Below are 109,943 nucleotides of genomic sequence, written 5' to 3' on the forward strand. Positions count from 1 at the left end.
CTATGACTAGGAAGAACAAAGTCCTTAAAAACAGCCTGGAAGAGGTAACATTTTAATTTACAACATGTGCCTATAAACCTAATGACCCTCCTGCAGGTACTCTGTGTTTTAGCCTGTTTGTTTTATAAGCGCTAGGAACATATTTCTTTAGCTCTGGAAGGGGTACATTGGCCTCTCATCACCTCATGTGTCAGGTACAAAACATTTACGCTCAGAAAAGTGCTCTTATCTAGAACTGTTTCTCCACCGTGGTTAGCATTGTACACCACTTCACTATTTATTCTAGCAACTTGCGTGGGAGCCTAACACTGAAGTTACCCCCAGGAGAGAGATCTGAGCAAAAGGTTGCAGAGCTGCTATGGGCCTCTTAGCACTGGGTGATAATTAAGACACCACACGAGTAGAATCAAAAGGAAACCCTGGGCCTACAGAGAGAGGAAGATTAAGAAGAGAGAAGATTGATGAGGATTTTCAGGGTCAAGTATTCTCTAAAGTGGCTAGAGCAATGAACTGAGAGCTAAAGCGCCTGACTTCTATTCCTGGCTCTGCGTTTGAGTGGCTACGAAGCCTTGGCGAAGTCCCTTAATATTTCTGTGCTTCAATTTAACCCATTTCTAAAAGCGAGACGATAATCTTCCTCTAACTCACAGGATATTGTGAGTTTTACTTAATGTTTGTAGAACGCTTTGAGATCCTTAGAGGGAAAGGGCTATATAAGGGCAAAGTATTTGTGTGAAAGGATGACACAATAAATAGAGAATTTGAGAAAATTAAGTCAGAGATTGGTTGTATGTGGCCAATCTTAACTGGAACATACTGTATAAATACCTGTCAGCTCACAGCAATACACACTTCATCACAGCAAAGTCTTAACTGTTCAACAGTCACATCTGTGAAAATAAAAAGTAGTTATCACCTTGGCTTTGTGAAAAGACAGTTGCAACTTCAGTTGAGCCTTGAAGCTGATTATGACCAACAAAGCCTCCTTCAGGAAGTGAAGAATGAGCCATTTCTCCCCACTGATCAGAAAAAAATGTCTCAGAGATCAAAGGCCAGAGCTTGCTAGGAGTTCTGTGAGCAGAACTCCTTTTGAAGTCAAGGGGAGTTCTGAACATGGAGAGTTTGCAGGATCAAGACCCAAATTAACCAACCTGAGCGAATCGTTGTAGGTGATGATATAGACAGGATTTTCAGAGGTGCTGAGCATCCACAGCTCCTACTGACCTCAACTCAGCTCCAGTGAAAATCAGGCCATGAGAGTGAGACCTGGTGGTGGCCCCATGCAGAACAGGGTATTATTCATCCCCTATACCATTTTTCCTTGAAACTCTGAGGAGAATAAATGTGGCTATTTGTTTCTCATAGGCCCTCTGCTGATTTTCCCCCCATTAATTTATAAACAGTCTTAACTCCACTGCCCTCTCCCTTATGAATCTAGCCATCCTGTTGGGGTTTCTAAATTTGTCAACAATCCAATAGAGGCAGCAACCTCTGTTGTGAGCCAGCACAAGAAAATATCGGCAGTGTAAGAATCACAACTCTAAAGATGGTATGGTGGATGAGCTCTTCAAGACAGGGTCTATGGGCAGCTGACCTAGCAAGTTGCTTGTGTCACTGGAAGTTAGGGGGACCCATTTTCATGAGAATTAAGTTGATAGGTTTAGGGTTCAAGTAGCAGAGAGGTGCTGTAGGGTGGGATAAAGACATGTAGGCAGAGCTGTGTGGGGAAGCTTGCACAACAGCTGCTCATGTTATGTCCCATTCAAGCCAAAGCTATTAGTCACTACTTTCATGGATACTTGATTTTTATTTGTTAGTTCTGTAGCACTATATGGTAAGAGGAAATGCCAGTTTACAGTAATTGAACTGTGATAAAGAAATAATAATATTCCTTGAGGACTGTCACCTTACAATTGTTAAACCTTGTTCCCACTAGACGCTTTACCCTACACTGTGGAAGTTAATGGGAGTTTTCCCATTCACTTTAGTGAGAGCAAGATAAGCACTAAGAACCAGATTTTTTAAAGACATTTTGGTATTGAGATGCTCAGCATTGCAACTATTTAGAAGTCCCAATCTCATTTTCAAAAGGGAGTTAGGCACTGACTTTCTGTGGGCTTTTGGTTCCTAACTGCCTAATTCCCTTTTGAAAATTTGATGTAGGTTCCTAAATCAGTTACGTGCTGCAATGTCGAGTGCCGCAACAGCTAAATACCTCTAGCAATCTGGGCCTGTCATCAGATATTTCTTGTGAATCCGGAGGTGCATAGCCCTGCCTACAATAGCCCAGGTCAGAGAGGACCTTTTAGTCCATGCCCTTTTTTTAACCCAAGAATCCTCAGTGGGCCAGCTCTAGACTTTTCTTTCCCTATCTCTTCTTCTGCATCAAAGGTTTCTTTCACTTCACCAGGATGGTTTGGTGAAATTGCCAAACTTCAGTCTAAACCCACAGAGTCCAATAAAACAAGACTGATTAACAATAAATAGCAAAAAAAAACCCAAAAAAGAACAGATATGGGAAACGGAATGTATATAGACGGATCAGGGTAAGATGACACAGAAATAAAAATGCCTGAATCTTGCTGACAGGACAGCTGCCACCATGAAGAATTGCAGCTCTGGAGACTGCTAATGTAGGCATGGTCTAGGTGTATGAGACAGGCTGAAATACCACAAGAATTATGCAGTGGGAAAAGGAGTGATCAGAAGAAGAGACTGGGTGAGCAGTAGGAGATACATTTGTTTTTTTAAAAAGTGATTCCTCTAAGATTTTCAGGTTAATTGCATTCAACATTTTAATTTTAAGAAAGAATTGCAACCTTGAGCGATATTTTCCGCAGCTTGAGTTATAAAACCCTGACTACAAGGCTTTTTACAATGGAAAGGCTGACTGACCTGACAGCACAAATTAGCATGATCCAAACACTGCCACTATATTGTATTTTCAGCATGCTGATCCAAAAAGCAGATTGAACTCTTTCTATAGCCAGCTGGAAATTTTTTAAAAACAAAACCGCCCCTAAAAACACAACAAAAAATTGGAATGAGCAAAACAAGTTTCAGAACCAAGAAGGGAAAGGGAAAAATGTTAATGGCTTTCTTGCTGCATTGACTTGGCAATATACTTGCATGTGCTTAAAACCCATCATACTGACTGCTATTCAGCGTAGTGATACCTGCTGAGCACTCTAGCCAGCGTGAACTGAACTTAGTCCATCAGGCACTTATTATGAATCGCCATGGCATATTTCATCATGTGGGACTTTTTAATTGTTCTCTAACAGAGCAAATGTTAGCTAAGTCCAAACAGGAAATGTCAGACAAGCCAACAGCAGATGAACAGTTGACCAGTGTCCCATGAATGATAGCCCAAAAACTGAGGTTTGCAATGGGTCAGCCTTTCAGTGGGAGGATGTGTGTCTAACAGAGCTCCTTAGCTCACCTAATCTCAGCATTAGTTAAAGGCATTTTGGAAAGTACTCCTTAACCCTTCACTGTGGCTGGCAGGCTTTGCAGATCTCCATTGGAATATGCATTATGGTGTGGAGTGCATGTGGCTGGAGCAGCTGGCCCCCATATGGACTTGTTGACTGGGGAAGTTATTTTGTTGTTAGCAGCTGTGATCTGAGCACATAGACTAGGCTACATATATTTTCCTTTGATTTTCTTTTTGCATTTTTCTGACTGCGGAAATGCCCCAGCTATCTTAATAGCAGAATCACCTCTGGTGGTCTGAGTGCAAATTGATTTACTTCAGAAAAAACTGTATCTATTCCAAATTCCTCCCCTTCAGGGAAGATCTGCAGTCTCTAGCAGCCAGGGCAGGGAGCATGGATCAACACAATTTGGAAGAAGACGTTTCCTCAAAAGAAGAATTATAGAGAGTTTTGGCTGAGACAGACCCAGTTCATATTTGCCAAACCTTTCCAATTCTAAGTTTCCCTTGTAACAGAGCCAAGTCCAGCATTATAAAAATGACCTACAGATAGCAGCTGTGTGTGTGTGATGCATGCACACATGCCAATACAGTCGGACAAGGACAGGACTCTGTTTTTGGACTGGTGAGATAGCAAAGTGTGACATAAAAGCAAAGACCCAGATCTACCACGACTGACTGAAAACGTGTTTAGCTGTTTGGTACTAGGCTGCTATTAGTTCTGGGTTTCTGAGAACATCCATTTATCCTCTGGCTACGAGGGTGTAGAAAAGCAAAATTTTCTGAAACTAATAATTCTTTCCACTTGCACTACAGAGCACTCTTCATCCAAGGATCCCAGTGTGTTTTGCAAGGATGGGCAGCTCCATTTTACAGATGGCACAGCAATTTGCTCGAGGCCATCCTGCAAATCAATGGCCCAGCTGGGAAAATGTCCTAGGGGCCCTGGGCCAGCCTCTGTGTAGAACCACAAGCCTCCCACTTAGGGATTAGGCCTCTTCACTCAAACTTTACATATTTTTTTCAGATGTGTAATAGGATTATTAGGCTTCTCTTAATTATACATAGTATGTATGATATATACGTTACTATTACTGTGTGTGTATATAATTAGAAAGAATACAAATAAAACGAGACATGACAGGTTCTACAAACTCACACTGGGTACAAAGACGGTAAATTGCTCTTTACCCTCTCTCATGCTACAAGAATGAGGAGCCAATCAAAGAAACTGAACGGCAGCAAAGCTGATAAAAGGTAATCTTTTTTCCACATATAAATCACCCGTGGTACTTAATGGCAAAAGTAGTTAGGGAAGTGCAGAGGCTGACTCTGGGGAAGTGGGGAGGGGGTCACAAGACAGCCCAGGAATGCCAGGGAAGAGATGGGAGCATAGTCTCCCTCCCCTCCCTCCCAGCAGTACTGGCTTGCTGAGATGACTGGCCAAGGTGAAGTGAGCATGCTGAAGGAATGGTGCATCACCTATACTGCCCTGTGTGTGGCTGGTCCCTCCCTCCCACAGCACCTCTGGGGCAGGGGATTGGGACTTTGACTTAAGAGCACAACTGAGCCCTGATCAGCTGACACTTATTGGACACTGGCTTTTTGGATGGGGAGCATTTCACTCCCATGCCACCTCATGCAACCAAGGCCCCTGGGAAAGGCAGTGAGGCAGTGACACTTTTAAAGCTCTTATTTTGGAGATTGGCCAGGTTTTTATTTTTGTTAAATGCAGGGTGCAGAGGGATGTTATAAATCGAACTGTATTTCAAGGAAGAGGAGGGCACATTTTGGGCCCGTCGTGTTTATGGCTGCTGGACTTTCTCCTGACATAGGTGCTGTTATTGCCAGCTTTCTAGCTCAGTTCTTCAGAGCCCAGTCAGTTTTACTGGGAGCTTTCTTAGGGGACTGAGAATAACAGACCTTCCAACCCACTTCTTTGTTGCCTGTGAAAACCTTAATGATGTTTTAAACACAGCAGGCCTTGATTCGCCAGTATGTGCAGAAGACTTCACATCACTTTGCCAGCAAAAAAAGAACAGTCCTACCTACCAGATCTAGGCACCGGAGTATTCTCCATGTACAGGGGAATCTTTAAGTGATATGGAGCCTTGTATGCCACCCCGTCTGGACATGGCCAGAGAATGGGGGGGGAAGGGGTAGGAGGGAGCAATGACCAAGGTTACCTTATTCCAGTCTGATTCCCAGCTGCTAGAACAACCAATGTTTATGTAACCCTTCTGCCAGACAGAGTCGGCAGCAGCAAAGGGCCGGGTTCTATATCTAGGGGTCCCTGTCAATGATACCACACCAAACTGACTCGAGCCCCCACCCAGTCACCTGGGAAATCACACACTATCCCTTGGGCGCCCCAAAGGCAATACTTCCCCTCTCGCAAGCACAGAGTCTGAGTGTAGAAATAAACCTTTTAATAACAGGAGGGAAGTAACACAGCACTGGTCTGGGAACCAGTGCAAACAGAATTCATGAACCCAAATCCATCCCCGAGTACTGGGGCGCTTCCTTCGCCTCTCCCTTCTTGGTTTCTCCTGTACTGACTGTTGTAGTTGCAATGTCCACCTCTCAGTTGGGGCTCAGCCTGTCTCCCTCTGCAAGCTCCTGCCGGACGCAGACTTGACCAGGCCTCCTCTGCTGCTGCCATCTGCCACCTCCGGGCCTCACTGAGTCCCCACTGTTGGCTCCTGCCGTGTGCTGGCGCCACAACCGCTGCTGGCCCCCCTCTGTCTACGGATGCTACCCAATCCTGGAATCTGCAGGCACTGACCGCTCCTGGCTCCCGCTGTTTGCTAGCACCAGCCGATCCCAGCACCTGTTGGCATTGACCGCTGTTGCTCCTGCCATCTACGCTGCCCACTGCTGGCACCTCTCTGCTGGCTGTCAGTCAAGGTTTCCCAGTTTCTCTAGTGATTCAGCTCTTAGTGAATTTCAGCTCATGAGAAAACCTTCTGCTGACACAGAAGCAATGTCCCTGCTTTTGACAAACAAAAGACTCAGAGGAATCATTAATTCTACCATTTAACAGTGGGAGGAGATAATCAATCCATGCCTGAGGGTAACCCTTTCCCAGGGATAGTGCAATCTCAACAGAACACTTCTCACCCCTCCTCCCCCCTTGCAATGCTGAAACATTCATCCATCACCCTTTTTGGGCTCTGTTTGGCTGAGAGTGAATTTTTTATCAGAACAGGCTAAACACAGATCTGATGCCATTTGTTCATACAATCGAAGGACAACATTTCATTACCCCTGCAGTTAACACAAAAGTGACTTGTAACACAATACCAGACACATTGACCATTTCTCATCATGCTCAACTCCTAGTGTGCTTATGCAATATGCTGAGTACTTAACTGTACTCATGCAAATACAAAGCCCATGCAAATAACGTGCTCCCCTTTCAGCTGCTGAGCAGGGAGAGTGCCACTCAGACTCTCAGACCTTGCTTACATCTATTTTGAGAACCAGACCACACACACAGCCCCAAGATCAGGAGTCCGATTCTTGCACATCCTCTCCAGATTTGCATGAAGTGCCTCTAATGTTGCACCAGGGAATCAGTGCCAGCTAGCTTAATTCTGACCCATCTTATACCCCATCCAACCACAATGAAGTCAATGAGATGACTCTGGGTATAAGCAAGCTAAGGAAGATTTTGCCCAACAGTGTGGAAAATTTCTTCCAGAATTAGTATATTTATCCTGAAATCTTTTATTATTTTTATTATTAAATATTATTATTATAAGAAAACAATGAGATTAGGAGAGTAATACAAGGTGTATGAATTTTTAATATTACAACTGAGGCACAAAGGTAAGACTTTCTATAGTTTCAAATGTTCCTGGAGCAGAGAGGCAGGTTGGAACAATCGGCCATGATTTAAATGGGAAAATTAAATACCATTTGACATTTCTTTTCACGATGGGTTCATCCTCAGTACCAGTAGTGTGCTTCACTGCCATAGGGAACACATGCTATTATTATTATTATACCACAGAGGCAGCTCTGAGATTAACAATTTCCATGTACAGAGATTTATTTGGCATTATATAGTCCATGTATTTAATATGCACTAAATTTTCCTTTAAAATTGGCTGCTATGGAGTATTCAAGTTTTTAAAGCTGTCTCTTTCCCAGCTATGTAGTAATAATATGTGACCTTACTTTGATCTGATTAGAAATGCTCTGCTTGAGAGTGAAGTGTGTACAAGACTTGAGGGAACTCTCTTGATTAAAAAAAAACAAAACAAAAAAACCCCAGAGCCCAAGCTTGGCTTCCCAAGCCAAAAATATGGAATAGATATAAACTCTTTTGTATTTGTCTCTGATTCTAAGGATAATGGTAAAAAATACCGAGTTGGAATGCATTCAGGAGAATAATAATGCTCAAAGGATATGAGCAGCAGAAAGTGTAACATTTTGTAAGGCACATACTATGGGGTCAAAATAATATTACAATATAGCATTCATAGTTATATATTTGACTGGGTTAGGAAAAAATGATTAAATCACATTTCAAATGTCTGTCTGGATGTCTCAGAAAGCTTCATTTTTATGCTAAGTATAGCTTTAAAATGTCAGACTGAAAATGCATGACAATTTAAAGGGCTGATTGCCAGGATTTATCAAATCTATTCATTTGCATATGAATCACAATATCAATATTATGGAAAGACAGGTGAAAACTAGAATTAGGATGATTTACAATACCCATGCTTAAACATAAATTGGATAGGGCACTGCTTGGAAAACACTACAAATACAGAGGGGGCAAAATAAGTGATGGGGCATTCCAGTTTATATCAGCAGCTATTTATTAAAACAAGTGGTCTTGTTTTCATCTCATTCAAACAGTTGCCTGCACTTTGCATGTTCCTTTAGTAAACTGCAGTATACCTTACAAGAGCTTGACAGGTATTAGCATATGCCGGAGTAAAGTAAGAGACAAATTCTCCTCTCAGAAATACTGATGCACCTTCATTAAAGCCAGAAGGGTTGCACTAATGTCCTTCATAGTGATCTCCCTTCATAAGTAAATCAGAGATTTCAGGCTACCCTTGAACATGATGGGGAATAGCTTGTTTCCACTGAAGTCAATTACAAAACTCCCATTGATTTCAATCGGAAAATGCTCAATCTCATGATGAGCCCTGATCCTGCAAACGTTTATGCACATGTTTAACTTTATGCATGTGCGTAGCGCCACTAACTTCAATGAAACTATCATGTGTGTAAAGTTAAGCAAATGCTTGGAGAATCAGTGCTTTGGTTTGCTGAAGAGCTTTTCAGTTGAAATGAAACCTCCTAGGTAACATAGAAAACACTTAAAAATCTTTCTTATGAGTGGGGTGAAGTGGTCTTCTTAAAGGAGATTTTCTCATTTAAGGTTCTGGCTGAATGCAGGACTTGGTGTATCCTAAAGCAAATGTTTGTAATTACTACACAGCACATCTGCTTTGGGGGCTGATTTGTGGATGAAATCCACTTAACTGGGGATGGTAAATTTGATTCCCTTGTGAAAAAGAAACCAGGAACTGCACAGCAAAATGAATCTGGTTCATCATGTGCTCTGGAGTAGAATACTTACTAGATACAGGGACAAGCTGTAAATTTCAGATTCAGTTCTCAAACATCACACAGTTGAGAGATATTTGGATCATTGTATTATGAAGATAATTTACATTTGAATCTCGGATTAGAACCTTTCCCCATCACTCTGGGGTGTTCAAATCCAGGTTTTGGTTCTGACCCACAATCCATTTACAAAAGAAAGAGTTAAAACAAAGTTGTATAAGGGAGAGAAGGGCTCTGAAGAATACCAGTGTTTAGAAAGTGGTCAACAGCACCCACCCAGGGTGGTTCTGCCATTGAGGGCAGCCTAGCAGGAAGAGGGCAAAGAGCTGGAGATTTCACAGAGGTGTCCAGATTGTGGAGGGTTAAAGAGAAGCTCACAGTACTGGAATAGCCACCGAGGGAGAAACAATGTTAAGCTGAGAATTAACAAACACAAACTAGAGGAGAATAAAGGCTTTGAAATGCCAGAGGACTGTACAAAAAGGATGTCAGGATTATTATTCGGTGCTGAAAAGAGCGAGTGTTAGTCACTTGGTACTCCTAGAAAGAAAAGCCTGAGATTCCCAAAGTGATGCCTGTGTCATGAGGAAGAAGGACTAGTCGCCCACCTACTTGTTTCTTTTTGAAATGAGCTAAGACTTCACATACAGTTTTGGAGCTTGCAGACATATGGCTTCAGTGCGTGTGCCCTTCAAACAGAAACACGAGCGTTCTTGGGCACGGTGCCTTCCTTATGTGCTACTCTGCATATTTATAGCACAACCACAGAATCATCTAGGAGACAAAGCACAGAAATGGCAGCCTGTTTTCTTCCACCAAGAGAGTCTGATTAAAAACATACCTATGTGAGAGCTACAGAGCAATACTTCTTACACTTCTGTCAGATGAAGATGTAAAAACATAGGGCCAAATTCTGCCCTCGGTGATACCTATGGAATCCCATTCCAGGCTCCGTTGTGACTTCTAGCCACCACCCTTCATTGGGGCAGAATGGAGGAGCATCTCTCCAGCAGTGGCACTCTTGTGCATGCTGTGTGGAATTCCCTTGTGTGCAGATATAACCCTGGGTGAACAGGTGTTATCCGTGCCCCTCGGTGTCCAGACACAGAGGATAGGAGGTGTTGCAGCCCCTAGCTACGGAGCCTTGATTATTTAGCTCAGGCTGTAGCAGCTCATGTTTTTAGCTTTGGACATCTCCCATTCAGTTCCCTCTGTGTCAGTCAAGAGAGCAGCTGTCACACAGACACAGCTCATCCACGGATACAGCCCATCATGGGGACTGCGCTGGGCAGCTCTGGCAGCGAGTGTCCCAGCAGGTGCTAGCAGTGAGCAGTTCCTGCACTCAGGATTGCTCCAGGACTATGATTGTGGCTAACCCCTGCAGAGGGGGCACAAGAAACAGAGATTCCTTACACCTCATCCTCCCTTGCACAGGGGTCAGTCACTATCTGGCCCTCTGTAGGCTTGCAGGAGGTCTTCACCAGGGCAGGATTTGGCTCCTAATATTTACATAACCACACATGAATAATAAAGCACTTTTATGACATACACTATACCACACCAAAATATGTTTCTAAAATGGCTCCTCTTCAAAAATCCAAAACCCAACCCCTTCCCCCCACATTCATATCATGAAAACATTTCTCTTTGGGAACAGGAGCAGTTCTTTATATACACATCTACAAAAGGAAATAATTACAGCACCCAGTTTTGTATAAGAATATATTATTTAGAAGACCAGTTGAAAAATAAAAATTCTGTACATCAAAGTTTCCTTTTTTGCGTCCGTGAGGATAACAACGGTTCTTAGAAAATATGCTCTTGTCGTGGTCTCAGCTGCTTTCTATCATCCTTTCTCTGGGCTGAAGGAACCCATGACACTTAGCTGCACCAGTCCGTGGTTGTTAAAACTACATCTTGTGTCTGTCCAGCCAAATTCTCTATGGGCACAAGAAGGGACAAGTCCACTGAAGACAATGGAGCTGCACGTGTCTACTTTTAAAGCACTTTTTAAAAAACAAACTCACCTTGTGACTTGTTTCGCTCAGTGTTTCTCTTTTCACTTCTCTGTGCTTTCAGTTGTCAAACTTTCACTTTTCTTCTTCTGCAACTAGAATAAAGAGCCAAGCAGAACAAGTATCACCCCTGGCACATGACAGACAGACTGCCACAGCTAGCAGATCCACTAATCCTCAACAAGGTATCAGCTGAATCTCTAATGCAATAGTATACACCACTTTGGTGCATCACAGGCCTCATTTCATCCCAAATAAGCTATGGTACGTGTCTGTTGAGTTAATTTCTGAGATCATTAGCTACCTGCAATTGTTTGATGCCATTTCTGTGTTCACACAGTTCTCATGATAACCAGCACTCCTTGTGCCAAGATACGTAATTAAGGCTCTATTAGTTTCCATATAAACTCTGTTTTTGACGGCTTTACATTTCCATTGTAAAAATTCATTTCAGCTTGAAACTTCTCAAAGTGTCAACAAGCCCTCACTATCATCTTGAATTTATTTTTGTTTCCTTTAAGGTATGTTTCATGTTTCTGTCGTAGACTTGAGAATTTCCACAAGATTTTCTTTGCCCTTATGTAATTTCCCCCTCAAGGCCTGTTCTCTCTTCCTGTCCACTCTCACTCAGAATTAGAGCTCCTTGAAGAAGGAACTATCCTTCCTAAGTGTTGGGAAAGTGCCTAGCACATAGTGGTGGTATCACAAATTATAACCACCACCATCACCCTAGGAGTGAGGGACTAGGCCTGGTAAATAAATCTGCATCTCCCACAAGTAAGTGCATATCAACACTGCTAGACCACCAGAGGCAACCTTTTTCTCACTTTCCTTTAGTAACCATGTGAGGGTTAGTGTCCTGTCTGCGTGATATAAACTGTATGTGCTATATAAACTCTGGTGAGTGGAATACTGTGCTCTGGTATGTTTTGCTATATAGCAATTAGCCTGCTTGGAAACTAACTTTCATTTGCATGGCAATGAAACATTCTCTCAAGAAGGTGTTAAAGGGAATCAATGAGGTAACAAGATGTTATGGGAACGGCCTGGTGGTTACATTTCCTTATAATGCTTGTCTGAACTGGGCTATTTTGTACCAATGAAACTACAAAGAGGTAGCTGCCCCTGCTGCAGATACGCTGCACTGGGATAAACAAGTGACATGCAATAGTGCAGTTTACCTTGTTGTCAAAGCCAGGAGAGCTATACTGATGCAATCCTCTTTCTACCCCAGTGCAGGGTGTGTTTAGAACAGGTTTTCACCAGTGCAAAACTAGTGCAAATTATGTCAGTGTAAAACTCCCCAGTGTAGACAAGCCCTTAGATCCAATGTCTTTGGAGGAAATGAGATTTTTTTTGTATTAAATACACATCAGTTTTCTTGTAAACATTGAAACAGGAAAAAAATCAAACCAAACAGAAAAAGCTAGCATATAAACAATACAGGGGGGAACCATTGGTGTTCTATGAAAAGTTAACTTGGGTTGTGCAACAGGAAGAATTAAACTGTATTACTAGATACTGACTCAGATAATGGTGTCTAGAGTTGGATACTCTCCACCATCATACCAAAAGGAAAATGTCTCAGTCAACAGAAAGATCACTTAAATTAGGGAGCGTGGAAGAGGAAAAAGGATTTGAGATACACACACAGACTTCCAATGACAAGATGACATTAATCTAACACATTGGGAGAAGAGCCTGAAGGCAGACAGAAAAAAAGTTTTTCTAACTATACTTAAGTACAATTTCTATATTTTGTAATACCAGCTTTGTGCCTCTCTATCAGTGCTTTTGTCATAGAATCCACCTAGCTGAGTTTATTCACAATCCTAATTTATTTTCTGATGGGCTTCATGATGATAAGAAAAGAAACCTAAACTCTGACCTCAGGAGTAGAGGTCACAGACTGAGCGCTAAGGGCGTCATTCTGGATCACTGAAGTCAATGGGAACTATGTCATTGACTTCCAAGGGAGCAGGACCAAGCACTACAACACTGTGATTCTCCTGCTCACACAGTGCTGAAAAGGATTTGGCACAGGTCAAAGAGAGCAGAAAAACCTGAGGCCTGATTACAGATGTCATCAAAGCTCTCACAGGTCTTACATACCAAAGAGACAGACATCTTTGTACATACCATCATAGAGACATATACCTGTTTAACCTGGGCCATAAAATGAATGAATCCGGTTGTCTGTTTAATTGTACTGTATGGTGTGTGTGTATGTGTGTGCATGTATGCGGTATAAGAGGGAGAAAGAGCAATTCCTAGTGTAATGCCACTGACATCTGATATCTCTGCAGGCTCTTTCAAATTCTGTGCACCCAGAATTTGTTTTGCCATTTTCTTTTCTATGATTAGGTCTCATGACTGCTTCTCTTTTTCATTATTATTATTTATACAATGCCATAGGAATTCCCAGTGCTTTACAAATATATAGAAAGAAAAGGTGACCATAGATATCATCAAAGGCCATAAATATAATCAAACTGAAGAACTTGAATTGTCTGTTTCACTTTTTAATACCACCCAGAGGGTACATACAGAGCTGAGAGAATAATTGATTTTTCAGTTCAAATCCACAAAATCAGTTTGTTTTGAACTGAAACTAATTTATTTTTGTTTTTTCTTGATGAAACAAAAACATTGAAAAAAATCATTTTGGGTTGAACAAAATGTTTAATTTGATCCAAAACAATTTTTGTTTCCATTTTGTTATGTTTTCAGGTGCTTTTACCTTTTTAAATAAAAATTTAAACAAATGGTGCTAGATTTCAAAATGAAATTTTGTTTTGACATGAAAAGTCAAAACATTTTGCTTTTAAAAAGTCAAAATAAACCATTTTGACTTTTCCAATTTTTAAAAAAAATTTTATTCAGCCAAAACTATTCGCTGAATTCAACCCAAATGAGTTTTGGTCACTCCTAACTCCAGAACTGCATTTTTTAGCATATTTAATATTTGACTGAAAAATGTCACCCAGTTCTATGTATGGATAGCTTACATCTTTCATAGACTCATCTAGTTGTTTTAACTCCTCGTAGCGGTCCCTGGATTCCCAAAGAGGTTGGAGCATCACTTCTTCAACTTCTGGAAAAAGCTAAACAAAAGTGAGAAAAGTCAAACTAACATTTAAAAAGTATTTATTTACCTGTAAATGATAGAAATGGAGTGAGAAGATGTGTGCAAACTGTACAGGCTTGTTTCACTGGCTGACTAAATGTTTATCAAAATCAAGATGAAATGTTCTCAGTTCCAGAAGGCACCTTAGAACTTAAATAACTTACCTTTGTTACAGTCTCAAACATTGGGATCAGAACAAACTTAAGGAACCCAATCTGCGCTGTTGGTTTGGTCACTTTATCTCGGTCCATGAAAGGTGCCACTGGAAGTCCTTCAGACTTTTCTCGATCACTCTGGGACACATTCAGACAAAGATTATTATCAACATGGAGACTGCTAGGGCAGGAAAAGTGTTTGCAGACCAAATAACTAGATCTCTAATATTCCGCACATATGCCTCAATGGTATATGTGACAATAGCAAATGAAAGGGAAACTGCATCATATTTTAGAAGCTGACTCCTCTTGTTTTAATAACCCTTTCATTAGTTCTCCCCCTCCCTGCAACCATTGCTGCATGCACAAAAAAGTATCCTATTGTAACAAGACCATCAGGGTATGTATGCAGTCAGGAGTGAACCTTGCAGCCCGTGTAGCCTGACTCACACTAGTGGGGCTTGGCCTAGCGTGCTAAAAATAGCTGTGTGGACATTTCAGCACTGGAGGAGGCTAGCCACCCCACCTCAAACCCAGGAGGTAGAGAGGGCTTGAGTTGGGTGGCTGGCTCGAGTGTTGGCTGGTGTCGCAATGTCCACACAGCTATTTTTAGTGCTCTAGTGCAAGCCCACTAACACACGTCTGTCTGCCTGGATTGAGAGGCTTGCTCCCAGCTGCAGTGAAGACATACCCTAAGAGAGAGAGTCTCAGAGGCATACAAGGCAGATAGGCTGGCACTCAACTCCCAATGCAAATCCATGGGACTTCTTGTGGAGTAAAGCACTGCTTAGTGTGAGACCAGGTGGCAGAATCTAGCCCTTAGCCATTGTACGTAGGATGAAAAGGGTCCTTGACTTCCTTCTCCTCTGGTGAATTATTCTGTTGGGTAATAAGCTAGGACTAGCCAACCCTGATCAAAAATGATGTATTGTTTCTCGTCTATCAAGTGGCCCCTTGTACACACAGACTCAGGGAGAGATGTATCTCTGTGTTCAGATCTCTGGAAAGGTCTTTATGAATCAGGGCCAGATCCTTAGCTAGTACAAATCAAAATAGCTCCACTGACTTAAATGGGTCTACAGTGATTGGGACCAGCTGACAACCTGACCCATTATTCCTATAACTGCATAGTTAGTAAGAAGGATGCAATATATGCCAATAATTATCACCTCTTTGACTTCATTGCCAGCATTAACTCTCATCTGTCAGACCTGCTTTAATAATGTGTGTACAGTAGTACCTTGTGGCAGATATTAGGGTGAGGAACACAATAAAATGCATAGACGGATCATTTTATTTTGAATAAATATATTGCAGAGACAATGAGCTAAAGGCATCTCTAACATTTTGTCATAGAGATTTCCTGTTGTCAGGCCTTCTCCTTTGGATACATCTAATGTAATTTCTTTGTCAAATCGATTCCTTCAGCACAGGGAAAATGTTATTAAAAAAAAGGGGGGGGTGGGTTTGAGGAGAAGAAAAGTCTGGCGTCTTGTTCTTCCAATCATGATAAAGCCATGCTTTGCATGCTGCCAGCTCCTGCAGTGTGCACAGACAGCTTGGTTTGTGGGTAGGGGAGAGCAGAGGACTGCTGTTAGTTTTAATGTTGTTTTATGTCAGTGGTTTTCAATCTTTTTTCATTTGGGGACCCCTAAAAAATTCCAAATGGAGGGTGGTCCCCTTTGGAAATCTTAGACATAGTTTGCAGACTCCCAGGGGTCCACAGAACACAGGTTGAAAACCACTGTTTTATGCCACAAGAAACCACACCAGAGAGGGATGGGACTCCAGAAAGAAGCAACTGTTTTTGGAGCATAAGCTGACTTTTCAGGATTAATTAAGTTGACGGTGTCCTTTGGAAATAATCAGCATGTTTTCATTTGTAAAGAAAATGCCCATCCTATGCAGACTTGGTCATTTCAAATCATTACATATATAATTTAAACTTGGCCCATTTAATACTGCCCATTTAATTGAGTTTTTCAATATCCATGCTTCTTGCTCTTTTGGCTTGAAAAGAGTTTACATGCCAAATAAACTCACAAGGCAGCCCTATTAGTGAGAACAAGCTGCAATCAAATGACATTAGCATCTCTCCGTCTTTATTGTCATTTATCTTACAAATAGCAGCCAATTACAGACTCTTTTATTCTGAACATACTGTCTTATGCCATGCTTCTGTAACCTTATGCAAAAAAACCTCCTCATCCTTGTTGCACTGGAATGTCATACAATATTACCAGCTAGATGTCAGCTATAACTGACGTAGGAATTATTATTATTATTATTGTTGCGTATCTGTGTCTCTGTCTCTCATTCTTACCTGCATAAAATATTCCTCTAATAAGCAGTCTACCCATGGTTCTGCTACTTCCATCGGACGGACTTCATTCGAGATATCACAACATTTTATCAGTACCATCTTCAACTGAAGGAGGAAAAATACTTTTATGCTATGATAATATAGAAGCCTACTTCTTTGTCTATCCATAAGCCACGAGTCTTTCATTTTAGAGAGGCACAGGGGAATGATCTCAGAAATGAAGGATAGTCTTATGGGTAAGGCTCAAAACTGATCTGGCTTCTATTCCTCCTATCTAGAGATATTCTATTCCTGGTTCTGCCTGAAACAGACCCATATGACCTCTGGCAAGTCACTTAACCTCTATGTGCCTCAGTTTTCCTGCCTGTGAAAGGGAGATAATGCTTACATAACCCACGGTGGCTTGCGAGGTTTAATTAATGAATGATTGTAAAGTGCTTTGACATGCCTGGATGGAAAGCATTACAGGGGCCTGATCCACACTCATTAATGTCAATGGAAAGATTCCCATTGAGTTCAGTGGGGATTGGATTGGGTCTAGAAGAGCAAAGTGTTGTTATGATGAATGTAATGGAGACTAGAATGAAACTAAGAATTTATATCCTGGAAGATAAAGTAATTATTTCTTGCTCAGATGACTCTATGATAAATAAATAAATAAATAAAGAATCTAGACTTTCTTTATATCACGTGCTCCCAAATTTATAATTTTTTTGGGGGAGGGGGGACAGGTAGAAGGGGGAAAGCTTTTATAAAGACCTACTGAAATACTTCTACATTTTTGTTGACGTTACAGTACAAACCATTGTTTTAGACAAACATTTCCCTGCAGTATGTGATACCCACACACGGTGGCACCCTAAAAAGGGAAGAAGGATGATTCCATAGTTAGTGAGGTAGGCTGGGGCTAGGAAGAGCTAGTTTCAATACCCAGCCCACCAATGACTTCCTGTGAGATCTTAGGCAAGTCATTTAGTCTCTCTGGGTCTCGCTTCTCCATCTGTAAAAGAAGTACTTCTCTACCTCACAGAGGTCTTTATGAGGCACACATATACTACACTGAGGGGGGCTATCTAAAATAGACAGAATAATTCAGATGTGAAACTGACTTTAAAGAAAAATGAAACTGTTTTCAAATCATTCTGACCCATAACAAACTATTTTTGTTTTTAAGCAAAATCAAAATTTTCTACTGAATTCCCCACACTGAAAATTTCAAGCTTGCAGAAATTGCATTGTCTGTTGAAAACCATTTTGACAGAAAAATTCTGACCATTTCTGTTCAACATCTTGCATGATCAGGCCAAAACCACATTTAGAATGGAACTGCATCACTGCAAATCAGATAGGCATTGAAAACTGATAAACACACAGTCTCCTTACACAGGTCACATGGTCCTCATTTGAGTAATCAAAATTATCCATTTTCTCCTTGAAAGAGTCCAGTATTTCTGCATGTCTTGCCATGTCTGTTGCCAGGATTAATGTAATTATCCCCTATCAAAACAAACATAATACATTGATTTAGCATGTCTCATAAGGCATAGCTATTGCGGTGTAGCAAAATGTGCTTGAATTAAAACAAATTCCTTATGATATAACACAGACAAGAAAAACAGATGCATCACATCAGCACCAGTGAAAGAGGAACTTTCATACCTGAATCCACTTGACAGACTAGACCATTTATTTAAAGAATTCACAGTGACATAAGAGAATGAATAGATATGTAACTGGTTTCTGTATAATTATATGCTAGAGAAACTGCTGCTTCTTATTCTGAGTTTCATTTGACTTTTAATATGAATACAAGTTGCACAAAGAAAAAAACTAAAAGCTCAATTCTACATGCTGAGGCTCAATTCTGGCCCCACAGAAGTCAATGGAAATTTTGCATTACTGTGTTTTCATTTAACATGGGTGGGAGTTGCATCCATAAATCTGAGGGCGGAATTTGGCCCATAATGCTATGTGACTTACATCTTAGTTTGTTGCCATGTAAATTATTGTGATGTCACAGAGTTTATCATTATAACTTCATTGTCTCACACAACAGAAAAAAGAGATGAGCTGCACAGACTGAAGCAATTGGGTAAACACAAATATTTTTAACAATGATTAAAAATGGAAAAAAATCTATAATAAAATGTGTAGGAGGTGCATATTTGTTTAAGTATTTACAAATTTTCTCTGGTTTGAACTCCCCTTTTATGTTCAGCACAATGTTCTTCTAATGGTTAAGTTGTTACCATATGAGCAACTTGGCCTGGTTACAGTCACCCTAACTCCTTTCATAATGTAAGTTTCTACACAGAAAAGTTTAGACTTAATAGTCCAGCTTTGCTCACTGGTACCCAAGGAAGTTCAGATGAACAGTCCAACAAGAGTTGCTAGAGAATAGTCCAGGCATCTCTCTGTGTGACTTCAAATTTGAGATTATTCAGTTCTCACATCTTGATGGAATTACTCTGTTGGACTGTACAGAAGGTAGATCTGAGCGCACTGCATCTTCCAGAGCAGTTTGCATGTCATACACTTCTGGATCAATGTTCATACCTGTCTTATCCGTTTGAATTGTTCCGGGTTGACATTGGAAAAAATGTTGCATTCTGGCTGGGCAATGATCTGGAAAGCCACAGCACAGTGATGGTTCTCCAGTGGCGAGATATCATTGTAGCGCACTGCAAGCTCTGTTCGGGCATTAATCTGGTACCTGATGCGAAGGAAAAACAGCAAGGTCTTACATGTTACTTACACCCAATACTTTAAAACACGTTACACATTAGACATTGGATATTTTTATGTACATTGTTGTGAATACCTAATTAATTAATTAATAAAATTATTGCAACAATATTAAATCTGAATAGATTTTTGAAAAAATGATCATACTTCCATATAGTTTCAGAGACTCTCGTTATTTACTTTTTATTACTGAACTTCTATAACTTAAAAACATATGGGGGAAGGACAGAGGGGGACTGATTTTTTGGAGATAATAGGCTTAACTCCCACTAAGTGCCAGTAAAATCAGTGGAAAGATTCTCATTGATCTCAATGGAAATTGTAAGAGGCCCTTATTGAATAGCTGAATACAAGTAAATTAGAGTTTATATATAGTTCACACAAGTAATAATGTTTAGCACTTCTAGAGCACCTTCCATCTGAGGCTCTCACAGTGCTTCACAGACATTAATGAAGTAATCTTCAGAATACCCCTGCCGGCTAGCTGTTATTATGTCAGTTATATAGATGGGCAAATGGAGACAGAGAGCTGTTAAGTGCTTCGTTTAAGGTCAGGCAAGAAGTCTTTGGCAAAGCTGGGAAAAGAACCCAAATCTCTTCACATGTAGTTGAGCCTCAACCATAAGACCATTCCTCTGCTACACAGGATAATTCACAGAAGAATTTGACCTGAGCATGTTTTCTAGCTGTCAGCTTCCTTTAATGGAAAATACTTACATTTTGTGAGAAAATTGAAGGGGAAGCCATTTTCCTTTCAGAGTTTAGCAGTTAGCAGCCTCAGCTCAGGACTGAGTACACTAATGGCTAGCATATAGTCTAACCAGGTGGCGCTGTCCTTGTCAGTGTTAGACCATAACAGCAGAGCATTGTGGGTAGATTCATACTCAGCTGCCCCACTCTCTGCTCCGGACATGAGAAGAAAATGCTGATCTGCATTGTTTTCCTAATATATTTTAAAGGAACAAAACACGAAGGACACACATACGTGTTGTTGTATCCTGGATGATCCAAATCATGGCATACTGCAGCAGTCATTAGAATTAAGATATCAACTTGGGGAAATTTCTCCTGCAACAGAAAAAATAAGTAATGTAGTGGCTTACAATTTCTATACTCCCCCACCCCCAAAACACATTCAAATTTCAGAAAAAAACAATCTGAGTAAAATTAACCGTTATTCAATAATTAAACATACTGCAGATGAGAAAGAAGATTCTACCATTCACTGCAGTAACAAATGACTCAGATTTGGCTTTGATGCATTAAATAGAAGCAGTTTGGAGGAGGCAAGTGGAATTTTGTCTGAGATTTACTAATATTGCATGTTTTAAAGCACAGAGACGTTAATACTCAGGCCTATAGAAATCATTCCAGCGTCTACATTAGCTGAAGGAGAGTTGAAAGATAATTTACATGCCATTATCTTTCACACTAACTAGAGATGGGAAGAACGTGTGGAAAATTATTCATGAACATTTCAGCAACTTCTAAACAGGATGAACATTTATGGAAGCAAAGTTTTGCCCATATGAATATTCATAAGAACACAAATTCTTGCCAGTAGTTGAGATTCATTTAATTGTGGAACAAAATGTGGTTTGTGACAAAATTAAATTTGTTTTGTGTGGAAGAGAAAGCAGTTTAAAAACATTAGGTCATCCCATGAGGGAAAAAATACATCTGGCTTAGGTGACCATACAGATCAAATCTGAATCGTGAACATAGAATAGGCAAAGCAATGCTTTCAGTGAGCAGTTCATGAGCAACTCATATGTTTGTAGAAAACATTTGTTGAAACGTTTTATATAGTGAAGGAAGTCCCAATTCATAGACCATGAAAGTCAGATCAGGCCCCAAGTTCATAAAAATGTCACATTAGCTTTATCCAGGAAAAGAGTTAAATTAATACACTGTGAATGGTTCCTCCAGCTTTAATAAGCACTCTTTCTTTGAGCTGTAGTCTGATTTGGGGTCTTCTGGGAAAGTAATGACAAAGAAGAGACAACTTTAGCTTGAATGATGGATCTTTCTACTTTTTGGCCAGTTTAAACTTGGAGACCTACATTTAAGATTAAAATTGAAGAGGCCAGCCCTTGGGCTGTTGAAGGTCAAATATACTTGTCACAACTGCTGTCTGGAAATCTGGCATTTTATGACATCCCTTGATTACTGATATCTTTGATAGGAAGATCAGAGATGTTTTCTAGTGTTCTTTTTTGTAGGATTATATTATATTATAACTAAAGCTTAATTCATTCCATGGGGCATGCCAGCCAACCAGCAGTCTTGCAGATTTTCAGAAGTATCAAGTGCTCACAAATCCCAGTGAAGTGGGTGAGAATTGTAGGGGTACTGCACCTTGGACTATCCCTTGGCTCCATGGGATTCCTCAGTCACTTTCTTAATGTTAAGTATTTGCCGAAGTGCTTTGCTGATTCAGGCCTAGATGACTAAACGAAAGAGTCTCTGAAATGACTGAGCATTTTATTCAGTGATTTAAATAATGACTTTTCATATACTCCAGGGCTATAGGTTCTCATTATACTTAGACATAGATGAACCAATTGGGGTGAAAAAAGAACCCATTGGAAACTGTTTATTCCTGAACAAAACACAACCTCTTTTTCATAGCTGGATCTGTTCTATAAGTCTCTTCGTTGTATCCTGTGAACATCCACTTATCTATCCTCTTTTCAGAAAGTCTGAAAAACTCCTCCCTTCCTTGGGTGGCAGCAGCTAGGTGATAGGACTCAGTTAGCCTCTGTACTGGCCATTGCTACTGCAGCTCCTGTCAAGCTTCCAGAGAATCTAGAGTTTCCCTTGTGAATGCATCATGCCCTGCTGGAGCACAGGTGGGCACAAGGTTTAATTGGCTCGGGGATTCAGAAGGTGGTGATATAATCTGGGACACAAGCACTGGGGAAGAGCCAGAATGAGCAGAGTTTGAAGGAGCACTCAGCAGAGATGCTACTGGCTCCTGGCTTGAGAGAGAGGGCATGGCTTTCCACTGAAGAGAGTACGACACAGGAGGAGTGGAGAAGTCCTCTTCTCCTGTAAAGGAGCAAAGAGGAAGGAGCACTGATCAGCAAAGATAGAGGAACTGGGGCTTTCTGAGGTGCTTGTTTCATGGGGAGGGAGCCAGCAAGGGACTATCCAAGGCTGAGAGTTTCAGAGGTTTATATAATTTTTGGTAAAGCACTTGTGCTTATAGATACTGATCTAAACTTTTGAGACCCATCCTACCTATCTTAGGTACTTACATGGCCCCATTACTGTCATAGCTGAGTATCTCACAATCTTAATTTATCTTCACAACACCCCTGTCAAGTAGAGCAGTGATATTATCCCCATTTTACAGGGTGGAGAACTGAGGCACAGAGAGGGTAAGTGACTTGAAGTCTGTGGCCCAGAACAGGGACTTGAACTCAGATCTCTCAAGCCCGAGGCTAGTTCCTCAACCATTGACCATCCTTTCTTTCCACTATAACTAATTATAGCTCAGTTTCCTAATGCTTGCTTGCTTGCTTGCTTGCAATAAATTAATGAGTACAGATACAATAACAAGAGACAAGTGCAAACAAAACAAAGGTCCTTTTTGTAAGGAAAATGTCATGGGTTTTTATGATGCTTAGTGGATGAATATTTGTCTGGTAATAGAAGTAGAAATACAGATAGCTACGTGGACAAACTAGATACACACCTGGAGATTGCAGAGTGAGATCATACTGTACATCATTTGGGTCACACAGAAGCAGTGCCGGAAATTATGGAAGGGGTTGTTTCTGTAATTGTCATGAATACACAGCTACAAAAAGAGGGAGTAAAACAGTTAAAGGCTGCAGAGTTGTTTCTGAATGGAAAGATCTGAGTCCATGCACCTCCTGCTCTTCCTCGAGACACTCTACGTTGCCATGTAAGACATATGGAGCCCCATATTATTCTCCACTTTTGCCCCTTCACAACAAAAGGCCCAGTGACACCACACTCCTCCTTTTGGCTGCGGAGGACGAGATATTGCTCCCCCTGTAGGATTTAACCAACAACATTCCTGAACCAACTCATGGAGTCACTGAAAAGCACCATGAGGCATTCCTTCCTCAGCCACATGAGGGATAGCAATATGAGGCCAGAGATTGTCAGTGGTCTGTCTCTTTGTTACAAGCATTATCTGTCTCACCTTTCACCAGCACAAAATTCACTCAAGAAGTTTGAAACAATTTCATGGGCAGGCAATAGCGAGCTTCTCCAGTCCTGATGACACCACCTGCTCTGGGTTTTGTATCTTTCCTGAGCAGACACCCTGAAGTCTGCCAAACTGTGCTGGAGCAATGGCCCACTTAGGAATATGCAGAGGCCACAAAACACATTTCTGACATAATTTGAATTTCCACCTGGGGGTCTTCAAAGGCAAGAGTGTAATAGTTATCTCATTTACAGCTTTACACTGAGGACCTCTTCTTAGATAGCCAATCATCTCCGGCACTAATGAGCTCCACACGCTTAGGGCTTGATCTTGCACAGTGCTGAGCACTCTGGCCTCACCTAGCAAAACACTTAAGCACGTGCTTAACTTTAAGCATAGGACCAACCCCATCGTCACAAGTGTGATTACAGGCATTCTCAAAGTGAAATGGTGCCTAAGTGCTTTGCTGGATCAGGACTGGACCCTTCAGCACCCTGGGCATGGGCTTGATTTTCAGATCTTCTAACCCAGGGGTTCCCAACCTTTTTGGCTCGAGGGCCACATATATCATTTTTACAACCCTGAAGGGCCACCAGTCTATCAACTCATGAAACAAGTATTGACATATATGCCATTAAGGACTACAGATCACAACATAGTTACAGTAAACATTTTGATGCTACTGTGCTCATTTTTACATTCACTATTTTACACCTACAAATCACTCACAGTATGTCACACACTCACGCACAAAGCACTAGTGTAGATGAGTGTCTGTCACTACGCACTGAAGCACATGGCCTGGCAGCTAAGTCATGATGGGCAGCCTGCTAAGTGCAGGCCAAACTGGAAGGCACTGATTTTTAGAGTCCTGCCTCTCTCCTCAAGCATGGGAGGTCCTGGCTACTCCGCCGCCTCTTCCCCCTCACTGCAGCTTGATGGAAGGAGTTCAGCGAGGAGGCTGCCTCTTTGCTGATCTCCTGCCCCCTGGCTGCATCAGGGAAACTGCACACGTTCTGTAGCCCCGTGTGCTTCACCTGGGTACCTAGGCAGTGGCTCCCTTCTGCATCTGGGGAGATGGGGATCAGTGCTCCCCTCCCTCTGGCTCCAGCAGGGACCCAGGCGGTGCACTTTGCCGTGCTCCCTGCTGGAGCCAGGGGAGGGGAGCGCTGATTTCCCATCCCATTGGGTGCAGCAAGGAGCCTGCGCCCGTCTTGTAGCCCTGTGGCAACACGCTCCTCCTCGGTCCTTAGGCAGCAGCTACCTTCTACAGCCAGCGGGAGGGGAGCGGTGGGCCACTTTGAAAGACCCCACGGGCCACTTTTGACCCCCAGGCCATGGGTTGGGAACCACTGTTCTAAGTGACCAAACCTCCGGCTGGAGTCAATGGGAGTCGGGGGAGCTCAGCATGGAGGAAAAATCAAGCCTCTATTGTTTGGTTTCTTTTTCAGTAGAGAAGGATTTTTGAAAGTAACTAAAAATTATATGTTGATGATCTCCTCACATGTTCTAAACATCATCATCTCATACAACCTCTGCACTGCAATGTGGGTAAAACACATTCATTGTGCGTGATAACATGAATGCCATGCATGCACTGATCAGTGGAAGTCAGAACATTAAATGCGATCCCTGATTCAGAAGTAGTATCTGCCCTGTATCCCGAGCTATTAAACGTGTTTGGTTGCATTAGTCATCCTGTTACTCAGTTTCTCGGTGGTATTTTTATAGTAGGTGAATGTGGGACTGAGAAAGGAAACATTTGAGTAAAGTGAGGTAGCTCTTTCTTGTCCATCTGAATTCAACCCAAAGCACACTGTTTGCTTTGGGGAAATACCACCACTTGGAAATATCACCACCCAGGTCTCTTTTTATCATCCCTTTTTGTGAAGCCAATATTGGCAAAGCAATTTTTGTAACATTCAGACTTTTATAGAATAAATAAAGAACTGCACACATGGTACAGAATGAGATTGTATTAACTATTACTATTACTATTGAATTACTCCAGTAAATTTGAACTGATGTGACACTTCTGTACACATATTGTAGATGGCACACATTCATGGTTGTTAAGGTCAGAAAGAACCATTGTGATCACCAAGTCTGACCTCCTGCATAACAAAGGCCATAGAATGTCACCCAGTAACTCCTGAATTTTTCCAACAACTTGTGGTTGAACAAGAGTATATCTTTTAGAAAGACAGCCAATCCCGACTTCCAGATTTCAAGTGATGGAGAGTCCTCCACATTGCTACGTAAGTTGTTCCAATTGTTAAATACTTTCACTCTTAAAAACCTGCATCTTATTTCCAGTTTGAATTTGTCAGGCTTTAGCTTTCTGCCACTGCATCTTATTACCTTTTTCTCTGCTAGATTAAAAGACTCATCTACTATCAGAAATCCTCTCCCTGTTTATATTCTTATAGACCATGCTCAAGTTGCCTTTTGAGCTGTTTTTTTCAGTAAGATAAGTAAAGTATGATTTTCCAGTCCTTGGATCATTTTTGTAGCAGGAGCCATTTTATAGACATTTGCTACTTCTGTCCAGAAAAGCAATCAAATAGTTTTCATTGCATCCACTAGACAAAAAGTGATATAATCCTGCAGAGCAACATGATATATGACATACACTTAAAAGAAAGTACATTTTCTACTGCGCCTAGAAGTGCATGGGCATGTTGCGTTTTTGCAAAACAGTGTAATATCCTATATACTCAGGTATCTTGAGTCACAGCACTCCCAGTACTAGTGGTTCCAGGCTAAATCAATGTATGGTACAGGAACAAAGAAAATGCCATACTGAATCAAATGCCATGTCCATCTAGTCAAGTCTCCTGTCTTTGATATGGCCAGTACCAGATGCTTCGGAAGATGTAAGAACCCCACAAATAGGGAGACATGGGATAATCTTCCACTGCCACATTAGGTCTACCTAATAGTTAGAGATTGGCTTAAGACCTGAAACATGTGATTTAATATCTCTTCCAAAAATTTTATTAGCATTAATCATGATAACTCTGGGTATTCTTGATATCCATATAATTGTCTAATCTTTTTCTGAGTCTTGTTAAATTCTTTATCTCAACACTTTCCCATAGTAATGAGTTCCAGAGTCTAATTACGCATTGGATGAAAAAGTATTTCCTTTTTTTTCTATTTTGAATTTACCACCTTTCAATTTCATTGAATGTCTTTTTGTTCTTGTGTTTCAGGACAGGGAGAGCTGATGTTCCTGATCCACACTCTCTATGCTCTTCATTAATTTTATGTACTTTTATCAAAATCCCTCTTATTCATCTCGTTTCTAAGCTAAAAAAATCTCAATCTTTCTTTATGAGAATTTTTCCATGACTCTCTGGAGCCTCTCTAATTCTGCAACATCCTTTTTGGGATATGAAGACCAATACTACACAGTGTTCTAAATGAGGCCACACCATTGATTGATATAATGGCATTATAATATTTTCTGTTTTATTCTACATCCTAATCTTTATGAATTCTGATATCTTGTTAGCTTTTTTGACCAGAGCAGCACATTTTGCAGAGGTCTTCATTGAGCTGTTTGCAATAATGGCCAGGTCACTTTCCTAAGTTGAAACATTTAATGTAGAACCTTTTAAATCGTACAAGTAGCTTGATTTTTTCCTTCCTATGTGTATTACTTGAATGTATTGACACTGAATGTCATTTGGCATCATGTTGCCCATTCACCAAGCTTGTTTAGGTCTCTGATGTTCTTCAGTCTTTCCAGTCCTGATTAATCTGTATAACTTTCTGTCATCTGCAAATTTTGCCATCTCACTGCTCACTCCCCTTTTCAGATCATTAATATTAAACACTGTACATAGTATGGAATCTCGAAGCACCCTGTGTTAACCTTTTGCCTTGAAGTAAATTGACCATTTAAACCTACTCTTTGCTTTCTGACTCCTAGCCAGTCTTAGATTCATGATTACTTAGCTTCCTTAGACCCTGTCTACACTTACCTCCAAGATTCAGTGGCAGTCGACGGGAGTTACGCAAGCTACGCAAAAACTTGCATAACTCCCGTCAACATCTCTGCTCCTCTTCTGTGTGCCGTCTTCACTGCACTGCGCTGACGGGAACCGCGTCCCCGTCGACGCAGAGCTACGCCACTTGTGAAGGTGGTCTTAATACGTCAATTTCTGGATCGACTGAGTGGGTCTTCACTGACTGCTCAGACGATCCAGAGAAGTCAATCTGATGGCGGCGAATTTGCTGCTGTCAGTGTAGCCGTAGCCTCAGTTGCCTTATGTAGAACCTGGTCGAACACCTTTTGAAAGTCTAAATAAATTACTTCAACAACTGGTATTTTATCTACTATTTTATCAACACATGATTTTCCTTTGCAGAAACTGTGCTGGTTAAACCCACTTTTAAGTTTCCAGGTATTTTGATGTTCCACTTTTAATTATTGTTTCAACCAATTTGCCACGTGCAGATGTGAGGCTTACTGGTCTGTAATTTCCTAGATCATCCCTAGATCCTTTTGAACTATGGCTACAACATTTACAACCCTCCCATCCTCTGGAACAGTGGCTGTTTTTAATAAAAGTTTTGATATTTTTATTAGGAGCTCAGCAACTTCGTTCTTAGGATTCTTCAGAACCCTTGGATGTGTATGACCTGGGCCTATTGATTTACTGCTTTTTAAATTAACAGTGTATTCCAGCACCTCTTCTTCTGAGTCCTCAATTTCTGAGAGTACTTCATCTTTACCACCAGAAAGAAGTCTGGTGTAGGATTCTCCCCAGAATTCTCAGCTATGAAGACTGATGCAAAGAAAGCATTTAGCTTCTAAGCAATGCCCTTATATTCCTTAATTGCTTTCTCTATCCCAATGGTCCCCAAACTGTAGGGCACACCCCCCCTAGAGGGGGTGTGGAGGAACATTCGGGGAGGCCTGGACCCGCCCCAACGGGGGCGGGGAGGAACGCTACCCAGCCCTGCTCTGCCCCCAGCTCTGCTCCAGCCCATTCCCCTGGCCCTAGTCCCAGCTCCGGACGCAGCTTCAGCCTGCAGCTGTGGCTCCAGACCTGGCTGCGGCCCCAGCCACAGCTCTGGCCCTTGACCAGACCATGACACTGCCCCTCAGTCCCAGCAGTGGCTCTGTTCCTGACCATGGCCCCAGCTTCAGCCCCAGCCTCAACCACAGCCCCGCTCCCGGCCCTGCTGCAGCTCCACTCCTGGCTCCAGCCCCACTCCTGGCTGCAGCCCCACTACCAGCCCTGGCCCGAGCTGCACCTCCAACCTTGGCCTCAGCTCCCAGCTCATGGCCCTGACCGTGACCCCTCTCCTGGCTGTGGCTCCCAATCCCGGCTCCTGGGTGGGTGCGCACAGAGTCCATTATGGGGTAAGGCAGGGTGTGACATAAAAAGTTTGGGGACCACTACTCTGTTCCCTGGTGAGCCAGCAGATCCACTGATTATTTTGCAGTCTTCTTGCTTCTGATATAATTTAAAAAAACTGTTTTTTTTTTTTTTTGTTTTTTTTTTACATTTGGTAACAATAGAGTTACACCAGGAATAAATTTGGCCTCAGCGAGTCTACAGAAAGCTCAGATTCAGGAATTAAATAAACAAAAATACAAAGCTATTCTAAAACATGTAATCTGTGCCCCTGATCATGCAAACACTGGCACAAAGGCTTAACTTTAAATGTGTGAGCAATTCCGCTGCCTTCAGTGGGATTAATCGTGTGAATAAAGTTAAGGTCATGAGGAAGTGTTTGCAGGATTCAGAGCTATATTTTAAAGATAAAAAATACTGGGAATTAAAAAAATATACTTACCAACCACCTCTTCAGCGTAATGGGGTTGATATTAAAGTCTTTCACCAATCCAAGATCATGGTACATATGTTCCAAACAACTCAGCATCTTAAAAAATGAATAGAGAGGTTATTGTTTTAATCGCTGTCATTTATAAAGCTCAATGTACAGTGTCACGTAAATCTTCACATTACAAGCACTCCTGATGTCTAGAGGAGCCCTATTGTTAATCATGAAACAAAGCTGTTCAAAGATTGCAAGATCAAAACCAATTCATGAAGGACCTGATTCAAAGCTCATGGAAGACAAAATAACGACTTCTATTGACTTCAATGTGTTTTGGATTGGGCCCTAATTCATCCCAAAGCTCATTAGTGATCATGAAGATCAAAACTATACCATCTCATGAAGAAATAATATGATTTTGCTCATGGAACCGGTTTATGGGCCTGATCCAAAGCCCACTGAAGTCAATGGGCTTTATATTAGCATTCAAATGTATAGAATTATGACCATAGAAGACAAGAGTTGCTGGCAATAGAGTGCATTCCAGATAACTAGGCACATCTAATTCATGTGTGACCTCCTGTAATTTTAAAAAATATCCTCACTAGACTAAACAGATTAAAAAAACCACCACTCAGATTGTAAAATTACAAAATTAGAGCAGGATTGTGACTATTCCCTCCCATGACTGTGTATCTATGAATTCCAGCAACAAAAACACAAAGGCAAAACATTCTTGAAGACAATAGCAGTATGACATTTATTTCTTGTTTTCAGAACAGAACACAACTAGCTCAGCTATGCTATTCCAAGTCTAGCTTTTATTGTGTCTGTAAATATTATAGAAAAATTATTTGTGTTACTTAGGTCTTAGTTTAAGACTATCTGACCTAGTTGTTGCATCTTAGTGACAGTGAAATAATGTTATAAATATTTTCATTTTAAAGCCCTATTTTTCAGGTACTCATAGCTTCGCAGAAAAATTGCTTCCTTTGGTGAAATTACCTATGTTTGTCTGCCCATATTTAATTCAATAACATGTTTAGTAAAATTCCATTATGGCTGGTTTTGGGTCATTTAAGTGAATAAAAAAAGGCTTTCCCACAGAACTCCAGGAAAAATGTCAGAAAGACTGGTGTGTACTCAGATAACATTATCACACTTTTGCTATACAGCCTCATGCTTGGTCCCTGGTACCTAAAACAGAACATATTGTTTGATACCTTCGAACTAACAAACAAAACAAACAAAACCAACCAACAAAAGAACCATGGTTTTTTATTATCAAAATAGTTATACTGGTACAACTGCTAGCGTGGATACTGTTATACCGGTATAAAGTGCCTTTTACCCATATAGTTTATTTCCCTTCCCATACTGTATAGCTATACTAGTATAAATCACCTTCTAGCAACATAACTGCACCCATGCTAGGATTTTAGTTAACTTGGTAGAATATTTTATGCATAGACAAGCCTTTTACAAGAAAGTGAAAGCAGTGCATCATTATCAGTGGAATTGGAATCAGAGGACCATGCTCCCTGGAGGGACTGTTATAGAGGAGACACCAGTAAAACAGGTAATGCAGGGAGGTTGGCTGGAAGCTAATCAGCCACATGAACAGAGCATGGCATGGCATAAAGTTCCATTTATTCAACTTGACCTGCATTCTGCTTTACTCTTTGCCACTGAAACAAGCAGCATACTGCACATCTGCTGAGCTTCATTTTCCTTAACGATTTAACTGTGCATCTAGTGCAATTATCCAGCAGGTATATATTTGGATCTTGGCAAATTCAATCTTTTGGTGCAGTATAGGATCCCCCTCATTTTTTTTATATTTCCTTTTCTATTTTGTATGAATAATAATAATAAAAAAAGGCAAATCAAATGCAGAATGACAACCTTATGGTTGAAATTCTGCAGACACAAAATTCAGAAGATCTGGGCCCTGAATGATGACATTATGGAGATGCTGGACAATCTGTCCTCACCCTTGCCTAGCCAATTTGCCAATTTACAGGTTATTATAATTGGCCCAGATTTTCAAGTGCTCCGCTTCAGTTAAGGCACCTAAATGAAGTGGTCAGGTCTGCAAATGTTCATCCAGTAGCTCCCATTAACGTTAATGGCAAGCTCCCTTGAGAATAATGGGAGCTGCTGGATGCTGAGTGCTTTTGAAAAGCTGGCACATTATTTATGATCAATTACTCATGTTACGATAACACTCATAGGCCAAATATGGATCAGGGCTCCACTGTGCAAGGCACTATACAAACACAGATCTAGACACACCCCTCGCCCTGTGGAGTTCACAGTCTAAGGCTCTGATCCTGCTAGTTGGTAACCGGGGGGACCCTGATGCCAGCACAGAATCAGTGGGTACAGGGATTTTGCCAGCATGGAGTAGCTTGTAGGACTGGGATCTAAGACAACAAGTAACAAACAAAGGGTGGGGGAGAAGGAAACACTAAAATACAGTGTTGAGACACTTTGTGATTTTACTGTGAGACTCATAAAATTTGATGTTTTTCTTAAAGCCCCAGCTTCTGGAATTAAAGCCAGAAGGAAAATAAAAAGAACCCCACATTTATTAATTAAAAAATCTCGTGATTTGGGGGTCCTGGCTTATGATTTTTGAACATTTGGGGTTGGCAACACAGTTTGTCACATGTGATTTGTTAATGTACATGTATACAGTGGGCTGCTTCTTTCCTTCCTTTGCCCTCACGGCTGCATCACCTGTTGGCAGATATATTGTAGGTATTGTGAGGGAGGTGGCTCTTGAGGAGGGATGTGAAAAAGGTACTGACCTTTATGGATCGATTCCAGGACGTAAGGAGGGACATGGGCTTAAAAAATATTTTTGCAACATGGTGCCTGTTCCAAAGACAGGGGTGCCCATTAAGGGTTCAGAGTGAGGAGCCATTCTGGTTCTTCTCAATCCCCAGGGGGAAGCTCCTCGGGAGGTATCTGGAGCTCCAGGGTGGCAATAACCTGACAGTCTGCTGGCTCAGTCTGGGGAGATTTGGGACTACAGATTCACAGAGATTCTCAGTGGGAGGAGATGGTGGGGTAGAAAATCAATTTATGAGAACTCCCTATCTCTTGAACTCCTCCACCAATCCAAACAGAGAGGGGTCACCTTGTTTCTTTGCCCTCCTTCTAGACTGTCCTCAGGATAAATCAGGTAAGCTCGGTTAGAAGGAAACAAGGGACTAACACATCCGCATACTACTACATAAAAGAGTCAGGTTTTAACCTCATGGGCAAAATATGATTATATTGTCATGCATTCCCTGGGGAGCAAGAGATTCTCCAGGGGGGGTCGAAAATGTAATGCCGAGTTCTGAAATAACCTTGTTTATGAAATATTGCAGAGCAAACCATTACATTATTGCATTACACACTGGTTGCACTCTAGCATGGTGATTTATGACCCACTTGCTCAAAATCAACCACATAAACCACCACTCACTGTTAAGTAAGCGTGAACTTAATTCAAATGGTTCATGTAAACATGAAACAGAGTCAAAAGGGTGAAAATGTTAACAGACAAAACCATATAGTATTGTGCTCACCATGGTTTGTGTGATTGTTTCTGAGCATAAGTCCTACATATGGTATGTTCCTAATCTCCCATACCCTCATGTTATCAGTGTGCATGCAAAAATGTAATGGTTCCCATTACTATGAATGAGTTACTCAGTTTAAAAAATCCATGGATAATGCTTTTGCCCCCTATTCCTACTCTTTATTAATGGTCTGCTAAACAATCTGCCAACATTTTTATGGCCCATCTGGAAAACTGTAATTCTTAGGGCAGTAAAGACATCACAGGCTAGATATTCAAAAGATGGTGGGTAAGTCATTTTGCCTGACTAGTTTGTTGACACTTAACCACAAATGCCTGGAAAAAAAATAGCCATAAAGTATCTCCCTCAAGTTGGCAAGACGTGTGCGGTGAAAATTCTGTTACCTTCTACGTGAATGTGCATGCCCATATATACTAACAACCATGGGAGACTGAACTCTAAACTATGTACAGGTCTTCTTGGTACTTCTACCAACTGGAAGTATGTTAACAAATAAACTGAATGAAGTACATTATTCCTGTTAGGATTTTTTTAATCTTTGGAAATTTGCTTCATCATGTAATATGTTCATCTAGAGATTTCGAAGCAGAATGGCTCTTGCTTGTCTAACACTTTGAAGATTTAATTTGTGCTGCTAGTTCGCAACTCCTGTCTCTCTCTCTCTCTCAATCTCTCTCTCTCTCTCTTTCTCCTTCCCCCCTCCCCATTGTACTGATCTAGTTATGTCCTCCCTCTCACTTTCCCTACTATCATTTGTTACATTCATTTGTTGAATCTTGTTTCACATAATAACTCTCCATGACAGAGCCTCCTCCTCCTCTGTGTTTCTACAGCAGCTGGCACAGTGGGGCCTCTGAGAACTTCCATGACATAGATGACTAATAATTAATAAATAAAAAGAATAAGAAGAATATGCTATGCATTTAGATTTGCATCTCCTCTGAGTGTATTGCACACCGACATCCTTATACAGTAGCATACAAATCAATGTATGTACTCAGGCCATAATTCCACAAAGCACCTAAATACTTGCTTAACATTAAGCTGGTAAGTAGTCCCATTGATTTTGGTGGGATCGATCACTTACATAAAGTTAAGCAAGTGCTCCAGTGCTTTGCTGAATAGAGGTAGACACATGCATGCTAGATGGAATGAAAGAACCCAGGCTGGCATTAACTTTGTTGTACTTTTCCTTGAGGGACATTACCAATATTTGGACAATGAAGAAATAAACAAGGAGTTCTATAGTAAATACCATCTATTTGGCGCCCTTAGAGAACAAAAGTTATTGCACTCCAGGATGATTCACTCAGTAAAGAATTAGATTTCAGGCACATTACTTGGATCTACCAATTCCATATTTAAAACAGCAAATTTCAACTTAAAAGCTGAGGTGTCATGAAAATATATATTAGTTAAGGAGTCTGAAAAGGAAAAAACAAAACTCTTGCGAATGGATATTTTTGGCCTTGTCTGCTTTTGGGAAGAGCACTGATCCACCGATCGTTGCAGTCACCAAGGTGCTGGCCTCTAAAGGTATGTCTACACTGCAGTTAGATACCCAGTGCCCGTGCCAGCTGACTCAGGCTAAGTGGCTGTTTAATTGCAGTGTAGATGTTCAGGCTCAGACTGGAGCCTGAGCTCTGGCACGCTCCCAGCCATCTACACTGCAATTAAACGGGTCTTGAGCCCATGAGCCTAAATCAGCTGGCATGAGAGTCAACCGCAGAAGTCTAACTGCAGTGTAGACATAGCCTTTGGGTATGTCTTCACTGCAAAAAAAGGTGTGTTTATCCTGCTGTAAATTTTCTGAGTCAAGGCACAGGCTGTTTTTACCTCTGTGTAGCTAGATGAGGTCATCCCCATGCCCTCCACCTGGGATTTACCTTGACTAGATGCATCAAGGTAAAACCATAGTGCCTTGTATCCACTAGGGTAATAGCTAGCTCAAGTTAGCTATCTCCATGTAAAAACACTCCCTTTTGTGAAGTGATGGCATAGTCTCCGTGTAGAGAAGGGCATGCAGGGAGTTTGAACCAATTGAGCCAATGAGGTGCATCCCTACTTGTAAGTGGGCTAAAACCCAATAAGCTCAATCAATGCAATCCTCTGCATGTGTAGGCCAGGTCTTTCTTCAGCATTGCCTTCATTAGGTTTCCACTGTTAGATACTAAAGATGGCTTTCCTGACAGTATCAATGCTGACATGGGATAAGCTACAAGTATCAACAACTTGTTTACTCATTTCCTCGTTACCTCATTGGGCTCCCATAGCCAGACGTCAAATGTTGGTTTCCGAAGTGCTTCTATGGTCTCTTGAGACAGCATGTACTGTAGATAAAAAGACAGTCTCCATTATTAACTACTACTGAGCTCACCTCATGTCTTTGTGGGAGCTGCGTTCTGCCCTCATCAGAAGTTCTCCAGTGGGCCATTCATTTATTTTCCAAAATTTAGAGTCTCAGCCATGGCTGGATAAAATGCATTGTCTCTTGTTGGTTTTAATCTTAAATTCTTCATATTGTGGGGGATGAAATATTTAACTTTGGCTGAGTTATATTCTCATTTTGAACAGTTGTTTTTCTTAAGGGTCCCTACATTTCAATCAGGTGCCAGACTTAAACAACCGCAAAACTTATGCAGTTGTTTATGATGTGCTCAGAGCTCCAAAACAAAATCCAGTTCAACCTCCAGCAGGTCTTAAAGTGTGCTGGGCTGGAACAGGACACAGACTCAGGAAATAAAAGTTCTAAAAAGTGAGCCGGATTACTGAGGGCGCACATTTTTAGTACCCTCTAAGGAAACCTCCTCTGATTGCTTGCTTTCCCCACTTGCCTGCATCCTAGGGAAGAGCAGCCAATCAGAGCTGCTGCAGGAAACAGGCAAGGCTCTTTCCCTCTCCTCTCAGGAGCGGACACCATTCTCAGAGAAGGGAAGGAGGGAGTAGAAGAGACCAGCAGCTCAGGGATGCTCTGCTCCCTCTTCCCTCTGCCCCTCCTGAGAGCAATGGGACAGCTCCTCTTTCCTCCCCTACCTGCAACACCTGGCCTGGGAAGGGGGAGATGGGACCCCTCTGTGACCCTCCCAGGCTTGGGGGGGAGGAAGGTGAAGAGCCACCTGAAGAGCAGAGGTGATGCTGATGGGGCAGAAGAGATATGGGGACAGAACTGACGGGAGTAGGGTGAGAAGAACAGATGTGGAGGCAGAACTGATTGTGGGGCTAGGGAGACAGGATTGATTTGGAGTTTGCGGGGCAGTGGATGGGCAGATATGGGGATGATGACAAAATCCCCCCCACACTTTTTTCACAGCACTTTAAACATTGACCTCCAGTGTTCTGATTTGTTACTGGGTTGATAACAATGGCTGGCAATTTGTAAAAAATTCTAAAGGGTTACAAGATGTGTAAGGTATCTAACCACTATTAAACCATGTTTTTGAGACACTGTGATCAAAATATTCTTGGAACATGTAAACCTAGTAGGCTTAATTGGTCCACTTACCACAGTTGGCTGTAATGAGTTTTGGTATACTATACTGAGAATATGAATGAAATTATTTGAGCCACTGTAAGGTTACTTAATTTAAGGAAGAATTACATTTGAGGATTAATTCTTTATCTCCAGAAGGCAGAAATCCTATGTTTGCATAGATACTTTATTTTTAGTATAGAGTTTTGCTAGCAATGCTGATTGTTTAAGTAATAACAGTATTGTAATTAACAAATCTGTTTCAAGTGAACTGCCATCTCCTAACATACCTGAGATCTCACAAATCCAGCATTTAAAGCCATTACAAATGTGACACGGAGAAAAAAAACAATCACCCCTAAACTCCTCTTGAAATCAAGAAAACCCCTCCCATTGCTGTATTGAGTGTCTATACTGAAATGCCAAAGGAGTACAGCTGCAGAGGACCCCTTTAATGGATATTAATCAAGAGTTGCAATATTCACCGCATTGTAAAGATCCAGGGCCAAATTCTCAAAAGTTTCATGTACTTGTCATATGCACATCTGAGGTGTGTCCATGTGAACTTTATAACATGTGTGCCAATCCTGCTTTATGCATGCAAATACCTGTGTATACATAAAAACCACTAAACTAAGGTTTACACTGCATGCACAGTGGAATTTGTAAAGATGCACGTTGGACACTCAGAAAATTTAGTCCATGTACTTTTAAACGATTATTAGAGGGCATATGGGGGAAATAACCCCAAATATTGGTACTAAAATTTATATTGATGCTATTTTGAGTTTCATCCCCATTCATCATTGTGAAATGTGACTTTTGCATTCCTACTGGACCTTCTTATTCAAACATGGATGCAAAATATTTTTTGTGTTTACTAGAGAAAACATTAACTCATTTTCATAATGACAATGATCCTACAGAGAGTCACACTTAATAGTTTATCTGTGGGTTTTTTTAAAAAAACACATCCATAAATTACTTTAATTGAAAAATAATTAATTGGGAGGAAAAAAGTAGAGTCACCATTACAGAATAGAGAATAAAGTAATAGACTATGGCAATGGCTATACTGATGACGGCCAAGTCGCTGTCGTCAGATCGATTTCTCTGGATTGACTGAGGGGTCAGTCAATCCAGAAATCGATGTACTAAGACCACCTTCACAAATGGCGTAGTGCTGTATCAACAGGAATGCAGTTCCTGTCGGTGCAATGCAGTGAAGACGGCACACAGAAGAGGAGCAGAGAGGTCAATGGGAGTTACACAAGTTTTTTGCGTAGCTTGCGTAACTCCCGTCGACTGCTGCCGAATCTCGAAGGTAAGTGTAGACAGGGTCTATAATAAATTTTGCTGTGAGCCTGCAAACTAAGTAGCATTAGACAAAACAGAACACTTAGTGTTCAACAGATTTCAGGAATTCAGTAACATTTTCAGTATTAATGTGATTCTGAATATTAAAGGTTACTGAGGGTCGGATTTCAAACCCATTGAAATCAATGGGAGTCTTTCTATTGGCTTCCGGGATCTTTGGATTAAGCTGCTGAGCTACACCAGTGGTTCCCAAACTGTTCCCTGGACTCTTGGGGGTCCGCCTTGGGTTATGTGAGTATCCATCCCTTGAGCTAAGGCCAGAACATGCTGGAACAGCTTTCTGATATCTTTGCAGCATGGAGGAGGCCATTTTGCTTTCAAAATGGCCTCCTCCTTACAGTGTGACCTTTAGTGCACTGTGCGTGAGAGGTAACATGGGTGGGGGTGTTCCCACGCTGGTGGGGTTGTTCCCATAGGATAGGAAATGAAAGGGGTCCGGGACAGTTAGTTGCCAAAGGGGTCCTTGGTGGGAAAAAGTTTGGGAACCACTGATCTAAACAATTAAGCTATAGAGTGATGTGAAGTCATGCATTGTACTCCAGCTCCTCATGGGAAGGCATACTTTATACGTTAATATCTTGATAACAAAGCACATCTTATGGTACCTTTGGATAGGATGGTACGTCCCTTTGAGGTGTCAACTTCTTGTTTTCATCTAAGAAGCTGTACTTACAGGGACAGTTGGTCCTGCAAATGAAAAATTCAGTCCTCAACACTGGGACACATTCTCTTGAGTAGCACTGAATATATTCAAATCTCTTGATATGTGGTCACTTAGAGGGTATGTCTACACTGCATCCTAAACCCGGGCTCTGACTCAGGTTTGAGCCCAAGTCCCACTTCCATCACACACAGATCAGTCTAAATCAGGTCAGCAAACACTCAGGACCTGGGTCTTAGGACCTGCTAGTGGATGGCTCCGAGCCCAAATCCTGCTGTGATTGATGTCCAAGCGCTGTGATTTTGCAGAAGATCTGTGTGGTGCTGTTTGGATGCGGTAGCACAGCTGAGAGACCTGGTTCCTGCAATTGTAATCCCAGGTTTACAATGCAATGTGGAAGCTGAAGTGTGGACACCAAGTCCACAAGCCAAGATTCCACAGACCTGGGTTTACAATGCCGTATAGACATAGCCTTAAAGGGACACGGCTTCCCAATCTCTCCTAACCATCTCGTTTTCTCTGATCATAAGAAATAATCCAGGGCAAGTCATTCTTGCAGCTGGTTGAGGCAACACATAACTGAGGCCACCGTAATAACTAAGAAACTCTCCTAAAACAAATGTAGGGGTATCTGAAACTCATTCTTACTCTTTAATTCAATCATCTTTCCAGTCAGCTGATTCCGTATGTTTATTATATTTTGTGTAAAATAGTTCTGCTTCAGTTTAGCATTCATTCCTAGATTCCTGATGTTTAGATTATCCCCTTTCATTTTAAAAACACTCAATAGTACCCCACCCCACCCCCAAAAAAACACCCCAAACCCAAAGAAAATCGAAACAACCTATTGACTTTATTTCCTCCTTTCATAATTTTGGAAATTTCTATTATGTCACTTAACATCCCTTCTATTCCAGTGTGAACAGCCCAGCCCTCTAATTTTTTCCTTATACCTTTGATGTTTGCTATCATCTCTGTTGCTGTATTTTGTATCCTTTGCAAAGCAATTCCAGCTTTTGGTTGATGATGATCAGTACTGCACACCATCTAATAAGGACCTTATGCATTAGCAGTATCACTGATGAGGTTAGAAATTCTCCAAAACAGTCCTATGAAATAATCAGCTCATGAACAGTTATAGTATTACTCTTTGTATTACAGTAGCTCCTAGAGGACTCAGCTGAGATTGGGACTTTATGGTGATGGCACTGTACAAACATTGAATAAGACAGTCCTTGCTCCAAAGAGTTTACAATCTAAATACACAAGACAGACAAAAGATGGAAGAAAAGGAACTATGTTCCCAGTTTTACAGATGGGGTACTGAGGCTTAGAGAAACCAATGGCTAGACCCACAAAGGGGATTTAGGCTTAGCAGTGCACCACCTAACTTCATGTGCTCTGCCTCCTACTGGAACCCACAGCCCCGAATCAGGATCCCTATACAACGCATGAAGGGAGCTAGGTGTCCGAGAATGGGACCTACACAAGCCAGCACATTGACTAGTCAGCTGCCTAAGCTAGCCAATAGGAAATGCTAAGGAAGCAGTATGGTCTCAGACCCACTCCTCTCAGGGACGTAGATGCCTAACTCTGGCCTAGAGGTTGGTGCCTCTCTCCACTTGGAATTCACAGCTGTGATGCTGCTCCTGGAGTTAGATACCTAAGTCAGGTCAAGCCTTTCCTTGCAAAAAACTGAGGTGGAGGTTCTGCCAGCTCCCTGCTACACAACTGCCCAGTCATTAGCGCCATAGGCTGGTGGCCCTAGTCACCAGCTGGGGATAGACGGATAGCTACACCCAGGTTAGGGTTCTGTCCCTTTCTTCAAGACTCAGTTTATTTTCTTCCCAAGCAAAGCAAGAAAAGTATACAAAAAGCATCATCAATAACAGTCTGCTTAGGGGTTTGGCCCGGGGTCCCTTGGCCTCCAGTGGCTCCTGGGTAGTGCCCCTTCTGCCCCCAGCAGGGCTCCAAAGGGCCGGCCTGCTCTGTTTGCCAGAGAATATCTTTTCTGTCAGCTGACCCCATTTGTGGCTGAGCTCTCCTTTATATTCCAGCCGAGAGGATGGGTTGATCATAAGGTGCTGATCAGCTGTGTCAGCTGATCCCACCACCTGTCTGCTTGGCTTCTCTCTGGAGTAGGGATGGCTGGTTCCTCTCCCCCACACTACCTTGAGCTATTAAACAGGCAGATCACCCTGTTACATGTACACTCACCCTGGATGTGGGCCACCTGGGTTCAAATCCTCCATCTGCCCGAGAAGAGCAAGAACTTGAAACCCAGGCCCTCACTTCTCCTCGGTGAGTGCCTGAGCCACTGGGCGATGAGGTATTTCTGGAAGGGGGGTGAGTGGGTATGTGCGTCTATCAGTCTCTCCTTTTGAAGCGATTCCACGTTTCATAAAACAATTAAATATTCACTGGGCCAGAGAGAGCCCAGTGGTTAGAGCACTCAGCTGGGATGGGGGAGAGTCAGGTTCCAGTCCCGGCTCCAATGGACAGTCAATATTTTATACAAAGTGGAACAGCTTCCATTAGAGAGACTGAGAAAACCCCAGCCCAGAATACCCTGTAGCCCAGTGGTTAGGGCACTGTGGTGGGAGACCTGGGCTCAAGTCCCTGTTCTTCAGAGGTAGAATGGGGATTTAAACCAAAGTCTCCTACATCCCAGGAGCTATTGCCTATAAATTGTATTTTGTTCAGGGCCTGGTCTGGTCGGCCTGCTCCAAGCCAGCCTCTGAGCTCACGTACTGGGTTGGGCTCCGCAGGCAAGATAGGTGGGGAAACACCTGGTTTGAAGATCCCATCAGGGCTTAGGTGTGAGCGAGGCGGCAGGACTTCAACAGCTGGGCATATGCCTGCTGTCAGATTTTTAGGCACCTGGGAAATTTAGATACCTACACGGTTAGGTAGTAGCTGAGTGGGGGTTTTGCGGATTTAAGTTTTGGACTTAAGCACCTGAAGTGGCAGGTAGGTGCTGTGACGGGGCTAGCCCTGACGGCTACAGGAGGGTGCTGGAAGGCATAAATATCAGCCCCAGGCTTAGCAAATCCCTGTTCCCTGGGTAACACAGCCAGGGTTACTCCAGGTTAATTGGGGCACCTGAAGCCAATTAGGGAGCTGGCCACAGCAGGTAAAAGCCTGTTTCAGGCAGGCAGGGGCAGCTAAGAGGGAGTTGAGTGGAGGAGCGGAGTGGTGCGGCGCAGCGCGGCTACAAGGCGTGGAGGAGCGGTGCGGTGCGGTGCGGCTACAAGGCGTGGAGGAGCGGAGCGGAGCAGCTACAAGGCGTGGAGCCGGTGGAGGAGCGGAGCAGAGCAGAGCGGAGCTGCTACACGGCTTGGAGCTAGTGTGGGTGTTGCGAGAGCACCCAGCTACGGGAGTTAAGAAGGAGCCTGTCCAGGCAAGACCAGGGGACACCAGCCCCAAAGAGCCTGAAGGAGGACCACAAGCAGGGGGGGCTGCAGACAAGTGACCCAGGGAAGGTAGTAGCCCCTGGATTAAGCTGTTTGAGGCTACTCCTCGCAGGGTCCCTGGGTTGGGGCCCATGGTAGAGGGCGGGACCGGGCCCTCCCCCGCTCCCACCCAGCCACACCACCGGCATAGCCGAAGGGAGCGCAGACCCACAGGGCCAAACAGGCCCACCTCGCCACAGTGCCTAAATCCCTTTGTGGCACTAGCCTTCAGTGACTTGCTCAAGGTCACCAAGGAAGTCTGTGGCAGAACATGGAACTGACCCCACCTCTCTTGAGCTGCAGTCCCAATGCCTTAACCGCAAGAACAGCCTTCCTCATTATCAAAGCCTGCTCTTTTACGCTATAGAAAAGGGACTCTGGGCCAGATTCATCCCTATGCCACAGCTGATTTGTGCTGCTCGGGTGGTATGAAACTCTGGGAACGCAGCTTAACAAGTCACTTTCTCCTGTCTAGTGCAGGGGGAACCCCCAGGTGGAGAACAGGCACATTAACGGCTGCTAAGCCACACTCCTCCAAGTCCCACTACTAGGGGTATGATAGGAGAAAAGGTGGTGTGGCCAGGCCGTCTCTGCACCTAGTTGAAACTAGCTACTGGGACGGAGGGCAGACCAACATGGAGCAGCATTTATGTTGCTGTCACCTGCAGCAATGCCAGGATGTAATCAGGCGCTTACATGTATACGTTACCTAAACTGCACCCCCAGTACCCTCATATCATTAGCCTCTGCAAGCAGCAGGTGCAAACATAGAGGCCATCATTAACAATCTGGTCCTTAATGTGTGGGTGAGGGGATGGGAGCTTTGCTCCTCTTCTTTAAAGAAGCTGACGTGCTTCTAACTGCATGTGATGATACTCCAGGAGGGGCATTTTAAAAACTTGTATATTGAGCATTTCTATTCTATTCTATTGCATTAAAAATATTACAATGTGTCTATATATATTTGAATAAGCCGTGTAGTGAATGAAATACTGTGTTAAGAAAGGCTGGATGAAGTACAAAGGAAACCACTAAGTTGCTCATGGATGCTTTTTTCTTTTCTTTTTTTTTTTTAAAGACACCTCATGCAGTCGGGAGGGCTTGTTTGCTTAGGAACTCAAGGAAGAAGCTCCTCTTGCATTGAGCCAACACCCCTTCATGTCATTGCTCAAGCTGAACCACGGTTGCTAGGGGAACCGGTAGCTACTTGTAATTACCCAACCACTTCTGTGGGGGTCCTTCTTAAAGACAATGCCACACAAGAAGCAGTCTTTTCTTGCTTTAGAAAATAAAAGCAATTCACTGGGATCTTTGATTGTATTCTGTATGGCTAAGGTCCAGCTGCTGATGCAAGAGTCATCTGTTTAGGCTGACAACTACAGTGGGTGGCTTATGCAAGCTTTCAGGTCATTAGGTTAGGACCTCAGTCTTCACTTTATGGTTAAAAATAAGAATGAATAAGGAGATACTTTTCTTTTACCTTGGTGATGCGGGAGAAGGAGTGTGTGTGTCTGTGGGATTCCTGGCCACCGCCAGCAGTTCAGTAGAGGATCTGTGATGTAAGCTGCCTCAATTAAAGTAAAATAAATGAATTAAGAAAAAGAAGTAATTTTGCACTTTTACAGTGTTTTTCTTCTGCAGTTGGCAAAGTGGTCCACTCCACTAATTAAGTCTCATAATACACATGTAAATTAAATACGTATTATCCAATTTTACATGGTAGGATGATCTTGTGTTGAAAGTACAGAATGGAGAATCAGGAGACGGGGATTCTAATCCTGGCCCTGCCAATGGGGGTATGCACACACTACAAAGAAATACCTGTGGCTGGCCCATGCCAGCCAATTTGGGCTTACAGAGCTGGGGCTTACAGAGCTGGAGGAGGCCTCAGAGCTCAGGCTCCAGTCTGAGCCACAACGTCTACACCAGAACTGAAACAGCTCAAAAGTCTACACAGCAGTGATACAGACCGAGCCCCGACAGCCTGCATCGGCTGGTGTGGACCAGCCGCCATTTTTCTTTGCCGTGCAGACATGCTACGTGATCCTGGCAGATTGTCTCTGAATCTCATCTCCCTCATCTGTAAAATGGTGATGGTGCAGTGAATTCGGTAGGGGTCCATGCTTTCGAAGCAGAGGGCTTTGAGTTTAAATGTACCTGTAACTGGGATTTGACAGATAACTAGGTAATTAAAGGTGCTGCCTACACCTCCCTGGGAATAAAGATTCCCCTACTCATGTGGGAGAAAAAAACCCAACAGTGGTCAGCCCAAGGGCACCCAAGATCAGTCAAAAAGAAATCAAGAGAAGCAACAGTCACTGACTATAGTTACCACAGCCTCTGAACAGTGGCCCATGCTGGCACAGGTCTGACCTTAGGGGAAGTGTACCTTGACCAATCCCAATCAATCAGCGGTAAATGAAGGAATTTGATTTTAATTTTTTGTTTCCTTTCACACTCTTAACACATTGATTTCAATGGCATCACATCAACATAAAGCCGGAATTTTGCAGTGACATCAAGCTCCAAGTTTCTATCTTTTTCCACTGCAAAGATACAGCTATTACAGTGTAAGCAGATCTGCAGCCTTGTAGAAAACTATCAATCCAAACAGCAGCAGCAGAGATGAGAACTGGTTTTTCCAGTGCTCCACTGACCTTGAGGAGGTGTGAACTCCACATTCTAACGGGGTGTTTTTAAATGCTCACATTATTAAGCACAGGCTAGTTCATTCTTTCTTTTAAAACCTTGTTCATGAAATGCAAAAAGCCTGTGTTAAATCAACCTTATGACTACCCAGGTAAAACACCAAAAATCAGGACATACAACATTTTGGGTCCCACAGCAATGTTAACTTGGCTGATTTGAATATATGCAGTATTTTCTATTCCTGATTTTCTGGTTAAATAGATAGCTTACGATATTGCTGCTCACTTTACAAAATATAGACCATAAAACAACAGAATGTGCAGCATGAATGAGTCAAGATTAAGGCTGGAACAATACGTTTTGTATTTCCTAAATGCTAACTGTGCAACATTAAAGTAGCATTAACTTAATTTTTTGTTCTCTTTTGTGGATCTGTCTGTCTGTCTGTCTCTCTCTCTCTCTATATATATATGCATGCTCATGCATACACACACACACTCACTCTCTCTTCTGCAGAAAGAGTCAGGAATCAATCCATCCTCTTCCACCACACAGTAATGAAGCTAATGTATTAGAATACATATTTTTGATTTTGCTGCCAAATTCATTCCTAGTCATGCTACTGAAATTTCCTCAGATGCCTTAATAAGTGACTATGTAACCCTCAGGGCAAATTTGGGTCTGTCACACTAATGTAAATCTGGAGTAGTTCCATTGAGGTGAATGATTTACTCCAGATTTACACCAGTATGACAGGGCAGAATTTGGCCCTAAGACTTTACCTAATACAAATGTGTTTTTTGAATTATTGCATCACATTACATCTGGATAGTCCTAAAATTATAAAACCAAATTATTATATAGCCAGGTTCCATGGTGCTTTGAACAAATCTCCCATCTACTTCAGTGAAAGATTTGTCTGCTTAAGGACCAAAAAATTTGACCCTAAATAGAGAACAAAAGTGAAAGGCTTTCAAGACAGCACACACAGTTAATTTTGCTCAGGAGATACCCTTTTTAGCAAGAGTCTGAATTGCCTGGTGGATTTCTTTTTAATAACTCTACCAGCAGTGCTAATAATCTCTTAGTTGCTGATATGTTTATCCTAATTATGTATTTCGGAGACATAAAAGTCCAACACTCCAGGTGATGCAGTGTACTGCAACAAGATACAATTCCTTCTGCTGTTGTTTTAATTACAGCAAGTCTAAACTTGGTAATAGCTAATCAGTTAGTAGATTGACTTCTTGAATTAAGAAGGAAATCCCTCATTGCTAGTTGAAATTTGAAGTCAACATTCTAGAGCAGCGTGAGATCGTATTTGGAAAAGCTGCTATATATTTATTGTGATATTGTCCCAACTTACATTTTAAATCTTAGTGGAGCTAATTAGAACACTAGCCTCTTACAGAATAAATGTTTCCCTTGACAGAAGTTTCTCTCTGCATAAAACTTAGTGCAAAATTCTAAGACCGGATGGCTGAACACAGAATAAACAAGATGTTAATCTCTGTCTGCAAGAAGATTTTTCTTTCAGTCACTGGAACATGCTTTTTTAACTACTGAATTGCCATAAATCCTTAAATAAAACAAGTCTTTGCAAATGAAGCCAATGTCCTGTGCAGCACTGAGCTGCTTCTTTGCTTCTGTGTTTAAAAACCAGAATGTGACTACATTCAGTGGAATGACTTCATCAGAGCTTGAATGCAGAAATCCTACCGGATTCTTCTTTTCCCCAATGGTAACTGAAGCAGAACTTACCTGGTGCTTCGTGCTGCCATTTCCTCCCTCATCTTTTTAATGTCACTCTTGCATTTCTCGATCTCTACTACTTTCAGTCCTTCCACTGTCAACAAAGAAAAACAACAGGGGTGTTACCATGGCGAAACATGAAGGATCTTATTTAATTAATTGTGCAGAATTTCAAAAGGCTTGTAACAGTGGAGTTATCCACAGGTTCTTACATGCTGCCCCAGTTCCCAGGCGTGCAGGTGCTGCTGCTACCGTGTATCTTTAAAACCCATAGGAATTTTCTGTTGCCAATTTCTGAAAATAGCTCAAGTGTTTTAATTCAAGAAATGGCCATATCATCTAATGTTTTCAGAATAGTTAACAACAGTCTACTGCTCTCCTCTCCCTTAGAACACTAATCAAAGGAACTATTCGGCAAAGAAACGCTCCAGTGATGTGATAAGATTCCCAGACTGCACACTCACAAACTTGTCCTGCTAGGATTCAAATTCCCATTAAGATTAAAGGTTTAAATTTGAAAAGTTCCCCAAGGAGCAACAGGAGACTGAGAGAGGCATGCCTGGATACAGAGAAACCAAAAATAGACATATTTTTAAAATGTCCTGGCACTTAGAATTAATTTTATTTCAGTTAAGTACCTAAAATATATGTCATAATTCTTTGCAGATAAATTGTTGTGCAATCCAAGATTATAGTTGCATACAGCACAGGAAATATTATACTTTCATCTGTATGTATTATAAGTGCCACAAGGCAGAAAGTTTGTGTTTATGTTGCAGCTTGTTTCATTCTATGCAGCCTTGAGAGCTTACTGGAGTTCCAATGCATGGATCTTCCTCCCTTCTCACACACAGGCTATTAACACACTCAAGGACATAATACAGAACCATTTATTAAGTGCATATCATTCACAATGTGATCATGCCATAGCTCTTTTGTTTACTGTACTCACTGCTTACGTAGACAAGCTGATGTGCAGGAAACTTTTAACTGTAGGATCAGTATTCATTCACTCTCTTTTAAAATAGTCATCATCCTACGCACCCACAGCATAACATGCAAGTGATGAAAAATTGCTTGGGAGGAACATAACACTGTAGATCAGCAGAGAACTCATATTTCATTTAAATGCTAGTAACTACAATTATTGCTGTTGGGTGTGGGATGGGGAACGGGGAAAAACACAAGGGACACACATGCTCAGTCCAAGCTTTTGCATGTGAGAAGAGGAAAAGGAAAGGGTTCTGAAAATAATTTATGTTTGATGAAAGGGACTTGGAAATCACATTTCCATCTGAACATTTTGTACCTAATATTGTTAGGAGTAACCCTTAAGATGATTAGAGCTGAAAGGGATGAAAGAAAAAAGATGTATTTATTCAGTGTTTTTGTGTGTGCTTTTGATAGCCCTTGGCGTGTACTCAATTTCACTGCTTTGTTGGTAGGCAGTTGGCACTTCCCTGTCTCATAGACGGGTCTGATGACCTCATATTCCTGTGGGCTGCTCTGGGAGGAGCTGATCTGTGTGCTCTTTCCCAGCCTTTGGTGCTCATTAGTAAGCAGCAGTGACCAAGCAGAATCAAAAACTGGAGGCAGCAGGCCTCCATGTAGAGTGAGGAAGGGATGTGGAGGGTGGGGGCAGGCCTGAACATGTTTGGCAGTGTTGCTCTTCAGCTTTCTTCAAACCATCAACACGGGAGTGGAAAACTAATAACATTATTTTTTAAAAGGGCGTTTTTAAAACGTTTAAAATTTTAAGTGTTCTGCTTCCTTACAGATGTTTAGAAGGGTCTTTTGGACAGGCCAGAAACGGTCATGAAATTAATTTGTTGTCATTAAGTTAATGGTATTAACATTGTACAGTCACATGCAAAAACGGTTTAAGTTGCAATGGACAGCCGGATTCTGCCCTCACTTTACATTTGTGAAATACTTTGTGGTCCTTAAATGTAATGACATCTGATGTACAATGATGCCCCAATGAAAGATAAAGTGGTTTGAGCTCACTCATGGTAATAGCCTTAGATGTCCTTCCTTTCGATATCCTTTTCAGATAATGAATTTCAGCTATGATCACAGACCTGTCTAACAACTGCCGTGACGTGATATATCTTCGAGCAGGGGTGAGGGACATTGACAAAAGGGTCATTTTTCTTCCCCTGGCATGATGTGTCGGTGTATTTTGTTCAGGTGCACCCTTGGTTAGCCTATCATGCCCCTTTGGGATTCACAGTTGCTCCCTTGTTACACTCCTCATTTAACGCCATTTATTCTACTGAAGGCTGCCTTGCTATCTTAACTAAACCCTTATCTACATGGAGAAGTTGTACCGGTATAGTTATAGAGATGTTACTCCCCACAGGGAGACTTTGATTTCAGTAAAAAAGTGGCTTTTTCGGGGGTTTAGTGTCCCACTGGGGGTAACACCAGTCTAAATACATTGGATTATACTGTGTAGACAAGGCATTACACATTTCAGTCAGTTACACCCTGTAGGTGTCCACATGGCACCCACTTATATTCTTCAGATCCTTTGTATGCTAGCCCATGGTCTCCATTGCAGAAGTTAAGAGAAAAGGAAGCAGCTGAAAAAAGCACTTTTTTCTTCGCATATTACTTGTAAATGATAAATTGCCTTGTTTATGCACACAGATTAAGGGCCCTTACATTAATTTGCAGCAATAAATACATTTTTAAAAGACCCTGTAGTTTAAAAAAAGCATTGGGCCAAATCCTGAATTCTGCACTAAAGCATACCTCCTGCTGAACTCAGTGGGAATTTTGCCTAAGTAAGGAGTTCAGGATCCAGTTCATTGTACATATACATTTTAAACACAAAGACCTGGTATTATTTCAAAATGTTGCATACTTGGCACCGTTGTGAGATCCTGAGGTCAAATTCTGAGCAGATGTATGCACTTTTGGGCAAGAAAAAAGTAGCACTGCTACACAAACTTCAGCTGTTGGAGATGCGATCTTATCTATTCAGGCAGAAATAGCCCTGGATAGCCCATATCTGTTGTTATTTCTATCAGTAGGGAGACCCAGTTTAAGACAGAGCCTTGTTTGGGGAAAATTTGTCAGCTCTGTGAATGCTGGCCTTCCGAATGCAGCTACCAAGCCCCATGTACTGAAGATACATAACTTATTTCAGTATGTAGCTGAAATAAGACAGTTTGTATCTGTGACTCTAAAAGCATCCCAATGCCAGAGGCTCACTGGTATCAAATAATGTGTTTCAGCTGGCTTGACCACTTCAGTGTACCCCAATTTACTATGGTTATAATCTGTATCTAAAAGATGTCATTTAATGTCATTGGAAAACTAACCACTCACTGATCATTAATATTCATTCATGATGTATGCAAAGGGTAGGGACAAAAAGTTATGAATATGTGCTAGCATTGTATTCTTAAAATGTGTTTGATAAGCAGTGCACGAGCACAGTCTGCCTCAGACAAAGGAATGTGTATTTGATGCTCTGACCAACCCGATCTTCAGGCAAAGACAATGAAAGTCCATTTTTACATATTAGGTAAACAAGGCTATCGAGCCAAGAAGTGAGGAAATATGAATACTTAACAATATCATGCTTTAAAGTCTGTGGCCAAACAGGGAGAAACAGGTTCCCTCCCAGACAGGAGAGAAGGCAGCTATTTACCTATCTCCTATATAAATTAAGCATGGTGCAATCAAAACAACAGAAGCCCCATTTACATATAGGGGGATGGGAAGTCCACAGGAAGGAAATAGCAGCATAAAATCATCCTGCCTCTTGAAACAAATTCATTGCATTTTGGAAGACATAAGCAAAGACAGAAGTCATCTTTGGCATCTGTCACTAGACAGACAGAAGAGGCCAGAGCTCGTGCAAGCTGAGAAAGATGGGTCAGTCCACCAAGAGGGGAGGGATTTGAAGTCTCTGGAAACTGAACATAGGTGAGAAACCGGCTTAGGCAAAGATCTTTCACCTAGGAAGACAAGAGAAGCCAGCATCTTGTACTTCTATGGAAGATCCTGACTGAGGGAAAGTCAACCATGGCTGGGAAGAAGAATGACTGGTTGAAAGAAACCATCTTTTCTTGAACAAAGCCTGTGTGTTGCTAGATTAAAGTTTTAGACATTTAGATGCATGTTTTCACTTTTATTTGCTTGTCACCCTTTCTAACTTTATTCCTTTTACTTGGCATCACTTAGCCTATGTCCTATTGCTAATACATTTGATTTATTTTTAACTATAAACCAACTCAGAGCTGGGTTTAAATGGAAGAGTGCATTTACCTTAGTTAAGTTAATGAGCGGTGATGTGCTTTTGAGTCTTTAGAGGAACACAGAAAGCTTATCATTTCTCTGAACTGTCCAGAAGAGGGAGGATGTTGCAGAGCACACTGTTCTGTGGAAATTCGGGTCTGAGCGTGTTTTGGGGTCACCTTGCTGGCTGTAACAAGGCTGGGAAAGCTGGAGTGGGGCAGTAGACAGGCTGCTGGGCTTAGAGCTGCTGAATCAGAGCTGTCTAGCAAACAAACACTTCAGGGTGTAACCTACATGCTTGCAGGATGATTGTGAGCATCCCAGGCTGGGAGCTAAAGCAGCAAAGCACTGTAAGGCACCCAGTGTTGCAGGGCAAGTGGTGACAACACTTCATTGGTCTGGACTGCACCCCGAACCATGTGACAGAAACCTTTTGTTCTCTCTTCCCCTTCCAGCCGGCCTGCCAGTGCTGAAAGGCCATGTGTGCAGAGTGCATCTCTAACCGCCAGCAGGGGATTAGAAAGCCAGCAGGGAGAGAGCTAGTGGTAAAAGGAAGCTTTCTGCTGCCTGCCATCTACACCAGTTTGGTGGGGAGACTCACAGAAGAGCTGGCCTCCCCTGCTCCGGTCCACAGTTTCTGGCTGGTACTAGTTAGCCTAGAATGAAGAGGCATTGCTGCAGCTGTGATGTTGCAGAAGGTTCTGTCAATTTCTGTTTTAAATGTGCCTATGCCTGTGGTAAATATAAACGAGAACTTGACCCTGTCAAAACTGTGCTGTGTGATAGTGCTTTATTCGTCCTATTGCCCTCTCTTCCGAAAGTCTATTTTATACACTACACAGGGTGAAAAAATAAAAATCACATTTTATACAGAAAAATGCTGCTCTGACCTGATGAACTTTACTTTCTTGCTGCAGCATAACTAAAAACAATAATTTTACTGTTAAAACATTAAACAAATAAGGAAGAATAGAAACAATAATATATCCCTGCAGCTTTTTAATCTGCAATCAGGAAATAGGGGATGAAAGATGTGGGGCCTGGTCTACACTTACGGTGAAATTTGGCGGCAATCGACGGGAGATACTTTACGTAGCTTGCGTATCTCCTGTCAACTTCCTAAATTCTAAATAGCATGGCGTCCCCAATATGCTGCGACAACAGGGAATTCCTTCCCATTGACGCAGCATTACTCTTTTTTTGAGAGTGGATTTATTCGGCCAACTTCTGGATCGATTGAGTGGATCTCCACTTCTGCTCAAGCAATCCTGGAGAATCGATCTGGTGGTGCTGAATTTGCTACCGTCAGTATAGACATAGCCTGAGTCTTCTGTGTTTACAATTCCAGTTTTAGCTAAGAAAATGTAGAGCCTCTGCCTCTTTATTAAAGAGCACAGGTAGCCTTTATTGTTTAAACTATGTGAAGTCACATAAAATATATGTATATATAAAAATATATGCAGTCTATTTTATATACTATATATTATATGCAATATATTTATTGGTATGAATAATATAGTATTTTACTTATATTACATATTCAGTATCAGTATGTATGTTTCTAGGGTATGAAACACAGCGGGTAAAAACCTGGTCCTACAGATGTTAATGGGACTTTTTTTCTTTGACTTCAGTGGGACCTGGATTTCACCCTGTGTGAGAGAACAGACAGGGAGAAAGTGTGACACTTTCATATACTGGAAATATATTAAAAACCTAATGTTAATAATGTGGACTTTAGTGTATTCAGTGAGAAGAATGCATTCAGTGGTACTCTCTTTAATATATGATAAATGTATTTATGAAAGAGGCTGAATATAAGGGCAGGGAGTGTAAATGCATAACAAGGGTTCTGATCTGTGCAGATATCCACCATAGCCACATAAGATGGAAGAAGTTAGCTACATTATCCTCATTTAATTGTTTTTTAAAAAACAGTAAATTTCAAGGAGTTAGGTTATATTTTACAGGAACATCGTCTCTTTATTGAGTGTAGGCACTTATCCTTTGGATAAAAGGTGAAACCACCACTGTAAATGATATATACATACACACCCAAAGTATGTTAAAAGTACTGTATTAAGATTGAAAAGTCAAGCACTTGAAAGTTAGGAAGTTCCAGAATTAGTCCCACCCTCTTGTGTGTATACTTTATGATACAGTCTGTAATTACACAATCACATACTATTTTTTCCATAGGCCCTCTTTCTGATTTAGTACACAGGATAGGTAGTGCTCACTTAATGAACAGCTATTCAATATTTTGTTTTTTGCTTATTGTTCGATGTGTGGCCTCAGGCCTTATTTACTGCACACTAATCAAACTTGCTCTGAATATACAATCATTAATTTCCTCATTGGTTTTCACACTCATCACTAGGTTATCTGAGTGCTTCACAATTATTAATTAATTTATCTTCCCAATACACCTGTGAGGTGAAAGAGTGGTATATTATTATCTCCATTTTACAGATGGGGAATGAAAGCACAGCAAGATTAAAGTCAAAAGTTTCATTAAGGTCCACTAAGTTCCAGTGCCCAATTTGAGATGCCTAGACCTCATTTTTCAGAGTGCTTAGCATTCTATACCACTTTATGTGTTCACCTTATAGCTCCCATTGACTGCACTTGCAGCTTTGAATGCTCAGCACGTCGGTAAATCAGATCCCAGGGTCTCAAGTCAGGAATCCAGAAAAGGAGGGACATGCTATTGGTGACCATCTATGAAAAGTGTGGTTTAAGTGATTTGCTTGGCATCTCATAGGAGCTCTGTGGCAGAGGCAGGGACAGAATCCAGTTTTCCAAGGCAGCAGTCAACTACTGTAACCATGAAACCATCCTTCCTCTCCCTGCATTCCCCTGCCTCATTCACCACACACCTTCCAACTTCTATAACAAATAAAGCAGAACTCCAACAGACACCAGTTTCTTTTACTGCACAGCCCTGGTTCCTCTCCAGAGCAGGTTAACCCTGAGTGCTAGATGAGGCAGGGGTCCTGCAGAAAAAATAATGTGTGATCATGTATCATAATGCATACATCACAAGGGGGCTGAATTAAGGTGGCAAAGGCCACCTTAATTCTGGCATTTCCTAACTTTTGAGTGCTTGACTTTGCAACCTTGTTCTGTTCTGTTCTGTTCTCTTAACATAGTATTTGTGTGTAATTTCCTAGTTTTTTTTAAAAAGCCAGCTGAAAATTCCCCTCCTCCCCATCATGTGGCATCATATTGACACTAACATGAGTCATTAGCAGGGTTGGAACCTTTAGATCCATCACACAGAATGCTGCCACTTGAGTTGATAGAGTGACCAATAGTACTAGGTTGTCATCTTCCTTGTGGACCAGCACTAAAGGAAGATGGAACACCTCGCCAGTGGGTTTCACAGATATTTGCTGACAGCCGAGGAATGGTGAGACTCAATAATCTTTGGTTTCATTCCAGGCTCTGGAGGGGAGTGTGCTGTAGTGGCCACAGACTTATGTCCGTTGCCTGCAAATATGACCCCTTCTGCCCCATCCCCTCCAAGTCCTCTCTTCCCCATCCCTTGCTCTTCATCCCCATCCCAGCCTCCACTCCTCAGGCTTCTCATCCAAGACCCAGTCTCCTTGCTCAGCAACTCCTAGTCTTAACCCTTTGGACACCATATACCAGTCAGTCCTCCACTTTTAGTGCCACTCTCCTTGCCCAGCCAGTCCCAGTTTTCTTTCATACCCCAGCTCTTCACCAGATCTGTCTCCACTCCTCCAAACACTTCCTTACCCTGGCTCCACTGATTCTTGGTCCCAGTCTCCTTGTTGATCCAGTCCCAATCTCCCCAATTTGTCTTTCAATCTCAGTATCCACTACATCTACTGGCTCCCAGTCCCCTTGGTGCCCTCCTTAGCCCCCTTGCAACTTTCAGTCCCAATTTCCTTCATCCCCCTGCCAGTCTCCAGTCCCAGTCTCCTCCACGGGCTCCTTGTCACAATCTGTTCCCTCTGCCTCTCCTGCAGGTGAGGTTTTTGTCCCCTCTGCATTCAAATTAGGCAGTTTCCTTCTACACGCTACCTTGTCATCAGCAGCAAAAGGGCAGAGAGAGAGGGGCTGTCTGCCCTCAATTTCGGTGTCTGGTCCATGGCAGCTCAAAACTACAATTGCACAGAAAATCCAGCTAATCTCAGGTCTGGAGCATGCTCAATGAAGACAGAATCTTTGGGGGCAAGTTAGCAGCTAAAACCAATACAGTACTGTACTGGTTCTGTACTGAGCATGTGCAAACTGTGGTTTTTCAAAGGCTTATAACTTGTCCAAATTTGGACACGTTTTCATAGGGACAGAAAAAGGCACATCCTGACAAAGACCATGTCCCTTGCCAACTTTCAAGTCCCTTCTGCAAAGCATGAGGGCGCTAGAGCTTTTTAAACAGAAGATCACTAGAATTTTTTTAACATGGACAAAAGGCTGAACTTTTTTGGTTGAATTTTTCCAAAACAATTCAGCCTCAGGCAGACATCCAACATGGAAAATTTCAGCCCAAATTGTTAAAGTCTGGTAAAGTTATAAGTAACTGAAAATAGGGTGATATAATGAGAAGTGTCAGGAAACTTTAATAATAGGCAATGTTACCAATCCCTTGTATTATAATCAAACAGATGTCAATTTTTTAATATAGTAATTCCTAATTTTGTTAAAAAATAAAGGGCACTCACATTCAACTTTTTTCTCCAGCATTGCCAAGTGATTTGCTACTTCCGTTTTCAGTTCATTGATTTTAAACAGCCTGGAGAAAAAATTTCAGATATTAAATATACATTTATATCTATATGTATACAATAAAGAAAAGATTTTGTACTAGAAACCACATACCAGTTCAAAGGGTGGATTAAGGAATAACATTTAATATAAAGTAAAGAACAGCAAAATCTGTACTGAATGTACAACCTTGAAGAAAGATACGTGCACATTCAAAGGCTATGGATATTCCATGAAAATTAAAAGAGAATGCTCTAGTTAGGGCTCTGAGAAAATGAAGTCCTCACCCCATCTTCCAGCAGATACGTGTTATCATGTTCCTTAGGGAAGCAAAACTAACTTGCTAGTGCTTCATTTAAGACCAGCATTCAGGTATTTGTACACCTCTGAAGCTCTTTTTCCTTTCAATCATATTGGTGGCTTGCAGAGATGCAGCAGAATTGATCCCTCTTATTGAAGCCAGTGAGGATAAAACAAGGATCCATAAAAACATTCAGAATTATTATGTGAGGGGGGGAAAAATGTGCACGTTAAATTGATAAACAAATTTTTAGCCCTCTTTGAAAATCTCAGCCTATGTCAAATAAAAGCAACAGAACTTTGAATTAATAACAATTATGTAAAGGTTTTACCTTGAGAATTGTTCAGCAACCTGTGTCAATACACTCTGGAACAATTCCTCTTTCTCTAAAAAATAAAATAAGGGGAAAGCAAATAAAATGTCACAGACGGAGAAAGCAGTGAAGTCTGACACTGTACACACTACTTCAACTTTAGGACCTGGCAAATGTTACCCACCTGCTGCAACAGGTGAGGGAACTTGATGGAGCCACTAGTGAAGGGGGCCCGTCCCAGCAGTGAGGGAAGGAGATACTCACTGAGGGACACCCTCTCTGGGAGTCTCTGGCACCCAGGGGAAAAAGGTGCTGATTGGCTAACATTCTCTAGCTCCCAGGATTTAACCTGGAATGAGGAAGGGGGCAGGTGGAGCCTCTTTGGACTTCATTCCAGCAGCCACACCCTCGCCACTCTGAACTAGGAACGGGAATCTGACCTGACAGATGCTGTGGGTCTAGCTGATCGCCTGTTTGTGGGTCAGGAAAGAATTTTTTCCCCCATGGGCCAACTACCAGAGGACCAGAGAGTTTTTCTCCTCTTTGCAGCACCTTCAAGCCACAGTAGGAACCCACTTGGTACCTAACTGAAGTATTTGATCGAGTTGTTAATATGTCACAATTTGCAGCTAGCTTCTAGTGCGGTTAAAAGGATAAAATGAACAATTCCCAGAGGGAAGAGACCTAGGATTTTAGTGGTGGGCCTTGGGCTCATGGGATAGAATGAGACCTTATTGCCCTTAGGGGCTGAGGCTCCCACTATCTTCTGCACCCCTTGTGCTTGGATTCAGGATGAGCTGAGTCTTGGGGGGTAGGCTGAGGAGAGCCTACCCCCAGTTATGGGTTATGCAGTAGGAGCCCTGCAAGTTTCACACTGGAAGCAACGAAATGCCTGGGGTAGGAGAGTATCAGTGAGACTGGGGAGTCTCCCTCCCCAGTGTTAAAGTTTAACACAATGTGTGGCCCCTGGCTTAAAATCTAGCCACGTGTCTGTACTGTTTTCACTGCAGTGTTTGCATCAAAGAAACATATATAGCAAAGCAGTTACTCTGGTGCCTGGAATGTAGATAGGCTAGTACTTTTCCCCTTCTACTGTATTTGATAGTTCCTTGATTCTACCGCAGTCTCATGTCCCCTGGCTACAGATTACAGCCAACGTTTTCAAAAGAGGCTGGTAATTTTGGACACCCAACTTGAGATATCTGAAAAATACCTGCTTTTCAGAAAGAATTCTGCACCCATCCTCTGACAATCAGCCCCCTTTCAGGTGTTCCAGGGTGGATACCCAAAAATGGAGGCACCCAAAATCACTAGTCACTTTAGAAAATCTTGGCCCATTTCCATCTTTCTGGCTCACAAAGGTTCCATTTACACTATAAGAACACTGCAGAACTCAGTAGCACCATGCTATCGCCTCAATGTGGCGAAAACACAGCTTGGAATCATGCTGTCATCCTATCTTTGGCACCAGCTGTAAAAAGCAGAAAAATTCAGCACCTTCTTAAATCTAGGAAGTTTCATTCCATGACCATGTTGTGTTCTAAGGTAGGTAATAATATCAGAAGCATTTGCATTCTAAGGGTGCTAAATAAGGTGACTTTGCAAATAAGAGCTGGCTGGCTGACTGTGGTGTCTGTAGTGCCTTTCATCCATTGTTTGCAAAAACACTCCCCAGATACTGGCCTATTCCCCATTCTCCATTGTGTTTAACTACAATGTGAAAATAAATTGCATTACAGGAAATACAGAACCTTGACCTTTCTGGAGATCTAGAAAACCATTAAATTCTCTAGTTCGTTTTTTCTTTAAAAATTTCAGGTAAATTTAGTGCTCATGAAAGTTAGAGACTAACAGCATGATCTTAAATTAGGTAGAGTGCAAGCAGATGTTGTGAAAGTTTCTCCCATATAACACAGCAAAGGTACCTCATGCCTGACCTGCAAATCTCTTTTACTTAAACAAACAAATTAATTAAACAGTAATAAGTCACCAGGACCAGATGGTATCCACCCAAGAGTTCTGTAGGAACTCAAATGTGAAATTGCAGAACTACTAACTGTGTAACCTATTATTTAAATCGGCTTCTGTACTAGATGATTGGAGGATAGCTAACGTGATGCCAATTTTTAAAAAAGGCTTCAGAGATGATCCTGGCAATTACAGGCCAGTAAGCCTAACTTCACTACCAGGAAAATTGGTTGAAACAATAGTAAAGAACAGAATTATCAGACACATAGATGAACACAATTTGTTGGAGAAGAGTCAACATGGTTTTTGTAAAGGAAAATCATGTCTCACTAATACACTAGAATTCTTTGAGGGGATCAACAAGCATGTGGATAAAGGTGATCCAGTGGATACAATGTACTTAGATTTTCAGAAAGTCTTTGACAAGGTCCCTCACCAAATGCTCTTAAGCAAAGTCAGCTGTCATGGGATAAGAGGGAAAGTCCTCTCCTGGATCAGTAAGTGATTAGAAAATAGAAAACAAAGGGTAGGAATAAATGGTCAATTTTCAGAATTGAGAGAGGTAAATAGTGGTGTCCTCTGGAGTCAGTACTGGAACCAATACTGTTCAACATATTCATAAATGATCTGGAAAAAGGGGTAAACAGTGAGGTAGCAAAATTTGCAGATGATACACAACTACTCAAGACAGTTAAGTCCAAAGCAGATTGTGCAGAGTTACAAAGGGATCTCACAAAACTGAGCAACAAAATGGCAGATGAAATTCAGTATTGATAAATGCAAAGTAATGCACATTGGAAAACACAGTCCCAACTATACATATAAAATGATGGGGTCTAAATTAGCTGTTACCACTCAAGAAAGGGATCTTGCAATCAGTGTGGATAGTTCTCATGAAAACATCCACTCCATGTGCAGTGGCAGTCAAAAAAGCTAAAAGTATTTTGGGAATCATTAGGAAAGGAATAAATAATAAGACAGAAAATACCATATTGCCTCTTTATAAATCCATGGTATGCCCACATCTTGAATACTGCATGCAGTTCTGATCGCCCCATCTCAATAAAGATATATTGGAATTGGAAAAGGTATAGAAAAGGGCAACACAAATGATTAGAGACATGGAACAGTTTCCATATGAGGAGAGATTAAAAAGACTGGGACTTTTCAGCTTGGAAAAGAGACAGCTAAGGGAGATATAATAGAGGTCTATAAAATCATGACTGGTGTAGAGAAGGTAAATAAGGAAGTGTTATTTATTCTCTCTCATAACACAAGAATTAGGGGGTCACCAAATGAAATTCATAGGCAGCAGGTTTAAAATGTACAAAAGGAGGTATTTCTTCACACAAGTCACAGTCAACCTATGGAATTCTTTGGCAGAGGATGTTGTGAAGGCCAAGATTATACCAGGGTTAAAAAAAGAACTAGATAAGTTCTTGGAGGATAGGTCCATCAATGGCTATTAGCCAGGATGGGCAGGGATGCAAAATCATGCTCTTAAGTGTCCCTAGCCTCTGTTTGCCAGAAGCTGGGAATGGAAGACAGAGGATGGATCATTCAGTGATTACCTGCTCTGTTCCTTCCCTCTGAAGCACCTGGCATTGGCCACTGTCAGAAGACAGGTTACTGGGCTAGATGGATCATTGGTCTGACCCAGTATGGCTGTTCTTATGTTCTTTCTTCCTTCCCCAGAGACTGCCAATTCTGCAGTGGTTTTGATTTTTAAACTTGTGCACAGGAGGAGACTACCATATTCATTTTCCTTTGTGACCCAAACTAGGATTAAAATTCAGATACGCAAACAAGAAAGGCCAGTATATTAATCTACTCTATTACCTTTATTCCAAGAATTCCATTTCTTTAATTTTCTAGAGGGCCACTGACACATGAAATTGAAATGGAAGTCAAGCTATGAATGGGTAGGACAGCTCTGATTGATTTGACCAGGCAGCTAGAAAAGAGCAAGGAAAATTCCTTCATTTTGTACAAATTAAAAAACAGCCTGAAACCTATAGACATGGTGTCCATGTTCACAAGTACAACACAGTGCTAATTCTGCAATGGAAGGAAAGCAATACATCAGACTTTGAGACCAATGATGATTACTGCTGGAGAAAATTCTAGCCCTTTACTGTTCTTTATGACAAGACAACTACAACAAGTATAGTTTTGGAAAGATTCAATCCATACCTTAGCTTTACAATGCTTAGTACTACAGTGGTGGGCACTATAGCAAACCTTGAGAGCGATAAGTAAGGAAAAACTTTCCAGGACACTGATGTTGGACAGAATGAAGGACATTCAGGATATACTTGACTTTGACAATCTCCAGTAAAACAATTCTCGCAATAAAAACGTAAGAACTAACTTAGTGAGAAAGAGCCTTGATCCAGCTCATCCAATATCCTTTCTATTCCCAACAGTGGGTAACTGCTCTAGTTGTGAAATACTATAGGGATGTTATTTTTTATTTCAACTTATGCCCTGAAGCATGAAAAGTGACAGCCTTTATAAATTATATCCTCAGCAGTATAACTGCAGGTGCTGTATCTATCACCTATATCTATACACATAAATCTATCATCTCTCTCTGTCATCTATATGTAAACACACACACATATATACATTACATAAATGTCTAAGGGCAAATCCTCAGCTGATGTAAAGTGCCATTGAAGTCAGTGGAGCTATGACAGTTTATACCAACTGAGGAGCTGTCCTAAACTCTTTTTTCAGCCATTTGTCCAAATGTATTGTAATCAACAGAGAAGGAATCAGCAATAGACATTTTAAAATAGAACAGGCCTGTAATTCTAAAAGGAAATCTTGCGTAAAAATTTTTAAAGCACTTAAATGACTTTATGAGCCTAAGCGTCATTTTCAAAAGTGACTTAGACACTATTAAAAAGGGTACTTTACCCCTTAACTCTTTTGTCAGAAATGGTATGATCCTCACTGACCTTGATATCCTCTGTTGGCATTTGGTTTGGTCTTTAGGCTATATTTACTGACATTCAGTAAAACTATAAATATATATATTAAAAAGAAATAACTTTGACAGGGCAAGAGTCTATGGCATGAATGCAAATTAAAGTAAGATGGAGCACTTAAAGTAATATTAAAACATATCCAAAGTTTGGGGTCAAGTGAGGTAACACTAGAAGGCAAATAGGTAAGATATAGTTGTTGTTGACATTGCTTGGGAGATAAATCTGATGATGGAAGTAGTTTTCTACTCACATTTTAATTTTTACCTCTGTGCACATCTTATGCCTTCTTCTCATTCAAGAATAGAGTCAAGTGAGAATCATTAATACCTATGCATCGTACCAGCAGTAGAGACCACCTCGCTAGTCCGTACATTCTGCTCCACCAGTATGCTACCTCCAATTGTTTATTACTTGTATTATCATAGAGCCCAGCAGCTCCAGTCATGGACCAACCACAGTATCAGTATTTCCAGGTAAAAACACAATCAGGTAAACTACTGATAATGCAGCAGGTCAGCAAAGTCGAAGTGAGCAACTTGCCTTGTACTGCGCACAAACAATCTTAGGATATAGAGATAAGTGCCCAATCCTTCAGTCTCTACACAGGAAAAGCTCACGAAGGAGTAATGGGGATTTTGCCTGCATAAGGATGGCAGGATCAGGCCACTAAATTTATATTATATGGTAATATATTAACTGGTTTATTAAAAAGAACCAGACTTTCTTTAAAAAAAATCCTTATAATCCTTAGTGGTCTTTAAGAAGTTGCTAACCTTTAAAAAATGTAAGTGTGTGAAGTGCTAGGTTGACAGCTTCAGAGAACTGAATCTTCTGAGTAACCACAGGACAGGGAGAGCACAGGCATTTGCAGTACAAGCTTCCCAAGCACTTTCCCCTGAAAAATCAAACCTAACCCATCTCTACAGCCTTGTCTACAGTAGGGAATTAAAATGCAAAAATCCCACCATTGCCAGCACTGATTCAGATGCACTGTTGTTAGCAACACTGGAAGTCCTAGAGTAGATAGCTCTCTGTCTACAGCAGTGGACTTCAGCGCTGTGTCAATTAAACCTTCACAGACAGAGTAGTTCAGGTCTCCTTTATCTAGTAAACCCCCAGATGCTTTACTGAGACTATGGCAAGACCACGCAATTAGTGTTTCAAAAGGTGAGTGCTTCTTAAACAAGACCCTAGATTTTAACAAGTTATTTTAGTGAGTTTTTTAAAAGTAAAATGACAAAATGGTGCTAATATAACCCTCCATCCTCTGTAAATTAAGTACACTAGCAATATATTATATTTCTTTCATCTCTCCTGGAAATGCAAGATAAACAGTCTATATTCTACATTCTCTCATATGTTTTAAATGTATTTTTTAATATATTGGCGCACACGCGTTTGTACCTTAAGCATAAGGAACACATTGGCATTTCTAACAGCTGTCTCTTGTACTTGTCCGATATATCAAAATGTACCATGAATACAACACACACAATACAAAATGCGTTTTAGAAAATAATCAGTTGTATACACACATAAGACACAGATATCCGACATTTAAAATGTATTTCTTTACAATAGCTCCTGCTTCCTTTGAAAGCATCCATTACCATTAAGCTACTCTTCAAAATATTACAGTTAAATGAGAGACGTATCAGTAATACTTGGCAGGAACATTTGCTTTTATTTTCCAAATGAGTTGATTGTTACATGATTATGACTGTAAAATGGGACAAGCACACAGTGCTCTGAATGTGTAGGATCTAATTCATGCTCTGTTGTGTTTTTATTTTATCTGATTTCCAGGTTCAGTGACCGGAAGAACAACTAAAAAGATTAGTCCCATTACAGGGAATAGTTTTCAATTACCTCAGAAAGGGTTCTAAACTGCTGTTGACAATCAAAGAGCTGAAACAAACAAATAGTACTTCTTATTTAAAAGACGAGGAAAACTTCATCTCCGCTTACCGTACACAGTGCCTGGAATGCTATGAGCCCGGCAGTAAGAATAAACACAGAAACCTGCACACCCTGAATTCAATGCCTCTCAGATCTGTCTCAGTGACTGTAGCATACAAGAGAGTGATAAGTTGCTTTTAAAAACCAACCCACTAACAAAACTAGATGTTCTACTTTCACTCCTTCCTCCTGTCAAAACTCACTAAGAGTACCAGGACATTCTAATCCAGGAAACAGTCAACTGCAATGTGATGTTTATAGACGTAATAAACGACTTTCAAAAAGAAAATGTATGTTTTTATAACCCTGGAGTGCAGTAAAGATATATGACTAACAATGGCAGTTCCTTTCATCTTAAAGAGACAAAGGACCATTTCTTTTAATCAAGAACGCTACGAATGTTTTATTGCAAAAAAAAATTCAGAATTTTGCAGACAGCATTTAGTCTGTCTGGCTCAGAATCACAAAGACATTTAGGACCCTAGCTCCCATTGAAATCAATGGAAGTTAGGTGCCTAAATACCTTGAAGGATCTGCACCTCTGTGCCTCCGTTTCCCATCTGTAAAAAAGGGATAATAATAAACCTCCCTTTCTCCTATTCCTTATCTGTTGTGCCTATTTAGCTCTTTTGGGCAGGGAATGGCTCTTACTATGGGCCAGGTTGTGATATTTCTACTCACACTGAGTACTAATCTCATTGATTTCATTATGACTCTTTGTGTAAAGGGGTTTACTCAATGTGAGTCAGGGTATTACAATCTGACTTTACATGTATGTACAATGTTGTCTCAGTCCTCATTAGGGCCCCTAGTTCCTACTGTAAGACAAACATGAAACGTACTTGTCATCTTTATTCGGAAATTCACATTTACAAAAGTGGATATGGTTTTGCAAGACAAAGTTTTTGCATAATTTGCAAAGTACTTCAGTTTTTCTCCCCAACATTTTACAAATGAATATCAGAAGATTTACACCAACAAAATGATATTGCAATATACTAATGCTGCACAGTTTACAGGCAAAATCCAACTCTTCCTATAGCTATCCGTTGCTTGTTCGGCAATTGCTGTGTGTGTAGAACTCTCGGCAAGGCTCCTTGCATGACGTCAATGGGAATTCATCCCAAAAATGAGGGCATGATGTTCAACAGAGCTTCCACAGCATGGATATGATATTTGCAGTATAGGATCAGAGGAGAGAATTTTGCCCTCTCTCTTTCAAGGCCAAATTCCAGAAAAGAGGTGCATATAATGCCACAAAAGCACTTTCTTTGTGATGTGTACTGTGCCAGGCTGCCACTTTACACATATTTCTCCTGCCAGAACCAGGACAAATTAGTGTGGAGCAAGTATATGCTGGGGCTGCTTAGGTTACACACACATGCTAAAACAAGTGGCTCATATCCCTTAACCCTCGGTGCAATGCTCCTCCCCCCACCCCTTCACTCTTTGCTCTTCACCCTATTTGTGAAAGGCCTTACTCCTCCCTCTAGCCCCAAACAGCTACTGTAGTCAACAAGTTTGGGGAAGCAGAAGCAGGGCTCCTCCCACTTCCCACCCCTTTCCACCAACTTGCTCACAGTGGGGAGTAGCAGGCAAGTCTGTCCTGCTCTTCTGAAGAACAGTCAAAATTGCAATCTGATAAGGTCAAATCAGTGATGGTGGGGGGTGGGTCTAGTTTACCTCACCACACTTCCCTAGGTGGCCAAGCAAGGCCTGTGATAATCTAGTCTTAAGGACCAGAATCAGGCTAGACAATTTCTGCCCCATGGGGTGGGGGAAGAGAGACCTGCCTTGCAAGAGCCAGTTGATGAGGGTGTTCAGCTGGGATGTGGGAGATCCAGGTTCAAGTCTCTGTTCTGAATCAGGCAGAGATGTCTCTCATAGCCCAGCTGAGTACCCTAACCACCAGACTATAGAGTCAGTCTCAGTTTCTCCTGTTGGAGATGTGCCATGATGTAGGAATAATTAAATAATCACAGGACCAGAGCAAGGGCTTGAACCTACCTCTCCCACATCCCAGGCATGGGCCCTAACCAGTAGGCTATTCAGGAGTCTTTTGCTTTAGCTCCCTGAAAAATTTTAAATGGTCTTGGTTGTGTTCTGCTGTGGAGCAAAAACAAATACTGAAACCTTACCATTTTTCACACAATCGGATTTTTGTTTTCTAGCCAGCTCTAATTCTGACCCCAAATCCCTTTCAGGTCATAATCTAAGATTGCTCCACAAGTTAATTAGGGCTAAAACTTGCAAACCCTTACTCAGATAAGTAATCCTTTTGCAAGTTACAGTAGCTGCTTTTGGATTTACACTGGAATACCCAAGATCAGACTCCAGCCTATGGGCTACTTGTGTGAATAAGTTATGTAGGGAACAGCTTTGCAGGATAGGGACCTTTTTTCCTGAAGACATTGTTTAGAATGAGCATGTCACACTCTTGTGTAAGTTTCCAGAGTTATCTTGGCTCATAAATGAAACTACATCATATATGTAGATTTAGGCATTGTGACAAGTTTGTCATGTCACATAACAAATAGGTACCAGGATGATAGTGTCTATATATAGCCATTCAAAAAAAATCTTTGTGGGGCTCATTTGGAGTCTTATATATCATCAATGGGCTCATCAATCAGCAAAGCAGGTATATAAATACTTTCTCACACCAGTCTCCCACCAGGCAGCTACATAACTCTGTGTAGATCCAACTTTTTCAATTCCTGCTGGCATCTCTGGGGAGGAATCATGGGCTTTTTCCCCATTTGAGTAGTGGATAACTTGCTAATTGAAAAGGCAAATAAAATGCAACTGAAGTTGAAGGCATTCTTTGCACTTTGTCTGGCCAACAGACTATGAAATGCACTGGAAACAGTTCCTAATGCTGAGACGCTGTAGAAAGAAGTGATAAATGCATTGATCAGCCTGTGTGTTGGCTTAGATCTCAGTTGGTAAGACAAAGAGGTTACTGACCTCTTTGCATTTCAATATGCATTTCAAATTTGGTCATGAGGTTACTTTTGTTATACTTTTCTGACGGAGCTAGTGACAGTGACACTAGGAAAGGCTCAGAGGTGAATTCAGTGCATCTACGCAATGACAGAGGCCTCAAAAAGAAAATGCTAGTGAAATTTAGTTTTGTTTTCCTCAAGGGTAGGAATTTTGTAGGATTTGATCTGCAGCATAATTTAATTGGCATCTACTGTATTACGAAGTATTTGAACTTTAGTTGTTGCAACTCTACAGTCATGAATTTGTGAGTCTTAAGAACATTTTAACATCAGGAATGAGACCACTGTCTTCACACTATAGACATCTGAGCTACTTGTGATATAACAGCACTCACTAGAGTTAACGGCGGATTCCCTTATCATGTGACTGGGGTAACAATCTTCTGCAGTCCTGACCCATCTGACTATGATCAGGCCATAAAGACTGGCTTCTTACCGGTACGTCTGTGCATCACACCTTCACGCCATGTCTACACTACAAACTTTGGTCGACACAAGTTACGCCAGTGTAGTATATTGCTTGTGTGTGCATACTTGGCTTCTTGCGTCAGCGGTGTGCGTACTCACCAAGAGTGCTTGTATCGATGCACAGGGCGGTGCAGTCTGGGTAGGTATCCCAGTGTGCAACCCACCTCCATCCAGCGCACTTTTGGGAAGTTTTGGCAAAGCATGGTAGGACAGAAATGAGTTTCACAGGGGTCATTGGGAACAATGGGTCAAATTCTCAGTGTGCAACTGTCTCCGTCCCATTATGTCATCTACATCCAATAATTTACATGCCTTTTTTCAAAATCCCATGAATCATAGAATATTAGAGTTGGAAGGGACCTCAGGAGGTCATCTAGTCCAACCCACACTGCCCTCCTCAGTGTCTGCCATCACTGACAAAAGCATGGAACCTGCGCAGCTCTCTATCATTGTTATGAGCGTTGCATGCCCAGGACACATAATCTTCCAGTATTTGCAGAGGTGCAAGAATAACCAAATCAAGTGGGGAACATGATGATTTCCCACAGGAAAGATTGTTGAGGGACATAGGAAGAATCAGTTCAAAGTTGTTGGTGGCATTCACAGAGCAGCTGCACATGGTTGAGCTCCGCTTCTGGGACCAAGAAACAAGCACTGACCGATGGGATCTCATTTTAATGCAAACTTGGGATGACAAGCAGTGGCAGCAGAACTTTTGGATGGGCAAGGTCACATTCCTAGATCTACATGCTGAGCTTGCCCCCAACCTCCAGTTCAGGGACAGCAGAATGCCAGCAGCACTGATAATGGAGAAACAAGTGGCAATCACCCTGTGTAAACTTGTAACGCCAGATTGCTACTGGTCAGTGGGAAATCATTTTGGAGTTGGAAAATCCACTGTGGTGGCTGTTGTCTTGCAAGTGTGCTGGGACAATAATCGCCTCGTGACTCTGGGCAATGTGCAGGACATAGTGGATGGATTTGCAGCAATCCCAAACTGCAGTGGTGCAACAGACAGCATGCATATCCCTATTTGGCACCAGACTGCCTCACTACAGAGTACATCAACAGAAAGGGCTACTTTTCTCTGGTGATGCAAGCATTGGTGGATCACTGGGAATGCTTCACCAACATCAGTGTGGACTGGTCAGGGAAGGAATAAAGACGCTCGTATCTTAAAAACACACAACTGTTCAGAAAGCTACAAGCAGGGACTTTCTTTCCCAGCCAACAGACTACGACAGGCGATGTTGAAATGCCAATAGTGATCCTGGGGGAACCCAGACTAGGCCTTGCTCATGAAGCCGTACCCCAGCTACTTCCACAGCAGCAAGGAAAGATTCCACTACCCGCTCAGCAGGTGCCGAATGACAGTTGAACGTGCTTTTGGTAGATGTGAGTAAACCGTGCCAACGGCTCCTCAAAGATCGGAGCTCAGTGAGAAAAACATCTTCATGGTTATAGCTGCCTGCTGTGCCTGGCCTAATAACTGAGATGCAAAAAGAGAAACGTTGCTGCTGGGGTGGAGGGTGGAGCAGCTGTCTGTTGAGTTTAAACCACCAAATGCAAGGGCCATTAGAAGATCTCAACGTAGAGCTATACGGTTCAGGGAGGCTTTGAAGGAGCATTTTAACAGCGAGCCACAGTAATGTGCTGGGCTGTATTGTGCTCTACCTGGCCCTGATGTTTTGGGGCCTGTTAGGAATTGTGGGGCACTTGGCATATATCTATGAATGTAACACTGTCAGTGTGCCTCTTAATTTTGTGGTGCCTGCTGTACATTTAGGATTGTTGCAGTGTGTGTGTTTGTCACTGATCCTAGGAGCTGTGTGACATTGCACAGGAACAAGTCAGTGGGTGCTTTCGGAATGGCTAGGCACTCTGCGGCATGTGTTATGAAGTGATAAAGACGTTCCACATAATTGAATTTTATTCAGTAACAAAACCAGTGCAGAGAAAATCAGTGCAATTTAAAAGCAAATACACTCAAAATGTAATAAATGACTAGAACAGAACGTATCAAAGGGAAAGAACATTCATGTCTGTTTCAGCTGCGCGTACAGTTACCATGGCTTTCACAAGTCATGCATGTGAAGCTGTGGTTGTCCTTAATGTTTCCCGGGGCCCCTGATGCCATGTGGAATGTTGAGGGAGGTGGGGTGCAGGGAGGGGCTGTAACAGAGTTCTCCATGGACTGCAAAGGGAGGTGGACCCCGGGATCACAGGTCAACAAGAGTATGCAGCATCTGTGTTTGCTGCTGGAGAAGCCCAGTTATGTCCTGGCTATGTCTTCTCCTTTTCCTGATGGGAGTCCTGGGTCTTTCTCCACGCTTTCCTTCTCCAGGCGGTCAGCAATGGTCACCGTCCAGGCCTTGTGCCCTCAGTCAGATGCAGCACTGGCTTGCAGGATCTCACTGAACACATCCATCCCAAATCCTCTTTCTCAGGCGTTCTGCGGGTGTGGAGGGGGAACTCCTCAAGGCCACAATGGCAGTAGCTGCAGCTAAAACACAGAGAGGTACTATTGTCAGTATAGGCACAACGGAGAGTGAAAGTTAAGATTCAGATCTCCTATCCTTTGCTCCCCAATAGTTTTAAACAAGATATGCCTATTGACACTTCTGCTTCAGAAATGCCTGTGCATGACGCCACTCACAGCATCAGCTGTGTTGAATAAGGCCCGCCCGGGGCGAGGGAAATGAGGGAATTGCTCAGTTGCATGAAACTACGAACATAGGCCAGTGGCTCTGCGTACTGGCACCATTTTCCCTAGGCGGTGGTGGTTTCAGCTGATATCTCACTCCTGAGGGTGACAAAGGCACAGAGACCACTGTGGCTGCAGTGACCTGAAGCTCCCCGGGCCTGTGTACTGAAGTGGTGTCTGTCAAAGTTATTGCAGACTGACATGGGAAAGTGTCCTGCTGGGGAGGAAGAAATAAGGCTGCCCTGCCTAGGAACTCTCAGGAAAGGACTGCGAAGTACCGCCCTGAAAGTTTCATTGAGATCTCTCAGGAGGATTCAAAGGACAGCCTGTGCACATAAACAAATTGCTCCTCATGCCCCTCCCCCCCCCCCCCACACCCGCTTGCCTAACTCTACAGGGAAATGAAAAGTAGATTACGACACTACCTCTCTTTTTTGTACCGCTTCCTCTTCTAGTCTGAGTAATTTAATGCAAATCAATAATTGTGTCCTGTTAAGATGGGGATGCCATCACTGTAACGGGAAATAAATTTACACACTTACCTGAAGATCCTTCCCCTCCATTTGGTTCGCCTGTTCTTGACTGCCAGGGCTGACTAGATGTGGTGGAGTTTCAAACAGGTCCTGGCTAGTGGCATAGCTGGACTCTTCCCCGGTTTCTTGTCTCCCATCCTCTTCCTCCTCGCTGTTCAGGTCAGGAACCTGTGGCTCAGGCTCCCTGGAGGTATCCATGGTGGTGGGGCACCCAGCTCTTTGTAAAAGCAGCAGGCCTGTGACTCAGCACCGGGTCGACTGTTGGTCTCCTTGGCCTTCTGGTATGCCTGACACAGTTCCTTTGCTTTCACGCGGCCCTGCTGCTGGTCCCTGTCGTACCTCTTCTCCTGCAAACTCTGTGCCATCTGCTCGTAGATGTCCACATTTCTATGGCTGGTCTGTAACTGTGTTTGCACAGCCTCTTCCCCCACAGGCTCAGGAGATCTAGCATCTCCTGTCTACTCCAAGCTGGAGTGTATCTGGAGCATGTAGCCAGTCTAGTCAGCTGGGGTAGTTGCGCACTACAATGGAGAGCTGCCAGTTGTGTTACCAGACAGGGCAATCAGGATAAGGCATTTTAAAAGTTCACAGGACTTTAAAGGGTAGGAGGGCTTCTGGTCTCTGTGGCTCCTGGGCAGTGGAATTCACAACAGAGACCAGAGTGGTCAGTGTCATGTATTGTGGGACAGCTGCTGGAGGACTGTTAAGGTCAATATAGGTAACCCAGTTCCAGAGGGATAGCTGTGTTAGTCTGTTTTCAGCAAAACAATGGGAGTTCTGTGGCACCTTAAAGACTAACAAATTTATTTGGGCATAAGCTTTCATGGGCAGAAACCCACCTCGTCAGATGGTAACATGGAGTAACACAGAGAGTCTATGCCTGCACTGCGTTGATCTCCGTACATTGACGATGGCTCATGCTTGGGGAGGCAGTGTAACTGTGTTGCTGTAACGAGGCACTTACACCAGTGGGAGACATATGTAAGTGTAGACACACGCACAACTAGGTCGATGTAAGGTTTATGTCAATCTAATTTTGTAGTGTAAATCAGGTCTCATTGTAGTGAAGCTGCTGCTCATATATTCCTTTCTGAGGGTCAAATTTTCCAATCTCATTTTCGTGCTCTTCTTTGCTCCACTTATGCATACTTCACTATTTTCTAGCTATGTCAGAGAGCAGTGAGAAGAGTAGTGCTAGCTACTCCCCTTGTAGGAATCGCTGTGACCCTTTTTGGCATCTATTTGACTAACAGCTAGTTGCTGTGGAAAACAGAATGTGGGTTGCACCCTTCTTTCATGCAGTCAGATTTGTTTAAAAAGAAAACTAGAGCTGAACATTTTTACAAAAAAGAACTAATTTCCCACACTCAGTTCTTTTCATCCTCTGCAAAAGGTCAGGAATGTTTAAAATTAATGGCAACCAATGTAAACGAAACACAGAAATGAAAGAAACATTAATTCCCTTGCATATAGTCCAACTTGCTTCCTCTTTCCACAACAGAAACCGTCTGCCTGCTTTGGCAACTAAGCCACAAGGAATTTCCAGCCCTTTTCAGCTTAGAGCTTTGGGAATCCCTATTTTTGTAAAATGAAGCAAGAAACCACGGATAACATTAAAACGATGAGCTATACACTACACAAAACATTCGCCCCACCCTGCTGTTAGCTGGCCAAAATAATCAGGACTATAGGGAAGTGTGGAAAGGTAAATGTGCTCTTGGAAAATACAAAGTGAACTTCATGTAAATAAAGCCAAAATGCCTGATTCTCAGCCAGGGTAAATTAGTGTAGCTAGACTGCAGTGCCACACTGAAATACACCAAATGAGGATCTGTCCCTTTTTGTAGCCGAGGCAAGCAAATAACGTTACACATACTATTCGGTATGTAAGGAAGGTCACACCTCCTAAAACCCTTTCCCTTCTCACCTGAAAATGCAGGTACTTAGCTTCTAGGCCATGGAGTTCTGACATGTTTTTGGAGTGGAGCACATTTTAATAAGAACAGTGTCTCACAGGCCAGCTTCCTTCTCATTCACTATCACATGGATCCCTCCCCTCTCATTTGAATAGTCTTCCTCAGCCTTCAGAAGTCACTGATATGGGAAATATTTTTTTTGTCTTTACTGTGATAAAATCATTTCCCTCTTCCCATCTGTTCTATTCCTTTCTCTTGTCCTGCTCCCCTGCAGTTGCTTCTCTGTCATCTGTTCCCTCTCTACTTACACATGCTTCCCCATTGCCTGGCTCTCCCTTCTCCCTTGGACATCCTGCTAGGCTGCCTCATTTCCTTTTCCTCTGGACATTCCTCTCCCAATGGAAGCTGGCAACTGTGTTGGCTTCTGTTTCCTTCTCCTCTAAATACAGCCCCTAGAAGATGCAGCTTGTTTCCAGCTGTTTTTACAGGCTTCTTTACACTTCTTTGCAGTGAAAAGCCAGCATCCCTCTAGAACTAGTTAGAAAGAAGCAGCCAGTACCATATAACTAGCCAGCTCCCTGTCAAACACAAGCAAGTGCTCTGTGGGCCTCCAGTGCTCCCCACAAATCTGGGAGCTGCTGGCCTAAGCACGATGCTCAAAAGCAGAGAGAAAATGTGAAGCTGGTCAGACTGACGTGAAAGTGCCATTTCTGTACGCCTTGTACAAAGAACAACTTAGCTGCTTTGGAGAACAGGCCCTGGAAGAACACATGGTATATACAATGTTGTTGTCCATCGAGAGCTTCTTCAATCATGTCACATTTATTGAAAACTACTGTACCTGCACCAGGTAAATGTTTGAAGGAATGACATCCTTTCCTCAGCCTATTAGCTATCGGCTACAAAAATGTTGTGCCCAGCTTTGATGAGATGTTTAAAGAGGTTTTAAAAAAAAATCATCTAACAAAACACTAGAGATGGGATTTTTCAGAAGTGCTCAGCAATGGCCTAACCGCACTGAGCTCAATAAGGGTGTGTCTACACAGCAACTAGACACACGCAGCTGGCCCGTGTTTCCTTGCTGTGTAGACTTCCAGGCTCGGGCAGGAGTTCAAGTTCTGGAATCTTCCCACCTCGCAGGGTCCTAAAACCTGGGCTCCAGCCTGAGCCCAGACAGACATCTACACAGCAATGACACAGCCCCGCAGCCCCAGCCCCATGAGCTCGAGTCAGCTGGAATGAGCCAGCTGCATGGGTCTAATTGCTGTGGAGACATACCCTGAGACTTTTACCATTGACCTCAGTAGGAACAGAGTTCGACCAATGGTGAGCGCTTTAGAAAATCCCGTGCTACATGCTCACAAATGTGTTTCCAACTTGAATACCAGCTGATTTCAAACACTTTTTAGCTGGGAGTTAAATATTTTGCACCATTCTTCATTATGGCATAGCTACAGCCACGTCAGATCAAATTATTATTATTATTATTATTATTTTGCATCATAGCTAGAGAACGTACAAGTCACACATTTTCCAGATTGTTTAAAACCCAAAACCGCCAGCTCAGTCAAAGGTGTTTTAGTAAATATGGCTAAAAATAAAGGTGTTTTACCTGATAACTGTCCGGTGGCCACAGGTCTCACTTTGTAGGGAGTACTGCAAATATCAGAGAGGACTGGTTACAATGACACTGATAAAACACTTTGTGTTTCCTATATAGGACTGGTGTACATGCCATTAAGAGTGGAAGGAAGGATATGAATACTTTCTGAGCTGGCTTGGAATTTGTGGGTTGAAAATTTACCCCTGGAACTGAAGAACATGCACTTTTTATGAATTTATCACTTTCAAATCTGCCACTGCACTGGTAGCAAAGGACTTGGCTAGGCTGCTTTAATGCCACCCAGAATATAACATTGACACACAGCAAGCACAGCCGAAAACTCTCCCCTTTGAGGAGAGTCGTGTTAGCTTGGAGATAGAGGTGTCAAGGAAATTGTCACTGGGAAGAAGAAAATTCCTTGGGGGCAGGGACAGTCTTTTTTGTTCTGTGTTTGTACAGTACTTAACACAATGGGGTCCTGGCCCATGACTGGGGCTCCTATGCAGTACCACAATACAAATAAATAAATAAATAATAATAATAATAGTGTGAGTGGCCATAGTGAAAAAGCATAGCAGGGCAGAGCAAGTGATGAGAAGCCAGGGAACAAAAGTGAATGGGGTTTAGAGCAGTGTAGGTCTTGGCGCAACATGTATATGAATCCATGCCTCATAATAGCTGTGCCCCCCTTCTCCCCCCATGTCTGCAAATAATGGTATTCTATTTCTCTTTTAGAACCCAAAAGAAGCCTGTGAACTAAGGGAGCTGGGAGCCTGGGGAGCAAACAGTGAGTGGTAAACAGACATTCTACATTAAATACTTGTGTACAGTAGTTTTTCCTCAGCTATCTCTGCCTGCTTTAATAACGGGTAAAAATTACAACCAAAGAGGGATTAGGGTTATAATCTTGTGACCAGTTTCTGCTGACAGATACCTCCCATTATACAGGGTCTCCTGTCACATAGCACAGGAAAGGTATTCATGACTAAGCAAAACTCTTTTCTTTGGGCTTGACTTTATGTCACAGGATTGGGCCCTCCTCAGGCTTACCTCTCGGAGTTTGCTGGCATTGTTGGATCGATGGATACCATGCAATTATCCACTGTCAACAGGGAGATAGTTGTGTTCCTGAAAGACATGAATCAAAGAGGTTTATTGAACCTAGAAAATGATGGGTCCTGATTCTGTGCTGCCTCAGACCTTGCATTGCACAAGTGCAACCGGCTAAGTGGACTTAAAACATTCCCATTCTGACTAGATATCGTATCGCGCCCACTTTGCACTGGTATGGATGGCTACACAAGGGGCAAAGCAGTGAAGAATTAGGTCCTTAATGTCTATGTTCTGTACAGCTCAACCACAAGAGACATTGGTGATTAAAATGCAACCGTGGTCTTGTCTGTCTTGAGAGGGAACTTTACTCCCTATAAAAATCACATATGCTGTGCTGTTGAATAATCAGATACTGACTTCCACTGAGAAGCCATTGTGATTTATTGACTAGGCAGATTATATATATATTGACTGAATTAAAAGTCATTGTAAATACTTAAATACATACAAAATCCAACTCCCTCTAAGCTACACAAGTGATTATCAGTGTTGTTATTCACTTCAATTACAAAAGGCAATTCTGAAATTTTTAAACTAGCACCTTCACAAAACCAAACAAAGGGCTACAGGTTTGTGGAAAGGAGTGCAATGGTTTATGAATACTATTGTGCTAGTTTGACATCACAGATTCCAATGTGCTTGCTGGAAGCATGTTTGAAATTAGTGAAATCTTGGCAGCCCTTTGTACAGCTCTATTTAAAACAAACCATAACCCAGCCTGTTTAACTGAACTCTCCTGTTTATGAATGGCTTACGTTGTTAAACTAGGTTTTCTGGATGACAGTGGAAGTGTTTGACATCACAGGCAAATGACAATTAATGATCTCTCCAATACCAAATGAGGGGTAATAGCAAGGGTAAACAGCAAAACGCATTGGATTCCATCCCTGAGTTTTATGTAACTAATAGTCAGTATAGTCAATAGGATTCCCCGGATGCCCACAGAGTTAACCACACTCAATAACTCTGTGATTTAATGACTTTTTGCTGTTATTTTTCTTGGGTTTTGGTACCGTGAGCTTATACATACAAAGTCACAATCTAAAGCAGATCATATTCCTTTCTGCATACCCCTTGCAAAGGGTTTTGTGATGCACAGTGGCCAGTGAGAGCTGGACGCCAGTGCGTAGATAAAGGACAGCCAGTGGATTCCCCCCAGACTCATGGGTGAAACCTCCAGCCAATTCTCTTTGGGGAAGGTAGGAGTACCCAACTCTATCCCAAATGGAAGAACTAACAAGAAACTCCAGGAGCAGAAACGCATGGAATTTTTAGACCCCCTGTGCAGAAACAACCCAAATAAAGAAGAACATGGCCTGGAATGATGGACTTGGTGATTTTTTTGTTTGCTCCATTTGTGCAAAATTCCAGTGAGCACTCTGTGTTGGGATATCAGGAATCTTGAATAAGATTGGTATAGTTCTATTTGACACTGCCCCAAATGTAAAACTGATATTCTTGACGGGGCTTGTCTGTGCACAATGACACACTTTTTTATTCTATTCTATTCTATTCTATTCTATTCTATTCCTTATACATGACCCAACACTGTGACAGCTGAGCACTTTCCAATAGTGGATTAAGCACTCTTCTATTTATGCATGAATTACTGTGTTACCCCAATTTCCCATGTACTATAACTTGAGATATGCCTGAGATGCAAAATTCAGATCTGGATTTTGAAATATCTTCTCTTCCTCCCAAAATTCAGTGATTGTTGGGCGAGAGATCCTTTTTGGGCTCATCTCTGAATTGTTCTGAAGAGGGAAGGAAGGAATCAAGGCAAAAGGTGTGTTACATTTGACCAAGGCTATCGAATGATACCCACCTTGGTAACCCAGTTGCAGTGCAGAAGAGGTCCACAATATCTCTGGAATTGCAGTATTTACTGAAGCCCACCTTCCAAACAAAACAGCAGCAGTGAATTAAAGAAAGAAAGGAGAGAAGGTACAGTTAGATCCCATGGGACAGTAACCTCCTTCCTGCATGTACTTACTGGCTTAACAGAAATGATCATTCTTGCATTTTAAATGATCTGATTTGCCTTAGGTCTGGAATTCTTTTCTCCCTCTCTTCTCTCCCCCTCCCCCCCACCGTTCTAATTCATTTATTTTAAAAGAGAAATCAGAGGCGGGAAGGGGATTTTGGACTCCTAACCCTGCTATCTACAAATATAGCATATGGTACCTAAAATGACAGCAAAAGAAACATTATCATATACTTAATCTAGATGGCAATCATGACCACAAATTGTAGAAAGAAACAATTGTAAGTACTGAAGGATGTCTATATAATGGGTCAGATCCTCAGTGTCAATAGGCTTTGGTTAATTCAAGTCAACGGTGCTGCACTGATTTATATCAGCTGAGGATTTGGTCCTGTCATTTAAACTGAATGTAATTTTTTCCAAATATGCCAAATTTCGTGCTGTAATGCACCGCCCCATTCCAGTACTGATAAACTAGTGGTTGAATCCACATGAGCGAATTCTAATTTTTGCCTAAACTGTTTGACCCCAAAGAATGCCCTTTATACTTTTGTACACAAAAATGATGTTAAAAGAACATTATTAAGGTTTCAAAGACAAACCTAAAAAGATGTCAGTTTAAAAATTTCCATAAGTCAGGAAATGCCAGAGTAGGTTTTCCATGCAACCCATTTCTGCATTTGTGTTACAGTAGTCTTTAATTACATGATCACATACTATTTTTTTCCACAGAACCCCTGCCTCATTCGAAGGATGGTTTGTTCTGGAGAGTAATCAGGATTGTGTAGCAAAGAAGGCTGTTGTCTGTCAGACCCCTGCTTCATTTGCTGCAGAAGCTGGAAGGTGTGGGAAGGGGATTGCAGGAAGAGAAAGGACACTCTCATGGTCTTCCTGCAATCCGCTACCTCATTCCTTCCACCACACAGACCCCTGCCATTTGAGCTAACAGAGTAACTGATAGCAGTAGGAGGAGATCGTCATCATCTCTGTAGCTCAGCACTAGATGGCGACGAGACACTTTCCAGTGGGTTTCGCATATATTTGCTGACAGCAAAGGAATGGTGAGACTCAGGGAGCTTGCTTTCCACTCCTGGCTCCGGCTGGGAGTGTGCTGCATTGGGCATGAAGTCTTCTGCTCATTCCGCACGAGCACGTCCCCTTCTCCAACCTCAGTCCTGGCTCCTCATCCCAGGCTCATTCTCTTCACTTTGCAGCTCCCAGTCTCTAGGCCTCAGGCTTCTCATCCCACTCCCAATCTCCTTACTCAGCCAGTCCCAGTTCTCCTCCACCCTGGCCTCCAGTTGCCGCCTCCATTCCCAAGCTTTTTCCCTTGCTTCCTCGTCCAACCTCACAGTTCTCTCTTGCCTCTCAGCTTTTTGAACCAGTCTCTCTGTTCAATCAGTTCCACTTCCCCCCGCACCCAGTTCCTCATCAGATCTCTATCCCCTCCCCCCTCACTTCCTTCACTCTGCCCCCCTCAGTCCCATTCTCCATGCACCTACTAGCTTGTACTCCTCTGTCCTCATTACCCTCCCTGGCTTCCAGTCTTAGTCTCCCTCCTGCCCCAACTCCTGCTCTGATCCAGGTCTCCCTCCCCATACCGATTCCCAGTCTTCCCTCCCCATTGCCTTCCCTGGCTCCCAGTCCCAGTCTCCCCATAAGCCTCAGTCCCAGTTTCCCCTCTCCCTTCCATCAACCTCCAGCTACACTGAGTTCTAATATAACCCTTGTTCTAATCTATTCTCCCTGCCTCCCCTCAGATCTGGCTCTTGTCCTCGCAGCACCCTCCTCCTCACTCTCTGCGCTGAGCAGGGGGGGTGACTGCGGATAGATAAGCTGCCTACGTGCAGTTCCAGTACCTGGGCTCAGATTTACTTTGGCCTGCAGCAGCCCAGAGCTGCAATTGCAGGAAATGTCCTGCTCCCATCTGGGCTGTAACATGCCTAGTGCTGATGGAATCTTCAGGGGATTTAGCTGCTAAAATCTAAGAAGTCTCTACTGAGCACGTGCAAACTGAAATTTTTCAAAAGGCTTATAACTTGGCCAAATTTGGGCAGATTTTCACAGGGATGGCAAAAGACACATCCCTGACAGAAAAAACAAATTTCAAGTCCCTGCTCCAAAGCGTGGCACCACTCCCCTCTGCCTACACATTAGACAATTTCAAAGAAAATGTATCAGAAGTTGTTTAACATGGGCAAAACTTATTTTTCCCTATTCTTGTTCTCAGATATGGCTGAGCAGTTTTGGTTGTTTTGTTTATTAAAACAAATACATAAACTCCGCCTGAAGCAGGCATCCAACATGGACCATTTCAACTCATATAGTCAAAGTTTGGCAAAATTATAAGCAAATGAAAACAGTATCTTATAATGTGACATATCAGGCAGCCTTAATAATAAGTAGTGCTACAAGCCCCACCTATCATATCAAGACTCAATCTTGTATTGATACTTGCAGCCCTAAGCATTCAAAAATAATAATTTAGACTAAAAAATGAGATTGGTTTCAAAATCATGAGATACAAAAATATATATACAGATATTGGGTTCTTATTTATCTTCTGTTTTTTGAGCCTTTAGGTGTCATGTTGGCAAGCTTTTCTACACAACACTGTGGGCAGAAACTTAACTCCTCTCCCTCACACCCAACAATGAAATTAGAAATTTTCACATAATAAGATGATTCCAGGAGCTGGGGATTTAACACACAAGTATCGCAAGAGTCATCATAAAATTGTAAGAGTTGGTTCTGGCACTAAAGTGCGTGAGATGTGTGATGCTGTGTAAGACATGCTACCTTTTAAACCAATGTTTCATATTCCAGTCTCTGGCAGAAGTTAAAGAATCTCATTGTAGTAGTGTGGCGTGTGGTCTTTGTTGTTGTTTTTTTTTTTAATAATAAGAGAAAGGGATAATGTTAGTGCCCCCAAAAGGCTTTCAAGGATTGATAGAGCAGCACAAGTCTATCTTATACATTTCCACACTCATTCAACTATCTAGATTAAATTTTACAGGACTGAACAATTTGATCATAAAAACCTGAGGCAGATAATTACCAGTTTTTACACGTTATTTGGTAAGTAATCAGCATCAAGAACCAATCTGTCCTATCTGGCCATTTTGATAATCACCACAGTGATGGACCTTAGTTTATTACAGTCCAGCTACAATCAAAGCAGTAAAACAAGGTTTAAAATATATTTTTAATCAGATCAGATATGACTGAAATCATGTTCTTAGTAAAACACAGAATCTTACCGAGGTGCTAGCTACTAAAACTGTCTGACACAATATCATAAGTCCATTATTGTACTAACAACTGATAAATATAATTGAGGAGACGATGGTAATTGCAGCTGAACTTAGAATGAACTTTTGTGACATGCTGGGAGTGCTAGTTTAGGTGTCCGGGGTTCTCATTCTGGAAATCAATTATTAGTGGCCAGAATAGAGGAGAGTGGGATAAGATAAAAATATTCTGGAAGCACTAAAGGTCAGAAAGCCAGCCTGTTTCATGAAGGAAAAACATAGGGCTTTCAATGAAGCCAGGATGAATTTTACAAAGTTCCTTTTTCTCCAGATAATAATGAAAGAGTGAGAAGCATAACAAAGTTAGGCAATAAAGATATTACTTTGTGGTTACATTTAAGTGGACTATGGGCTAGATTCCTAAATGTTTGTTGGTCTTTTCCAAGTTTGATAGAAACTGTGATTCATAAATCAATCGTTGCATTTTGATAAGCAGCTCAAGATTTGAATGATTGTCTTTAGGGTATTTTTTTTAAACCAATCATTTTATGCTATAAGAGGCACCCGCGATCTCTCCTGATTGTTTGAAAACAGAAGGAAGCCAAACAGTCAGCCAGCAAGCATATATTGCTGGGAAATGATAAATTGTCCTGTGATTACCTGAACATTCTTACTACCAGTGAAGTTGATGGGAGTTTTTCTGGTGACTTCTCAGTGGGAAAAGGGTTGGGTCCTTTGTTCTGAGCATGATGTGGTGAATTATTTTGCCCTACGGCCTACATAATAACATAGTAGTAGCCTTTCCATTTCACATCACGTGTAAGTCGTGGGGCAGTGGACTTTGGGCATGTGTATGCCCTTGAGCGCCTCAGCATATTCTGAGAAGCCCATTCACTCAGAGCCCTCTTATTTCAGAGACATTAGCAATTTTCACTATCTGTGGGTGAACCACAGCAATAATTAGCTTGCAACCATCCATTGCCACAGCACCAGCAGTTGGTTTGCCAATGGCAAACTAATTAGCCACCGACCTGTCACAATCTGTGGTAACTGCTTCCAGATGGCAATAGCAACTCATTTCTGGCCTCTCTCAAGTGCATGTCTGGTGCTTACAGGCCAAAGGACGCTCATCACACACTCCAGAAAGGCATCTTTCCTGATGCAGAAGTTCTAGAACTACAGCTGGTCATCCTAGGTCTGCATGATGACTCAGTCTCTCACTCAGTGCTTGTGGTCCTGCTCCAGAACTGCCAGTCAGCATACAGGGATTCCACAGATATTAAAAGTTGCATTAACTATTGCCACTGCTCCATATCTGCATGCAGCCTGCATGATCTCCTTAGCAAGGTCTGCCACCGCTTTCTCAGGATGACAAGCTGCTGCTGAAATGTCCTCAATTGTGTCTCATGCCGTCTCTGTCTTGAGTTGCATTAATGCCAACATCTCAGAGTAGGAGTCATGGCTTGCTACAGATTGGGAGGGAGGTCCGTCATGGACAGAAATCTAGAGCATGCCAAGTACTTTGAGTTGGTGGGCTAAGACCACTTCCACATACGTGCCCAGGAAGGACAAACACATTATCCCACAATATGCTTAAAAAAAAGTGGCACAGCTAAAAGCAGCACTAAGAAATATGGGATATACACCCAGAAGTCCTGGGGTCTTACACTAGTGAGTAAAATACCAGTGTGGACGCAACAATTCCACTGTGGCTTTTCACTGTGGACACTCACACTCTAGGTAGGCCAACCTGGATGCCAATCACTTGAGTTACCTCTTCAGTGCAGACATTCCCCAAATCACGTGACTGCAGTGAAGGGTACTGGGTTGGCACTCTGACTGAATTTTTCTATTTATCCATAGAAGAGATAGAACACAGGCAGTAGCAATTCAGGTTGCCATACACTGTCCCAGAAACACACCTCAGCTTGCCTTGGAGAACTGACATCTAGGGTTTAGTTGAGGCAATATAGTCATTCAGTCACTGGCTTCTTTGTTAACTCCACCAGCAAAGGTGACAATTAGGCCAATCATGATCACAGGGACTCTTATCTGTTGGGAACTGGACTGGTGCCACCGGGTTAATTTCAAATAGACCTCTTGTTGTAGCAACTTTTGGTGAATACAAATTTGAACTGGACTCGAACTCACCACCTTGAGATAAAAGATTCTGTTTCATCAGCTATTCCCTTCCCTGCCTGGTTCCCTGCAGAAATGCTGTCACAACGTTCTCTTTATTTAACTATCAAAGCCAGATCAATTTTGTTATTTTATTCTCGTTCTCTTTTAACAGCACTCTAAAGGAAGGGGAGGAGGGGGCAGAGCAAGAGAGTTAAGTCTGAATTTGCAGATAGCTCAGTAACTCCTTCAAGATCCCCAACCACATATAAATCCAGTTAACTGGCTCTCCCTTGTGTATGTGCCAGACAGCAATGGAAGGAATATGATCCTCAAAAACATTACAATGTCTGCAGTTCGTTTGCTTCTGCCATTCTAAGGTTAACCTTTTCCACATTTCAGCCTCTGTTGCTCCCTTGTCTTTAGAGGAGTTTCCAATAGGCTTAGAAAAAAGGACAGCAAAACCAGTCATCATTTAGTATTTTGCACAACCATTTTAATAAGCCTCCAGCAAAAACCAACATCTAGCCATTTAATTTAAGCACAGACTATGCTCTGATTGCTGCTGAGGGCAACATGAAGCAAGGAAAAGAAGCAGAGTGACTAATGAGATGACGGAGACTTTCTGGAGTGGAAATAATATTTGGGATTAAGCATGCAATGAGTGTGAAATAGGCCACTGACTCAACGCTAATGCTTATTGACTGGGTTTTGGGTCACATCCACAATGAGATTATTCTGGTGACTTTTTCAGACAAAGGTCCTTTCTGTCTTAGTACCTTCTGTATATCTCTGGCAGGTGTCAAAGATCTCATGGTACTTTTCAGAAAGGGTAAAGATTAATAATCCTAGTGTTTTACCAAATATTCCCACTCAATAAAACACAGTTTTATGTTCCAGGCTAAGCAGCAGCTAGTACTACGTAGACAATATCTGCTCTGATTACTCACAGGTCTCTGCCATACCAGTTTATAACTAATTACTTTGTATTGCACTTTGGGATATGGACACCATGAGTAGGAAACACCCTGTATAAGCCCAAATTCTGTTCTATATTTGGCTTCAGAGTATCTCATCCTCTGCATGTCCTAAAGTCTATCTATATTGATTTTTGTTGATAATTGGCTTTTGTTTCACTTTTTCAACAAGCATTTGAATTTTTTTCCTGGTAAAATTCCTAATTGAGTAGAGCAAAAAATACCTTCAAAACAAGCCTATTTTTGGCTTCCAGTCCTTTGCACAATGGTATCAACTTGTTGGATATGACATCACTGGCCCTTGGATGATGTATTTTTCAGTCAGTACAATAGGCAGAGTTCAGGCTCACTGTCAAACAGTGCCGAGTTTCTGACCTTTTAAAACTATCTAAAATGCTTATGTCTGTAGAATAACACTGCAGCATAGCTTGTTGTACAACATACCATAATAAGCCAGCAGATGGTGCCTAAGTGCAGGCAGTGACGTCTTGGTGGATCAATGGCCAAGAGGGGCAAAAACCGGAGGATTCCAGGACAGTTGGGAGGAGCCGGCGGAGAGGCAGGGGGGAGAGGGAGGATTATGTTGCACTGGATGTTGGTGTGTGTGAGCCTGGGAAACAGGCCTGCGATGGACACTGCTAGACTGGGACTGGTGGTGAACACTTTGGCTTCAGACTCACGTGTGTCCCAAGGGCAGGTGAAGGCTGAGTAGCCAAGGAGCAAGGTACTTCAACAGGCCAGAGGTCTAGATTGAGCAGTGCAGCCCACTAGGCTAGCGCATCTTAGCTCTATGTGTGCCACTGGTGTGATATGAGGCTTCAGGTGGGGGAGCGAAGATTTTGGGTACCTTTGGGGGGCTGGAAGAGGCGCGATTATGTTATCATTTCACTGTTGCTATTGAAGTCCCTTCAGTCCCCCACCCTCTTTCGGCCCGTTGGCCTATACCCATTCCCTTGCTTAATATTCCTTTATATAAATGGTCTCAGAACTCCTGTGTGCACAATTGGGGCTTTGGTGTGAGGGGGTTCTGGATCCATGTAAACAAAGGGGGTCTATGCCCAAGCCAAAGAGAAATAAGTTCAGACACATGCCACCTTAGGACATCTACCAGCACCTGTGTCCACTGCAGAGAAGGGGTGGGGGGCTTTGGCACAATACAATGCTTTATTGTGTAATGTTTCTTGTCTAGGCTGTGAAAAGTGTTACTGAATTGCAATTTTCACAGAAGAATTTTGAACTGCTGAGTAAGACGTCTGATGTGAAGTTTCTGTCATCATGATTATCCTTTTCTCCCCAACAGCCTTAAATGGATATATCAATGTGAGATAGGATCCAGAGGATTTAAATACTACAGTGTTGAAATCACTGGGGAAAAAGAAAATTTTTTCTAAATTTGTAATCAGATGGTTTTCTTAAGATTGGTACTTTCTCAGCTTCTTATTAGTTATATTTCTCAATCAGAGATAAAAGTCCACTCTAAAACCTCACTTTTAAATACCATCTGAGTTTAGGAGTGCTTGAAATTCAGATCCAAGTAGTATAACTTGAGCCCATCTCTATCCAAAATATCAGTTTTATTCTCCATTATTTCCCAACCTAATTAATAGTTGGGCAAGTACTCACGTGTACACATGTGGGACTCCTCCTATGAATTAAGAACATGTGTAAAAGTTGGCTGGACTAGGGCCTCTATACGTGCAGCATTCAGTAATGCAAAAATAATTTGTCATCCTTAATCTGATCAGTTTGTCACTTTTCTAAATTAGATTTTCTTTATTAAAAACAAGTCTAATTTAGAGTGTTATACAGTTTGGATCAGACAGCAATATAAAAATGACATAGCAAACTTTGGAAATCTCGTAAGTTTGCTATAATTTAAGTATCCATAACATAGTTACAGTTGTTTTAATTGGAAAAAACAAAACTAAGCAAAACAAACAATTTACCCCCCACCCCAACCCGACAACTGGTAACATAGGACCAAAGTATCTTAACTTTGTTCTGCTCATCATGAACTTTTGGAAGATGACTCTTCAGTGTCCTGCAGTGCAGGTCAGGGAGACCAAAAGTAGGTTGAATTTCATAGGTAGGTCTTTTTTTTTTTTTTTAAAAGGTTGTTTTTCTCTTTTGGCGTCCAAGGCACCTCTTATTTTAATGGTAAAATGACTCCAAACTTCATTTACTTCCTGAAGAGTAACAAAAAATGAGCCTGGGTGGTTTCCTCAAAACTTGGATGAGACCAGTGCTCTTTTCTTTTCCTTTAAATCATTTTTCATGCCCACTCAATTTACCGTTCTTGGGTCTAGCGACAAATAGGATGTTAAGAAAGACATTTTTTTTAGAAATCCTTCTCAGATTAAATGATTTTCCCCATTAACTGCCACTGCTCATCATACTTGGAGTGAAACCACTCCACTGAGACACTTAAACATGATACCCCACGGGAGCCACCCCAACTGGAATTATTGCCATTTGGCAGTTATGCTTTGTGGCCACTGACTCCATAGGGTTATCTGACTGACATACGTACTGTGCCTTAGCCTCCCTGTGGAAAAAAATATCCCTGGAAGAATGGTTCTGTTTGTGGATGGCTGAGCAGTAGCACCTTCAAAAAGAACCACAATTATTATTATTTTTTTTTAAATCAACACTTATGAAGAGACAAGACAGCCTCAAGGTTTAGCTCCGGACCCAGAGGCCAAACATCCCAAACGCATTTGGATTGGTCTATTTTACAAAGGCCAACTTGACTGGAAATCCAGAACACGATTCATATTCTCAACCCCACTTCAGCATGTGGGGCTTTGGGCGTGGGGTTGTGGTTCTTGCCTATTTCTAGTGATAAGCAGAGAGTAAAGAGGACTCTCCAGTTGCAAAGCTAGAGTAGACGTCACTTCCATGCTGCCTTGAAGCAGAGCCAGATTGTACCACATGCTACCTTTACCACGACAAAAGCAGTCTACGACACAGTTGGGCCGCAAGCCTGTTTCACAATTGTATTTTATCCACTGAGATTTCTGGAGCATAGAGAAGGGCTTTGTAACCTGACAATTTGCCTTATGCCTGTGGCGGAGAAGAGCCTTTAAAAATCAGGCAGGGCTTATTTGGTACCAGATAGGAAAGGCACCCTATTGAAACTCCATTTCTAATTCATTCTAAGACTAAACGACCTCTTTGAAATAGATCCTGCTGTTCTTTTCCAGGCATGCTTCAATTCACAATACTAGAAAGGCTTTGACCTTGCCTCTTGCGCAAACGAAGCAGGAATCTCCCCTATTCACCTCTCATCACAAATATCGCTTCGCCCTTATTCGGTTCTGGCAGGGGGTCATTCGGCTGGGTTTCTCTCCTGTCTTCCCCCCACCAGCCCATGCCATTTTTATCTATTACCAGCTTGAAGTTTTCTTCTGATTGCTTCTGAAAGCTGTTCCTCCACTTATCATTTTCAGGAATTTCATCTGTCATGCTCATTTAACCCATCTTTCCCTCAAGTGGAGTCTCTGCTGGTCCAAGGGAACAAGAAACTCTGGTTTAGGACTTTATGTAGTCGGTTCTCCATGGGTACCACGTACTAAGACTCATCACACTGACATTTAGGATCTTAGGATGTGAGAGGTTAGAAACGGAAGAGGCTTGCTAGATCACTAAGCCCATCCTGCCGTCCAGGAGCAGGAAGTCCCTTCTACGGGATGTATCCCATGTTAATCTGATGCTCCTCTTGAGCATAGCCAAAAGGCTCTTCTTTTAAAGGCATATTTAACCATGTTAATGGAGTAATCAGTTACTTCCGAAAGGAGCAGAGCTTGAAAAGACATGGCTCTTAAAAAGCACGTTGCAAAATATAGGCCCCAGTCGTTGGGTCTGAATAAGCTGTGCTTTGCTGACAGGGGAAGCAAAGGTGGCCAAATGCTAACTTCATGCTTCCTTGACACCCAGGGTGCCGGAGACTGGTGGGGTCCCTGAAGTAAACTGGAGAAGACCTAAGCTCTAACTTATGCTAAGTGGTAATGGCTCCCAAGGGGCTGTTATGCTGTCCGGAGATCACTGCAGGGCAGAAAGACTCTGGCTGCAGCTCCATCCCTCTCTGGATTGATGGGCTTTATTCTCAGTTCAAGCTCCAGTCTTGGTTTTTTACAATCCTGGCTGTCAGAGGCTGGAGATGCAGCAGACGCTGCACATTGAGCACCCACATGGAAGGGGAAAAAGCATCTTGTTTCACCTCTAGCCAGTGGCCCTGATTGTCTGAGGGTGAGTGGCAATCTACTCTGGGGGGAGACGCATTCAGCGTTCCTTGCAGGAAGGAAGGTCACAACAGTGAGAACATGACTTCTGACCATAGCAGCTTTCGGTTATGGGCAGCGTCTATGCCCCAAACCGCCCTGAAGCGCAATTTTCCAACCAAGGCATTGTAGCAGGCAGGATACTTTTGTGGGAAAGCAAAAGAGAGGGAGAGAAAAGGGGGATCCCAGAGCAGAAAATGTGGAGTGATGCATACTCTTATGACTTGATGTATGGACTCATGATGTGATGTATGGAATCTGCCAGGACTTTAAAAAAAAAAAAAAAAAAAAAAGGAAGGGCAGGGTGGGGATTATTGCTTTGTTATACTGCACTCATGGGATGAGGCAGTTTGTCTAGCATTGGAAAGCCAGTACAGTGGCTTTCCTAGATCACTGCCCTCCGTTCATCCCCTACTGCTGGGTTTTCAAGCACTTTCATTTTACAAACTACTAGGAAGGGCTTCAAAGCCCAACACACTGGGAGTCCTGGTCTAGCAGTTGGAGCAAAAGGCTGACTCAGGACTCACTGGGAAGGTCACGTAACTTCTTTGTGCCTCAGTTTACCTAACAGTACACTTACCTGCTAGGATGCGATGCTTAATTAAATGTTAATGTTTTCCAATCTTTTCAGATATTCAGGAGTAATGTGCGACATTCCAGATTCTCAGGTATAATACTCAATGGACCTGATTTTCCTCTCACTTAAACCAGTGTAAATGAGGAGTAAACCCCACAGAAGTCAATAGTGTATCCCAATGTAAAACTGGTCTGAGGTCAGAATCAGGCCATGTAAATGCAAAAGTAATTAATATCATCATATGCCCACCTCCATTGCAATACTATGAAATGTTCACCAGTTCAGTTATACTTTGGAACTAAATCCTTTCAGACTCAGCAAACAATTTTATAAATTATCGTATTTCAGTACTGGCTCAAGTAAGGAGGAGCTCAGCATTAGTTTAATGAGCTCCCTCTAGAAATCACAAATAATGCATTCCTTGGAAGATTACAGATTCCTTTCCTCTAATTATGTCTTTACTAAGGAGGCATGCGGATTTGCGATATGCTCTGCTTACCCCTGAATGAACCCCCATTTACTCTGTATTTTTACTGCAGGAATTCTTCCAAACATTGCACAGATGGAATTTCACATCTGACAATGGAAACAGATAATGTGTATTGAGCAAAATTTATATTGCTTGAGTTTGCATTGCTATTTCATGCAGTCATGCCTCTCGTGTATTCTTCTGTGATACAATTACTCTGCAGAGACTAATCCTGGGAAATGCCCAATTTTTAGCAGGAGTAAGTGACAAAATATTATTTAGTAACTATTTCGTAAATGTGCTCCATTTTTTAAAAATAGAAAACAAAAGGTTTTAATTTTTATTTTTAAACTTCACACCGCAAGTGTCATTTCCTTGGATTATTAGTTAACGAGCTCTACTACACTGTGGCAAAACATAAATCCTCCCTCCTGTTTAACAGAGTTCGGATGCTCCTTTCTGCCAGTGATGAAGAGCTGATAGCAGCTGAGCTTTCACCTTCAACTCAAAGCCCCCAAATTGATGAAGTGACGATATTCTGCTCTGGGAAAACTTGTGCAGCTCTTCATTATCCAAGGTCTTATTTTGACTACATTCCTGATCCTTTACTTGCATGCTTCTGTGAGCTTGCCTCATGCAGGAGATTTGGTTAAGTCTCATAGGTGACCAGAGCAGTTAGGTGGGGGACCACGGGCAAAGGAGAAACACTTTGATAGGACTACGGGCAGCTACTCCTAAATTACCTGTTTATAAGGTCATTTAAATACATGGAAGAAGTGGTTAATACTGTTTCTTTCCAAAAGAAATGCCGAGGCTGGGTGAAATAATAATTTAGACTTGAACCTTAAGAGATGGATATTTTGAATTTTGCAAGCCAGAGTGAGATCACTCTTTAATAGCTTAGCGTCTTCTATTTACTGTATAAGGTAAGGCACTTGATTTGTGGCTGAAAGATGATCTAGGGTGAATTAGTAATAGAAACAGTAGGGTATTTATGCATAAAATCGATGTCTAATATATTCCTCATATTCTGAACTATGTGTTTCTTTTAGTTAGTATATTCATTCCTCAGTACAGGGACTGCGTCTTCCTCTATGTCCTGTATAGCATAGAGCACACAATCAATACTAAAATTTGAAGTTTTGATAAAAGTTTACTGATATGTAAGAAGAACTTTGCCAATGTTATTGGCCCCCTGCTGAGATATAAATACATACAGCATAATAATGAAATAGCTTCCTACCATTTATAGTATATTTTAAAATATCTTCCTACCGTTTATATCTGTGTGCTAGACAATCTCAAAAGAATGCAACATAGCTTCCTTACCAGTTACTGTTGATCATGTGAAAACCAGGAAAGCACCTTTCCACACACAAACTTTGCAAACACCTTAAGGGCTGCTCTTGTAGAATAATCTTGGAAGACTACAAAACCAGGAATTCACACATCTGCATTGAATCCCTGCAGCACTGAGAGTCCTGACTACACTTAAAAAAAAAAATTCATTCACAAAACAGAAGTAACTCAAGAGCATTTTACAAAGAGTCAGTATCCTTGCTAGAGCTGAATACAAGCACATTTATAGCTCACATTTACATAAAAAGGTCACAGTAAATCCAGCCTGCCATCATTGCTGCTGCTGCTTACTGAAAGAGACCCCAGTTTGTGAAAAATAAGAAAAGTACCTTTTGAATTCTTCCATCAATATCCAAATAAATACACTTGGGCCGGTAAGTTGAGGAGCCGGATCCCATCTTGCTATAGTTGGACTTTTACTGTACTTTCTCACAGTCAATTATACAGCAGGAAAAAGGATTAGCCAAACAAAGCTGAGCCACCACTGCCTGATACTTTAGTGTCTTTGCTCTTCTATATACCACAGTCTCATGCTGTGAAGGTCCCTCCTCTAACATGCATGCATTTGTCTGTGGGTGTGTGTGCACACCACCGCCTCTTAGAGAAAAGAAAAACTGACTCCCGCAGCCTTGGACAGGGAAAGACAGGCTTCAGATCCTGTCTTCAAGTGCCCTCCTGATTCCCATAGCAACCCCTTTTGGCTTCAGAGCTGAAAGCTTGTGGGCAATCACTCTCTAACACTGTACTGTAGAGTGGGGCTTGATTAGTTGCTTTCAACAGGCAAGACAAAGTACCGCTTATCACTGGGAAGATCCTCTACATTAGACTGCAGTCAGTGTCACTCATTTTGATGGTGAACTGGAAACAGAATCATCAATTAACATCTATGCTTTCAGTAACCTTTCTATACATTTTAAATGTGACAGACTCCAAGCTGCACTGAATGCTGACACAACCCATTAAAAAAAAAAACCAAAAACCATGTAGCCAGAGTAGGGATTGATCCAGCTAAAACTAAGCAGTTTCTTTTATATACCACCTTTGCATAGAACAGAAGACAGGAAAGAAAGAGTTACAGTAATAAAATGTAGATTCACAGCCAAATGTTTGAAGAAAACAAAGCTTGTCTGTTGCGATTGTCCAATGTCCTAAATGCAATTCCTCTGTTTAAAGAAATCTGTAGTTAGGGGAATGTGTGCCACTCACATTTGAAAACAGTCTAAAAACTGGAGGGAGCAATACATTTGCTCTTTGATTCAAAGTGAATTCCAAATGCCATCTGCTGAATGTCTGTCTTGTTTTGCATTGTCAGTGTCTGTGGGGCACAAGAACAGTGGTTGGCAATGCTCAGTGGAAGTGTAAAGAGACTTTCAGAGACAGTGATTTCTCTGACTTCACTAGGCAGACACCATCAGGCAAGCTGCAAGTATGTAGTGCTGCTGGAAATAGTGCATTAGGTTACAGTTATTTCTAAGTGCTTCCTGTGGCTTTTGGTGCTTCTGCAGCTGAATGAATAATAAAATATTTCACAAACTTTTGCATGGCAGCCCAAAGGAGGCTATGGAAGATGGGAAATAGTGGATGCACTGAGGGACCAATTCTGCCTCTCTTATTCACATGGAGGTTCCTATTGTATGCGCTGATGTCAATGGGACTACATTTGTAATAAGGTACTCCTCAGTATGAAAGAAAGTGTCAGTGCTGGGCTCTAAGTAACTAAGGAAAAGGACCACTGACAGTTAGAAGTGAGTCAGAACCTGCAGGCCTTTCTCAAGCAGAACTCTCAGATTTAAATGGGAGCTTTGCCCGAGTAATAAGTACAGATCAGACCCACAAAGGCAGACAGAGAATCTTTATAAAATGAGGACATACATAACAATGGTTTACAGAACTCTGAGATCTTATAATATGTACTCTTATTTCATAACCTCATTGTAGTTTTTATAAAACTTGGTTAAAGATAAGCAGATTTTTAAAATTCTCTGTAACAAACTCCATGGCAGGTTAGGAGCAGGGTTTGAATGTTAGCCATTTAGCACCAAAACTCACATCTCCAACACTTAAGCTAAAGGAAAATCTCCATTACATAGCAGTAGTAGTAGGTTGTTATCCTTTATTGTATAGCTCCTAGACAGAAGGGGGCATGACACACACTTTGTCAGCATCATTCACTCTCCCTGCTGATTTGTTTAGTACAATATTCTGTTATTGGAGCTCACATACATCTTCATACATTTAATCAATAAACTTGGGTATTAGTTATACCACTCACCTGCTTTTGCATTTGTCCAGTTTTCTCAGTCCTCTGTTCCTTTCAAAACACTTTTATCACCTTGAGCTGGAGATAACCGCCCCTCATCCCAAGCACCTAGCCAAATAGAACATGCCCAGGTTAGTATTCAGAAAAATGCAAAAAATTCCTCCAGTTCTCATTTCAGGTTCAATTTTGATCATGCATGCCACTTCACTGAACTTCAATAGTATTTCTAACTATCTATGAGTCTAGTTTTTACAACCTGCCTTCTGTTTTTGCACCTGTAATCATTTATATAGGTACATTAAGAATACAGCACATCATCCAAACAATCTATATATTGGTTAAAGCACCCATTTACTTAAAACACTGTGTGACTGGTGAATCATACACATTAGCAATGAAAGAGACCTAAATATTAGAGAGGAGAGGTGACAGAGTCCATCTCCATGACAATATTGGATTGTACCCAAAGGAACATTTTTGGTAGTATTCTGCTCAGCCTTGTTTTAAATGTCCCAAGTGCTGGACTGATGGGGGTATCTCCCAGTTCCTTTAGTACACTTTTCCTTTGTCTAATGGATCTCCAGGTTAATGAATTTCTTCCTAATACTTTGCCTAAATTTTCCCTCTCTTAACTGTGTCCCATTGCTCCCACTTGCATCTTTTTGTGCCAGCCTAAATAATTCCTTATCTTCCTTGGTGCCTGATCTAAAGCCCATTGAAGTCAGTGGAAAGACTCCAGTGACTTTTGGCCATTGGATCCAGTTCCTGGTGCTTAGTTTATTCGTTTAGTTAACGTTTAGATTGAAAACTCTGCCTATTCCTAGCACTCCGTGTGCTAACAAGTTTTAAATAAAAAGGCATGAAAATACAACGCACTCACACACAAACCCAAATAAAATAACTCTGAAGGCTCCCTACCCAAAGATCAGCTAGTAGATAATTCCTCATCCCTCTACACATCTCAGCCCTCCTTCAGAGTTCAAGGAAACAAATGCACCTTGCAACACATTCTGAAGAACACCACATTCAGACTGCTGTATGTGTATACTGCATCTGGAGAGGCCATCACCAGCTTAGGTAGACACATGCTAGCTTTGATCAAGCCAGTGCTTTAATAATAGAGGGCAGCCCCAAGCAGCGGGATGGGCTAGCTGCCTGAATACATACCCAGGGTCTTGGCCAGGATTGTACGCCAGTAGCTTGGGCAGGCGAGAGTGGTAGTGAATTCCAAAAGCCAGGGCCGTCAGAAGGAACCAACTGCCAGCTCCCCTCTCCTTATAAGCCAAAAAGGCTCCAGCTAGAGTGTCTTCACTGGCTGTAGATGAGGCAACCAGCAAGTTCCTAGCTCTTCAGGGATTTATATAGGACAAAACCAACAATTTAAACCCTTCAGTAACAGGGTTTCAGATTATTACTCCCCCCAAGATAGGAGTTTGCATTTTTCAGTGTTGAACCTTGTTTTGTTGTTATTTTCTGCCGCTATTTTGGCTCTCCGTCCTCACAGAGACAGGGTATCACCTGTGAATTTCCCTTAATATGCTGTTTACTCTCTCTTCATGATCATTAATGAAGATGTGAGGAGAGATAATACAGTGATCCACTTTGGCCCTGGAATCTATGATAAGCTGGACCGGACCCAGCACCTTTTGTACCCCAGTAGATCTTTCTCCTGACTTGATGAATTGCCATGTGCCATTGCCCTTTTCTTGTGGCTATAGAATTTAAAAATCTCTAAAGCAAACTAGTCCTGCTCTCTGCCCATGCATATTTTTCCCTACTGTACATTTACCCAGTGTTTTGTCCGCCAGCCGGTTTTAAATCCATGGGACTACATTCCTATCCAAGACCATTAGAAGTAATTCTGAGCATAAGACTTCGGGCTTGTCTACATTTTAAATGCGATAGCAGCATCACTGCAGTGCTTCAGTACACTCCCTGCACCTACAGGAGGTGTTCTCCATCCACATAGCCAATCCACCTCCTTGAGAGGTGGTAGCTAAGGTCGATGGACAAATGCTTAATCAATTTAGTGTTGTCTACACTGAGGGTTAGGTCGGCTTAATTATGTTGCTCCAAGGTGTGGATTTTTCATACTCCTGAGTGACGTAGTTAAGCTGACTTAATTTTCTAGTGTAGACCAGGCCTTTGTGAAACTGGGTGCAACCATTCAGCGCACTAGAGCTGTGCCCAGAAATTCTGGCAGGGGAGGCAGAGGCATCTTTCATCAAGGCCACTGAGGGAAAACCTCTGTACTCACGGAAAGCGCTGTGGGTTCTTCAGCATCCATGAAGGAGAGACAGGACTGCAGTTTTTAAAGCTTCATCTGAAAGAGACACAGAGACAAGTGGAAATGGAAATGTATGTATCTGCCTCAGAAACATGGAGGGCCAGGTGCTGGTTTTAGCATGGTTTGAACCAACCGTTTCAGGAAGTTTAGTTATTTCTTGGGATTAGGTCATGTAGCTGACCCCTCTGCTAAAGTACAGGCAGATTATTAAAAAGAAATCAAACACATTTTTCATGCCTATTTTGTATCTCTGCCTCTCATTTTGCTTCCTCTGCCTCACTTGTGTCCTTTTTCCCATTTCTGAGCTTCTTCTATAAGCCTCTCTCTCAGGTTTGTCTTTCACCAGGCTCCTTTAATAGACTCATAGAAGATTAGGGTTGGAAGGGACCTCAGAAGGTCATCTAGTGACACCCTCTGCTCAAACCAGGACCAATGCCAACTAAATCATCCCAGCCAGGGCTTTGTCAAGCTGCACCTTAAAAACCTCTAAGGATGGAGATTCCACCACCTCCCTAGGTAATCCATTCCAATGCTTCACACCCTCTTAGTGAAAAAGTTTTCCTAATATCCAACCTAGACCTCCCCCATTGCAACTTGAGACCATTGCTCAAATGTTTTGTCATCTACTACCACTGAGAACACCCTAGCTCCATCCTCCCTGGACTTTCAGATAGTTAAAGGCTGCTATCAAATCCCCTCTCACTCTTTTCTTTTGCAGAGTAAACAAGCTTAGTTCCCTCAGCCTCTCTTCATAAGTCTTGTGCTCCAGTCCCCTAATCATTTTTGTTGCTCTCTGCTGGACTCTCTCCAATTTGTCCACATCCTTTCTGTGTGTGTGTGTGTGTGTGTGTGTGTGTGTGTGGGATGGGGGGGCAAAACTAGACACAATACTCCAAATGTGGCCTCACCAGTGGCGAATAGAGGGGAATAAGCATTTCCCTCAATCTGCTGGGAATGCTCCTACTAATGCAGCCCAATATGCCATTAGCCTTCTAAGCAACAAGGGCACATTGTTGACTTACATCCAACTTCTTGTCCACTGAAACCCCCAAGTCCTTTTCTTCAGAACTGCTGTCTAGGTAGTTGGTCCCCAGTCTGTAGCCGTGCATGGGATTCTTCCATCCTAAGTGCAGGACTCTGCACTTGTCCTTGTTGAACCTCATCGGATTTCTTCTGGCCCAATCCTCCAATTTGTCTAGGTCATTCTGTATCCTATCCCAACCCTCCAGTTTAGTGTCATCTGCAAACTTGCTGAGGGTGCAATCCACACCATTCTCCAGATCATTAATGAAGATATTGAACAAAACCGGTCCCAGCACCGACCTCTGAGGCACTCTACCTATTACCTGCTGCCAACTAGACATCAAGCCATTGATCACTACCTGTTGAGCCCCATGATCTAGCCAGTTTTCTGTCCATCTTATAGTCCATTCATCCAACCCATACTTCAACTTACTGATAAGAATACTGTGGGAGACCGTAACAAAAGCTTTGATAAAGGTATATCACGTCCACCACTCTCCCCACACCCACATAGCCAGTCATCTCATCATAGAAGGCAATCAGGTTGGTCAGGCATGACTTGCCCTTGGTGAATCCATGTTGATTGATCACCTTCCTCTCTTCCAAGGGCCTCAAAATGGATACCTTGAGGACCTGCTTCATGATTTTTCCAGGGACTGAGGTGAAGCTGATTGGTCTGTAGTTCCCTGGATCCTCCTTCTTCCCTTTTTTGAAGATGGGCACTATATCTGCCTTTTTCCAATCATCCGGGACCTCCCCCAGTCACCATGAGTTTTCAGAGATAATGGCCAATGACTCTGCAATCACATCAACCAACTCCAGCCACATGGCATGCACTTCCATTATTGCAGTCAGTCTGGACACCAGCCTCATTTCCCCCTACCTGCCAAAAATCCATTCAAAATGCTGCTGCCAGGATCATCTTCTTGGCTCACTGCTTAGACCTACATATCCTCCTCCATTAGCTCTCCCTGCTCCGTTGCAAGCTCCTACTCTTTGCCTTGAAAGCTCTTCACCACTTAATCCCCACTGCTGATCAGATCTACTCACTTATTGAGACATCGACCCTCTCCTTTGCTCCTGGCCTCAATGCACTTCCCCCTTACACAACTTTGTGTGTTCTCCCCAGCCATCCCTCCCATGCATGGGGAAAAAAGTCCCCCTTAAAATATGCAGGATGCCTTAAATCCCTCCTTTAAACCTGCCTTTGTTGTGATGCCTACAAATCGCTACCATCTGGCATTGGTTAGGCAAGTCACATTCTCAGACTTCTCCTTTAATGGAGAACTCTGATTTATTGTTACCAAATGTCCCACCTCCACCCCCGTTTCATACAAATGTTGTAGGCTGTCTACCTGGTAGCTTGCCAGCTCTCTGGAGCTTTGGCTATCTGAATTGATACTTGCCCTGTACAGAGCCTAGCACAATGGAGTCCTGATTCTTTATCAGGACTCCTAGATGCTACTGTAACATAAATAAATACCGACTGATCATTTAAAAGCAGTAATGCCTATATACTATTTCACTCTCTTTACAAATATCATTAGAACTACTGCACTAATGATTTTCCTTAGCATATCAAAGATTGGCAGATGCCAGTTCATGGGTTCTTGCAGACGAGGTAAATCCCAGCAAAGTCTATGGGCCCAATTTTGCAAATATTGCTAGAGGATGTAGTGCTGCAAATAGTCTCATCCACTACATTGACTTCAAGGGAGCTATTTACTGCAGTAAGAACTCTGCTCAGTAATAAGAGTTTGCAGGATCGGGGTCAAAGCTGATGGTTTCGGACGCAGTGGATGGGTGGGTGATTTTATTGTATAGCAGGTCTACTCTCGTTCTTGTCTAGCAGAGATTAAGCTGTTGCAGTTAAAGTTTATTATTACTGATATAAATGCATGCTATATTAGACTCTCTGTCATCCCAAAAGGATCCCAAAGCACTCTAATTTTAAACTGAAATACACACCAAGAGCAATGACATGGAAAACAGCAGCAGCTTCACAGCACACAGCAGTTCTAGAGAACAGTTTAGGACAGGAAATTAATAATACTGTATCCAACTGAAACTAAAGAGGGAATATCGTAAATGAAGCTAAATTTGGCCAGGGCACTGAGGTTAATACCCCTATTTTGGTTGTCTAGACCCCAGTTACATCTTAGCTGAAGACAGACTTTAAAAAAAAAAAAAAAACAACATATATAGAGATAAAGAAAAAATACAATTTTTGCAAAATGAACACAGTGATGCATTGCTAAAACAAGGTAAAGATTTCTGAGGACACCTCTACAGTGCAAAACAAAACAAAACAAAACAAAAAAATCCACAAACAGGCAGCATATCTTACAGCCCAACTCAGGCCTGGGGGGGCCTCACACTACAGGGCTAAAAATAACAGTGTAGACATTCCTGCCAAGTTTCTGAGACCCACTCCCCCTTGCTAGGATTCATAATCTGAGTGAGAATGTCTACACTGCTATTTTTAGCCCAGTACAAGCAAGACTAAGACTAAGACCTGAGCTATGGAGACTTGCTGCTGTGGGTTTTGTTTGGTTGGGTTTTTTTGTGGAAATTTACACATACCCTGAGATACAATATTTTAAAAGACAGGCCAGTACAGAATAGGAATATAGATAAGAAGTCATATATTAGGATGCAAATCATGCTTTTTTGTGAGACATTGTCCTAGATTTAAACCCATTTTCCCTTTCAAGAATACACTTAAGCAAGACTCTACGGACCAGTCCTCCAAATGCAAGGGGCAATTTGAAAAACCCCTTTCCTACATTCCATTTCACAACATTTTTAATAAGAAAATTGAAATATTAATGAATATTAATTCGAGGCAGTGCAGACCTTCCAATGTTTTAAAGTGCCTATGTTTACAAAATTCATTGTACTTCTCATTAGTTCAATAAAAGTCATACTGATTTAATGAAATTTCAGTGAATTTCTCAATTTTTTATTTATTTATTTATACAAAAATTTTAAAGACTATGCTTTACTTCTATTTTTTAAAAAAACATTCACCGTTAAAAGACAACTTTTTGGGCTGGTGATATCTGAAGTATATCATTTATTAACCTGAAGGGCAGTTTTCATGGAAAAAAATAGAAAAAACTCACACAAAACCCATCACATTTGAATGTCAAAAATGTGATTATAAAATTACTCAGTTGGGAGACCACATGACACAAAGTTAGAGAACCAGCCAGTGCTAAAGTACTTTCCTGAATATGTGCCATTAAAAGGGGATGTGACTTTTTCTACTTACATCTGAATCTCCCTTGCTGCGCCTGCATCAATATTTACATTATAAACAGGTTCTTTGGAGAGTTCCCTGTTGCAAACATTGGTTGAAATGCAGTTGAAACAGGCACACAATTTTTCAGACAAACTTTCACAAAAATCTCACGGTCATACACTGCCCTGTATTTGAACATGGAACTCCTCATGGATGTAAATGGAAGTTATTTGTCCTGAGTGAGGTCAGTGTATGGCGTTTACTTTGCAGCAGTGACAGCAGAAGTAAATTCAAACTCTTTGGCCTGTGCTTGCATCTTTGCTGTGTGTCAGTTAAAAAACTAGGGGAAGAACACAGCACTAAAATCAAAGTGCTCTGGGTGTGGGAGATTCTTCCTGTTTATGAAAGCCGATATCTATCAGACTGTTTAGCATTTGCTACCTTTTGTGCCTAAATATACTCCAAGCAGAATCATTTTTTTTTTAAATATCAATTTAGCCAGTTTTTAAGTATGTTAAAAAGATCTCCCAGTTTCTGGTAGCTTCTTCAGAATGACTGATTTTAAGAAAGCTACTTTGACACCTTGCAAAGCCCAACCTTTTTTGCCATTTTCCATTACAAAAGGAAGTTCAAGCAGACAGGTGTTTATTGAAAATTTATAATCATCTGCTTGTAACAGGGTGCGGAGACTTGGTAGAACAAAGAAGTGCTGAGATGAATAATTCTGTTTCCTGGTTGCACTAAGGGTATCCTGCACAACAGGCTATAGCTATCTCATCTCTAAGCAGTTTTCCTTAAAACTCTCTTTTCCTTCTTCCCATAGAAAGTCCCTTCTTAAATGTAATACTTGCCCAAACCATGGCACCATCTGCTGGCAACCTCCAATATTGCAGAATGACACCAAACTTCCTACCCAACTTGTTGTGTTGTCTTTGTTTTTTGGTCCCCCTTCTCTCATCTCACCTCTTCTACCCACTGCAATCCTTCAACTACATAATCTCCCTGCTTATCACACTCCTTTATCTCGCTTTTCTCTTTTCTACGACTCTCCTTCATTTACCCTGTCCCCCTCTTACTCCAACAATCCATTCCTATTTATTGTCGGTACTTATATTTCCCTCTTTGCCGCTGTATGTGAGTGCCTCACAATCTTGCACATTGTAAATTGTGCACTCTTCTACAATATGAAGTATAAATGTTCTAACTAGCTCCTGGGGAAGTAATCAGAATACTGGCTTCCAAATCCAGAGCTTCAGGGAAAACTCAACCTTAAAATCTGTCAGGATTTATTTTCTCAAGGTAATGGAAGAATTAACAGACATAGCTGGAAACTTCGATAGCTGGTGGGCAACAAATCAAATTAACTGTGTCTAGAGATGCTTGTTGGATCACACAGAGAGATTATAGCCAAGAAATGGAAAATTAAAGTCCCTCCACTGACTAAAACTGGCTGACTCTTGGTGCAAGGAAGTCTGGACTGGAGGCAACCATATGTCTCCTATTTTGAGCTATAAACAAAATCATGCATCATTTTATATCCTGCAGGAAATAAGATAATTTAGACACAAGGACTATAAGGTAACATTTGAACAGGTTCATCCGGCTAAGTGAATTACAGGTTTATCTGTAAATAGGGTACTTATTTGTACTTTCCATCTTTCTAAGTGGATTCCGGACATCACAATAAAAAGAGTCTGCAAAAGTCTGGAAATACTTAGAGTAAAAAGAGGCACTGATATTTTCATTAAAAAAGAACAAGAGTCCTGTAGCCCCTTAAAGACTAACAAATTTCTGCGCGCATAAGCTTTCATGGGCTGCAACCCACTTCGTCAGATGCACGAGACATGCATGCATCTGACGAAGTGGGTTGCAGCCCACGAAAGCTTATGCCCGCAGAAATTTGTTAGTCTTTAAGGTGCTACAGGAATTTCGTTGTTTTTGCTGTATACAGACGAACACGGCTACCCCTCTGATATTTTCATAGTATTATCAGCTCTGAATACCACGGGTAGTGCATTATTGTGGACCTTGGATGAAGAGTCAGTCAGAATGAAAGGATCCACAGACCTGATATAGTGTCCAAAAAAAGAAAAGTCTCAAACATGCTGGATGTGTGAAATCTTACATGGTTTGGATGACAGAGTGGGAGAATCTCTCTTTGTTTTGGTAATATTGTATATATTTCTCTCTCACATGTTCATTTTGCAGAACAGTTATAAAGACAGTAGTTGTATATTATTGCTGCCCTCTCCCAAGGGAATTACACACAAAATCTTTACGCATAAGGGTCTACATTAATTTCAAAAGGGGAAGACAATCTAGAGGCAAGATTACTGCAGCAGCTGTAAGTCACCCTTTTGTACCTCAACTATAGTCTGCAAGATTAGCCGTTGCTGGCAGACTTTTTTTTTTTTTCCCCTTACAATCTCAAGATATATTGGGAAAAATAAAAATGGATGTGATATACAAAACTAAATTGATTTGCTTTACAAGACACTTCCAGGGCCTCACTTTCATCTGTCCCACACCAGTACATCTCAATTAGCAAGGACGAGTTACTTCTAATTTACACCCACGTACAATAAATGAGATCAGAATCAGCTGCATGAAGTCTGCTATGTCAGTATAGGAAGAGCTAGCTTACATAATTCACTGTATGATATAAAAACTGATTCCTTTATCTTATAATATGCAATACATAACATTCACATTTTTGTTCTATGCGCATATGATTCTGCACCGTTTACACTAACATGCAGAGATATGTATGCTTTTTCAACACAGAGTCAGAGAATCAACATATCAGAGCGTTATGATGGCATAGTATGGCGATATACCCACTTATACAAAGGTACAAGAAGAGGCAGAATATTTTACCAAAGGAAGAGGATAAGATCCACATAAACATAAAGGGTAGGCTTAGCACTGAGTGCTTCTCATTTGTTTCAGGTGAGCGCTGAAAAGTGTCTGAAGCAGATGAGAATAGTGGTAAATCAAGGACAGGTGAGCCTCCGAGTTCAATTTTTTGTAAACATCTCAAACTTTTTTTGGGTTCCCCAAATTAGTCTGAGTTCATTAATCTTTTTTCTTCTAATTTAAAACTTGTTTTTTCCCTAGGTTGATTTAACTAGACGACCCCCCTGCCCACCAGCGTGTTGATTGGCATTGCCAGCTCCAAGCATCCCAAAATCAGGAATCAGGGCCAAAAAAGAAGGTTTGGCTTAAAAAAGATCAAGAGAGTTTAAAAAAAATAATAGATCTGGGCTCTTTTTCTTTTCCTTCTGGTTTCTTCGCCTTTAGGGTGCACTCAGGCCACATTTTCAAACATTTCTTTGCAACCATGAAGGCTAGAATTTTTATTTGTAAAAATGAAACCTAGGAATCTCATGTAACCACAACATGACTTCAGCTGCGACTGAGGCTTGAAGTCAAACACTGAATGTGGCAAAACTAGTGATATGATGGTGAGAGTTGGTAACACAGTAATAACGAAGCTAGGTGACCAACAAGTGGGTGGCCTGTATATGACATTCACACTGTATTTATTGATTCATTAGAATTTTTCTTTGCTACTTTTCTCCCACTCTCTGCCCTATTTCCCACCTTTGCTCTACTGGGTTCCCCTCTTTGCTCTTGTTTTCACAGTCTCTTCTGAGTCAAACAGGAGCATAATAACATTTGATTTATAGGTCAATTTTCAAGCTTGTAATATCACCACAGATTATTAAATTTGGGAAAACCAGCTCATCCATTCCTACCTCTTGCAAAGTTTAGACCCTACACGAAGGCATTCCTAATATGCACTGGCTTTCTTAGGTAACGCCTCCCTCCTTTGTAATTTATCAGTTTCTGGGACCGCCACAACTCCTCACATCAAGCCCCATTATGCAGTTATCAACTTGCCACATCTCCCGTCCACCTCCTATTCTCTCACTCTTCTTCCTTTTCCTGGTCTTTCCCCCATTCCTATGTCACTTGTTCTTTACTATGTTTTTTTTGGGGGGGAGAGGAGAAGGAGGGGGCGTGTGTTCTATTTTTTGTCCCACCCCATATCTCTCCTTCTTGGATTCCCACAACTCCATCGGAGGGTCTCTGTCCCTACCATCTCTTATCTTACTCAGCCCACTGCATGCCACACTACTCTCCTCCCTGTCTGTTTCCATAGAGAGGAAGGAACAGTGCCACCTATTGGGGGAGAAGGGGAGAGAATATAGAGCCAACATGATTTTACCACTAGAACTAGGCTCTTACAGTGAGACCAAGTCCTGCTTTCTTTGATGTCAATGACAGTTGAGCCTTGTCTTTTCTGGGAGAAGGATAGGGCCAAATACAATAAATCAGTTTGTTTTCATTAATCAAACTTGTGATCTTGATCCAAATTCTTCTTGCTTTCTGCACATACGTCCCATTCCAATGGGTTTACGTGCCTGAAGAAAGTGGCCTTTTCATAAGCCTTCTTCATATAGCAATCTGTTGCCGATGATCTGCTTCTCAGAACGGGTCTTCTTGTTTTTATTCATTTCTTTTTGTTTATTTTACAAATTCCTGCAAATATGTGATCCATTATAAACTATCCCACATTTAGGCCAACTACTCACCATTACTTGAGACATGGGGCTCAGTCCAAAAGAAGGTGATGGCTTTATAAAAATATATATTACTAATATAGCATGTTACATCAGCTCATGAATAGTAAAGAGTTGGGTCTACATTTACAAAATTTTTCATGACTAAATATTATTTGTAGCCATTTCTATGGCACACCTCACTGTGTTATCAGACCATCCTGTACAATTAAGGTACACGGTTACCTCTAAAATGTAGAACTTTTCTCTTCATTCCTTTGGAAGAAATTTCTTACCTAGCTTAGGTGGTGCTGATTGATTCCATCTGTGCTGGGGTTCTCATTATATGAGATTGCTTGAGGGGCTGCCAGCATAAATCAAGTGAGTCTACAGTCGGCATCATAGTTGAAAAGAGATGAGATCTGGGCTCAACCCAATCCTCTGTAGCAGCCAAATCCACCCTCTTGGGTCTTCCGGTGAGACCATCCTAATCTTGACCACTACAAATTCAAACCTGGACTTCATCAGCCACAGCAGCGCCTCAGAATAGTCGACGTGGTGGGGAGTGGCGATACCTGAATAGGTAAGGCCCAGCTGTTTTTAAACAGGCTCAGAATTTGATGCTGGATGACATGTGACTGAAATCCATGAAGTGGTCACTTGGAAAGCCTTTCTTGACATTAAATTCGTATGTCACAGAATATTAAACATTGCTTGTAAACTGTGCAGTTGAGTGATCATTTGATCCCATACATTTTTGCCTCATATAAAAAATGAGTAACACTATGATAAATTACAGTCATTCTTCTGAAAGACAAGGTGGGTGAGGTAATATCTTTTATTGGACCAACTTACGTTAGTGAGAGAGACAAGCTTTAGAGCCACACAGAGCTATTCTTTTGGTCCAGTAGAAGATGTGTCGGTCCCAGGATATTAGAGAGAGAAAGTGGGAGAGGTTACAACTACAATTACACTACATACAGTCATTCTTCTCTCATTTTCAATGCAAAAATCGGCTGGGTAGTTTCAGCTGTGCCCAGGAAAATTTTAGATAATCAGAAGAGTCAACTTAATTGTTGATATTTACACAAATGCATAGATGAAAGCAAAAAAGCTGCTATTCATTCATTTTTACTGCTAGAATGCTTTTAAGGGTTTGGAATTGAAGGGGAATACTTAAGAACAATATTCCATGGGAGTAAATAGGTACTTAAAACAACTATTTCATTATGATATGTAACAGGCACAAAATGTTGGTGTTGCTCTAACCAGTGGATTTTTTTTTGATGTTCTGCAAGAGGATTTTGAATAGTCAAACACACAGGAGCTTTGCTTTGTGTGCAGTGATAACAATTACATCATCCATAACCTTTCTATCAACAGAAATATTTCAAACAGTAATGTGCAGATGGTGTTCTGAGGAGAGCTAGCCAGTATGTTAGATATCCTTAACTATGCAAGAAATTAATTCCACTTTCTTAATTAACCATTTAGGATTTTTAGCTTGAGATTTTTTTTCCCCGTGCAAAATATTACTTCCTGAAATCTGCAGTCAACATCCACTTCAAAGTGCCTTGACCTGGATGACAACAAAGTTTAACAAAAACAAAAAAGCCAGCCAAAAGTGTGGGGGCAGGGGGAAAGGAAAACAAAAAATTGGTCATTCTGTGTTAACCCTCCAAATTGCTTTGCACTCATACATACAAGCCTGCACAAAGAAAGTCAACAGTATTTCAGTATATCTAGAACTAGAAGAATGTAAAAAACTGCTCAGCACTGAACCAAACCGCCCCCCTCCACATCAACCCCTCCCCCCCGAACCCTTAAATAGGGTATAGTTCATCCCAGTGCACAAGATCCTCATATATTCCTGTACATCATTTGAGTTCTTTCTTCTGTTCAAGATAAAAACATATGAATCTTAAACTAATACTAATAAAAATTCTCTGTGATCTCACCCTGTCTTCGTTGAGTTGCACTTTAAAATTGTTATCACATTATTATGTACAACCCTGTAGAGCTGAGGGCAAAGGAAAGTGAGGCAGGGGAGTAGTTATGAAGAACTTTTATCTAATTCTGATCTGCTAACTTGAATCCCAGTTATACTAATACATGCAACTAGGTAATCATATAAGATCAAGTGTACATATTCTGTTACAGGATAATTTGCAAAACTCAGTTCCTATCCATGATATAATTACAGTGATTTAATAAAAGATTGAGTGCCAGCCTTATTTATTCAATTAAAACTGCATGTACCATGCAATGAAATGACCAAAAAATAAGTTTTCATCTTCTACATCAGAATGTGTGTGTGTTTTGGCTGAACAGTCAGAAGAAAACAAAACCTTTTGAAAGAAGTTGATTTTACATTAGATTGGCTCTTTGTCCCCTATATATGGAACTGACTCTTTGTATCATAACACTGAAAATAGGATAATTCATAAATTGGTTTGTCTTTTTGCTTCATTTGTTCTTTTCCTTATTTTGAAATAGATTCACTGAATCTATCAGGCTGCAGTTTTAATTCTCTTTTCCCCAGTGAAGGTTTTGAGTCCATACCCCAACTCTAGCACAGATGCCCTGTCCCACGTAAGTGTGAGCGCGAGAGCGCGCACACACACACACTCTCTCTTCTCCCCCACTTTGGGTTAGCAGATCAACTCATCCTTTAATGGGAGCTGCTAGGTGCTCTGCATTTTTGAAAAATTGGGCCGCCTATTTGAAATATACATTAGGATTTATCAGCCTAAATGTAGACACACATTTAAAAAAAATCTTGGCCAAGTGTTCTTCAGCTAACATATGCTATGTGTTTTCTATTGCTAAGCAGTGATATAGTCCTGACTGTTCCTGTCTTGGCTCACTTGCTATCTTTTTTTTTTGCACACATAGAACGAAACTAGTTAAAATAATATAATTAAAATAATATTTTTAAAAAATAAGAAAATCATGTCACAACCAACTCAACCTCTAAACTCTTGGATCTAGCCCATGCTATAGTTTTGAAGCATCTACTTCAGATCATACAAATGCATTCATTTGTATGAAGTAAGAGGCCTGTCTTCTGATTACAGACGTGATGTGCTTAGACTGTAGGCTTATGTGGCAGGGACGGTTTCCAGCATGCGCGCGCACGCAGTGCCTATCACAATAGAACCCTGGCCTCTAGGCACTACTGTGATGCAAATAAAGTAAAAACAAAGATTCAATTACAATATGTTTTTCCGTCAAGGGAGGCCTGTGCTATGAAAACAGCGAAGAAAACTGTGAAATACAGTATTGTATATGGCTGTTCTTCCACACAGGAACATATATAAACCCACTGTAGTGATGAGTTGCATTAAAGATGGAGTAAACTCCTGGATCACTCCTAGAAATTAAGGAAACATGACTAAATCCCAGTTAGCCCCTTTTGTAAAAGTAGAGAAAAAAAATTCTACCCTACTCTACAGATATCTAAAAAGTGGAACAGGCAGGTGAAGAAAAGTAAATATAAACACAGCAAAGGAATATTTAGCCATCCACAGCCTCAAGAACAGATTGCGACAGATTATCACAGCATGGCTTTCAAAGCAGGTGACAGTTCATATGCAACATGTCTGAGAAAAGTTTGGCCATGATGTTCATAGTTATTGGATGCACAAAAGAATGTACTGCAGTAGCAAGGCAGCCTGGTAGATGATTGCACAGAGAGGCATGTGAAATAAAATACTCCCCTAATAGCAAGCAATTCTCTGCTTTTAGGGAGATATATTTCCAACATTACTCCAAATTGAAAATTAGACATAACAAGGGAAATGAACAGGGGAAATACTAAATTCTTTATATCAATACAGACTATGAAATTCTGAAGAGAAATTAATATTATAATACATCATCAACATTTGAGAGTGAAGCATAAAAGTATTTGAATCAGCCCGCAGACAAGAGGATATGCAAAATTTTAACTCAGTATTGCCAAAAATATGGGGTGAGATTTTCCAAGCCATATAGAGGGAGTGAGATGCACAATTCCCATTGAAATTCAGGAGATGTGGGTGTACATTCATTTAGTAGCGTTGACAATTTGATCTATAATTACCAGAGAAGACAGATCATGCAAGTCACTTGCATTTCAAAAGTTTTAAAATAACACCCCTCAAAAACCAGAGTCCCCCCAAAGGTGAAAGTAATAGTTCAGAGGTAAGGAAATCATAACGCATGGGGTTTAAGGCTAGAGGAGATCATTAGATCATCTGGGCTGATATCCTAGATAGCACAGACTATAGAATTTTATCTAGATATCGCTGTATTGAGCCCAATAACTTGTTTTTGACTAAAACAGATCTTCTGAAAATCAGACCCAGGTGTGAAAGCCATCCAACGACTCTGAACATCCACTGAGTTCTATAATGTGGTCAACCTTGCTTTGAATAACACTTCTAACAGAGTTGTTTGCAGTGTCGTTACAGTAATTTTGGTTCCAGGATATTAGAGAGACAAGGAGGGATGATAATATCTTATATTGAACCAACTTCTGTTGGTGAGAGAGACAAGCTTTTGAGCCACACAGAGCTCTTCTTCAGGTGACCTCGTCTCTTGTCCAATAAAAGCTATTACCTCACCCTCCTTGTCACTTTTAACATTAGCAATCCTGAGTATTGATCATTGCAGGAACCTATTAGTGATGTCTAAATGGAATAGTAGAAGTCACTGAAAAAGTCTGAACTAACATGATAGTTATATAAATATAAATTAGACATCCCCATTATTGTTCTAAAGTCTTCGTACTTGAGACATATACACTCAGCATACGGAATAGCTTTTACAAATATTAGGAGGAATCCTATCTGAAATTCCTTGATTGAGATGCAAGACGAAACATAGCAGGAGTTTTTTTAAAAATGTCACACATACCCCTTGCAGTAGGCTGAAGACAAAAATCTTCTCTCTAGTATTTGAAGGTGAAATGCCATTAAAAAAATAAAACTCTGCTTTTTCAGGCAACAGATATGAGCATTTCCAGGGAGTTTACAGCAGCATCTGCCATAGTTAAAAAGGCTTACACAAAAAATGGATGGTTTAATGCTATTATGGCTTTCATTCAGGCCCTCATGATTTGATAAGCAACGTTCCAGAGTTATTCTTTTCAATTTTATTTCAATTAGATGAATAAGGAAAGACACTGAAACTGGAATGTATTTACAGTAGTTTGTCTACATAGAAGATGGACTGTTGCCAAACTCAAAGCACTGTAGCCGCTCCAAAAGCCTGAGTGCATATCATATTTGCCTTTCTTCACTTCATATAGGAACATAAGCACCGGAATGAGAAAAGAAATCATGAGAGCCACAGATCAGATCTGTTTTAATAGAGCAATTATCCCGGGGCACTTTTAGTTTGAACCGTGGTTTTGTAAACTACTAGACCCTTCCTTGATTGGCGAAATGGATATGTTTTTCAACTGTGTTAGCTCAATCATGCTAGCTTAACATGACCAAAAAGCCCTCTCAACATGAGAGGGGCATAGCCACTTTTACTGGTTACAGGTAACATGGTTGAGTTTGTGTCTACACAGTAGCTTTACTGACATCACAGTCATGTTTGTGCATCTGCATCTACCATGTTTGTATTAATCCATTCTGGGAAAAGGTAGGCAGCTATCCCATTGTGCTCCAGAGGGGATAGAATTGCTGCAGAGCATGGACATGGAACAGCAAAAGCAGGATCTGAGGCAATGCTCTCTCAGCTGTCCCTACTGTACAGAAAGCTAGTAGGAAGGAGGACCAGCCAAACTAGTTACAAGGCAGGGTTAGATATTCATGATTTTTATTATGGCTGCCCCTAATGGTCCCAATCAGGATCAGGGCCCCATTGTGTTAGGCACTGTACAAACACATAGTAAAAGAAAGTCCCTACACTTAAGGCTTACAATCTAAATAGGAACCAGCTTTCACCTTCAGGTCTCTGGGACCAGTTTACTATATGGATCAATTGCCAGCCCTGGAACCAGACATTTTGGGGGAACAATTTAATCTAGTGGCAGAACAGGGATGAGGAGAACCTCAGGGAGGAACACCACCAATTATTGATGGTCAATAGGGTGATGACTCATGAAAGATTGACCACCCAGTTTCTTCATTTTGAGTCGAGAAACAATTGTTTTATTGAGTGAACCAATGTATCCAAATGAAAGAGTTCTGATAACCGATATTATTCCCAAAATTAGTTCAAAGGGAAGTTCTGCGGCTTGTCCATCTCATACCCTCTGCTGGCCCTATGGGAGGGGAGAAGACTCTACAGAGATTGGTTGCAGTCTTGATGGCCCATCAGATGGGCAAGTTTTTGTGTCGCCTGTCCAGAGTGTCAGAAGGTGGCTCAAAGAGAGAGTTACCGGGCTTTTCTAGTTCCCTTGGCTCCAGTGAGAAGTGCCTGCCCTTTTGGGAAGATTAGGATGAATCTTTTGATCCAACAGAGGAAAACATACATTAATTCTAGTAATAGTGGCCTATGCCACATGGTTTTTGGAAGCTGTCTCACTTGGATCCTCAATAGGGAAGGAAGTGGTTCAGGAATTCTCAAAGGCAGGATTACTCCCAAGGAATTTTGCACTCCAGATCACCAACTTCATGTCTGAACTGCAGTGGCAAGCATGTGACTTGCTGGAGCTCAAAGACCCAGAGAGAATGAACATTTCTCTCAGTTTAGACTGTACTTACCAAAACCATTTGAGATTGCTCTGTACTATATGGGCTTTTTTATCTTTCTAACCTAACTTAGGGCTTCCAGGTTTCTGTACATTGAAGTGAATTGTTTATTTTTTTTTAAACTTGTTCATTTCTTCATGTCTTCCTCCTTCCCCCCACCTTGCCCCCACCACCTCATAAAAAAAGGTACCAGATTCCAGAGTTCCCCTCATATTTTCTTTAGAAGTATTTTAGAGGCATAAAAATCTTTCTTCTGGTATAATTTTGCAAAGCTTCCTTAACTGCTTTCATCTCCTAACATTTTTCCCCATGCAGAAGTGCTTTAGATCCCACCATACCTCTAGGAGAGTCACACAACATTAAATGCTGTAAGTTGATGCAGAAAGACCACGGAATTCTTTGGAGGGCTGGGAACAGAGAGCAGGGAAAGCGAGAAAAGATGGAGCAGAGTAAAAAAGGGAAAAACATAGGAATATTGCCTGCATGTATTGACCATAAATCAAAGAACAGATGGAACACAATAGACATGGAGTTTAGTAAAGTAACTAGTATAAGTACTGAGCCTGGTCTCTTTTCTTGAGTGCCTGCTTTCACACAGGACAGAGAGGAAGGCTTAATGTCTCTCATTGACAGAAGTTGGTCCAATAAAAGATATTACCTCACCC

General features: G+C 41.7%; 2 protein-coding genes and 1 long non-coding RNA gene across 3 annotated transcripts; 1 reads left to right on the forward strand and 2 right to left on the reverse strand.

Moving 5' to 3' along the window:
• Positions 1–10,736: 10,736 nt before the first annotated feature.
• Positions 10,737–47,837, reverse strand: PDE9A (phosphodiesterase 9A). Its single transcript, XM_067545326.1, has 14 exons — positions 46,544–47,837; positions 46,341–46,425; positions 38,423–38,504; positions 35,227–35,301; positions 29,391–29,477; positions 23,094–23,198; positions 20,379–20,461; positions 19,205–19,361; positions 18,032–18,145; positions 16,649–16,753; positions 14,335–14,463; positions 14,052–14,147; positions 11,056–11,138; positions 10,737–10,968 (listed from the first exon to the last, which is right to left on the reverse strand). The coding sequence occupies exons 2-13, from the start codon at positions 46,370–46,372 to the stop codon at positions 11,088–11,090; spliced, it is 1,116 nt and encodes a 371-aa protein (XP_067401427.1). The 5' UTR covers positions 46,373–46,425; positions 46,544–47,837; the 3' UTR covers positions 10,737–10,968; positions 11,056–11,087.
• On the forward strand, positions 41,703–43,238 carry LOC137151100 (uncharacterized). The gene is made up of 2 exons (XR_010919176.1): positions 41,703–41,878; positions 43,009–43,238. It is a non-coding gene; the product is annotated as an uncharacterized lncRNA (long non-coding RNA).
• Positions 47,838–52,058: 4,221 nt separating the features above from the next.
• On the reverse strand, positions 52,059–89,887 carry LOC137151102 (high affinity cGMP-specific 3',5'-cyclic phosphodiesterase 9A-like). Its single transcript, XM_067545327.1, has 7 exons — positions 89,540–89,887; positions 76,021–76,091; positions 74,130–74,207; positions 73,089–73,132; positions 55,949–56,003; positions 55,274–55,344; positions 52,059–52,234 (listed from the first exon to the last, which is right to left on the reverse strand). Exons 1-7 carry the CDS (start codon positions 89,606–89,608, stop codon positions 52,230–52,232), a joined length of 393 nt encoding a protein of 130 aa, XP_067401428.1. The 5' UTR covers positions 89,609–89,887; the 3' UTR covers positions 52,059–52,229.
• Positions 89,888–109,943: the final 20,056 nt, after the last annotated feature.

This window comes from Emydura macquarii, unplaced genomic scaffold (assembly GCF_026122565.2).
Source record: "Emydura macquarii macquarii isolate MOO-44397 ecotype Brisbane River unplaced genomic scaffold, CSIRO-AGI_Emac_v2 contig_1043, whole genome shotgun sequence".
Taxonomy (NCBI): Eukaryota; Metazoa; Chordata; order Testudines; family Chelidae; genus Emydura; species Emydura macquarii.

Bases quoted from the DNA above. Each gene is read 5' to 3' on its own strand.
- LOC137151102 (XM_067545327.1), bottom strand. From the start codon at position 89,608: ATGGGATCCGGCTCCTCAACTTACCGGCCCAAGTGTATTTATTTGGAT. The intron at 74,208-76,020 runs GTGGGTATCATT...CATGTCTTTCAG, and splicing joins ACTGCAACTGGGTTACCAAG to GAACACAACTATCTCCCTGT. The intron at 55,345-55,948 runs GTAAAACCTTTA...TTTTTTCTCCAG, and splicing joins GTTGCTGAACAATTCTCAAG to GCTGTTTAAAATCAATGAAC.
- PDE9A (XM_067545326.1), bottom strand. From the start codon at position 46,372: ATGAGGGAGGAAATGGCAGCACGAAGCACCAG. The intron at 18,146-19,204 runs GTATGAACATTG...TTGTTTTGATAG, and splicing joins AATTCAAACGGATAAGACAG to GGGATAATTACATTAATCCT. The intron at 14,464-16,648 runs GTAAGAATGAGA...AATGTGTCCCAG, and splicing joins TAGAGGAATATTTTATGCAG to AGTGATCGAGAAAAGTCTGA.